The following is a 144,179-nucleotide window of genomic DNA, read 5'->3' as shown; positions in this document are numbered from 1 at the left end:
TTTTCACGATCGGCAACTTTTGGCTCTCGACGTTTCTCTAAGCATTGCTGAGCTGTTCTCCCTTCCTTCGGGTTCCATGAGCTTTGCTCCTGATGAGGTTTGCTTACTTGTGCATCCAGTTGTACATCTGGAGCCTGCGGTTGGTGTCCCTCACAACAGCCGCCTCTAAACAACAGCGGCTGGACCCTCTCGACAGATCACAAATGTCGTCTTCCTTGAATGCTCAGGAGCTAAACAAGATGTTCCCTCAGGATTGCAGGTATGGATTCTGGGAATCATTTGTCTCACAGCCAAGTCTTTACCACAGAATTACTTGCTAGCTCTTTACCCCAGAATAACACTCTTTACCTTAGGGCTTCCTGCTAGACCTTCCCAAATGCTCTAAGATCCACTCTGTGCTTGTGAGGAACTTTATGTGGATTTCTTAATTCCCTTTTGCACATGACCTGTCTTCCTCTAGTCTAGACCTCCAGCTACGTTTGCCCTAGAGCCTTGGTGAGGACACCACTGCTCACCTCAGGCCCCTGCCCTCTGCTCTCTGGGGAGACAGTGGCCATCTTGCTTCTTTTGGGATTTCCGGCCTCTGTTGCCAGATCTCTGGTGTTCAGCATGCTCTGTGCGATTTCCTAGCTGCTGTGATGAGAGCTCGGGGCTGCCCCATTTATTTTAGCATGGTGGGAGTAGAGATCTATCTCTCTGATGAGCCTGGAGCCAGTAAAGACAGCCTAGCCTTTCACTCACTGTCCAGTCTCTTGCCGGTAATTACCTGGCGGACATCTCATGCCCTGTTATTATCTCTGAGTCACCACATCCAAAAGGAACTCCTTGTCTTTCCCTTGGCACCGGCTCTTCCTTGCAGTCAACCTGTGTCTGTCAAGCTCAGATCTCAGCCATCTTTAAACATTAACTCCATTGTCTACCTCCTTCTTTTAATCCATTCAGCTTCAAAGTACGCCAGTTCTTTGAAGATCTATTAAATATACTCCTGTCTTTCAATTCCTACCCAACTTTACTGGGACAAGTCCCCATCAACTCAATAATAGCTTTCCAAAGGGGACACTGAGGGGGAGGCAGGCTGATGGTGCAAGGCGCCTCTCAGGGATAAGCAGGATCTGGCACCACATCAACCCACCTGCAACCTGCAGCCTCCCACCCTCCCCACCACATTCCCCACTGAATCTCCCTTCTAATTCTTTCTTCTGAACTCACTCTTATTTCCTTTCCCTCATTACCATGCTATGTATGAGAACCCTCAAAATAAAGATGGCTTCCTCTAGGAAGTCTCCCACTCCGTGTGTGTGTGTGTGTGTGTGTGTGTGTGTGTGTGTTGTGTAATTGCATGTGTATCCGTGTGTCTATGTATGTATGTGTGTCTGTGTGCATGTTTGTGTATATCTCTGTGTATGTGTGAATGTGTGTGCCTGTGTATGCATGCTCATGAGTGTGCACACATGAGTATGTGCAGATGTGCATGTGTGTGTGTGTGTGTGTGTGTGTGTGTGTGTGTGTGTGTGTGTGTAAAGTTAAATACAGAGATGCGGGATGCCTTCCTCAGCCACTCTGCACACTATTTTTTGAGGCAAGGTCTCTTTCTGGAGTCCCTCACTTCAACTAGACCTCCGATGCTTGGACTCTGTCAACCCATGTATGGATTATAGGCATATGTTACTATGATCAGCTCTTTCTGTGGGTATGAGAGACGCATACTTACATACCAAATGTGTTGACCGATGAGCTTATGTCCATTCCCCTCTCCTTTATCCCTGTGTGCTAGAAGGCCTCCCCAAGGCTCATTTCCCATGGTGCACTTTTCCTGTCACATGACTTGATAACTGTCTCTTCCTCCAGATGGGCTGAACTTCCCGTGTTCCTAGCTCTCCTGTCTCTGTCATGGGCATTGTCTTGTCTTACAGGAAGAGGATCCATAGTTGTTGACTCTGCAGAAGCCTGGGTGCTGAAAGCTGTAACATTGGTAACATTGATAACATTGGTAACATTGGTAACATTGGGTGGGCAGGCCCTGCTGGTAGATTCTAAGGAGAAACAAAGACTTATGTAGCTCCGATAGAAATACCGAGAAGGAATGGCTGACTTGCTGTTTAGTATAACATCCCTCGGTATCATCTGGGCCAGCAATATAAGTGCTACCACTTATGTGGCTAGTAGTCTAGAAGCTGCAGGACCAGAGTCTCCAGATACCCCAAGCTGCTATCCCATCAGCTGGGCTCGGGCAGGTCATCTGTTCCCTGTGGTATCACAGTGATCCTGTCAGGCCTAATTCATAAGATCATAACTGTTCTGAAGATGGGGAAATGGGTGTGTATGGTGGCAACACTCTCCAGACACAGTTGGTCCCCAAGGTTCCCACATGCTGGTGCTTTTCCAGTTCAGGGCCTAATATGAAAGAAGGGTCCTTTTGGGCATCACAGATGCCAGGACACCCAACCACCATCCTATCCCAGCACCATGCTATCCCAACACCACCCTAGCCCAACACCACCTTACCCCAGCTTCCAAGCCTTCTGTCTACAATCTATCCCAGCCCCATCTTGCCCCAGCATATTAGTCAGGGTTTAAGTGAACCAGAATTTACAGAATAAATAATGAATGTGCATATTGTGCCCAGCTTATAGAATAAATGTCTGTATCTATCTATCTATCTATCTATCTAATCTGTTATCTATCAATCTATCATCTATATATCTATACAGAACTTATAGAATGACTGTATATGGAATTTATTATAATGACTTATAGTCTTTGACATAGCTATCCCAACAATGACTGTCTACCAGTGGAAGATTCGAGAATCCAGTAGTTGTTCAGTCCAAGAGGCTGGATGTCTTATCTTCAGTATGTGCTGGAGTTCCAAATAGCAGGCTCTGATGCCATCGAGGAAATGGGCTCTCTGGTGAAAGCAAGAGCAAGCAGGCACCGCGAGAGCAAGCGTCTTCCTTCCCTATCCTTTCTATAGGCTGCCAGCAGAAGGTGCGGACCAGATGAAAGGCGGATCTTTCTACCTCAAAGACACAGATTACAAATGTGTCTTCCCGCTTCAAATGATTTCATTAAGGAAAAGAAAAATTCTTCACAGGTGTGCCCAGCCATTGTGTTTCAGTTAATTCCCAATGTAGTCACCCAAGCACAGCCACCAGTCCCTCACAGAAGTCAGCCCATGAAAAATGCAAGCCCCGGTACTAGCTCTCCCCAGATACTGGCTCTCCCCAGATAGATACCAGCCCAGCCCATTCACCCTCTTGATACCAGGCTAAGCCCATCTACCACCACCCTCTCCTAGGCCATCCCATTCCATCCACCATGTGATTCCAGTTACCATGCCATCCCAGCCAACATCTGGGCCCAGCATCTAACCCCAGCCAACATCTGGCTGTAGCTCTAAGGTCAACCTCAAGGGTGAACTGCCCAGCTGAGCCCAGCCACTCCCAGGAGATTTAGAGATGCTCCTCAGGAGCTTTGCTGCTTAGGGCTGGATGATGGGACCTCTGCCCTCATCTTGCACTGTCTAATCAGTCCATAGTTTAGAGGGACCACACGCTGGGTATCTGCAAGGGGTACACTCAGTGGATGCTGTCCATTGCTATGGTTACCACTAAGTCCTCATGGTCCATCCCCAATGGTCAGAACATGTGAAGAGATCAAATAAGAGTCTTCCAGAAGGTGGGAAATCATGAAGATGGCATAATGCTATCTTCCTGAATGAAGACAGTTAAGGCTGAAGAAACAGCTCAAGCACAGGTCCCAAGAAGAAACCAACTGATGGCCAACTCTTGGGCCTTTGTCTTTAAGATAACATCTGAAGGGTGAGGCCCACCAAGGCTGGAGGTGTGGAGGAGCCTGTTCAAACAGGTGCATTTGTGGTAACACGCAGGGTCTCATCAGCAGGAGTATCTCAGCCTCAGAGACTCTTGATTCCTCTCTGACACCCTAGCCTGTGTGATGTCTAAACCTCTCAGGTTGGCCCTGAAAACAAGAGTAATGACCCTAGCACATCATCTCAGGAGCCGATAAAAGATTTAGTAGACACTAGCAGAGGGGCATGAAGCCTTAAGAAACAGGGCTCTGACTTGGCCACTAATATTTCTAGAATGTTCTGAGCTCTTCCTTGGAAAAGGGTTCCTTCAGCTCCCTATACCTACACCAAGTCAAGCATCCTGGGCTTCAGGTGGAATGCTAGGACATTATGCCTGGATCCTTAAGTCACACTGGAGAAAAGTTTAGCTGAGAAGGCAGACCTTTTCACTCAGGTGTCCACAGAGCAACCCACGATGCCTCCTCTTTCTCTGGAGTTTGGCATTCTTAAACCCATCACTGGCCAGAGCTCAAACTTACTAGGAGAGACGTGCTTCCCCGAGGGAGAGTGGGTCCTGCCTTAGTTAACTTTCAAACTGCATAGATGACCGAAGACAGACAGAGCACAGTATGGGGAAAAACTGCTGGCCTGAGCATCATTGAAGTGGACACAGAAGTCTGCATAGAATAGAAAAAAGAGACATTCTTCAAGGGGACAGCGGGGACGTCTCTGGGGACCTACTCCTCAGTATGTATGGAATAACAAGTCCCTGCTTCCTGTCAACCCCCAAGTGAACTTCCCTAAACTAAACAGAATGGAAAAAAAAATCCCTCACCTCAGGAAAGTAGCCGGGCAGTGAGAGGAGACACAGCCAAACACACAGCTCATGAGTGATGGAAATATTAGGACTGTGAAGTTTTCAAAAGGGAAGGTGGGGGTTGGGGGAATGGGAGAGTGGACCAACCAAAGCTTAAGATAGAGGGGGAACGTCGTATAGAAACCTGTACAGTGAAACTCGGACTGCTCGGGAAGCCTCCATCCCACTGGTTAGTGTCCAGAGTTCTGGAAGGCGTGAGCAAGCTGCTGGAGGAGAAATGTACCCAGCTGTGGCACTGACCTGCCACGCAGGACGTCCTCACTAATGGCACAGTTGCTTGGTGAGTAACTGTAACCTTTTTTAATTCTATTTTTAACGATGGTTCTTACACGCTTTAACTTTCCTTGTAACCCACCAGAGGAAGTGGGAAAGAAAGGATATGGGGGAAGTGGACCTGTTTAGAAAGGTTCTCTGGAGCAGCGCCCTTCTGTGTTGTCTCAAATTGACAGTTCCTTTCACAGGTCAGCAGTGGCAGCTCGATCCACTTGCGAACACTAAACGGATACACCATCAATCCAGTTCAGTCCGGTTCGCTAGTCATTTTAACAATAGTGCTGACAGGACCTAGCAGAGACAGTGCTTTCCCACCCCAGGAGCGGTGCCTCAGCTCCTCCCTGTGCTCCAGCACCCACCCCTGAGGCAGTGTGGGATAAATACAATCAAACTCCTTGAGTTCTGCCTCCCCTAGCAGCCATGCCCAGTGGCAGAGAGAACACAGGCCTACAACTCTACACTTGTGGATCAAGATGTACCCCCCAGTGACGTCTCTAGCACCATGATTGCCTACATGTCACCATGCTTCCCACCATGATGATCGTGGACTAGGCCTCTGGAGTTGTAAGCCAGCCCTCAGTTTTGCAATAGGTGCCTTGGCTGTGCTGTCTCCTCACAGTGACTAAGAAACGCCAGGAACTATGTTAGAGCACAGGACTCCAGGATGGGCAAGATCACAGCCTCAGGAGAGATGGAGAAGTGTGAGTCGTAGAGTTTCCTCACACAGAGTGTGCTCACTGGATGGCCTAATCACGGGGACACTTACCTCATGCCAGCACCCTATGTCTGGATCATGACCGTCTCCCTTGCCTTCTCTGCAATGACCACTTCTGTATTCTTCCCGGGTATCCCTTCTCCACTCACCAGAGTTCTCCTAGGAGCCTTCTCCCCTCATGGCCAAGCTCCTTCATCTCCTTCCCCTCCTTGGACAGCTGACTGTCAAGTGGAAATCGTGAGGACAGTGGAGGAACTGTGGGATTGCGTGCAGAAGGCAAGAGCTGAGCCATCAGTTGAGAACATCTGGGAGAAGGGGCCAAGATACTCAGCAGTCCTCCTGGGTCTGTTTTCTGTCTAGGTCAAAGGTTAAGACTTTCAGCATTTCACCTTTGAGGCTTATGAACATGGCCTCTGGGCTTGGCTTGAGTTTGCAGCAGCCAGAAGAAACACCTGTCTTCCTGGGGAGCCCTGTAGGTGTTCCCCGAAGGTCTTTCCCTCAGGCACTGGTCCACTCCCAGTGTCCTCTCCCCCAGCAGATGTTCAGAACTTCCAACACAGTCTCTGGCCTAGTTTTCCTTCCCCTCCCCAAAGCATGCAGATGGATTGTTAAGGTATCCAGCCATCTGCCCTTCCCCTGGATTCCTCCCCTGAAGGTCCACACAGAGAAAGGCATATCCTAAGAATAGCCTTTTGAAAGACCCTGCAGACCGGCGATTGAAGCAAGGTTTGAGCACGACGCTTTCCTGGAGGGGATTCTGGGAACACAGGGAGGAAAGAAGGAGAGGCTGCAAGGCAGGAGACAGCTCACCACGGGCTGGAGTTATGTTCTGGACGAGGTCACCCCAGAGCAGGTGGCAGGATTTCTGCAGAGTCTCTAACAGCAACAGCCTTCTTGGAGAAATCCCACAGAAAGAGCAAAGAGTTACCATGTAAGCACAGATCTCTCAGCTTCACTTGGCAGCTTGGGGTGGAAATCAGGTCCTACGCCATTGGCGGGAGTTCTCAGACACTTCCGGGAGGTGAGCCTGGGAGCAGAAATTCCCACCTTGCCCATTGCTTGTTTGCTTCCTCATCAAACGTTCAAAGGCTGACCTGTACAGTCGGCTGTGTCAAGCAATGGCCCCTCAGGTGGGAGGGAACAGATGACCCAACACATAATCGCTAACAGGACTTCGAGGAGTTTTGTTACATATTATTTTGCTCAGGGGCCTGTGGAGAGCAGAGCACAGTTGCAGGAGTTGGTCCTCTCCTTCCACAATGTGCATCCTGGGAGTCTCACTCACTGGTGAGTGTTTTTTGTGTAGAAGTGAAAGCTTGCATCTCAATGTGTTTGTTTTTCTGCATAGGCAACTTCCCGTTTGACTCCCCCCCCATCCCTGAATCAGGCTGAGCAGCGGCCAGGAGAGCAGACCCAGCAGATGCAGCTAGGAAAGGTCTTTACCGACAAAACTGGAAAACTGAATTCTATCCCCAGGGCCCATCAGGTAGAAGGAGAGAAGCGACTTCTGCAAGTTGTTCTCTGACACCCACATAGATTCCAGGTCATGGGTGCAACACCCTAGGTAAATAAGCAAGTGAAGTCTGATTTTAAAATGCTGGTGTCTTGTCAAATGACCGTATGCTGGGGAGGGCGATCTCTCTCCACTTCCCACCCCCACTTGCGCCTCACCTGAGGGGCCACGTCCTGCTTGACGCACACACCTGGTTGTCTAGGCCAACCCTGTGGGGGTGTAGAGGCTGGCATGTAGGGGGTTGTATGCTCCACATCTGCTGTCAGGCTGGCCTAGCCACAGAAGCCCCCTACGATGACAGGACTTGTCTTGCTCCGAGAGATCTTGTGGCCACAGATAAGTTGCAATGTTTCCCCAAGGAACATCCTTTGCTTTTGGCCGTCGAGGGCATTTATTCCGTGATCGGCGCCGACTTTCTTCCTTGATACCACAGCCAGTTTTTCCAGTCTTCCAATGTGGACTGAATCCTTGGGAATCCTGAGGGTCTTCAGTGTCAGACTGAGACTGCTGAAGTGTCCGGCCTCATGGACGACTGGGATCTGAGCCTCTCCTGTGTGCAGGCGGCCGCCGTTGGACTCACTCACCAGCCCCGATTGCATAAGCCGATCTGACAAACCCTCTTTGGGATGCTCTCTGAATCTATTGGCTCTGGTTCTCTCAGATGAAAGCAACATCTTTGATCTCTGAGAGCAAGGGGAGGCTGATGTGGAGATGGTCTGGGGAAGGACAGGGCTGAGCTGAGCTTGAGGTCCCCACTTCCTTTCCTCCTCACCTGGTTGAATCACCGTCACCTTTCCCTCTTTGGCCGCAAGCCTCTGCACACCCTGACCGCCAACAGCGGCCGTAGAAGATATTCCTGGGAAACACACCAGATTCCCATCTCCCTTCCACCAGCTCTTCAGGCCGACTTGAACTTGAGTTTAAAATTAGAAGCCAGCAGGGCTCAGAGCTCCTTCCTGCCTTTTCCAGTACTGGATCCTGCCAAGCTGATTTCCTTGTCATTGCTTCCAGCATGAGATGTTCATTTGCTCTTTGAAAATAACATTTGGAGCCACTGAAACAAGTCTCCCTGGCTGAGATAAATCAAAGAGGGTACAACTCGAGCTCAGGGTTATACTTCATCCAGAGGAGACCTGCTCTCCTGGAAAGCACCCAAGGCTTCCCAATTGAAATACAGCCTCCCCCTTAATTTCATTCTTCAAGCCCCCTGCCCACTGTCAGTTTGATTTAAGTGGCAATTCAATCCCAAAGTGAGCCACGACTTTCGATGGGTCTCCCGGCTTTTCACGGTTTTCCTGCATAATGTTTCTCGAGCGTAAGGACTCTGGGTCGAGAGATGCTTCTCTCATCTGCTGTTCATGCAAAGCGTAAAGTATCAAAGCTCAGTGAGGTCCTGGGTTGGGAAGTCATGTGTCTGCCTCCTTCATGGACGGCATCTCAGCGTGATTTCCTCCCACCTGGAAGAACAAAGCCCAAACAGATGCCTGCAGAGATGTCTCATTAGGGTTTCTCCTCCATGGCCTGCAGATACACAGTACAATGAGTGGTCCCTCGATGACCTACAAAGGAAACCACCATGCTGCATGGCTTATCAAGATGAAGGGGAGCACTCTTTTTCTCTTCTTTCTCTCGACCCTTCTCCTTGTCTCATTCCCCCATTAAAATCTCACCACGTGGGGGAAAAAAAGATGAAGGGGAGCCAGAGAGATGACTCAGTGAGTTAAGATGTTTGTTATGCAAACGTGAGGACCCAAGTTCGAATCCCAGCACCACATAAAATCCTATACAGAGACACGGAGCTCACCAGGGCTTTCTGACATCCAGTCTACTTCTGGATTCAGTGAAATCCAGTCTCAAGGGGATAATTGGGAAGTGACAGAGGAGGACATATGATATCCTCCTCTGACCTCTGTACACATTTATACAACACACACAGACACACTCACACACAGGCACACTCACACACAGACATGCATATTTATATACAGGGACACAAAGAGACAAACACACACTCACACACAGACACATACACATTTATATACAGAGACACACTGAGACAAACACATACAAGTCACAACACACACACACACACACACACACACACACACACACACACACACACACACCCCACCTCATAGCCCTTGGTGCTTCTGCTGTCTCTGGTGATGGCAAGTCCCGAGATTCCTGCTGGTATTCATAGGACCAGTCAATGAGAGGTGGTTTGTGATCCAGAAAGATCTAGTCTGTATCCATGGCTCTTCAGGGTCATTACCAAAACATCACTGCCTTGTAGCCTTCCAGAAGCTGTTGTTTGCACAGAACGGTTCTCAACAACGGTGCTCTGGGTGATCATCTATAACCCTAGCAGCTGGTTATGCCCACTCTGACCTCAAAGGGAAGTGTGAGCCCAGAGGCCCTTTTCAGCACCATGGAGAGCTCCAGAGAGCCTGGGTCCTGGCCTTCAAGCATGCAGACAAACTTGCTTTCCTGAACCCTGATTTCTCCTTGCCTCTAGCCTCAGCACCTCCAGCCTCATTCCCAGAAATTCTGCACGGCTGAACAAACACAGCCTGGGAGGCCAGACATTCTGTTATATCATTTCCATTAAGTTCAAGGTCGGAGAGTTAGGAGACACTGGGCACATTTGGGATGGTGAGGAAAGTCAGGAACTGGGTTAGGCCAGATGAGAGGGGCCCCAGTGAACTGTTTGTAAAGTGTGTGTGTGTGTGTGTGTGTGTGTGTGTGAGAGAGAGAGAGAGAGAGAGAGAGAGAGAGAGAGAGAGAGAGAGGAGGTTTGGAAGAGCCCACCTCTTGCAGGCAAGCTCTCAAGCCCCTCTCACTGCACTACCTACTCCTTCCCCCAGACAGAAAGCAGAGTTCGGCCACAGGAATGCCCACACTGATGAAGACCCAGGCAAGAGCCAGGTAGGATGCTTTGGAACTCAAGCTGGAGGGAAAGCAGAAATGAGAACCACGCACACACAAATAAAGGGAAAGACAATAAGGAGGCAGATGTCAGCACCTGCAGCTGCTCTCTGCGCTCAGCAAGGAGCTGTGTTCAGCGCTCCATCCTTGCTCCCAGCTTCCATTCAGCTTATGAGCCAGGCAGCTGCCTCGCTTCCATCCAGCAGCCTGAAACCAGGACAAAAACATTGTGAGGGCGCAGTTAGCTTAAAGAAAGATACTGTTCCCTTTCAATTCAGCAACATTGTTTCCCCAGAGTTAATACGGAGACCACCACCATCCAGTGTGTCCTGGTCCTCCCTGTAGACAGGCAAGGGAGTCTCTTTTCTGGGTTTTCCTGTCCTCATATCTCTTACTTTTTCTTAGAATAAATAGCAAGAAACACGTGACAGGTTTGGGGGCTGTGAATGTGTCCTTTTCGACACCACAGTATTAGGGTTGTGCATGCTAAAATCCTAACCCTGGTACCCAGAACACGAACTTATTTGTAAGTCTGGTTGTTACAGACAGAAGCTGAAATAAACTGTGCTGGAATATTGGCCCATGCATGTTAAAAGGGGGCTTTTGGGTATGCACATATGTGTTCCGTACAGAGGGGGTTTGTAGGGCCGGGAACTAAGGAACGCAAAGGGGCACAGACAGATTGTCCCTGGCACAATATGTGGGAACCCAGCCCTGCAGACACCTGATCTCAGACTTCTTGTCTCTGGGAGGGTGAGACAGTAGCCTGTCTTGTCCTTAAGGGTCTAGAGTATAGCATGTGGCTATGGAAGCCCCAGTGAACTAATAAATACAGGTTATAAAGCTTGGCTGTGCGAGGGAGTCCGTTAGTCACTCTTCTCATTGCTATGATAAAACAGTCAACAAAAGGAAGGTTAAGGAAGGAAAGGTTTATTTGCACTCATGGTTTGACTGTACCGTCAAACAAACAAAAGGTCCCATCAAACCAAAGGCACGGAGGCTGCTTGAGAAAGCTCCTATGCTCACAGTCAGGAAGCAGAGAGACACTTCACTGGAGAGGTCAGCTTGTTCTCCTTTTAGTCAGCCTGCGACCCCAGCCCATGTGATGGGGCTGCCCACATTCAGATCCTTCGACCTCGACTGAACGGCGTCTGTCGCAGACAGGCTGCGTCTCCTAGGTGATCTACTGCTGAAGATGAGGCATCTTGGGAACTCCCGTTTGTGCTGTCTCCTGATATAGGACCTGGCTGGGAGGGGGTCCTCAAATGCTCAGACCGCTCATATTGCCTCTTGCAAGGAGTGTGTAATCCTGGTAGTAACCTCATCAGGGATGGGTCTCTTCCAGCCAGAACTGTGGACATTTACTTGCTCCTACAACCTTTCTGGAGATGGGGTAACTATGCATTGGGCAGGGGTGGGGGGTGAAGTGTTTAGCAAGAACCTTGTCCAGTAGGCTGATTTTGTCAGCGTGATATAATTTAAGGTTATGGAACCTCAAATGAGGAAACACCCGCTTGTTTGGTCTGTAGGCAGGTCTGCAGGAGCGTGTTGGTGGTGGTGGGTGGACATGGGAGGGCCCAGCTCACTCTGCGTTGTGCTATACCTGAGCAGATGGTTCTCAGTAGTCTAGAAGAACAAGCTGGGTAAGCCATGGGTACCAAGCCAGTGAACACCACGGATTCTACTTCAGGGCTGCCTCTAGGTCCCTGCCTGAGTTCCTGCTCCGACTTCCCTCCGTGGTGGACTGTAACACGTAGGCCAAATAAACAAACCCTTTCCTCCCTCAGTTATTTTTGGTCACGGTGTTTATCAGAGCACCAGAGCCTCACACCCTTTCTCTAACAGTGAAAAGCACCTTTAGATGGGGCCAAACGTCTCTGTGGATGAGGGGACAAATCCAAGGCGCGAAGTCACCCTGGAGAACCGCCGAGCTGGAGAGACACCGAGTCAGTGCACCAGCTTTACGGTGTGTGCTCTCGGCTCTAAAGTTAATGCCGGCCTTCGACCCAGGTGATGCCTCCTTCAGCAGAGCTCAGGTCCTGCAAGGACAGTAAATGGTGGTGGCTACACCAAAAGCTGCAGACCAGCTCTCTCCCGATTCACCCACAGTCTGGGTGGTTGGTCATCACATGCATCTGTCATTTCCGACGGGTCAGTTTTTACCGAGAGGGGAGGGACACGGAGCCGTCTTTGTTCCCCGGGGCAGTGTTTATCTGACCTGTTATGATTATTGGGAAAAGCTCCTGTAATCTCCCTTGGCTCCAAATGTCCACTTGCTTCCCTGACCCGGAGAGCACCGTCCTCTCCCTGTGGCCTCCCAGTGCTGGAATTACAGGCAGGCACTGAGGGGCTCCGCTTTTTAACGGAGCTGCCAAGGAGCCAAAAACCAAGTTCTCCGGGATGCACAGCAAGTGTGAAACTCACTGAGCCATCTCTGCCGCCACCTCTCAGCACCCAAGACGCACTTGCCTGTTTGGAAGCCCATCAAAGGGGGATGCTGCCAAGTTTATTCAGCCATATTGGGGCCTTGTGCTCATTTCCTTGGCATCGGCTCAAAGGCAAGAGCAGCACAGGCTAGCAAATGGATTCTACCAGCCCAGGTTCCCGCTCTCAGTGGTGAGCAAATTGAGTTTACTTTAATGGTACCCGGGGCTGTTGATTTGTTTAAATCAGTTAAATGACCGAAGTGGTATTGTTTTTTCTGCTTGTTAAAGGCTGTTATGTATCCCGTCCGTCAATGTGTCTGAGGGCACCGAGCCCCTCGCTGACTCTGGAGAGGCTCCCTGGGGAGCGGCGGTCATTTCCACCAGCTGCCAGCCCACGGCCTCACAGGCAAACTGGACTCGAAGCTGGGGAAATGGGGGCCCCTGGGGATATGGAAGGGATAGCAGGTAAACATTCCCTGTACTTTGCAGCACGGAGAGGCAACCCGGGATGATTGTCTTAGTCGTGAGGAGCTAATTACAGGGAAGAACATTCTCTCCTGGCTCCTGAGGGGATCTCTATCCTGTTCCTCAGCTGCCAGAGCAGCTGTGTCCTCAGGGGCTTCTTCTGAGCATTACTGAAGGTGCTGTGCAAGCTGTCAGGGGAGGAGGGCGATCAATAGCCCTGCCTGGCTCTGAAGCCTGCAGAATACACCAATGGCCCAGCATGTCGAGGTATTCCCTCCGGGTGCTTATATCTTGGGAGTAGCCCAACACCTTCCTAATTGGACTTGAGGCCCACTCAATAGGAAAGAATTCATCCCTGGTACCGTAAGCCTAAATGCACTGGCAGGGGGGGAGGGAGCACTCATAAGGTCCTAGAGGAGAACCTACGGCCGCCCTTTTCTCAACCAGTGTCCTTTCTAACTGTGTTTTAAATGCATAATCCTTACACCCACAGGTAAGAGTAGTTATTACCTCCCCCTCACCAGAAAAACCTTCTTTTTGCAGCAGTCAGAGACCACCACGGGGATTCACAACTGGTCAGTGTGCAGAGATAAACTGTCCTTAGGCTTTTGAACCCCAGTTGATGCATCTTCAACATAATTGGCACTGTAAAGGCTCTGGGGGTATCACAGAAGACGGGGCAGAGAGACCGTAAGGGCCTGAGGATCAGTGCACCTACTATGAGGTCATGTCTGTGCACCTACTGGGAGGTCATGTCTGTGCACCTACTGGGAGGTCATGTCTGTGCACCTACTGGGAGGTCATGTCTGTGCACCTACTGTGAGGTCATGTCTGTGCACCTACTGTGAGGTCATGTCTGTGCACCTACTGTGAGGTCATGTCCTCTGCGTATGTCATGGAAGCTGCACCCAGGAAATCTCAACATTAGGGCTGGCTGTAAAGCGACACTCCCCAGTGGGCACCTCAATGTGGATAGAGGGATCTATCACGCACATACAGCTGACACCTCCCTTCCTAGCTCTGTGGTTCTCTTACTTGGGTCCTCTCCTACCTGCTTCTCTGTGCCTCCACGGCTCTGACTTGTCCCCAAATCTCCCCGCTGTGGGGCCTCAGCTTCAGCAATGGCTTTGCTTGACAAAGGAACCAGAAAGGGCATGGTGACCCGGAACTACACTCCCAGGACTCTGGGGCTCAAAAGACTGACGGGGGAGGACTTGGTGTTCAGTGATAATCTGGGCTACATAGGGAGACCTTGTTCCCCACTTTGTCCCAAGACACAAGCCAGGCTCAAACAAGCTGGTGAGGCTTCCATAAAGATGTTTCCTGAGGCTTACGAGCCTCGTCAGGCTCCTTCAAGCCTAGGTCTAACTCATTCAAGACACAGGACACTTGGTGGTGCGTGTAACCTTGGTTTTATGATCATCACCACCTTAGAATCATCAGAAGAGCGAACCCACACTTCACTGAGAACCTCAGGCTAGAGGCAGAGACCCTGCTCACGCACTCACCCTGCTGGGTCAGAGCACGTCTAGAAAAGCCAGTGCTCTCCCACACTCAGCACTGCGTGTGTCAAAGGTGCCTCCGTATTGTTGATAACATCAGGCTTTTGGATGAATTCCCTCCCAGCACGGGGACAAACTCTCATCCAAGATTTCCTCAGCGGGAATCTTTTCGGGCATTAGCTAGTTTTACATTGTTGCTGTTCCTCTGCCACTGCCCTGGAAGAGTCATAGGAGAGAGAGGTGGTGCAGAGAAATGGCTCAGTGAGTTAAGCGCTTGCTGTGCATCCGGGAGGGCTTGATTTTGGGTCCTCAGCAGCTATGGTAAGAAGCTGAGCGCTCTGCTGTAGGTCTGTCATTCCAGCACTGGGAGGCTGCGGTGAGAGGATCTCAGGGGTGTGGCCGGCCTTCGGCAAGCCCCAGGTTCAGCTAGGAGTCCTTCCTTTTACGTCACAGCTCCTGCACTTATGGCTTGGAGAACAACACAGAAGAGGGGGTGGAAAGATTGTAAGAATCAGAACACAGGGCCACAGCAAAGCAAAGTCAAACAGAAATGGCCACGGGAACATGACAGAGCAGTGTCGGATGCACTAGTGTAGAAAGGGGATTTTGTGGGGTTCTACTCTTAGGCAAGTATTAATTACTGGGACTAGGAGATCTAGCCTCCAGGGATGAGCCTCCTTATTGACTGTTCAATAGAGAGGGGCCAGCCTTGAAGCCATGTATGCACAAACAAAACAGACTCGGAGGTTATATTCACATATACAACCATGCATATGTATACATACACACATGTATACACATGTAATACTAGTCAAAGAGGCTATCAGTTCGAAAGTTGTGGGTATGGGGACTCAACGGAGGGAGAACCTGGAGAGAGGAGAGTGATACAATTATATACCAATTCCAAATATATTTAAAAATAAAAATGTGGGAAACAGAAATGAGGTAGAAAGAGGAAGGCGGCTGCCATTGACCTCTGCCCCCCCTACACACACTGTGCATGTTGCACACATCTACACACCACACGCACCCCACGCATGCACACAAAAAGAGCCGTGGGACCTCCCAACCATGCACCTGTGGATGCTGCAATTCTGGGTCCATCACCATGGAAACCCCCCCATTTAAATCCAATGCTGTTATCATCACCCAGCCAGGATGCAGCAAGCTAGAGCTGGACACACTTTCCTAGTGCTTTTTTGGGCAGAGCTTTGCTTTGGGAAGCAACAAGTTCCAGAGAGGAAACGTTAACAACCCAAATGCGGGGGTCCAGGTTCCTCGTCAGACTGGAAATCAGCAAATCAACCTAACTCTAAAAGTTCTGCGACATCCTGGCCTAAGCCCAGGGGATTTTCTCCCCTTCCTCTTTCCCTGTGTGTTTTTCCAGCAGCATCAAAGTGACAAATATACATGGAAAGTTAACGAGTGCATGTTACCTTCAAGATGTTTCCAAAATACAGAAAGAACTTTTAAAATTCGGGAGAGAAATTCATCTACAAAAAGATTACACCTGCCTCCTCTGCCCCAACTCGAATATGCCCATTTACTTCTGCTCACTGACACGGTTTCCAAACCCGTTTAAGGAAAGGTAAACACTAAACCCTTGGCCTTACAAGGTCTACAAGATAGGTGGTTAGTTACAGGAGGGGCTGTGAACACCCAGCTTTCATTTTTCTCTTGAGAAAGACCAGTGTTCCGTGTAAGAGTATAAATAGCTAACAATTTATTGTACCAAGAAATAATTTAGGAAAACCAAACTAAACAGAGTTTTGTCGTAAATGATAAAGGAGAGGAAGGAAGACTTCAAAGCATTCAACTTAAAAAACTTGTGAGTATTGGGATATTAATTAATTAATTAATTGGTTTTAAAAGTTTGCAAGCAAACAGATGATGGTAAACACCATTGTTGAGTTTGTGGTCCCTGTTGTTCAGGTCACAGCTTGTGTGTATCTGGTTCCCCAGGTAAGCAGTGTGGTGGAAACGGAGCAGTGGATTCTGTGTATGTATGTATGTATGTATGTATGTAGTATGTATGTATGTATGTAGAATGTATGTATGAATCCAAGTGTATTCAAAACCCCACTAAGGAGAGCCCTTCTGTGCTTCAGAGCCGTTGCCCCGTGATGGAAATCCCAGCATAAAACCCTGTCATTTACCTCAGATGCTTGCAACACTTGCTTGTCTTGCTCTATCACCCGGATGTTCTTTGGCCTTCAACATGAGTGACGGACAGCTAACATGACTACTGTGCATGGGAAGCTGGGAACCAGACCCTCCATGCTGTGCTAACCTCAGGGAGCTTGTGATCTGGCCCTACGTGTTCAGCCCAGAAAAAACAGCTTGTGTCAGATTCAACTGCAACAGGGAGACTTCGAGTATCTCTCTATTTGGTTCTATACAGTTTTCTTTTCAGTCAGCATGTATCTTTTTTTTTTTAAAGGCAACACATAGTATCAACCTGTTGCAGTATGTATCTTCCAATGGCCAGGTTAATGCTTTTAGGGTCTAACACTTGAAGAGATAGATGCCTATTCCATTGTTTGGATATGAAGAGACAGGTATTGACCGTTTGGATGTCATTGGTTGGTTAAGTAAAATCAATGCACAAGGGCATGTGAGGCTCTAATACAAGGGCATGTGGCTGCTAATCCATCTTCCACTGAAATAATTTGAACCAGAGAACAGCCCACTCTGATCTCTAATATCCACCATTCCAGTTTCCCCGAGAGCATAATAGTCCCAATGAAGGCTTCCAGAAGTGCTGGGGGGTCCGGAGGTTGAATCCAAGAGTCTTACACCAAGCCTCACTCATTCCTTCTGTCCTGTTAGGCAACTGCAGAGTCTTCTGTCTTTCCACAAGCCATCAGGGTGTTGGCTCTGGGGTCTTGCAAAACCAGCTTTGTGTTTCTTGGCTGGGGGGGGGGTCATTCTTAAGACTCCAGGCTGTCATAGCCAAACTGACAACCTTACTGGAGTCCTGCAGTATCTGGTGTCAAAAGGAAGAACACAGCACAACCAAAAGAGACAGAAAAAAAATGCAACAATATAGAAAATGGACAGATGGACGGATGGACAGAAAGACAGACAGACAGACAGACAGACACACACACACACACACACACACACACACACACAACCATACCTCCCACAAACAGTGTCTTGGCAGTTAAATTCAAAGACGGTAAGTCCAAACGTCTGGCCTGTCAAGCCCTTTGCTTGTCCCCAAGGCCCGGAATTTGTAGTCATGCTTCTTATCCTTGTAGCATCATCATATCTAAGAGCAGTGTAAAGAGCATCTCCTTCTCGGAGCTTTCTGGGGCGGCTCAAGGAAAAGAACACTGGGTTGTAGGTGGCCTCTCGAGGTGTATTAGGAATGCACGTGCCTATGAGAGAAGCGGTGTAGACTGAGATTTCTATCTCCCAAGACTGGAGGCTGGAGATGGGTTCTGCTTTGATGGCAGCTGCTGTGAGTGGGAAACTTTGTCAAGTGATGGTCCCAGCTTGACCCTCAACTCTGTGCTGAGCATTGGAGACAGTAGCAAACCCCATCTCTCCAATACACAGTGATTCCACAGGCTGGACATTAGGGTGAGAGAATCAGAGAGGGTTCAGTCTCATCTTGCTGACTTGGGATGACAGAAGAAAGAACAGGAAGAAGCCAGAAGGAACAGGATGGTGGCCAGGGAGCCCTGCAGTTCTAACTGAACCCAGTCCATATTTGCAGTGTTCCACACTTCCCTAGAATATACTGGTGTGAAAAATCAACTTCAGCTAGCACAGTCTTCATACTTCTCCAGTGCCCAAACCAACCTGGGTTCTTGTCAAGCGGCAACTTCCCACACAGTAAGGCCAGTGTTAACTGACACTTGCCGGGTCCCAAGGCCGTAAACATCTCCACCAGGGAATTTTATTGCAGGATTTCAGGAGCCTGACAAAAGCTAACCAGGTGACCGACTGAGTTACTGCCCCATTAGAAGGAAGCTTCCAGGCAGCTGTAATTTAATGTCGCTGGTAGCTGGGTGTTGGGTTCCAACACCTAGTCTCTGGGGAGATTCTGTTTTAGGAGGAATCCCACCTTCAAGAAAACTAATTACCTTTTATGAAGGCGACCTTTCTACAATACCATATGCTCTGCATCCGTGCCCAACACCTGTGACTCTGCAGATGTTGTGCAGAATAAAAATTGGTGGCAAGAATGGATTTGGCCCTGTGGGATGTACCGAACCACCCTCTTGCCTTAATGTATTAGCCTGGAAAATGGAACATTGTCTGTGGCAGATTGTCTCGATTCTAAGTCTGGCAAGGAGACACAGAACAGCCAGTTCATCTCACTATCTCCCTCCTGTTCTGTCAGAACAATCTCAACTTCCTGCCTTCTGTGTCCCACATGTACAAGGTTGACCCTGCTTATATCTCTTTGGCTGGGGCCACCCCATAGGTGACCAGAATTCAAGTGTCCTCTCAAAAAACAAGGCTCCTGATTTAATGCACAGCCATACTCAGAGGACCCAGAGGTGATCTATCAAGGGGGCAGGTGGAGGGGTTCCTGGGAGGATATATTTTCTATCCAGATTTATGTCAAAACCTAGGGACTGTTCTATCAGGATGGCATGGCTATGTGTTTGCAGGCTTGGCATATAGCCCAGTCACTGGCCACAGACAACCCACAGAGAAAGCATCCACTGAATCCAGGCAACCATGCACCCCACTTTCCAAAGCCAGACTCAGCCCAAGTGCTTAGCCAGCAACTGAAGTGAGCAGTTCTCAGTTGGGATGGTGTGAGTGTGCCCGCACCTCACCAGTCATTTCCATTTCTGTTTGAGATAATGAGACCACTCCTTTGGCAAAGTGCAGTCCCAGAGTTGCTTCTGGCCCATCAGTTCCAGGAGAGTAGTGCACAGGCTAGATCCCTAACTTGGGCTCCATGGCCACATGGTGAGCTCTCTAGACTGCTGTGCTTGTTAGCTGAGATCTTTCTAGAATGATTTAGGGCAGCAGCAACAGTAGCAGCAGCAGCAGCAGTCTAGTCTTTTGTTGGCTTTGATGGTCCGGTCCAATGAGAGGAGAGAGGGTGACTCTCTCTGGAGCCTCTTTCTTGGTGACAGGAAAGAGGGCAACTCTCCCTGGAGACCCTTTCCACCACCTCCTGTCATCAGGATGCAAGCTGCAAGCCCAGAAAAGAGAAGCACACACTGCCTAAGCTTGGTGTCCCCGAAGCCCGGTGGCACATTCTACAATTCTACAGGGTCTCCAAAGACCTCAGAAGAACCCATGCATTGTCTCAGCTCAGCGTGAGGCAAGAGTCCACCTTCCTCACAGGCAGCATGGGCAGCTTGTGGTCTAGAAGGGAGATAGCAAGAGTCTGGTTCCGTTTCTGTGGGCTACGCTACTTACGCCGGAAACAAACAAACATCCAAAAGCTGTATGACAGAGCAAATCGGCAAACTGCTCCACAGTAAACATTCTAAACAGACGTGAATCATGACATGTTTTTGATTAACTGCTTACTTAAAAACAGATGCTGTGTGGGAAGGGTGGGCCCAAACAGGCTGGGCATTCAGGGGAGTCTGGGGAAGAAGCTGCCTTCTGGAACCAGCAGCGGGGAGAGATGGAGCCCTTAGCCAGCGGCTAAGTCTCTGTCTTCAGCCTCCTCCTCCTACCCCTCCTCCTCTCCTTCCTCCTCCTCTCCCTCCTCCTCCTCCTCCTCTCCTCCTCCTCCCCCTCCTCCTCCTCCTCCTCCTTCTCCTCCTCCTCCTCCTCCTCCTCCTCCTCCCCCTCCTCCCCCTCCTCTCCTCCTCCTCCTCCCCCTCCTCCTCCTCCTCCTCCTCCTCCTCCCCCCCCCCCTCCTCCTCCTCCCCCTCCTCCTCCCCCTCCTCCTCCCCCTCCTCCCCCTCCTCCTCCTCCTCTCCCTCCTCCTCTCCCTCCTCCTCTCCCTCCTCCTCTCCCTCCTCTTCCCCCTCCTCCTTCTCCCTCCTCCTCTCCCTCCTCCTCCTTCCCTCCTCCTCCTGCTCCCTCCCCTCCTCCCTCTCCCTCTTCCTCCTCTCCTTCTCCCTCTCCTCCCTCTCCTTCCCCTCTTTCCTTCTCCTCCTCCTCCTCCTCTCCCTCCTCCTCGCTCTTCCCCCGCGTGCTCTCCTCCCCCTCCTCCTCCTTCTCCTTCTCCTTCTCCTTCTCCTTCTCCTTCTCCTTCCTCCTCCTCCTCTTCCTCCTTCCTTCTTCTTCCTCCTCTCCCTCCTCCTCCTCCTCCTCCTCTCCCTCCTCTCCCTCCTCCTCTCCCTCCTCCTCTCCCCCTCCGCCTCCCCCTCCTCCTCTCCCCCCTCCTCCCCTCCTCCTCCTCCTTCCTCCTCCTCTTCCCTCCTCCTCTCTTCCTCCTCCTCCTCTCCTTCCTCCTCCTCATGTCCCTCCTCCTCTCCCTCCTCCTCCTCCTCCTCTTCCTCTTCCTCCTCTTCCGACCTAGCAGACCTGGTAAAAGCAGTTTGAGCATGAAGAGAGAGCATGAGTAGAGGCGGGGCTCAGAGAGCCAGGCAAGTCTCCTGCCCAGAGGACAGTACCCACTTGGTCCTGGAGCTCTGTGTCCCATGCAGCTGTCCCTCACTGGAGTGAGCAGGTGAGGGGTGGAGAGCCAGGCAGAGCCTTTTGTAATGATCAAAGCTGCTCATACTTGGCTTTGCGCCTCGTTTCTACCTGAGAGGTGAGAGAGGTTTTGCTGTTGTCATCCAGCCCTGGACCACCCCTCAGTAAGCAAGAGATGGCTCTCCAGGAGGAAAACAGGGAAGGAAGATGTGGACACCCATTGCCTTCCTCTCCCCTCCTATCCTCCTGCTCCTCACTCCCTCTGCCATTTATCTGTTAGTTACTGTGTGTGTGTGTGCCTGTGTCAACCATGTTCACCCATAGCAGACTGCAAAACCCACCCACTAGGACAGGGCTAAGTTCTTCTGACTTCTGACCAGAAACCCATGGGAGAAACCCAGGGCCTCTACATCTCCTGTGAGGAGGTTGTCTCACCATGCCTGTCTCCATGTGTCCTCCCCATGTTGAAGCAAGTGGTATCACAAGCACCAACGTGGTAGATTGACAGGCTGATGAGCCAATCACAATGAGGATTGACAGGCTGATGAGCCAATCACAATGAGGATTGACAGGCTGATGAGCCAATCACAATGAGGATTGACAGGCTGATGAGCCAATCACAATGAGACACACATGTCTGTATGGGAGGTGCATCTTACGGAGCTCACAAGGCAACAGTGGCAAATGTCAGGACACCCAGTGTCTTTCTATCTGGAGCCTGTGGAAGGAACATCAGGGTTCATGGGCATCCAGCTTACTCTAATAAAAGACATTGGTGGGCAACTGAAGGGACAGGCAAAACGTGGATCCCGGTGCCAGTTGGGAATGAATGACAGGGAACCTCCAGCCTGCGTGTGGAAATGCTGTGGTCTAGCCTCAGCCCTGTCTCCTCGTCTTTCCTTCCAAGAGTTTCAGAAGATCCTAGACACCTGGGGGAAGGTAAACGATCTAACCCTGTCTCTTTGAATGAATTTTCCATGTCTTTCTTCTTTATTTCTGTCTCTCCTTCTGCACCTCCATGTCCCTCTGTTTTTTCCCTTGCTCTCTCTCCCTCTCCTGCTCTCCTTCCCTACTTCCCCAGTGCTGGAGAGCCCAAATAGAGACTGTATGAGATTTACTCACTTTACCACTAAACAGATGAGCTGAGTATGTTCTCACAGGATGCCTGAAAATGACTGAATGCTGTCAATGAACACCTGCAGAGGGGATGCTCCCAGAGGCCAGTGTCCCCGGGAGACATTTTGGCGTGCTTAAGAACCTAAGAAGGTGAAGTCAACAGTAACAGTAATGGTGACTTCCGAAAGCCACATCTGGAGACAAATCAGACAATTCAAACATGACTTCCTAAAGCCAAGGAGCTCCTGAGGAACTGGAGTTGACAGAAGTCTACCCAGGCTCAAGATAGGAAGGAAGGACCAGAAACCCATGGGAGAAACCCAGGGCCTCTACTTTTCCTGTGAAGAGGCTGTCTCACCATGCCTGTCTCCGTGTGTCCTCGCCATGTTGAAGTAAGTGGCATCATAAGCCTAGACCTACCTCAGACCTGTCTCAGCACCATGAGCCCACGAGGAGATCAGGAGATTTCTCTGGCCACACTGGGGAATCTCATCTTACAGACCCAGTGTTTAAAAACAAAAGTGACCAATTGCCCATTTGAGCTACTCCAACGTGATACCTAGTGTGTGGAGATTAGAAGTGACTAAGCCTAGAGACAGATTCCATTGGTCTTGTGGAGAGATGACTTTAAAGAGCCAATGCCAATTACTTCAAAAGTTGTAGTGGGGACGTGGGCACAGTCAGGTGAAGGGATAAATGACTTGGAAGCCTGTGACCATGTGAAGCCAAAGTGGTACAACTCAAGTGGATATTTAGGGACATCACCTCTGAGGTCACCCCCTGTGGATACCTGGGTAAGGACAGCAGCTAAAGTAGACAGACAGACCCACCCTTAGATGGGTATCTGTTAGTAGGTTGTGGAGTATCTGCTAGAAGGCTCGGTTATACACGTGAGAGGCAGAGGGGGACCATTCATACTTCAGGGCACTGTTTCTCCACTCCCCAGATATGTGAGACCCTGGAGTTCACCCGCTGGACTTCAGTCCACAGGGCCTTAGCTGAGTGGACTGCCCCCCCCCATGGCCATATTCTTCTCTCCTGTAAATCTATTTCCCGCTAAAGGTCTAGGAAGGCAAGGAAACCACTCAAGATTAAGACAAAGCATCTGTGTATTCCCAGGAACTGGCAGCCTTGCTTTGCTGGACCTGGCTCTGTGGTTGTGCGTGCAAATATACTTCTACATAATTGGTCCCCACGACCCTGTTCTAGGTGTATCAAAGGAGTAACTACGGGCTTGTGAGGGTTAGCGGTTGTTGCCCTAACCTTCCCTCTGAGTTTTGGTATCTTAGGGACTCTTGAGTTCAAGACGCCCAGAGTTCAGCCTGTGTGCTAGGGCTGGTCTTGAAGTAGGCAGAAATGACTTGGTAGCTACTATCACCAAGCTTCCCTGACCGGGCTTGCTCTGCAGCTCAGAAAGTCTCTGGCTTGAGCACCATACCCCACTGCCAAAGGATGCTGTCCACCCTCATCTTACCTTGCTCCCCTGGGGTTAAGGAAACCCCAAAGCCCACCTCTGATGAGAGAGCTTGAGGCCAGAGGGTGGAACAGGAGGCAGACGAGAAGGTGAGAAGATGCACATTTCAGCGTCGTGGAGAACCCTGTGAACCTGGAGCTGTAACATGCCGCTGGCTAGTGTCTGCATTGCCTTGCTTTGGGGCACGGTTCAAAAAACAAAAGCAAAATCCAAGAGAACCGTCTTCCAAATTTTTGAGCGATGTCGTGGATACAGACCCTAACACGTCTATCTTAACGCCTCTGAACTGCAAAAGCTACGTTCTCCTCCACCATCAGACTCTGTTTTCACATGCCCAGGGACGTACAAAAGTTAGCTCTGCGAAGCACATGTCACATCAGGTTGTCACCAGAGGACAAAGCCCCTGGGAAGAAGCAAGAGTCCATCTGTCTGTCCCCAACCTTTCACCTTGTCTGCACACTTTCCTGCATTCTTCTGCTGACACTGAGTCCTACCTGGGCTGTGCAGAGAAAACACATTCTCTGGAGAAGATCCCCTGCACCTGACCTAGCCCCGGTCTATAATACACAGGAGTGTCAGGCTGTGGGGCTGTACGTGGCTCAGCAGTTCAGAGTACTTGCTGCTCTTCCAGAGAAGCAGGTTTGATTCCCAGTACCGACAGGGAGGCTCACAAGCATTGGTAACTCTGGTTCCATGGCTACTGTATGCACATGGTGCACATACATACACATACATACACACATGCATGTATACATGCATACATATATACACACTTACATATACACTTACATTCAAGTAACATGCATGCATGCACTCGCACACATACACATGCGCATACACACACACATGCACACATGCATACACACACACACACACACACACACACACACACACGTTTAATTTTGAATTAAACCTGCTAGGATTGATAGGGATCCTAGGGGAGATGGGTTGCAGGGAGATGCCTACCTTTGCCATCACAGTAATTCCAAACCAGGGAGTATGGTGGAGATTCTCTTGGAGACTTCTGTCTATGACTCAACAGAAGTCCCAAAGTAGCATCTTAATAACAAAACAAAAGCATGTCACTGCGCCCTCTGTTTCTCCAACCTTCCTGGTCACACATGACCCAAGAAAAAGCCCAGCATCTGATCGGCAACATGAGGAAGAGCCAACCTGTACCAAAGCATGGCCCGCAGGAGCCACTGCGGCCAGGCACACACAGAATCATTGTGTTTGGATCCCTCGTGGGCTCCTGAGTGCCGCTCCGACACAAGCACACACCGCGTACGGATATATTCCTTTAATTATGGAACTGGAAAATTTCTTTAGTTCAGTCTATGTTTGTATAACACAAATGTTCGAGAATCCGCCACCCACCCAACCTGGTTCTCAGGCTCACTCGTTGGCAGTCGGCTACATGGACGCGTGTGGCCGTAAGCATCCTCAGACAGTTAAAGGAAGAAATGCAGCACGGACCGTGTGTGTGTGAATACATAGAGAGAAAACCACGGCGTTCTTAATTCTGGCCCAAGTGAAAAGCCACACACAAGTACCATTCAGCGAGTGTTTGACAGATGGATGTAAGTTGTCATGTGAGGGCTCGTCATCTGGGTTGAGGCTGTCTCCCTTCATGACTGACGACATACCAGGTCACCTGCGGAACGGTTTCTCCAATATATGCGTATAAATGCTTGTATGTTTGTATGTGCGTGTGTGTGTGCGTGTGTGCGCGTGTGTGCTGCGTGTGATGTGAGCTGCCAAAGTACAAAACACAAGTTTATTCTGTTCATACTAAGCATGTTAAATAAATCAAGTTTTGTGACTATAACACAATTCTTTTTTTTTCTTTTTTAAAAAGGAACATTGAAGATCTTCAAAAATTGCTACAGTACAAAAAAAAGGGTGTGTGTCTGTGTGTTGGTATTTATATATTTATATATGTATATTAACCAGAAATAGTGACTCTACCGGAAGTGATCCCCACCCTACCGGAAGTGATCCCCACCCTACCGGAAGTGATCCCCCACCCCTGTCCTCTGTTAAGATCTCTCCGCGTGGTTCGCTGGGCTCGGCTCCTGCCGAGCTTCCGGGTCATTACATGGCACATAGTGGTATTATTGGCACAGGTTCAGAATCGTGGTGCGAGTCCCAGGCGTCGGGAGCTGCCTCCTGTCCTTCTGCTTGGCTTTCTCTGCCGTCTCTTGCATTTCTTCTTTCTGCTCTCCGAAGAAAACTCTGGGAGAAGGGAGCGCCCCTAGGCACGAGCAATTTTACAAAAATAGATTTGGCCTTGGGTGTCCTGCTCTGCTGAGTTCCCGCCGGCAAGCAGAAGCAGCGGGTGCGGGACCCTCCCCTTAGATAGTTTAGGTTTAGGTCTTATAATTTTTTGTTTTGTTGTTTTGTTTGTACAAGTTCACCAACGGAATCCTGTGGAGGCAGAAAGGAAGAGCATAAATGGTAGCAGCCCCTGGGCACAGGGAGACTCACCGCCCACACAAAGCCCAAATAGACCCACCCTGGTAGTCGCCAAGGATGGGTGGGGCCAGGAGGAAAAGCTTCAACCCTGCTTGCAGAGCCTCCCAAGAAAGGCTGGGCCCACGGCAGGGTAGAAAGAGAGGAAATATGGGGGATTTGAGCAGGAAAAACATCTTCTCCCTCAGGCACTAGCAAATTACCAACCTTTAAGGCCTTCCTCATTTTCCCAAGCATGCGTCTACAGGTTCTAGGAGTCTTACCAGAGACCTTATATACCGGGGAAAGGTGTGTTCTAAAGGCCTTGCATAAGCCCAGTGGCTCCCGGCTTTAGTTGACTAGATTGTAATCTCACCTCAGGCACCCATGAAGCCAATCTGTTGCCTCGTGATCAAAGAAAGAAGCAGAGGCAGAGGACAGTGGGGGTTCCAGAAACATGTTGAGTACCAAAACCCCAAAAAGCTGATCTACACACACCTCAAGTTGAAACGTGGCTCGTTCTTTGAGAAGCATACACCCACACTCCTGTGCGTGTCTTAACTTCTTCTGAGCATTTCTTTTTACTGTCAGCCCTCATTTTTAGGCCTGTGTTCAGGTATCTTTAACAAAACCCCAAACTCTGCTTAGGACACCAGCCAGTGTGGAATTCTTTTCAGTGTTAAAGTCATAGATTCTGTTGTGGTCTGAGTTCACTGTAGGGGCGCTCAAGCTGCTGGGGGTGGCAATGTGGAGCTGCCCTCTCACCTCTGACAGCTCCATGTCCCCCATTAACTCACATGGGACACATCATTAAGAATGCATGCCACTGGCTAGTACTGCCACCATGTTCTCTCTCCCTCTCAAACCTGTGGACAGGAGAGCTTTGTGTGCTGCACCTCAAGAAGAATGGGGTCTCATTCTGTCCACTCACTACCAGCTAGAGGCTCACTGGGACCAAGGATGGACCAAGTCAGGACAGACTTCTGGATCCTGAGTCCTCCCAAGAGAGAAAGAAAGGGAGCCTGCTTTTGTGCAGGAGAGACCAATAGCTGAAGCATGCTTCAGCAGCCTGACCAGTCATGGGTACCCAGCACCTACTGTGTGTGAGCATTGGTAAGTGGCAGCCCAGTGCTCCAGCCAGTGAGAGTCCAGCGGTTGGCATGCCCCTGGGCACGGGGATGTAGTATACTACAGCCATGAGCGATCTTGCTTTGTGCTGTGTGAGTTCTAGGGTAGTGTGTGTAAGCCTTCACTGCCCCTCAGGGCTCTCTCTAGAAACACCCATCCCACAGCTGCAGGCCACTTAGACCCTCAAGCAGAGAAGGGACTTCCTCCACACCTGTAGATGACACAAGGCAAGAAGCCAGGGCTCAGGTGACCCTCAAAGGTGGCAGGATGTGACATGAATGCTGGTGCTGCCCCGTAGCTCCCAGGCTCATAGAATGGCCAGACTAGAAGATCTGTCACAGAGTTCTGAGCTTTCTGGGACGTACAACCCTGGGAGCAAGCTGTCTGGCCAGGGCATGTGAGCTGGGTAAAGAGTCCACGCTGCTGCAGCAAGGGTGGGTATGGGACTCAGCTCTCCCAGGAGACCCCAGTGTGATACCCTTTCTCCTGTCTCATCAGCAGTAGACGTTGAGCACTGACCTCTCCGGGGGCACATGAAGGTTTCATCCCAGAGCTGCGGGCAGGGCTGGGCGGACCCGTGTTTGTGCCCAGAGCCTCACACCTGTCTCTTCAGTGAGGTGGAAAGGAAGAGTAAAGGTGCTAGCCCCTTCCCTGTAGTCCCAGAACGGACAACAGAAGCTCCCTGAACAACCTTCTGTCTGGCCTACCATGTCTAAGAGACGCCTGTTTGACTACGAGGCCTAAGTCGAAGAATCCACAACGCTTCGGTGGGATTATCCATCTACTGTAGACCCCAGCCAACCATGCATAAAGGAATGGGACCTCAGGCAATGTCAGCACACAGCTCCTGTTGGTGGACTTCCATGACCTATGTCTCCACCCTATCTCCATATTCAGGGATCAAAGGACAAAGGGTTTCAAACGGAGAAGTAATTTAACACAGAAAGAGCCATCTTGGGTGTGCATTTTCATTTGAACTTTGTTGAAGTTTAAAAAAATAATACTCTGAGAATCCACTCCCATCAGGGACCCAGGATGTGGATTCAAATGGGCAGATGGTGGGGTACCTAGAGTGTGCCTTTGTATAGTCAGTAGGGATGCCAAGGCCAGGGGGACTGTTGGAATCCAGTGGGAAGTTTTCCTTCTGACACAATGATGCCGAACCTCACACGGTGAAGAGGGTTAAGAGTTAAGGGCTCAGTGGCTGAAGTACCTTTTAAATGAGCATGACCTGAGCTTGGACCCACAGAGCTGCATAAAAGGTGGGCACAGCCATGTGGGTCTATAATCCCTGTGCTGGGGAGACCCAGGCAGGAGGATCGTTGGGTCTTATTGACCTGCCAGCCTAGCAGAATTGGTGAGTTCCCAGTCAGTGAGGGTCTCTGTCTCAAAAACTATGGTAGCAATTGACGGAGAAAGACATCCAACATGACCTCTGGACTCCAGAAGCACACAACCACAGAAGCACATAGCCAACAATAACACACCACGCATGCACACGCACCTGCACACATACATATACACAGACATACAATCATACATGCACATGAACACCACATCAAACACACACACCTCATACACACACACACACTCTCTCATACACACACACACTCTCATACACACACACACACACACACTCACACAGGGGGGTGAGGCATAGAGACAGAGAAAGAGATAGGCAGAGATAGAAACAGAAACAGAGAGAGACACACATAGATACAGAGAGAGAGAGAGAGAGAGAGAGAGAGAGAGAGAGAGAGAGAGAGAATGGTTAATTGGTATTTATTAGGTCTATTTTTCTACAATTACATTTATATTTTAAAGGCTGGCTGGGTGACCTAGGTTGGTATAATCTGGTGACTTAGACCTCCTCTCTTGAAACAGTGTTTCTCTATCCAGTCTAGTCTGGGCAGAAGCTATACAATATCGTTATTGTTGCAATATTGCTATTGCAACACTCTTGCTGCAGTGTCCTGAGTGCTGGGATCAGCAGTAAGCACTGCCAAACCTGGCTCTAAGGTTGGCTGTAAGTCCTAAGGCTGCCCCACCGCCCCACCACCCCACCTCCATGTGAAAGGCTCCCAAAGAGGAGCCCGGTACTTGATCCTGAACTTAAACAAAGCAAGGCTGTAGGGAGGACAGCCCCACCCCCTCCCTGCCAGTCTTCTAGATACTTCTGTGTTGTACATGCTGGCTCTTCCTACCAACCTTCCTTCCACCACGTCCCTCCCCTCTCCTCTACCCAGACATGTCCTCAATTTCTATCTGTCTTGCTTCCTGTGTATAAGAGTTTCCTGGAATTTTCAGCCAGGCACACATGGCATTTCCCTGGCAACAGGACTCCCCCTGAGTTCAGGTCTGCAGCAGGAGTCACCTCAGGCTCGATGGCAGAGGCTGGTGACAGGGACCATCCCTTTTGAAGTGATTATATGGGACCACAAAGGGAGGGAATTCTCCTCCAAGCTACTGGACAGTATTACTGGGAGACTGAGACAGTGGTGAGCCAGCCGTTGGAACAGCTGCACTAACTTTCTGCAGAGAGTAGAGGAGATTCCAGACAATGTCAGGGCATCATCCCAGCCCCAGGCCAGAGAGGGAGGAGAGATGAGAGGCCTGCCCTGGGCTCTTGGCCCTGCTGTTCTCTACTTCTGCTCTACAGTGGAGGGCTGGGGTATCCGGCTGCAGAGGCTCAGTGCAGGAGCCTCCTTGGTCCTGAGTTGGAGAAAGATCTTGGGCACAGGTCATGGGGAAGGATGCAGGATGTGGTCCTGGACCCTACAGGAAAGAGGCAGGGAAGGTGGGAGCTGAAGAGCAAGGGATCTTGCAGATAAATTCTGGGATAAATTCTGCCCCCTGCTGCCTGGAAGGAAATTGAGCTGCAGGCTTCCTGGGCTCCTGGGCTCCTGGGCTCCTGGGCTTGATGCATCTGCTCTCAGAAACAAAGACAAGAGGGCGACCTGGTCCGTGGTGCCTCAGCTCCTGACCAGCCTGAAAGGACACCTATGCTCCTTCTGTGCTGGATGACAGAAAGCACGGCTTCTAGAAGGTTATCCACGTTACTCTGAACAAAGTATCCCTTTGAGTTGAGTTTTTTTTTTTTGGTTCTTTTTTTTTTTTTCGAGCTGGGGAGGCCTTGCACTTTAGGCAAGCGCTCTACCACACTCAACCCCGAGTTGAAGTTTTACACTCTATGAATACAGTTTTTGTGTGTACACAGTATCCGTGTTCCTGTGCACACATGCCTGTGCACATGCATGCAGATGCCAGGAGCTGAAGTCGGGTGCTTGTCTCAATCCCTGTCCACCTAGAGACAGGGTCTGTCAAGAAACCCAGAGCTCACAGAATGGCCGAGTCTGGCTTTTGATATGGATGCTGGGAATGATCTGGAAGCACACCAGGAAGCCACCTCCTCAACCCCTGGGGTGTGTTTTGTTCTGTTCTGTTTTGTTTTGGGAAAGGTTCAAGCACTTGCCTTTTTTTTATAATTTTATCAGTGTGTGCTTCAATTTGTTCCTGGGAATGTTATTAATGATTCATCTCGTGTGTGCTCCAGACTCAAGAGTCTTTATGTTTTTCAAGGCGCTGTTCAGGATGAAGTGGCTTTGGCGAATAGAAGGAAGCTAAGTGCAATGTGGTTTCTGAAGTTCAGCCATCCTGGGGGGTTGGGGAGAGCCTGACAGGAAATGAGGCATGAGCCGGATGGCAGGTGAGCCTCTGAGTAGAAGTCAGCTTCATGCGGCTTCCTCCAGAGCTACCTGCAGCCACTGTGAGGTGGTATGAGACAAGGGCTCTCCGAAGCGGGAGCTTGTCTGTCATTATACCTGCTTCCCCAGGAGTCTGTCTGCAGGGAAAAGATGGGGCCACAGTTAGGCACCACCTTGTACAGACACAGTCGTGTGAGGATGTGTTGGGGTAAGAAACTGCTACACTGAGGCCAGCAAGATGACTCAGAGGGTAAAAGCGCTTGTTCCAAAAGCCCGCAGACCTAAGTCCAATTCCCAGAACATACCGTGGAAGGAGAGAAGTGACTGTGTACATGCCCATACATAAACACACACACACACACACACACACACACACACACACACACACCACCCACATACACAACACAGAAAGAGAGAGAAAATACTGACACACAGAGAAAAACACAACACTGACATGTACACACACAGATACACAGAGAGACCACACGGACACACAAACATAACCAGACACACAGACACTACCCTGACACACACATAGATGATACTCTGACACACACACGCACACACACACACACTCACTCACTCACACACACACATTCAGAAAGACAAACACACTCACAAACATACAAGACATACAGACAATACCCTGATACACACACACACACACACACACACACACACACACACACAGTACACAGGACACACTCAAACATACACAGACATACACATACAGACACCACACACACACACACACACACACACACACACACACAGACACTACCCTGACACAAAGCCAACACACACACATACACACTCACACACACAAACACACAGAAATAAAACAAATTCTTTCAAAGAAATTGCTACATCGTCGATAAAAAGCTGAGGGGTTGGGGATTTAGCTCAGTGGTAGAGCGCTTGCCTAAAAAGCGCAAGGCCCTGGGTTCGGTCCCCAGCTCCAAAAAAAAAGAAAAGAAAAAAAAAGCTATCTGAAAGTCCTAAAGGCTACTTGAGAGATAAATATCTCTATTGACTATTAAACCTTAACTAAATGTTTTCCTATTAATTGCTGTTTATTTAAGGGACAGCAAGTACCCGTGTAAATCCGAGAGATCTCTCCGGTGGGTCTCTGCTTGTTGCTCAAGCCCAGGCGTTAATTATAAGAATCGGGGGATGCTTGGACTCTGAAAGCTTTCATCCCAGTGACTGATGAATAGCTCGCCCGGCACACGGCAGTGAGATCTTTAAGCATTTATCAGAGACTAATGAGCCTCTTTCGCCCGCTCTGGTCTACAGGAAGTCACTGGAGGTGAACGTGGCAGGCATGGTGGAAGAGCACATCCCTTTGGAAGGGAGACACAATGTCTAGTTCTTCAGAGCCCAGAGGGTCCCGGTGATGCACACAGACGGGGGGAGGGCGCTCTGGAAACAGAGTGACTGTGAAAAGTTCCTTCACAGAAGAGTTCCTGGGGCAGCTACATCCTAACACCCCATCCCAGATCAGTGTACTGGGATACCTGATCAGAACTGTGGGCAGTTCGTCGCCCCAGGGAGGAGTGGACACCACAGCAAAGACCAGAGGGCTGGAGCAGAGTAACAAATAAAACCATGAGTCCGGTCCCCGAGTCCTGTGCACTTGCAAATGTCCGCGCTGCAGCTCCCTGCAAGAAGGCTGAAAGCTCAGACCCCTGGGCACTCAAGACTGGCCCTCCTGCAGCCTGGCTGACCATCTGCTTTAATTGGAGATCTTACAGCCATGCCCTACCCCCAGCCTGCTTACTGCTTGAGGCTGGCCTGGGGTGAGTGAGCAGAGGCACCCGCCATAGAGATGGGCGTGGCCTCAGACATGGCAAGGGGTTTGCAAGGCAGAGTCACCTGTCGCCACCTGTAGGGTGGGCAGTGTGACATCCTGGAAACAGGCAGCTGTGGGTAATGGGGGCCTCACCGATGACAGCAACCTACACCATCATAGCCAAATCATCTGTCTTCTCTCAGCCTCAGCTTCCCTCCTGTAGAGGGGCTTGCTGGGAGAATGGCCTTTCTAACATCTATATGACAGAGTTACCCCAAGGCACATGGCCCCATGGCTCTCCAGCTCCCCCAGGAAGTGGTGGCTCACTGGGCAGACTTAGCATCTCCATGTCAATGAATTACTGTTTAATACATTTTTCTTTCTTTCTTTTTAAATTGACACAGGGTTTGACTCCATCCGTACCCATGCTGTCTTCAAACTCTTAGCAATTCCCCTGCCTCAGACTCATTACAGACTTTAGCCACCATGCCTACCTTTGATGAACTTATAACCGAGATGCGGCACCTGCCCCACCCTGGGACCTGCCAAGCTTCACCAGGCGACAGGAACTCCACTGCTCCCCCACCCTAGCTGAGCGGGTACATCCAAGAGGGACGTCCACAGCCTTCATGGAGAGAGCACCTTGGCAGACCATGGCACTGTGCTCTGAGGATCCAGTCCTTGCCTGCTAGAAGGCTGCGTTTGCCACGCAGGCTCTGTGAAGGCCTCTGCGGGAGGCTCATTTCCAGTCTAATCTAATTACATTCTCTTGCCCGTTGGCGGAACACGTTGGCTTTGGGACAGAGACTGAGGGCTGGAGATTTGATTTGGACCAAACCTGCGATTCATTAGTGCTGGGATTAAGAACCCACCGACTCCTTTCCAAGCTGGCGGCAGCTCTTCCCTGCTTCCTGCTGGACAAGGGCTCGGTATGGAACCCCTGAGCCATGCCCAGCCCTCACCCCTCTCTGCCTTTCTTATTCCATCACCACACAGAAGGTGGGGATCGAGCAAGATGGAAACATTTGCCGACACCATGTCCTATCTAAGAGATGGGCTTATCATCCCCCGGGAAATGATTGGATGCCTCTTTTACAAGAGGGACATAGACTGGCTGGCTCTGTCGTGACACTCGGGCCAAAGGAGGGCTCCAAGGAAGAGTTGCATCTCAAGGGAAAGGGGGACAAACAGACATTACCACAGGCTGTGCCTGCAGCGTGTGTGAGCGGGAGGTGTGGGCTGTACGGCTCCCAGGCGAGGTGCTCACACCCCTGCACGCCACCGTTCACAGGAGCCATTGGATGTCAGCATCTGCGTTCATACCAACCAAAGCGAGCCGAATGTTCCCAGGCAGCAGAGCGTGAAGAATTCATCCTGTTTGGGTGCCGGTCTCCAGCTTCAAATTAGTGGATGTCTCAACTCTTTGCTTTCTCTCTTTATCACGTTATTTCTTATCTCCTATTTTCATAGTTCAAGACTGTCTTTTAATTCCACTCTGGCTTCCCTCCCCCTCTCCCCCAGCACGATTTGTGTGTGCCCAGGGTGTGATCCCTGTCTGCTTAGCTGCCACCCTGTGGGTGGCTTCCCGCTGAGGGAAGGGGACTCTGTGCCCAGAGCTTATTTCTGAAGGTGATTTCAGCTTGCAGCTCTGCACAGGGAGAGCATGGTGGTGAGCTGCTGCTGCTGCTGCTGCTGCTGCTGCTGCTACTGCTGCTGTGAGATCCTCTGAGCTACTACCCTAGTGTGTAGTCTCATCTGTGTGCCTAAGAGATGTGCCTCAGAGACCATGGTCCAGTATCTACGCAGGAGATGTCCTGGGAAACCCACTGTCTTAGAGAGGGGCTCCCAGTCATCCCAAATAGAGGTAAGGGTAGTAGGTGGGGTGGAGGGGCAAGGAGACAGAGAGGGCATCCTGCTCCAGGAAGATACATACCATGAAACAGACACATGGCGTCTGCCCCGCCCCCAGGAGGTAAAAAGCCTTCGGCCAGTCAGCAGGAGATTTCAAACCATTTCTCAGACACAAAGGCCACAGGGATGAGATGCCTATCCGCAGAGGAGGATCTGTGGAGAGCAGAGAGGGCTGGTGTTAGCCTACGCACACCACAGGGCAGGGAAGCTGGGCAGCCTGCAGGCTGGGTCTGCTCTCTTGAGATGGATCTTTAAGGGACGACCATTTTCTCTCCCAGGTTCACAAGCAGCAAGGCTGGAGGTTGAGGACTCAGGTGTGGAGGTGGGAAGGCTGGCCACCCTCACTCCTGTGCCATCTCCAGATGCTGGCTTGGGGGTGAGCCCGAAGCAAGGGCCTATTACAGGCGATAGAAAGGACAAGACCTAGCTCCTAAAATGTCTCCCTCGCATTTTGACATTGAAGGAAGGTTACTGTGATGGTTAGCGTTAACACCCAGGAAGAGAGTCACAGTGAGGAGTTGTATAAATCAGGTTGGCCTATGAGCATATCTGTGGAGTGGGGTTCTGTTGTGGTTTGCCCTGAAGTTATCTGTATTTTGATGCTAATTCCACTGTCCCAAGGACAACTGCCTAGTCACATACTCAGGAATCAGGTGACTTCACCAGAACCTCCCCATTGAATTTGTAAAGTACAGGTGAGGGGCAGGTACAGGGTAGAAGGAGGCCTGCCACTGGAGGAGAAGGAAGGATGGGCGGGAGAGAAGTTTGAAGGAAGAGGAGGAGATTAGAACAGAAAGGAAGAGACGAGACAGAGGAGAGGGTGAGAAGCCATGGCAGGTGATGTTAAGATTCTGCTCTGTGTATTTACAGGTTGTTATTAATGTTCCTAAGGGATGGATGGTACTGGGCTTTGTATGTTTAAGTGGGCAATTATATCTTATCAATTGGATCTAAGATTATTGTGTTGTGTGTTCTTTTATGTGACGGTTAAAGTGTGTGGTGGCAAGAGACACTGGACCACCGCAGAGTTGGGATTTTTTCTACAAAGATATCTACAGATATATTGGGGCACCGCAGTGCGGACCTAGCAGGGTAAAAGACAACAATACATTTTTTATTTTTATATTTTTACAACAACAGGGTTATCCTGACTGTTAATTAATGTGGGGAAAATTCAGACCACTGTGAGTGGCACCATTCCCTAGGCAGGGGATTCTGGGAGAATCCAGGCCACCATGAGTGGCACCACTCCCTAGGCAGGGGATTCTGGGAGATTTCAGACCACCATGAGTGGCACCATTCCCTAGTCGGGGGATTCTGAACCATATAAACATGAAGGAGGCAAGCAAGCAGGTATCCATGCGTTTATTTCTTCCTGCTCTAGACTGTGACCAGCTGCTTTAAGCGTCTGCTGTTCTGAAATCCCTGTGATGACAGACCGAAACCCGGAATCATAAACTGAACAAACACTTTTCCACCCTAAGCTGCTTTCTTTCAAGGTGTTTCATCACAATCGCAGCTACCGTGTCCCAGGCCCAGTGGCAGGCACCGGAGTAATACCCTTCCTGGCTCTGTAGCAGGGTATGAGAGTATCAGATAGCAAACCCTCTACAGACGGACAAGGCCCTCCCCATGGCGCCTGCACAGCACACCTGCTCACTGCAGCCAGGAGCACAGGAACATATGGACTGGTGGCCAGAAGCCCTGGATGTCCAAGAGCCACCCTTACCTAAAGATAAAGCATCGAATAGGGTAGAAGGGGCAGCATGACCCAGAGCTGACCTCCCTGTGGCCAAGGCAGGGAGCCCTTGGCACTGCGAATCCAGCTCAGACCAGGCGGAGGGGCCATGGAGGCATATGAGAGGCCAGCTTACTGCCTCATTTCTTTTCTTTTTTTTCCCCCACTAATTTACAGATGACGCACGGGTGCATAGTCACTTAAAAAAATAGCTTATTGATATTTTAATTTAATGCTGGACAAACCCTGAGCAGCTGACTCAGGGGTTTCTTAACCATTCCCAGAGATGGCCGGGGAAGTGTGTCTTCTTTGAGGGATCACCCATGAATAATAAAACAGTATTTAATAAGAGGCTCCGGCCCTGGAGTCTGCTTGGCGTTTTCTGTGTTTCTGAGCTGGCTGCTGACACGTTATTATTGACTGAATCTCAGAGATACCGACTGGGGGAGGGACCCGACGTAATCTGCTGATTCTCCACGGGGCAGCGAGTACTTGGCTGGCTTTGAATCCTAAGCTAATCTACCTCCAGGCACAGTGCGAGGGGCTGGGAATACTTTTTCGTCACCGGTCTGGGGTCTGGGAGGAGGTTTTCACCATGACCTCTGTCCGATGTGCTTCCCAGGGGTGGCAACAGACCTGTTGATTCAATTTTGCCCCTATTGTTTTGACCCATCAGCTCTGCTCGCACTGGGTACCTGTGAGCTCTACGGAGTGACCGGACAAGACAGCAGGGCCCAGTTTACCCACACAGAGCTTTGAGCCTGGATCATGAGGAACTCACCGGTTTCCATTGAACGTAGACTTGTACTCCCCGGTCGAGTGCAGTGTCTCATCGGCATAGACGGGCACGGAGGCCCTGACACACTCGTGGGAACACTGCAGTGTCTCATTATAAGCAGTGAAGATGTCCACGCTGCTGGGCACCCTGGCCGGGGTGAAGTCCGTCAAGTTCTGGCAACTCTCCTCCTGCTGATTCATCTTCCGCTGGTGGCTGTTCCTCCGAGTGTGCCCACTTGGAGCACAGCTAGGAGAGAGAGAGGAGACGGGGGTTGGAGTGGGGGCGGGCAGGTCCTGGAGCCCATGTGCAGCTCACTCCCGCACATCACAGCGAAGCCTCGGGCTGCCAGGCATCATTTATACTACATAGTAATTCCCAGCCTCTTCAGAAAGATCAACCACAATCAAGTAATCAGCTTTTTTTTTTCTCTTCCTCCAAATATAAAATCTGAATTTTAAATGTGGCCATTATCACAAGAGTGCTCTGAGGTGAGCGGTGGGACTGCCAGAACCTTATTTGCCTAGAGAATGTCAGCTAGGCTGAGGTAGCTGACTCAGTTCCCCTCAGATGCCTTAACAGGACAGAGAGGTAGATAATGCCCACTGCGGGGGGGGGGGACCGGAGGGAACCTTTGGGGGGCAGCCTGGGCTTAGAGGTCTCTTGACTGTTGGATGAGCTGTTGAGAGGGACTTCCTGGCCTCCCCATCGCCCCCTCTATCTGTGACCTTGCCCAGAACATATCCTCAAAGGGGAAACAGTGACTTGTGTTCTTGTGTTTGTCCTTGCCGGTGTCTGACAAAGGCATGTTCTTATGCCCCATGGTCTCCGCCTCACTTCCCCAGCCATGGACGATAAGCAGGGCCCCCACTCCATCTGTGCGGGAACATCACATGGAAGGCAGGGTGACACCGAAGCCAGGTGGCCTGTCTTCCGAGGGTCTCACTCTGCTCTCTGCCTCTGTTTCCCCCAGGGGGAGGGAGGCTCTGATTCCTGTTGAAACTGAGCATGAGGCCGAAGAGCCCCCAGCAGAAGAGACTCTGACCTCTGCTGACCCTCTTCACCCACCCCTGGTTGCTCGGCCTGCCACAGAAGGGAGTCACAAGTCCTCTCTGCTCCGAGGACATGCACAAGGGCCTGGGGTCCCACCCTCAAAGTGCTTCGCAATCTGTGTATTCTGGATCCTCCAGGGGCTCACCTGCCTACCAGGTGTGAAGCCAGAGGGTTTGTACCAAGCTGTTAGTCTCCCTTGCTATCTGCCTCTGGCTCCTTTTCTTCCTCTGGGTTTGTCCAGTTGCTGGAACCCTACTTGTTACTCATATATATCTGGGAATCATGGCACACTGGGGAGCTGGGGAGCTGGGGCTTTGAGACCTACAAGCAATGTATGCCTTTGCGAGTGACTGCAGGAGGATCTGAGATGCAAGTTCCACAGGCAGCAAGACACCCTCTCGGGTTTCATGGGCTGTGTCAGATGAACACACCCAGCAAGGCCAGCTTCAAAGAAGGTCACTTTACAGAAGGGGACAGGGAGGGAGAGCCATCTGCAGCAAGGCAGCAGAGTGGTTAGCGAGCAGAGAAATAAATACTGCTCAAGGCAAAGAATGAGACACAGAAGTCTGGCTGGGAGAGCAGCCTTGGTCTCAGTAGAGGGCAGGGTTCTGGGAGGGGTCCGAAGGTAGGGCTTTCTACTCCTTGCATGGGAGCCATGACTGGGGCTACACTTGAAAGCAGACCCAGCTGAACCAGTGTTGGCCACAGTATCTGTGGCTGTACTCAGCTGAGACACCCCCTCCCCACTCCAACAGGGGTGCAGTCTGAAGGCTGCCACGCAGGACTGGTCTGTTTTATTTGAAATGGGGCCTTGTATAAACCAGCTGAGGCTGACCTTGAACTTCTGACCCTCTTGCCTCTATTTCCCGACCGCTGGAATTAGGGGCACAGGCCAACATACCCAGTGTACGTAGAGCTCGGAGGGAAGGGTTTCTTGCAAATTGGCCAAATATTCTGCCAACGGAGTTAACTACGCCCGGTCTTAAAATGTTGAGACTCTGTGCAGACCTCCCAGGGTACCCCGCAGCCCACCGCTCCTGGGCCTTACCAATTTTTTAAGACAAGAGTTGTGATGAGCGCGGCGATGACCATGATGAGGGAGACGGTGATGGTGATGATCTGATGCACAGCCAGACCTGGAAGGGAGGAGGAGACGGGAGATGTCAAAGGTCAGGTCAAAGGTCAGCACACAGAGGTCAAAGGTCAGCACACGGGCAGGGGGCAGGGCAGAAGGCGCCAGGCCTGGAGCTGGCAGGGACAGACAGAAAGACATTAAGCAGGTGCTTAGAGATGCGTTTGAGGCAGCGAGACCGTTACCTGCATCCGGAAGGGAGTCTCCAGCCCTGACCTCTCCCTTTCCCACACCTATGGTCTCAGCCATGGGCAGTTGCACCCTGTGCCTGCTGCATTTTTCTGAATTCAGGTAGCTCTGCGGAAATTCCCAAGGCCTCCCTCCCCTTGCATGGTACAAATGCTCTGTGACTCCATCCTGGAGTCATGAGCATGTGGAAGAGACTGGCCTGACCCAGATGGTGCCAGCCTGCCCCTCCTTAGACTTCTAGAAGAAGATGGGTTCCCCCTACTGCAGACCCTGAAGGCACCCTCCGAGGGCTGTCTCCTCTCCCTGGGGCCTTCCATGATTAGAGCCTTCAAAGTTAGTTCCCACCAGTGAAAGAATGAAGGTAGGGTGAAACTTCTGTCCCCTGGCCTGGAAGTCCCATCCCTCTCCCCAGGGAAGACTTTCGGTGATCTGGACCAAGAGTTGACAGGATGGGGACAGACAGGCAGGGCCACCTCAGCAGTAGGATAGGCGGAGTCTAACAAGCATTTGCTGACCTTGCAGATGAATGGCCAAGGTCATGGTTTCTTCCTCATCCGCCTCCAGTGTTCCTAACCAGAAATGCAGGACAGAGGAGAGAAGGTAGGTACTAGCTCTGGCCTCTGGTTCCATCCTGGGTCACAATCCTTCTGGACCTCATCTATCACAGCCCTCCTAGCACATGGGGATAAGTACTTTCCCCAGCTGACGTCCATCCAGCCAGAGTGGCCTGCAGGGTGCACAGCCCCAGCTCTTTCCTGATGTTTGTAAACATGGGACCTGAACGGAAGACGGAGGAAGCTCGGGGAACCTTCAGGGCAAAGCCTTTGCCTCCACGGGTTGATGTCTTTGCAAAGAGCTGGCCCTGTCCCGTCTCTACCTGGCACCTGATTCTAACACCCGTTTTACAGGCACCCGATCATCACCTGATAGATCTCAGGTGCCAGGGCACATATTCCCACGTGGCAGACTGCAGTGTTGGGAGGTCACTGGCAGCCTCCCAGAGACCGTTGCACAAGCAGATGTTTCTTCTCTGCAAAAACACGATCATCCAGGGAGAGGGAGACTTGCTCGTGAGTGATTCCAAGTTGGCGAAGCCAGACACACGGCCCGATTCCCCCCTCCCCATCCCCTGTGACGAACTACCATTTGTCATGAAGGATTCCCGTTCTGTGTCACCAAAGGAGCATCAGTGGGAAACAGAGGACCTGACATAGGGCTGTCATGGCCACCCAACATTTCTACCCATTGACTCAAGAGCCACTGTGGTACATTCTGTCTGTGCTGCATGGTGTTTGTAGAGGCCCTCGTAACCATCATTGGCTAATTCTGCTTGCTTTGAAGTCAGAACTCTCTGCCCATTGTTGCCTGTGGTTTCCCATACGCCTGTGCTCACTCTGGAGCACTTCCTGTTGACCTCAAGGTGAGTCTCCTATGCCTTCCAGACCACCATTCAGCTTGCCAGTGGGGTTAAAGCCAAGCTATGTCACAGGCACTACCTCAATCTCCCCAACAATGGAGAACCCACCAGCCTGGGAGTGTCTGTCTGTTCATTAGGGGCTGAGAACCATCAGGAATCTTGCAAGCAGGGGAGGAGTTGACAAGGATGGGCAGTTTGATGGACAACCACGGAAAGGGTGTTCCCCGCTCACTGTCCCATCGTGTTATAACATCCACAGATTCCCCTAGAACAGTCAAGAAGTAGCCGTGTCGTGCTGAAAGACGTATGCTGGTCCTGTGCCTGTGCATACAGCAAGGAGGAGGAGGAAGAGGAGGAGGAAGCTGACGACTAGGACAGAGGTGATGGTGGTGATGGTGGGTGGTGATGGTAGGGATGATGATAGGGATGGAGGTGGTGAGGGTGATGATGGTGGTGATGATGATGGTGGTGGTGATGGTGGTGGTGATGGTGGTGGTAACCCTAATGCTAAGGCAGCGTGATGTTGATGTTGATGAATATTTAAATTTTGACGACAATCACAACAGTCATCAGCATAACTCAAACTCTCTTCATTACCATCATTACTGAGCATCATCCTATCACAGCCATATAATACTGTGATCATCACTGACATTATCACCGTAACGATGGCAGGGAGTCATGGAGGATGATCACAGACACGCACTCAACAAGCATCAGACATGGTCAGTGTGCCGTTCCCCCTGTGGACCTGGCAACCCCCTGAGTGTTAGATTCTATCTACAGTGACAGGTTACAGAAGGGAAAACCACCAGGGGGGGGTCTGTGTATGTTCCTTGGGTCACGTGCCAGTTGTATTGTACAATCCTGGGCAGCCTTGGCTAACCCAAGTACTGCCTCCCTGCTTGTGTGTCAGAGGCTAGCTCCTCTCCCCTCAAAAACCTGGGAGAAAACAAGCTTGTACACCCATGGAGGCAGAAGCTCACAGACCACCACCTCCTCTGTGGAAAGGCTGTATGGGCGCTGTCCCAGGCCAATGCCAGGGGCCTTGCAGCCACACGCCAATTCCCATGATGAGAACTATGTCTTTGTTCCTTGGGGTAACTTGTCACCTTCTATACCAAGTCTAGAGAACTGTGGCTAGACTGATGGCAGATGGGAAAGAGCAGAAGGTAGAGCTGAGGGATGGGCAGCAGCAGGGACTCGCTTACCAGAGAGGGGAGGCCCACCAGAAGCAAAGAGAATCCCTCATAAGGACAAGAGACTCAGCTGCCCAGTTCCCATTGTCTACAGGAGCAGAGGAGACTGGTGTGACCCTCAACCTTGACCTCTTTCTCATCCTGAGAGAATTCTCTCACTGAGCTGGCTATCGGCAGAGGCCAAGCCCACAGGAGATGCGAGGCCACGGACAGAGGCATCACCCATGTTGGATTCCTCACTCCCTTCCCTGCAGCTGAGAAAGGAAAAGACCAGTTCTACTCTTCAGTGGTGAAAGAAATGAGAGGGAAATGGTGGACTCAGGGGATCCTGCTCAGGGATTCCTGCAGAATACCAACCTCGGACTAAAGTCCTTGTGAGTTTCTGACCTTTCAAATCATCACCATCTTTGTATCTGCGTCCACCCTGTGCACACTACAGCCTCGCCCAGAACCTTGAATGGTGGCCAAATGCCATATTGCTACATCTATTACTAAGAAATAAGAAACGAGGGAGACTGGAGCAAAGCTGCGCTAGTTAGGTTTTTATCAGTTTGACACAAGCTAGAGTCACTTGGGGAGAACTGAGCTGAGGAACTGCCTCCGTCGGACTGGCCTGTGTGCAAGTCTGAGGGTTCATATTCTTGATGAATAACCATGACTGGGCAGGTGTGTAAGAGAGCAGTCTGAGAAAGCCACAGGAAGCAAGCCAGTACGCAGTGCTACGTCATGGTCTCTGCTTCAGTTGCTGCCCCGACTTCCCTTCATGATGGACCACAAGCTGTTACGATGAAACAAACTCTTCGCTCCCCACGTTGCTTTTGTTCACAGTGTTTTATCACAGCAATAGAAACCCTAGCTAAGTCAACTGTCAAAGCCTAGGGCACATTTACAAAAAGGTTTTCCTTGAAAATGTATGCGTGAGTTATTTATTTATTACATAACTTCTACTTCTCCCTCTCCCCAACGCTTCCTGTGTCACCCTCTCCCCTCAAGTCCATGATCTCTTCTATAATTATAATTATTATACACATACATTATCTATCCATCCATCCCCTATCTACCCATCCATTCATCCACCCACCTATCCATCAACCTATCCATCCATCCATCCACCCATCCATCCACTCACCCATCCATCTATCCATCCATCCATCCATCCATCCATCTATCCATCCACTCACCTATCCATTCATCCATTCATTGGCCCACCCATCCATCCATCCATCCATCCATCCACCCACCCATTCACCCACCCATCTACCCACCATCCACCCACCCAACCATTCATCCACCTATCCATTCATTCATCCATTGACCCATCCATCCATCTATTTATCCATCCACACATCCATCCATCCACCCATTCATCCATCCACCCATCTGTCCACCTACCCATTCAACCACCCATCCACCCACCCATCCGTCCACCCACCCACCAACTCATTCACTCACCTATATATTCTTTCATCCATTGACCCACCCATCCACTCATCCACCCATCCATCCACTCATCCAACCTATTGAGTCTGTTCAGTGTTTCTCAAATGTACATGAATTCTGAGCTGACCGTTTGGGATTACATAACCTACTGGGAGTGTCCCTGGAGAAGTCTGACTATTCCTCTCTCTGTAGCCATTGATTACCTGTAGTTTTTAATCCAGGGCTGGGGTCTTGAGAAATTTGGCCCAATACCTTGGCCTATTGACTGGACGTGTCATAATGTGGGTCTTGCTTAGGCAGCCATATTGAGATGACAAGGGTACAGCTTTCCTGTCACGTCTGGCTACTCCTCCTGCATTAGAATCAGTATCTGTGAGATGGACCCAAAGACCCTACAATGATGATGGTTGAGCAAAGACTGATCCAAACAACATTTGCAGGAAGCAGATTGGATTATGGGAAATCTATATGGATGCCTTGTCCTTTCCTCCCTCTGGAAGGATGTCTACTAAGAAGAGAGCAGAGCCACATGAGAAGTTATATGACATTCACAGAATCTGTGCTCTGTGATCTGATGTCCTCTGGATGCCAGGCATTGTTTGTAATCTTCAAATGGAGCTAGTGTAGGCAAATGTTTCCTCACAAGATAAATAAGGAATACTTTAGGCCTTTTAGGAGGCGCGTTATGTGTAGCCGGCTTGCATGACACATATTAGTATGCTAATATTATCTTATGATATCATGATAACATTATTACTGTAATATAACACTAATAGTATATTGGTATATTATTAGGTTTAATTATTAGGTAGGGTCATCTTGCATTACTGCAATAAAATACCGGAGGTAGCTAACTTTATAAAGAGTAAAAGTCAATTCAGATCACCATTTTAGGGGGGGTCACTCGAATCAGCCTAGTTCTGTTATCTGCTACATCATAGTGGATAGTGTTGGTTAGGGAATATACAGGGCTAAGATAGTTACAGAGACTGGGGGTAAGAGAGGAGGGAGACATATGCAGGGTCTTGGATCTCATGGTCCCTTTTTTAGGCCATGTGCCCTGTGTTCTAAGTACTATCCTTTAGGCCTCAACTCTTCAAGGTCCCAATCCTTCCCACACCATCCTAGGACCAAGTCACCAGTTGCAATGGGCCCTTGGAGGCACTTAAATTACATCCCAAACACAATGGCCTTTGTACTAGACCCTGCCATCAAGTTACAAACCCACCATAGATAATGTACATAAAAATAACAGTAACTGTGTTTCAATAAATTATATATGTATGTATGCATGTATATGTGTATGTGTGTATGCATGTATATATATATGCATGTATGTTTATGTATGTATGTGTGTATACATATATATGTATGTGTGTTTGCATGTATGTATGTATGCATGTGTGGGTATGTATGCATGTATGCATGCATGTATGTATGTATGTATGTACGTACGTAGGTATGTAAATATGTATGTATGTACGTACGTAGGTATGTAAAAACCAGCTGCCATATCTAAAACAGTTTCAGAATCCTCACCAAGGTAAGTAGCCAAAGGCAGGGGTGGGGGAAGTTACTTGTAGATTTAATGGAAATATTTATGCTTTGACTGACTAAAACTGCGTCTCCCAGTGTAAACCTGTGGTTTAAAAAACCTGAGCCCTCCCAATCCCTCACCAAAGGGTCACTGTCTGCAGAGATTTTCACTGGTCATTGACTAAATGATTTTAAACCAGCCACAGCCTCTTGCTTGCAGCCAGGCCGTCTACCCAGCAGCATTTCCGACTGGATTGGGTCTGCCCCCATGCAGCAGTTTGACAGTAGACCACTTTGCATGATGGGTCTCCAGAGAACTCGATTTGACAGGATTCTTGATTCTTGAAAGTCAAAACTCAGAGAGAAATTGACCGATGTAATCCCTTCAGTGGCACTCAGAAACATTTCAGCCAGGTGTCTGTCTGTCTCAATTGTCTTCACTCACGATGAAGAGAACCTGCATCTTGTGGATGATACGGGAAGATGGCCAGATCACAGGGAAGGCCGATGGCTCTGTCAGTACAGAACTCACTTTGCAAGCAAGAGGACCTGAGTTTGATCCCTAGAACCCACGTGCAAAAGCTGGGTATGGTGCTGTGTAGTTTGTTACCAGCATGGAAAAGCAGACACAAGAGGATCCCTAGGCCTTGCTGGCCACCACTGTAGCCCAGTCAGTGCACAATGAGAGACCCCTCAAAGGAGGAAGTGGGCAGCATCTTAAGGGTCCCACCAGAGGTTGTCCCATCTGCCATGCGCACATCCTTGTGTGCATTTGTTTACGGCACACATGTGCTTACACACCTGTAAGTAAAAAGCTAGGATTAAAAGCTTTTTTAAAAGACTACCCTGGTCTGGCAGTCATTTTGTGGTAGGTCTAGCAGTCATTGTGTGGAGAGAGCCTCGTCACTCTGGTCTCTGGAAAGGATTCTGTCTGCTATGTGCATGTCAAATTCTCAGGCAGAAATCCTCCAATCCTGACCTTCCTTATCCATGTCTCAAAACTCATACCTTGAGTTAGTCCCCCCCACAAGTCTCTGGTGACCCTTAAATAACACTCACAGGGACATCTGCCCCATAAACCCACTGACCCTGGACGAAGCAATCCTTGAGCTGTCCCCACTCCAGCTGTCGGGCAGCCTGTGATCAGCTTGACAATAATGTCACCTCAAAGAAATACACATTTCCCAGGTAAAGTTTTTAAAAAAGCTATGAACTTTCTCCCCTCCACTTTCAAGGTCAATACTGAATTGCATCTTCCAACTCTTTGAATTAGGAGGTGGCCCTGGAGTGTGGAAGCTTCCGGTGTGGGGATGCTTGCTCCCCTGTCCTGACAGGTGTTATTGTTCCTGCTAATTTAGGGGCTCTTTCTGCTCCTAGTAATTGCCACTGTATACTAATGCGGTTGGAATCAGCCGTCATGCAGATAATGAAAAATTATGCCCAGAATAATGGATGGGGACAGATGGATTACCGAGCTCCACATCAATCAATAGGGCTTTTATGGTTATATTTGTGGTGGTTTGTAATAAGATCTGGCCCTGAAGATTGATGGGGAAGTTGGTAATCCATCTCTGGGTCTGAACGAGGTCTTATTAAAAGAAGCTGAATCAAACATGGAACACTGTCCGTGGCAAAAACAAACCCATCATGGCTTCCTCTTCCAGCACAGGGTGGGGTGAGCAGTACGTTTGGCCCTCAAGCTTGAATGAAGACAAGAGGGATGGCCTTAGAATTTTCCAAGACAAATGGGTGATGTTTCTGTGCTTGGAGTCGCTTGTTTGATAATGCAGGGACCTCATGTACCTATGTTACAGGTGCAAAGGCCCAATGGCCACCAGCAGCAAGCAAGACTACCTTATAATGGCTAGTTTGGCATGTAGAAGGTTACATGAGACATCCAAATGTACAGGTTCTTAGGCATTCACAGAAGAACAGGATCAGTGGCTTTGATGGCAGCAACTCAGATATGTAACTCTGTGAAGTCTTCGGATGGGGTAGACATGAGCGTCAGAGTCCTGACAAATATAGCAAGGAGGCACAATGTATGCACAGAGATTCTTGGAGTCAGGGTGAGGGGATGTGAGGGAACTGGCTTATGAGGTTCCTAGGACCAAGAAATCCCACCATCCACCAATAACATGCAGAAGAAACCCCACCATCCACCAATTGCAAGCAGAAGAGTTCCCACAATCCCCCAATAGCAAGGGGAAGGGAGCCAGCACATCCACTGCATTCTTCTGTCCCAGGGTGAGAGCCTAAAACCTGGAACTCACAGCGAGAATCTCAGTTCAAGGCCAAAAGCCTGCGCATCAGACTGGGGTGAATGGGTGTCAACACCAGAGTCCAAAGGCCCCAGGACCCAAGAGATTTATTGCCAAGTCAGGGCAGGAAGAAATGGATACTGTCTTCCCTGGGTTTTCTCAGCTGACGAGTGTTTGGCCGTATACAGTGGAGACAACAGATCTGAGCTCTGTTTACTTATATGAACACTGATGCTTTCCAGAATTAACCAGAAATCTTGCTGCACTCTTCACCTGGCCAGGTTGACCTTGAGTGACAGTCTAGCTCAAAGTGTTTCAACCTAAGATGATGAAGGTAGTCTTCATGAGGTAGGAGTAGTCTCCATTCATAAGGGGCAGTCTCCATTCATAAGAAGGGGTAGTCTCCATTCATAAGAAGGGACAGTCTCCATTCTAAGAAGGGGAAGTCTCCATTCTAAGAAGGGGTAGTCTCCATTCATAAGAAGGGGCAGTCTCCATTCATAAGAAGGACCTTCAGTTCAGAACAGGGTCACACTTGAAAGGCAGAGAGCACCATGGGAAGGACAATGCTGCTACCTCACTGATTTTGGTTTTACCACAGCAGCTCAGTGAAAAGGAGGTTCTCCGAGAACTACCCCGAAAGCCCTCAACTCTACATGGTGCAGGGACCACCCATCAACAACATTTAGTGGTGTCTTGATACAATTTCTGTGGTGACCACTGACCAGAGCATAGTGGCTCTACTGTGTTCTCGCAATCAGAGTCCAGAGAGGCTGCTGAGCATTCCACAGGGCACGAGTCCACCCTGTAAGGAGGGAGGGACTGGCCTGAATGACTGGAAGCTCCAAGGCTGAGAGCATATAGGTAGAAATATCCTTTAACTGCAAGTATGTAGCCTCAAAATGTGAGCTCTCTGCTCACCCCATTTTATAATTCTTCCTCCAGATTCTGCCTTACTGGTAACAAGGGAGGGACAAGAGATAATATTCACATGTCAGTAGCAGAACATGCTAATCATTGTTCTATAGGAGTTAAATCATGCTCAATTTGCTACACTACCAAGGGGGTTAGACAGAATTCAAGGATATTAATTCTGTACTATTAATTCTGCTTGGGGTCCCTTATGATCACCCTCAAGTTAAGAAATTAGCCAGGGAGACCCATGGCACTCAGAAAAGTCTTACATATGTAACCACAGCTTAGCACTGGGCTGGGATATAGCTCAGTCAGCAGAGGGCTTGGCTAGCATCTTAAAGCCCTGGGTTTGATCCCTGGCACCACATAAAGCAGGCAGGGTGTTGTACATGTGTACAATACCAGAGAAGGGGATTGGGAGTTCAAGGGCAACCTTGGTTATGTAGCAAGCTTGAGAGCAGTTCAGCTATAACCCTCTATAAATTTTATTTTAATATTAACTTTTCTACCAGGGGTAGGGTCTCATGAGGAGTTCCTGGTAGTTGACCCCTGTTGCAGAAGGAAAAGTCACTCCCCAGACATGGATACTGGAACATTGACTGTGCCCTGGTGGATGCCTTACACCCATGTGCATGTGAGGAGTTCTACCTGGATTCTAGGGGTTATGACTAACAAGAAGAAAAGAGGACATGCAGTTATCGAAGGGAGACATGGTAGGGGTGTCCTGAGGGGAATCAGGAGGGGGAGTGGCTATTAGGATACAGTTCATGATCAGAAAGTCAATGATCAGCAAGGCCTGAGTGAAAGTGTGACTATCCAGATGACCCTGTCCAGGAAGGCAAGGGACAATAACTGCTTCCAGAACTGAGGGTCACTGACTGACCCTAGCTCAGTGCCCCTTAGGCAGACATGGTTGACTGCCTGCTTAGTTGACCTTAATCTCCAGCCTCTCTGAAGATTCAACAGGTACCTTGTGGCCCAAGCCCCCAAGAAAAAAGGCAATACTATCAGCCCAGATACCCTAAGCTTGGAAATTCCCTTAGGAACTTAAAACAAGGACATTTCTCAGGGCAGAACTAAACTGTACTGCACGTGCAGCTGAGACACAACAACTGACTCAAGCGGTTCACCCCAGAGCCAATCCCTTCAGGAAGGTTCACCCCAGAGTCAATCCCTTCAGGAAGGTTCACCCCAGAGCCAATCTCTTCAGGAAGGTTCACCCCAGAGCCAATCTCTTCAGGTACTTCAGGTCCTTGAGGAATGGTTGTCTGTCCTCCACAAGGGGACCAGCATTGGACACCTGTGACCCAGTGACACCAGCAACCTCATGCAGGCTGGGGCTCCAGTGGGGATTGGAGGTTGCTCTCAAGGTCCTGACATTGGGCTAGATTAACTCTGGATGGGAACTCTGGGTGGGCCACATCAGTGGATAAATTCATCTGTATTGAAAAGAATTGTACTTGGAACTTCCTTTTAACTTGACAAACGCTGGTACCACAGACAGGAAATGAATGTGGAGAGACAGGGACTTACCCTGGCCAAAGACTGGGCCAAAATGACCTCACACCAACATGCTCCCTACCCCAGGGAAGGCACTAGGTTATTATTACTATTATTCCTCCTCAGAGTCACCATCCTGGTCATGTTTCATCTACTAGCTTCTGCTGCTGGCCAGCTGCCTTTTGATAGCTGGACACAGAAGGCAGGAGGGCCCATAGAACCCACAGGCTGAAGTCTGGTTTGTCTTTGCAGTTGAAAAGTGGTTCTCAACCTTCCTAATGCTGTGACCCTTTAATACAGTTCCTCACATTGTGGTGACCCCCATATTATTATTATTGTTGTTGTTGTTGTTGTTGCTGCTGCTGCTGCTGCTGTTGTTGTTGTTGTTATTTCAGTGTCTGTTAACACCTACTTCTCAGGGCAACCCTGGGGAGCCACACACTCACTGGCTGGGTGTTCTTACTTATGAACTAAATGTAGGAAGGGCCATGCAGACGACAGACATGGCCTCTCAGCCGCATCCACCACACAGGTGCTCATGAACAGTTACTTTCATGCACAGGGCTCTGCATCTGCTTCTTGTTACACACTCGAGGTTTCTAGGGATGGTGAAGATTATAGAACCAGATGCCAAGGGTCTGCTGACCTCGCCTTTCCCTGCGGATTCAGATCTCATAGTTCCAGCCTGGAAACAGAAGGGAATGGTGAGATGGGCCTGCTGGTGGATTCTGTGACGCCTTCTCAGCACCACTCATTTGTGTATCCCACCTGGTGGTTTCTGTGTTACAAGTATATGCTGTGCAGAACCCTGGTTCTCAGAAACTGCAGCACCCATAGACTGGATTATGTCTATCTAGCCATTTAAGACAATGCCTGTAGTCTGGGAGTCTGGGGAGTAAAAAACTCAGTCAGTAAGGAGCTTGTCTTGCAAGAATAAAGACCTGAGTTCAACCCTCAGAGCCCTCCATAACCACCAGGCATGCATGGTGACAGATGCTTGCAACCCCGGCTAGGAGAAGCAGAGACAGGCGGCTCCCTGGAATGCAGCCGGTCTTAACCAATTAGTGAGCTCCAGGCTAGTGAAAGACTCTGGACTGTGTTCAAGTGATGATACTTGTGGCTATTTCCTGGTGTCTACACGCACTTGCATACACATGCACACGAGCACGCCAAATACGCACGCACTCACGTGTTTTTTAACATGATTGTTGCTACTGCCCAAGAGGACCCTAGAGCTTCAGGGTAAAACACTGTGCTGAGGCAGGAAGGGAGGGATGGGCAGTATCTTCTCCACCCCCTTCCTACTGCATGACCAGTCCAGGCGATGAGAGCTGGCATAGCTTCAGCCATTCCAAAAACCAAAGGAGGTTGCTGCCTTCAGATCCAGTCCATCGGCTCTGGAAATGGGTCACGCCAAGCCGGGCTGATCCATCTGCCGCCCTGACCCTCACAGGCTACAGCCTGGCAGGTAAGGGAGGGATTGGAGTTGAGCTGGGGTGGAGACTTGGTTCTTTTGCCTCCCTAAGACACGGGGACTGAGGCTGGACGCTTGACAGACAGTGTCTTCCCCAGCAGGAAAGCCAGTGACCAGGAACATTCAGAGCCTGCCGAGAGAGGGTTGTACTAGAAACTTCCAGCATTTCCAATCACGAGCTCAGTCGGGCAGCATGTCCTGAACTGCCGCTCGTGTCGCTGGAGAACAGAGGCAGCTGACTGGTAGTTCTGAGCAAGTTCGGAGCAGATATGGAAATGACCCTTCTTTCTCTCTCTCTCTCTCTCTCTCTCTCTCTCTCTCTCTCTCTCTCTCTCTCTCTCTCTCTCAGACACTCTCTCCTCAACACTGTTTCAATCTTCCACAAAGATGCCAGCTCCAGAGGCTGGTTCAGTCAAGTTGGCTCCATAGGGGCTAAGGAGGGATTAGGAGAGGCAGTTACGACGAGGAGGGAAGGGGACACATTGCAGAGGACACCCCAAGGTTCTCTTCAGGCTGGGAAGAGGGATAGTCAGGGATGAGGCAGACATCTTCAAGGGTCGGGTCCTGGCTCCACTTTTAGACATAACACCTACCTCAACAGCAACCAGAACCCCATCCCAGAAGCACCAACACCCCATTCCAGAGGCACCAGCACCTCATCTGAGAGGCACGTAGCACCCCTCCCAGAGTACCAGCGCCCTACCCCAGAGGCACTTAGCACCCCATCCTGGAGGTACTAGCACCCCTCCCAGAGTACCAGCATCTCATCCTGGAAGCACTTAGCACCCCATCTGAGGTACCAGCACCCCTCCTGTCACTGGTTATGCTAACCCTTTAGATAGGGAGGGCAGCTCCTTCCCAAATCAGTGCACCTCTGTCTACAGTGGCCTCTCAGAAAACACTGTTCTGCAAATGGTGCCCAGGGGACGGGGTGGAGGAACCCGAAGGAAGTCACCCGTACAGAGGCCCGAGGGCACACAGTAGAGTCTCAAAGAACTTCTCAAGGCTTTGGTTGTGACTTTGGAAGACTCTACACAGAGAGGCAGGGACAGGACATGTGTGGTTAAACTCGAGACATTTGGAGAGGACCCTCTGTAGAGGTCTAAAGAGAAGGCCCCACACCATGGCCAGCAGAAAGCTCCAAGTTGGAGACTGCACATGACAGTTTGTACAGTTTAACACACACACACACACACACACACACACACACACACACACACACACACACGGAGCACACATACACATGCACGAACGCATGCACGCACCTGCATGCATGCACACACACACACACACACACACACACACACACACACACACACACACACACTCACGGAAGGGTAGCATCCTGTGATGAAATTCTGATTGGATGGTGCTTGAAGGCGGGCCTTGTTGAGGGAATTCAGTCACTGAGGTTGTCTCTTTGAAGAGAATATCCTTTCCTGTCAGTCTTTGTTTCCTGGCCACCATGCAGGGACAACTCTGCTTTGCTATTATCCCTGACAGAGAACTCTTGGTGGTCACATCTAAAGGCAGTCATGGGCCGGTGGTAGCCATGATTTGACTGTGCTCCTAAAGTGCATGTGTTGGAGACATGATCCCCAAATTCCTATGTTTCTGGCACTCAAGGGCAGGCGTTTGGGAAGTCACCAGGGTTAGGTGAGGTCATGTGGGTAGGGTGCTCATGGTGGTTTCAATGACGTGACAGACCTGAGATGGCATATTTGCTCTACCTTGCCACATGAGGCCCGCAGTCATTTTATAGCACTAGAAGGCCCTTGCCAGAGGCCATACCATGCTCCTGAACCTCCCAGCCTCCAGGCCTGTAAGCCAAATAAACACCTATGCTTTATAAACCTCTTGATGTGGGGCAGCAGAAAATAGATCAAGAGGAAGACGGATAGAATTGTGAACTTGACAAACTTTGGGGTGGAGTCAACTCACATCTCAGGCTGAGCGAGCCCTTCAGCCAAAGCTCAGAGGTAATACACATGAAGCCTCCAAGCTAGCGCTGGCTCAGGGGAGGGGCACTGTCTGCTCTCCTGGGAGGAGAAGAGGTGGTCCAGGTACCTCCAGTGAGCTGGTCTTCAGACAGATGCTGGTTCCTGTATCCCGTAGGTCACTCCCCCACTGAGTACTCTTGTGACAGGTGACATGGGAAGGACTCAGGGAAAGCATGTGTCACACTCAAATGTCACACTCAAATGCCACACTCAAATGCCACACTCAGATTTTTGAGACGATGGAAAGTTAGAGGCTGTCAAACACCGGCTCATGAGACAACTGCCTACTGCGCTCCTAGGGCTATTTCTAGGGCTGCAGAGGTGAGGAGAGATGGGTACAATCTCCACGGGAGCAAGTGTCATCTAAAAGGCAGCTCATCACTGACGGACCTCAGACACGCATGTCCATCATAGAGAATTCAGGGGCTACAGTCCCACACGTGACTATAGCAGCCGGTTCAGGAAGTGACAGGGAGGCTTGTCCCTGTGGTCTCTACATGCTGTTCTCTTTGGCTCTCTACTCTTGGCTCTGCTCTCGTAGCTCTGGCCACCGTCATCCTGGAGAGCAGAGAGACTGCTGGTGGGGGAGTGAACCCGTCGTTCTCAAGTTTACAGGGCAAGAAGAAAGTATTCAGGCCAGCTATAGGGTGAGGGGCTCATGGAGAGGAGCCAGCAGGAGCACCCATCACCCCACTGGCTTAGGTAACAGCTACAGGCTCACGGGCAACGAGTTTGGCGATCTATCCAGAGGGTGGATGAGCTGACGGTTGAAGACGGTTATCAGCTAACTGACTGAACGGAGAAGGGTTGGGACAACGGAGAGGAGAGGACCTGCCTGGAAGATCTGACGCGGGTCACCTTGGTGGCCTCGGGACAGTGCTGTCACTGATGCATTAGAATGTCAGTGAGCCCCAAAGAAAGGGCCACCATGCCATGGTCACAGGGTCCCAGGTCCAACCCGCAGGCCACACCCTCCAGCAGCCTTACTTCCACTGCACCATGGCCTTCCCAAGGTCTTTGTCCCTTAGGAGAAGCGATAAGGTCAGAGCCATCGCTTTGCTTTGTAGAGGAAATAAGAAAGAAGGAAAGGCTGTGGGCAGCCCCTGTCCACTCTCAGGTCCTCCCCAACACCAAACCTAGCACCAGCACTCAGTGGGTTAGACAGCAGCTGTGTGTGAACCTGACTCCCTCTGAGAGTCAGTGGCAGAGCTGAGAAAGTCCCCAAAGCAGGCCTGACGTGACCTGTCTACCCTGTGTTTCCTGGGCTTGGTATTCTTCTATCATGGACCACAAAACCATGTGCCTGAACATGGCGGGACCTGGGTTAGCATAGGTGCGGGTGTCCTGCTATAGCATTTGTCTTGTGGGTCCTCCTTTCTAGTCACACCCAGGCAGGGAGGCAGAGGTGGCTTGTGAGACATCCGCCCAGTACTTGATGAGGAACGCTGGTGTGGGCCGGTTCATGCTAGTCAAGGGAGACATGTCCATTGCCTATACCTACTACAAAGCACAAGATCGCACCTATGAGCCCTGGCTTAGCCTGCAGCCCCATGCCAGGGGACCCCTTTCATGGACAGCCATTCATGGCTTGGCCTCATGGGATTTCAGCTTTTAAGAATGAGGCCCTTATAGGAAGGGCTTCTGGCTGGAGCGATCCCTGTGGAGGAACTGAATATTGCCACCTTGGGAGATGCTAACCCTGATGGACCATCCATATCAGCGACGGGGTCTGTGTTTGACCAGGCTCCAGGTGGCTCCCACCTTCCCCCAGGCCTACTGCACCGCCTTAGAAACTCAGGCTTACCTAGCGCTTTACCAGTCAGCTTAGCCAGAACCTCCACCCTCCATATCTAACCAGGGTCTGTCCTCATCCTCCACCCTGAACTCCTCAGAAGAAGGGGCCGTCTTGCAGACAGGGTGGCCTCAGAGACAGCTCAAACCTTTCCAGCCAGAGGTGACTGGATTGGGGATCCCACATGTCTGTGGCAGCTCCTGCAAAAGACAAACAAGTGGGATTTGCCACGGCTAAGCATCCATGTGGTCCCAGCCATTTTCCCATGTGCACTTTGATTCCCCAACCCCTTAAACACACGAAAGCCACCCCCAGCCCTTAGAGTGCGCACATACGGGAACCAGGCTGAACGTGGACGGTGGGTTTTCATTTGCCAGACTCTGATTCTCCACCTCACATTCTCTTTGTAGCTCTGCGCACACAGTGCCCAACGTTCAACACGAGATTACCAGACACGCCAGAGGACGGGGCTGAAGAACGGAACACGGGAAAGACCCAAGAAGTCGTTGCAGGGAATATCCAACTACGCCCTGGAGTCGTCAGACGCTAGTCCTGGCACGACGGTGATTAGTAAGCAGAAGAAGGTATGGGAGGCTGGAGAATTCCAGGAGACAATGGGGACACAGATAATGCTAATATTATATATGTAAATAACGTATATGAATATGAATAATTCACATATGAATAATACATGTGAAATGTTGGAGAAAAGTGTTTATTTCTGTTAATCCCGCTGTTACTGGCCCCGAGCAACGCTTACTTCCTTGGGGGTTGGGGGGGGGAACTGTGGTTTTCCTGTGTGCAAAGAGGAGTGAGACCCAGGTCCTCAGCCTGTCTTCGAACCCCACAAGTTATAAGACCCCCATTGCAGGGGGCGGGGAAGAAGAATGGAGCAAGACAGAGAATTTCCTGAGTTCTCAGGCTCCACACAGCATCTTCCTTCCGATCTGTTTCCCACACGCCGGGGCAGGAAAAGCTTAGCTATAAAGAGCTTTGAAAATCTTTGGATCCGTGAGAACACATGGTCCCCAAGCCACGAACCATTTACCAGACCCTGCCACGAAGAGACACGTGGGCTCCACCCACAGGCTGACGAGAACAGGGCCATGAAAGAGGACAGACACACTGACTGCCACAAGCAGGCACGAGCCAGTGACCCCAGGATGTTTGGCAGAAGTCTCAGAGCAGGAGGAGCAGAACCAGCAGCTCTCTGAGGCCAGCCTCTGCCTCCTGCTCCCTAGTGAGTCACTCCTGTCTCCTGAGAAACTGCTCAATAGAGTGAACTGGTGGGAGGCAGCTTCATAGGGTGCAGGGAGGGAGTGGTCAGAGTTCTTCCTGATGACAGAGGGACTCAGGGACCCCTCGCTGCCTTGACTCCTGTGAGCCGTTCAGGAAGAGGGGAGGTGCTATGGCTGATCTTGCTTGTCACCTTGATGGGATTTAGAATCACCATGGAAACGCAGTCTGTGGCGGATTATCTAGATTAGGTTAATTGAGGCAGGAAGAATCACCCTGAATATGGATGGGATGCAGCCTGGACCTAGGAAGGGAGAAAGGGAGTTGAACCTTCATCTCCCACCTTCCTGAATGTGGCCATGGTGTGACAGCCTCTTCCTGAATGTGGCCAACTGAATGTGACTTCCTGAACGTGACAACTGCTTCCTGCACTCCCTGTCTGCCTTTCCACCATGATGGACTGTGACCAGAAAGAAAACACCACTTCACTTCCTCTTCCTCTTCCTCCTTTCTCCTTCCTTTTCCTCTTCGTCTTCAAGAGGTTTTGCACGGTATCTGGTCACAGCAATGACACAAGAAGCTGATACAGATGACCACCAGCTCCCATAACAAACTTCTGGACACTCGCTGGTCCAGGCCCTTCCTGTTCGACATCTGCCCGAGACTTTCCGTGTGCCGGATGGACCAGTCAGTCTTGTAGCTCTGTAAGGTGTGTAGCACAGAGCTCGGAGGTTTTGTGGGTCACCCAGCCATCCGTAGTTATCATCACTGCACTGGCCCCACCAGCACACCCTTCTAACCCTACTCCTCACCTCTGCATTACACTGACGGTCTCTCAGGGCAACTCGAAGCCCTTCTACCACTCAGCAAACCTTCTGCCCTGTCTGTTTCTTCTCAGTGGGTACCGCGGCATCTTCCCCTCCTTCAACCCCCTCTCCTTCAATCCCCCCATCCTCTCCTTTTGTACTCCCTCTCTCCTGCTCCCTCTCCTCCTCTTTCTCCAACTCCCTGTCAGTCTCTTCCCTTCACCCACCCGAGGGCTCTCCTGTTGGTCCATTGCTTTTCTGGCCAACCCAACTGCAATCCAACCCTGTCTCCTACTGGCCAACAGCACCACACATGGTCCAGAGAGACAGAAAGCTGGTGTGGAGCGGTTTCATCATGCCATTAGAATGTAGCTGAGGAGTATCCTATCCAGCCGCTCTGCCCCAGGTCCTCAAGGAGACTGGGGAATTGCTGCCCATGACCCTGTCTTGTGTAATCACATTGCTCAGACAACAGGGTCTCCTTTGGCTTCTGGGGCACTGTGATTTCTACTCCAGGACAGGGCACTGCCGTCTGACTGCCCACCAGGTCTCTCTGTTCTTGGATTAGTTGGTCAGATTCTGGATAAAATTATGGGAGCTGTAATCCTGGGCAGAACGCACAGGGCTCTGAGGGCTCTGAGGGCTCTGAGTTAAGTTGCTGGCGCTGCGGGCTCTTAGAAAGAAGTTCCTGATCTCTTTGTCTCCATGTCCCTGGAGCATAGCCACATAGTAAATATTTGGCAACCATCTGACTGAGCGGAGGAGAGACAGCCTCTGATCTTGTCCCAAGCATTCCTCTCCTTTAGCTCCCCTGAGGCACAGCCTGGTTGTGGTCCAGACCTCCCTCAGCTCCTGCTCCTATGAGTCAGGGAGCCAGTGAGCACATCTACTGCATTCTTGTGCTCAGGCACTGAGAGCTTGTGAATGCTGGGACAACCTGGATGGAGCTGCCGGCACCTCAGATGGTGACTAGGATGTGCTCCTGTGGAACATGCTCACAGGTGGCTATCCATGTGGGAATGCAGGGCAAGGGGAACACTAGTCATGGAGGCCTGGATGCTCCAGCTTGCCACAACAGTTTCCTCACGTGGTGACAGGGTAAGGCATTTCCTTGAGGGTTACAGTTCCTACCCCTGCTCTCCCCAGCCTGGCAGGCAGGACAGCTGCCTACAGAGCAGTCACTGTGTGTACTTCTCTCTCAGTGCTCGGAACTGATTTTCAAACAACTGCTAGGGCCCACGGTCACTGCAATGGGGCAGCCAGACCCCTTCTGCCTCAAAGGAGAAGTGTGTTCACATTTCCAGTGTCTCCTTCGGGTGCACATGTATGTACACACTAATACACGCATTCATATATAAACACACATGCACAGCCATGTGCATATGTACAGCTCTGAACACAAACACACAGGCATGGGTAAGCAGACACACAAACATGAAAACACAGACACACATGCATGGATATAAAACGTATGCATATGGATGTGTACCCAAAAAGCACACGTCCTTCCTATGACCCTCTGTGCACCCAGGTCTTCTAGATGTCTATTTGCTTTTCCTGCATAGACTCAAGAGTGTTGCCTTCCACACACACCCACGTGTGTGCGTGCCTGTGCATGTGTGTGCGCGGGCACATGTGTAAGCTAGGTCTGTCTGCTTGGGGAGATGCAGCAGTCTATAAACCAGCACCTCTGTGATTTTAACATCTCCCACCTTTCGCTCTTTGCAGAAACACTGGATGTGGTGAGTCAGACGTTATCTCTGTTTTACAGACAGGGACACTGAGCTTCCAGGATAAGGTGACAGTGGCTTGCTCAGAGTGAAGCATGACTTGAAGGTGGTGCTGACTCTGCGCGCGAGGCTCTCCTTTTGCCTGGGTGCTGTGTCTCTCAGGAGATGTCTGCAATTCCCTTGGGACTTGGCGAAGGTCTTGCCAGCTGTTTAAACTCACTGAAAGTGCTTTGTAGTCCAGAGGGAAATAGCTTTATTGAGGCTGAACACAGACTGGGGGAAGGGCTGGAGGGTTAGGGGGAGGGCTGAGGTGGGAGGGGGGGGGAGGGCTGAGGGGGAAGGGGAGGGTTAGTGGGGGGGGAGGGTTAGAAGGTGGGGGTAGGTCAGGGCCAGAAAGTGGGAGGAGTGGGAGGGCTGGGAGATGGGAAGAGGAGGAGGGCTGGAAGGTGGAGGAGGGGGAGGGCTGGTGGGTAGGGGGAGAGGAAGGCTGGAAAGTGGGGGAGGGGCTGGAAGGTGAGAGGAGGGGAGGGCTGGAGCAGAGAAGTGATGGTCTTTAGGAACAGCGTTGCCAGTAGAATCCTGTCCACCACCAGTGAAGACAGGTAAAACCCTGCTGTGGTCCTCTGGTGTGGCTATGACAGTATGCCTCCACCAGAAGCTCACAGTTCCTAGGGCTGGATGCCCAAGGTCAAAGCCAGCAGATTCAGTGACTGGTGAGGACCCACTGTTCCCAAGATGGCCACTTGCTACTGCCCCCCAAGCCGGACAGGCTCACTCCAGCTCTTCTGAAAGTTGTTCATCCTTCATAAAGACTGTACATAGGCAGGCACCTCTTGCCTCTGAGGGAAGCAGAGCTCAGTGTCTCGAGTACAAGGGAAGGCACTGCACGGCAGGATACCTTTGAGGACCAGTGAGCTCACACATCTAACACCAGGCGCTACCAACACAGACTAAGGCTGGAGAAGGTCCCCTCTGTGAGTGTCTTCACCATCTAGCATGTGTGCTGATGATATCTGGGAAGTCACCCTGGGCTGGGAGCCGGGCAGTGAGAGAGGAATCGAGCTTCACCCCCAAGGCCAGCGCTTGTGACGTGGACCCAGCCTGGCCATGAGCTCTCTTAGTCTGAAGACATGTAGCTGGCAGGAAGACCCACTCATCCATGGTGGGGTTTTATAAATTAGCAGAATGGAAGCAAAGACTAGCAAATGCTGGTGATGAGACACAGGATGACTCTTGTCCAGGTTCTGATGTGCAAACTTGAGTCCCGCCTGGGAATATCTATTAATAGATGTCTGTCTGCAGCGAAGACCCTGATGATGCTGGCAGACAGACGTGCACAGCATCTGAGTTGGCCCTACAGAGATCAAAGAGGGAAATGGGGGGGGGGCATAAGCCAAGGCTTGCCTGTGCCTCCCAGTTGCTGGGGAGACAGGAGGATCCTGGTGGAGCCTGCAGAGAGCTGCAGGGCCAGTCAGCCCCTTCCTCTCATTCCTGCTTCCTCAGCACTTAGAGCCAAAGGCACACGGTGAGCCCCACACTTTTTGGTAAAGTCCTTTCCTCTGTGGTCCGTCAGGCTCCATGGAACTCCAAGCACACGTGATTCAGTTCCATGGACCAGAGAGTAGAGAAGCCACGGATGATGAGGAAAGGGGCCTGAGGGAGATGACTTGGGCCAGCTCCACAGTCCAGACCTTGCAGAGCTCAGCTTTCCCGGGAGGATGGAGGATAAGAGGATAGGAGTTCAGGAGAGGTCAGGCTCTCATGGGACAGGGAGCCAGCCAAGTCCCGGACGTGGCGTCCTCTGGGGCAGAAGCGGGAAGATTGAGCTGCACTCCGCACAGGTGGCCTTAGGCCATTGGATCTCAGCACAGGCTGCCTGAGGCTGGAGGGCCTGAAACAATTAATTGAGGAAATTGTCACGGTGTTCTCTCCAGAACTCGCCCGGCCTCCAAGGGTGTCTCCAAAGACCGTTTGTAACCGTTGCGCGGTGTTATTTAGCATGATTACGCCAATTATTTTGATTATTTCCTTTCCAGCTGCGGAGGGAGCCACAGAGAGGGGCGCCTGCCTGGGCTCACTCATGCTTTCCAAGGAGACGGTGGGGTGTGGTAGATGTGAGGCTGGGCAACTGCATCTGGGGTTTAGGCTCCTTACACACCCCTCGGACTGGCCCTAGGTCGTCCTGCAACTTGGCCGCCACACCTGTGGGTGACAGCCGTCCTCACGCAAGCCTTCAGGCTGGACCTCACTCAGGTGATCATCTTGGTGCGTACACGGTGTACGTGCATCAAGGTCGGTTCACGCGCTCCTGCACGTGTGACGGTACCTGCTCTACAACATGGCTGGGTAGGAAGGCATGTGTATGAGTATGCCTGTGATCTGTGCACACACATGCGTGTGTGCAAAGAACACGGTATCTGGGCATATGTGAATGTTCTCGAGGGAGTGTCTCTGCACCCAGTCTTCCTCCCTCCTCCCTGCAGAGCTCAGCCAGGTCTGTGTCCTTCCCCACCAGACTCTCAGGGGCTGCTGCAAGGAGCTCTCTAATAGACTTCAATAATCGCTCTGCTGATTGACTCACTGACCTTGGACAAATCACTTACGCTCCCAACCTACTCGTCTGCCTGAGAACCAATAGGTGCTCAAGTCAGGACCAAGTGCAGAGCACCGTGCAAACGGGAGGCCTCTGCGTGCAGCTGCTGTGGGGATGGGGGTAGAGGTGGGTGGGGGGCAGCTCTGCTCAGCGTGTAAGGAACGTTGGGTGTCAGCACGGCAAGCCCAGGCACCCTCTGAGCCCAATCATACACGTAAGCAGCCACGGTGATTGACAGACTCTCCATACTCAGGCCCCCGAGTTCTCTACTGTGCTGATAGACCCCAGAGTGCCTTTGTGTCTCCTCTGCTCTCTTTCTGGGGCCTTGGCATCCAACCCAGAGGCCCTGAATACACAGATCTCAGCTTTCTCCCAAATAAACCCCTCTGCCTCCTCCCCCGACCCCACCTCCCATTCTGTAGTATGGAGCAGGGCCAGAGCCTTGACCAGGCTTACTGTGGGCATGCTGTAGTCCTGCCATCCCCTCTGCTCCGCCCCCCGTAATTATATCATTAAGACAGAACCAGCATGCACATCATTGAAGTCAGGAGGCCAATTATTCTCTGGTTGATTTCTAGCAGGTAAGTCAGGCATTGTTCTCCTCAAGACCTCCTGAGGATGGGGTTGAGGCGCCTTGACCTTCATTTGCAGCCTTGCTCAGCTGTAGGAAGCACTCATTGGTTCGATCTAAACTGCTGAAGACAAGTCTTCTGTGACGGGAGTGGGGAAAGGGGATCAGAAAGTCCTTTGGGATGGTTTACAAAAATCTCCGCACCCAACTGCTGGCCTGGTTGAAGGAATGAATGAAGGAAGGAATGAAAGAAGGAATGAGGGAATGAATGAATGAATGAATACATGTGAATGAATGAATGCATGCATGCATGCATGGCAGAATGATCACATGAAGGAAAGAAGGAAGGAAGTAATGAGGGAACGAAGAAATGAATGAATGAATGAATGAATGGCAGAATGAATGAATGGCAGAATGAATGATCACATGAATGAATGAATGAACACATGTGAATGAATGAATGTATGCATGCATGCGTGCATGGCAGAATGAATGATCACATGAAGGAAAGAAGGAAGGAAGGAATGAGGGAATGAAGAAATGAATGAATGAATGAATGGCAGAATGAATGATCACATGAATGAATGAATGAACACATGTGAATGAATGAATGTATGCATGCATGTGTGCATGGCAGAATGAATGATCACATGAAGGAAAGAAGGAAGGAATGAGGGAATGAAGGAATGAATGAATGAATGAATGCATGGCAGAATGAAAGATCACATGAAGGAATGAATGAAGGAAGGAAGGAATACATGTGAATGAATGAATGAATGAATGAATGCATGTGTGCATGGCAGAATGAATGATCACATGAAGAAATGAGTGAATGAATGAATGCATGGCAGAATGAATGATCGCAAACCTCTGTGAATGAGTGTACAGGGCAGTCGGCAGATGATGTCTGCAGCTTCTCTCTCTCCTTTGAGTGTATATTTCCAGTTGGCCTGTCTCTCAGACTCTCTTAGCTTTGCATGATGGTCGCCTCCTGCCCTTCACTGACCTCTGTCTCTGCCCCGGGCTCTCAGCCCTCATGGTTCCCACCCCGGCCACACCCATGACACAGACCCTTGTCTTACAGACTGTGGTACATTCTGTCTCCCCAGGACCCAGACAGCAAAGAGCCAAGTGACCCTAAGCAGAGAATGGGGATCTGTATCAAAGCTTTGAGGGCAGAAGCGTATGAGCCAACCCGGGGGGCTGTGGTGAGCGTGGGTGTGGAGCAGTTTCTCCTTCAGAACCACTGACAAACGGATGCCGGATGAAAGAAAGTGACTCCACCCAAGTTGAGCTGCAGTTCACAAAGCCTACTTACAGGAATATGGAGAAGGAAGTTAGAAGGAGCATGGGGAAGGGCTCCCTTACAGGAGGATTGTGGGTGATTCTCCAAACAATTACACCATTGAGAAATCCCAATGTCCCAGAGGGGGTGACAAGGTCCCCAGGCTGCCTGGGTGGAGACTTCCACTTCAGTCCATCTATGAGATCCAGTGTCTGGAATGCTAGGTGACAGACGGCCGGGAGACCATTCCTAACACATGTTGTCAAGGGACAGCAACAGGTCAGGTGGCTGAGGGTCTCAGGAGGTCACCACAACAGCCAAGCAAGGCTAAGAGAAGAGTGTTCCATACCCATGGGGTGGCAGGGGTACAAAAGCCAGGGTCTGGGCTCCCTAGTCACACTCGGCAGACAGTGAGAGGACCCATACCCTGGCACACAGGCACCTTCCCTTCCTGGTAACCAGTGTCTGAACTCCAGCCTAGCACACGGACTAGGTCCCTTGGATGACAGTATCACCATCATGGCCACAGGTCTGTACCAAACACACTGACAAAACAAAACAAAACAAAACAAAACAAAACAAAACACACAGGAACTGAAGACATGCTTGGTTGTGAGAAGCATTTACTTCTCTTGCAGAGAATCAGGGTTCTGCTCCCCACACACTCATGGAAAGGCTCATTCCACTTGTAACTACAGCTCCAGTGGATAAACACCCTACTGTGGTCTTGGCAGGTCCACACAAACACACACACACACACACACACACACACACACACACTATCTATCTATCTATCTATCTATCTATCTATCTATCTATCTATCTATCTATCTTAAACAAACAAACAAACAAGAAAGAAAGAAAACACCACTAATTCCAAAGAGCTGCAATGGCCCACCTGACTTCCAGGAAAGACATGTTCTGCAGCGTGCGTGCGTGAGGGTGGCCGGGAGGGTGGCGGTCCCCACAGTCTCAGTGGTACTCATAGGCAATAAACTTTCTCCCTGAGGGGAGGTGACCCTTGTGTGGGGAGTCACTAACTGAAAAAGGCGGCAGGATTTATGTCATCGATTTACTGATTTGGTTTGTCTTATATTCTGAAACAACTTCAGCCTTGGAAGGTTGGCAAGAAGAAAGATGAGACAGTGACCCAGAGGTCCCTCACCAGTACCTCACCCCAAGGTGTCACATCTGCCTTCCAGAGCAGGAGGATGGGGTCCTGAGTGACTTGCAGCTTCTATATTTCCTGTCACTAAGGCTTAGGATTTCCTGGGCTTAACAGCTTTTAAGACCATCAGTCATTTTACAGACCATCCCCCTGAAGTGTACTCTTGAGGAAAATCACTAAAGCGGGTTTCGTCTGAGCCCCGCCAGGCTGGGTTGATTCCCCCACAACCTGATGGGGACCATGGAAGAGCTGAGCTCTCTTGCAGAGGTCACCTGGTATCTTGCAGTGACAAAAGCACTTCCACTTCTTAAGGTTAAATTTATTTTTGATTAGGTAAATACGTGTGTGCGCCTGTACGAAAGTCTGTGCACACAGATGCAGTGTCCGAGTAGCTGAGAAGGCTGTTGGAGTCCCCGGAACTGGAGTTATAGATCTCTGTAACCCATTATTGTGTGGGCTGGGAACTGAAGTCTGTCCTCTGCAAGACCAGCTTAAACACTAAGCCTGGGTAACGTATTACGGAGTCTGGGGTCCTCCCATGAGAAAGGCTGGAAACAGAAGTCTGAGCGCAGGGCTCTTGTGAGTAGAGAGCCAGGGATATCCTTAGGAGCACGCCTGGAGCCAGCCCCTCTATACTGGATTGAAAGCTCACATCTACCGGAAGTCTCCATAGGTCTGTACTGGGAGACAGGCCTTCAAAGGCGTCAACTCTCTGGACACTTGTGTCTACAAGGAGAGGGATGAGACACAGAGATGGTCCACAGAGAAGCCCTGAGAGGAACAAGGAGTGCGTGGGAATGATGTTGCTGCACGCCAAGAGAAACCTGGTGTTGTAGAACCTGGATGGAATGTGGCCCTGCAGACACCAGAGTCTGGCCTTCCAGCCTGGCTTGCTGCCTTTCCAGTCCCGGCCGTGTACCTGGCTTCCTCGAAGCAGCCAAGGAGGCTCACACGCTGGTTTGATCTAGTCCAGAAGGTAATCTTCTTGCAGCCTCTTGCAGCCACACCCCTACCTCCATCTCTGCCCCTCTTCCACGCAGGAAACCCGTCTTTCTGCCTACTCGACACACTTGACCTCCACATCCCAGCCGGATATTGTAAGTATGTTATTGTGCACTCCGTGGGATTATCCTTGCATTGTTCAAATGCTGATTTCTGTGCCCCCATATCTGGTTGCTATCCTTATTCTGAGAACCTCCTGTCTCAATGTTGTGCAAACATTGCTTCTCCAACCATTCCCTGATTGGTCAATAAAGAAACTGACCAGCCAATGACTGAGCAGAGGAGAGAACAGGGCTGGACTTCCTCCCAGTAGGATGTGGGGGGGGGGCGGCGGAGAGAGAGTGAGAAAGAGAGAAGGAGAGGGAGAGAGGCGGGAATGGGGACTCTCCCTGAGGAGAGGATCCAGGAAACACCATGAGAAAACACCTGGAGCCCAGAGAGAGCCAGATCAGTACTAAAATCCAAGTACCACGGGGATTTTGGCTGAAGGTAGACACACTAGCTTAGAGGATTAAAATAGAGTAATACTGCTCAGTTGTTGTGCCCTTAAAGCTTGTTAATAAATATAACAGCCCAGTCTCAATTACTCGGGAGCTAGCTGAGTTAGGAGAAAAACTGAAACTCTTACAAAAAGCTGCAAACAGGATGTACCCCCACACAGGCCACCACAGTTCCAGCATGGCACCCTGGCTAGAGCTGTAGCCAGGGTACTGTGCTGGAGCCTCATGAGAACCATGGAGTCGGATAAAGAGATGGTGCCTGGTTCCATCTCTTCAGGATGCTCCCTCCTTGATAAGACACAGGTCACACAAGGGGCCATTTTCTAAATGTCCACCCGGACACACCCGGATTACTCATGTTGGGCAACCATTGTTGTCAAACCCCAGAACTTTCTTGTGTCTTCAACATGAGACCTTGTCCCCACAAAAAACGCCAAGTCCCCGGCACCTCTTCCCAGCTTGTGGCTGGCACTCTGGTCCTGCTGTCTATCTCCAATGCAAGGACTGCCCTGTAACTGGAATAGTCCCTGGTCTCTTGCATCCATGAGCAGAATGCCCCTGGCCTATCCCTGTTGCAACTGACGGCACAACCCCTATCCATCTGAGGGCTGTGTGGTACCAGTGGGCACCCAACTCCTGTTCATGATGACATCACTATGAACACGGTGGGGGTGTCAATACTCGGTGGCACCCTACTTTCAATCAATTGGCATGCAGGTCCTGTTAGATCCTTGTGCCCGACAAGAGTAGTGTAGAGAAACCCACTTGGGAGAGCAGTGAAGGCCTATAGCTCTTTCTGGAGCAATCAAAGGAAGCTTGAACTCTCACAGGGAAACAGGAAGTAAAACAGATGTCTACTAAAACACACAGTTCCATGTCAAGAGCCACGCAGCCTGCCAGGCCTCCGTGCAAGGACTTAGATATCAGAAGCACAAAAAAACAAGAAGGAGAATGTAGAGAACTCTGTCTGCCCCTTCCTGTCCTCTGTTGGCTGTGACTTCAAACACCGTGCTCAGGGGTGGGGGTGGGGGTGTCACTTCCGTGAGCAAGAGAACAGGAAACCTACCAACATTGTCCCCCGCACCACCACTGCCAAGAGGGCAGAGGGCTAAGGCAGAGCACAGAATGCAAATTGATCAAGGCCTTGGGGGAACTAGCTTAAGAATCTGTTCGAAATCAAATTAACTTTTTGGCTTACTTCTCTGGGAAGCTCCAGAGGCCACAAGGAGACCTGCAGTTAACACTCTCTGAAGGAAGTGTAGGCCAGCGGGTGGCCCGGGCGCACAGGGGATGTGCTTCCAGCATGGGCTAAAGGGTCTGTTGTCGGTAATGGGTGTGGACAGCAGGCACTGTCGGTGCCTGGGTGGGAGGCAGCTCTTCACAGCCACTGAGGCTGGGACATGTGGTTCTAAGGGTTCTCTGTCTCCTTGGCATTTAGCTTCAGGTGCGTGCAGCCTCTGCTGGGTACCAATCAATGGAGAATCCAGCCTCCCTGGGAGAGGAGAAAAGGTAACCCTGACCTGTCCTCCACCCTACCCCTGATCCCCAACCTGAGCCTGACCAACCTTAGTTGTGCCCCCTGACACCCTCTGGCATGGTCAGTGATGGCTCCTTTGTTTCCAGGGTGTCTGATCTTCAAATCCTCCATTCATCTGTTTTCCTGTAGGGCTCTTTGTCCTGACCTTTGGTGGCTGTAAGAAGCCAGGATAATGGGGTGTAGGCAGGGATCCGGGCATTTCCAGCTCCAGATAGACTACCTCTCTCTATCCGACCCCAAGCTGATGTCAGCACACGTTGGAAAGGTACCGTATGTACGTACTGCATGGCCCCCACCTGTAACACACTCTCAGCCCGTCTTAGCCTCACAGGACAGTGTAGGGAGCAAGCCATTTCCCTGCAATCCTGATGCTGACAGAGCTGCCAGCCTAGTGCCTAAGGAGAGGCTCACGCCTCACAGTAGCTGCCCAGGACGGACCGAACTCAGTATTCTAAGCGCAGCTTCTATGAAAAGTGCTGGGTGATTTAGTGTGCCTGTGCAAAGCAGGAAGTCCAGACCCCTATAGGTAAGCTTGTGCGTGCATGACACCCAAGAAAGGGAATCTGCTTGAGTCATGGAGGCTGAGTGGACCCACCACGTCCTGTCCTATCTGCAGCTTGAGACCCTGGGAAGCTCCCCAGAGTTAGGGCATCCAAGATTGCCATGCAGGTCCAGATCCGAGATCTGGGAACCTGGGGGCTGCAGGGGCCAGAGCCTAACAACCTGGAGCTCTGAGATCCAGACAAGAGAAACAAGATGGTGCCCCCGAAAGACGGAAGGAGGGAGGGGAGCAACAGCCAGAATGGCAAAGGGAGAGGGAAGCTTCCTCGAGCTTCTGGTCCCATCTTGAACACCAGCGGAAATGATGCCTACCCTACTGGAGAGGGCTGGACTTCGCTACACAGCCAACCCTTTCCATAGCCACCTTCAGAAGGCCTAGCCAGGAGCCACACCTCCCATTTTTACCCTGCCAGGTAATGTCTAAATGTAGCCATCCCTGTGGGAGAGGACATTGGGCCACACTGCCTTGCCTGGGTCTTCCAGTCACACTTCCTTCCCACAGCCAGGCACCACATCCACACCGTATTAGAAAATGTTTCTCAGCAAGAGAGGACCTGGAACTGGATACCTCTCTCGTCCTTCTCAGGGAGGAAGGGTGTGGCCACATGAAGCCTCTACAAGGGCCGGTTGCCAGTGGTGGCCACCAACCATATCACTAGCCCAGGTCACCATACAGGTCCCTCTAGTTCCACCCCAAGCCTCAGAAAGGATTGTATACTGCTAGCCAACTTCCCCCATTATCTTAGCGTGATACACACCCTGACCAAATGCAACTTGTGGGGAGGAGGGTATATTTCATCTTGGAATATGATCCACCCCTGAGGGAAAGTCAGGAAGGGAACTGGAGGCAGGAATTGATGCAGATCTCACGGAGTAATGCTGCTTACTGGATTGTTTCCCAGGCCTGCTGATCCCGCCCCCGTAGTGGCTCCGCCCACAGTGGGCTGGACCCTCCCACTTCAATCATCAATCAAGACTTGTCTACAGGCAATCTCACGAGGCATTTCCTCAACTACGATTTCCTCTTCCCTGGTATGTCCACGTTTGTGTCAAGTTGACAAAAAGAATCCAACCTGCATGGTGGCCCAGCTCAGACAGAACACGTAGAGGTAGGGCGTGGCAGTGGGGGCGGAACCTGGAGGCGCAGCAAGGCATGCTGGGAGACAGAAGGACACCCAAAGGTTCACAGGCACCGGAGTACTCCCTACAAGAACTCAAGGATGCTCCTGGCCTCAGAAACTGTGCCCAGACCCGGGGCTAGAACACTACCCTCCCCTGTACTGAGCTGAGTACACCCCATGGCTCCTCCTTGGGGCTCATCCTCTCCTGCCCACTCTCCCTTCCCAAGTCCCACAGCGACTGCACACAGATCCCATTCGGAATGCCCTACCAACAGTTACTCCATCCGGTGTTCTCCGTGGTCAACCAGAGAAATGGACAAATGCAGAAATGGACAGGCAGCAGACCCCTGGAACTTCCTGATCTGTAAAATTATTTTTAATACCATCCACGCCACAGGGCTGCTGAGAGGATGAGGCTAATGTGTTCCCATCCCAACTCTGCCCTGCCAGGCTGTGTGACCTAGGCCAAGTCACTTAACCTCTCTGGGCCTCTGTTACCTCCCTCAGCTGGCTCAGAACCAGGGGCGTGTCTACCTCCTGGATCGTCTGCACACATTTCAAAACGTAATTCAAAACGAGCTATTAGTGTGTGTTCTCTGGAAACACGCAGGACAGCTCGCCGATGATACCAAGGCAGGGGGTACCAGTGAGACCCCTGCCACGGTCCATTGCTTCCGTCTGCAAAGGTCTGGAATCTGGAGTCATGTCTGTTCTTCAGCAGGAGCCCGGGGTTCAAGGCCTTTGCCCATCTGTCTGAATCTGTATTTTAATTGTCGTGATGAGGAAGGAGCCTCTGCAAAGGCTTGCGTTCTCTTGCTCTCCCTAGGCTGAGACAAGTCAATACTCAGACGTGACCACTTAGGAGCGCGGCTAACTGGAGCTCTGTCAAGGACATGCAACCGTGCACACCAGTCACCCCCACCCCCACCCTCACCCCGATCTACATCTCATAAGGGCATCTTGCCCTAGAATTATGAGCACAGAAATCAGAGCGAAACGCTTCTCGTTCTATTTCTGGTCTAACAGACCACGGCATGTGGGCAGATCCCAAGGCCAGCACTGGTGCTCTGGTCTCGGGAAAAATAGCACGAGTCACAGTGGCCTCCCCTGGCCCTGACACAGCCATCCTGCTCTGTGAGGTCCAGGGTCCTCACGCAGGCAGGGTGTGGTGTGGGGGAGAGAGTGTCCTGGAGGACTGAGTAAAGAGAGAGCAGTGAGTGGGACGCATGAGCTGCTTCCCTACTGAGAGTGTGGCCTGTTAGGTCCCCTTCTGGGCTGTGTGCCCAAGGTTCTGAGACTCAGCCAGCCAGGCCCAAGGCTGGGTCGAAAGCAAACTGGCTTCCCTCTGCTGTGTGCCCTCTGAAAGGTGTTGAATCCCAGCCTGAGCCTTGTCCCCATGGCTGCACAGCTCTGGGACAAGTGCCTGTGGTATTGCCAGCCTAGCTGGGTCTCATGGTCTCATGGGACGGACAGATAACCTCCCCATTTGTGCCAGGCACGGGCTCTAATTCACCCAGGTCCCCCAGGAAGACCGCTGCCACACAGCTCCATAATGGCTACCACTAACACAGAGGAATTTCCAGCAGAGACAACACTGAGGGCAGACGCCCACTGCTGGCATGGTGCAGAGCCAGAACCCTCACTAAGAAGCATGAGTTTCTGGGAACTAGGGAGACTGAGGGGCTGCTGACAGACATGTGAGGAAAGGGGAACTCTCCAGGACTCAGCAGATGATACCTCTTTCTTCCCCCAGGGGGCGACCTTGCCCTGAGTGCCACATGAACACTACCCGGTCTCTCTCTCTCTCTCTCTCTCTCTCTCTCTCTCTCTCTCTCTCACACACACACACACACACACACACACACACACACACACACAGAGAGAGAGAGAGAGACAGAGACAGAGAGAGAGAGAGAGAGAGAGAGACAGACAGACAGACAGATAGACAGAGGGGGGAGGGAGAGGGAGAGAGACAGAGACACACAGAGAGACAGAGAAACAGAGACAGAGAGACAGAGACAGAATATCAAAGATTCAAAAAATGGGGGACCTCAGAAGGATTCAGACCTGAGGGGCCACCAGCCATCAGCCTACATTTTCTCGGGCTGTCCTTGGGAAGGGAAAGGAGGTGGGGCCATCCTGCCCACAGAGATGTGTATTTCACAGCAGGCACCTAGCTGCCCTGGGAAGCAGGCTCACAAATGTAAGGGCAACGCTGGCTTACCCAACACCCACAGTCCACAGGATGCCACTGACCACGGAGAGGTGTGGCTACCAACTCTGCAGGGAAGTTGCCAGCAAGTCGCTGCCCTGAGGACCAAGGGTAAAGGTCAGCTGCTACTATTCTTACAGCAGCCTGACCTCTCTTCCGAAACTGGGGAGATCTGTGTGTGGCAGACACACCTGCGTCCTGTGCCCCGCCCTGCTCGGCAAGTGGGAAGCCCTGCACTGCTCACAGCAGGAACCAGCACCAGCAGGCCTTCTAGAGCTCTGAGGGCCAACCCTGCAGCCCCAGGGTCACCAGCTCATCTTGGGATCACGGACACCAGTCTCCTCAAGCTGTGGCTGTACCTCTCAGGTGAGCCTGTGACTCTGAGGGATGAGGCTCCTTAAGCCCCCTTTTACCTGCCTGCCTGTTCATTCAGGGGGATTCCAAAGTCTCGACTTTCTCAGGATACATATTCACACAAGAACAGGGCTGTATACCCAGGTGGATAACCACAGTACCGTGAAGGAATCAGAGCCGATGTGAACTCCCATGAGACAACAGCCTGAACATCCTAGAAGTCTGGGGGTCAAGGCTGCAGAATTAGACCAAGAGGAGACAGGGAAGAGGGCAGCAGCAGACAGGCTTGGCAGGACATGAAGGCTTTGGGTGTCTGATCCAGGGTGCGGGACCACTCTACACAGTGTATGGGGCAAGGCCAGGCAGTATTCCTGCAAGCACCTGTTTTCCTGTTTTGGATACCCAGTTCCATGTGCCCCAGCAGGCACTGGTAATTGGTAATCCAGGGTTATTGACTGCTCTTGGCAGAGGGTCAGCCTTCTTCACTTTGGCAGGCTACTCAATATCAACCACTGGCCTTCCCTCTGGGGAAGATGGATGTTCTGGGCTGAATGGCTGCTGGGAACATGAATGAACGCCAGGTAAGGGGCTTCTGCTGCTCCGTTAACAGGGACACAGCAGGCCTTCCAGGCGGAGATGGTTCTGGGAGGGAAATGATAGCTCATGATCACTGTGACTAAAGTTTGTAGGAAAGAGAGATGAACGGGGCAGAGCCTCTCCAGGGCCCAGCTGGGTGAGCCTTGGCTGAAATTGGACTTTGAGATCCTAGGCCCGGCCACCCTGCGGGCTCTTCCTTGTCTTTCCTTGGGTTGAGAAGTTTGTAGGTGTTTACACAAAGCAGATCTCTGACAGGATTCCCTTCCCTCTGCACACTATCTCCTCACACCCATCAAGTCACATAGAGCCATGGCTCTGAGAAGCACTCTGTTGCTAAGCAAAGGTTGCAAAGTGAAGGGAGGGGGGAGTCACGTGGGCTAACCTGGGCACCCAGGAACACTGAAGTCCTGACCCTGGCACCTGTGGATGGGACATTGTGGAAGGCCAGTTTCTGTGGATGGAACGAAGTTGGCAGGGGTGAGACGGGATCTTTCTAGATTATCAGAAGATTCCCCCAAGTTCATGGGAAGTTCGAGGCACCGAGCTTCAACTCCCGGTCTGCAAACTGGAGTCTTAACCCCCAACACCTATGAATGTGGCCTTGTTACAGGAGTTCACCAAGCAACCATAAAGTTCTAACAGCTGGGGTCCCTGAGAGGAAGGACAGCTCTGGGCAGAAGCACACGCAGAGGAAAGTGGTGTCTGTCCATCCACAAGCCACCAGAGGTGGGGGTAGAAGAGAAACCTTATCCCCCTCAGCTTCAGAAGGAAACAACCCTGCCTATTGCTGGGGAACATGGCCCCCAGCCCCAGCCTACCAGGGGCCTTCACATGACCAGCTAGCCAGAAGCCACAGAGCTCAAGTAGATCGTGCTCACAAGGAACCGGACGCTGCAGCTGGACAAGAAGGACCTCAGTATGGAAGTGTGCACAGACAGCATCTCTCCGCCTGTGTCTAACAGTGAGAAGGGACGGGTCCTTGGGGGAGGATACGGACGCTGTGCAGACCTTACCCTGTCCCTGCGGCCTGCCCCACCTCTGCCAATAATCACCTTGTCCTGATCGGAGAAGTTGGGGTGCTTTTCTGTTTATAGTAGATGATGCTTTAGGAGAGGAAGTCCAGGGAGCTGATTATTCGTTAGTGAATGAACCTCTGGGAATTCCAATAGAATTCACCTCAAGGGTTTTCTTCCCAAGCTGCCTCCTACCAGTAAGCACTCTATCACCCAGGGCTGAGTGGACCTTCGGCACAATGAGTAAGTCTCCTTGTAGATATCGGGTACAAGGTTCACCCTGAGTGGGCAGAGGGAGATGGATGTAGGGTCTATAACCAAGGTCAGATTCCAGTAGACATGCAGAGAGGCATGTGTCCACGGTTCCTCTGGATCCTGGAGCTGAGGACAGCCCGAGAGCATGCCAGAAGCAAAGAGCCCGGGGCCTAGCTAGGGAAATGTCAATAACTCTACCAAGTACACTCCGCTCTGCTCTGAGGTGCCAGCACCCAGCACCCAGCCATCTGCCACCGAAGACGGAGTTCCAGAACAGTGCACCTGGGTTCAGCACTGAGCACAACTCGGCTGGGCTCCCTGCGCCTTCCCTGATCATACTGGAGGGTTGGAAGGCTGTGGGTGGCCGTCCCTGCACCCACTGTTCCCTCTCCCCCACAAGTCAGGTCTCCAGTCATCATAACAGCCCTTTGGCACGGAGCTGGAGGAGCTGAGAGCTCTGCGTCTGGATCCACAGGCAGCAGGAAGACTGAAATGACACTGGGCCTGGCTTGAGCATCTGAGACCCCCAGTGACCACTTCCTTCAGCAAGGCCACACACGCTAATAGTGCCTCCTTATAGGCCTGGGGCAGGGGGAGGCGCTTTCATTCAGGCCACCGCAGCACCCATCAGGCAATGGTGGCATCTACAGGGTCAGCCATGCACAGCCACTACACTCAGACCCACTCCCAATCCTGACTGGGCTCACCCTGCCAGATAGCACCAGACTGGATGGACAGATTTGGATCAGGAATCTCGCTGGGTTGCGGGCTGAGGCTTAGAGTTGCCGGCTGAGGCTTAGGCCTTGTCTGTCCAGGGGTTCATAGCTGCTGAGGGAAGTCTGCGCCCCACTGTTCTGAGGTGGTTGTAGGTTCTAACAGCCTGGCAGGGCCCGCTTCATGCTCATCCCAGACACGGTCAAGATCCGTCTTCTCCTGACGTGGGTAGCGTGACCAGCTTCTCAGTGTTTGTGGTTGAAGCAGCACAGAATCCTAAGCATGTAGATCCCTACCCCACGGGCTCCTTGTTGGCCCCTTCACAGCTCTGTCGAGTCCGTCAGACCAGAAGGCGGGCCTCCAGTGAGCCTGTTCACAGAACACTTTTGGATGACCACCCCCGCCTGACTGTACCCCACCAGTTTCAGGTAGACTAAAGCCCTGCTTACGCTCAGATGAGGTGCCACAGACAGCATCAGGGGATAGTCTAGAATTGCCTTCAGTGCACTTGGGACCCGGCTCTGGGTCGGGCACAGGGAACACACATGGACACTGCAGTCTATCTGCTTCCCAGGAGTAACAGTGTGGTTACCTATGAGAGGTCCATGATAGCAGCCACCAGCTGCAGAGGCCAGGGTGAGCTGACCGGTGGGGTACCTGCTCTCGAGGCCCTAAATAACACTCTCAGGGATCTGAAGCTCCAGCAGCATCACGGGAGGAACCGGGAATGGGACCAGAGGTGTGCTGGGGCCTCAGGAAGGAGAGGTGCAGCTGTCAGCGTGCCTCTGGGCCTACTGCACTCTGAGCTTCCCAGGGCTGCATTCTGCGGTCTCAGCCGAGCTGAGGGATGGAAGGGTTTATCATCGCCTGGTATTTACCCGCCTCAGCCTGGGAAAGGGCACCTGGAGTGTTGAGAGCTGCAGGCTGATGACTCACAGAGGAACAGATGTCACCCACGCCACAAAGTGAACAGCTGCATAGGTAGTACTCTACAGAGGGGGCTGGGCTGGGCTGGGCCTTCCGTGGGGATCTGACACCTGGAAGAGGCCAAGGAAGAGGGTGGGGCACGCAAGGGGCACATCCCTTTGGGGTGTGCCTTTCCTTCGCTGTCTTAGGTCTGTTTCAAGAGGTGGAGGGAGCCGGAGAGATGGCTTAGTGCTGAAGAGTACCTACAGCTCTTCCAGAGGACCTGAATCTGGTTTCTAGTACCACCCATGCTGGGCAGTTCACAATCCCCTATAACCCCAGCTCTGAGAGGACCTGGGGAACCCCCTGACACTTGGACTCATCATGCACACAGAGACATACATGATTTAAATAGTAATATACAGCTCTTTAAAATGGGGTTGGGGTGGGGGACAACTCAAGACCGCGCCAGACGCCCATCCCCTGCTCCTTGCTGTAGGCGGGCACTATCCCAGCTGTAAAGGGACTTCACAAAGGCAGAGAGATCTTGTCTCTCGTGGCAAAACAGGGGTCTCCCCAGCTTCTTTCCAGTGTCTGCTTCCACATGTCTCTGCCGTCGTCGGCCAGACTTGACCCCCCTACCTGCTCAGGAGCCAGTCTCTCACAGGGACATCAGACTGATGTCTTCTGCACCGGCATCCATTCCTGATATCCCTGCTGTTCTACACAGTCTTTTCCCACTGTCTCTTAAGCAGTCAGCTTGCCTCCTAAATCCATTGCAGTCAGCCTCCTGCCCACCTGCTCCAATGGGTCTTTCCTCCTTTGCAAGGTCCACACCCGCCCTGAAAAAGGGGAGCAAACTTGGGCCTCCTCTCTCACCCACACCTACCTGACCTTACTACCTTCCCATCACCCTCTTCCCAGACAGCCCCAACCTCCTCCCAGGCTGCCTGCCCTCTGCCTATGCAAACCATCACTTCGACAGCGGTCAGGCCACACACCATGGGTGTCTTTTAAACTCCACTCAGGTTTCCCAGTCACCCCAAGGGTAGCCTCACAAACCAAGTACCCCAGGCGTCTTTCTAAGGTCATTGTCACGTGCAGGTTTTAAAAGTCCCCTGGGTCCTGTATTTTGAAGTTTTGACCACTGTCTAAGTGCCACTGGATAGTAATGGGGTCTGTGAGAGGTAAGGTCCAGGGAGCCCTTGAAGGTCATTAGGGTGTGCCCCTGAAGGGGACTGTGGGAACCCGCTTTCTGCATCTGGTACTTTACGCCCAGACATGCAATGAACCTCAGCCCATGTTTCACACGAACAAGCCAAAGCTGCCCCAAGGCCAAGCCAACAGTCACTCCTAGAAGTGATACCTTCAAAGCTGGATCGAAAACCTTTCCTCTTAAGTTGAGTTGCCTCAGGGCATTTGATGGGAAGCTGACCAATACACACTTCTAATAAAGCGGCTAAAAGGACCAGGCTGTGCCCAGCTGGTTAAAAACTCTCCATCCCGTGGAAGGCAAGGGCTTCTCAGACTGCAGTCTTGGACCTTCTAGACTGCTCTTCTCCCCATCATTCACAGCGGATTCCTCTCTACAAGATGGCCGCCGGTACTCCCTGGCTTCTTGTCCTCACCCCTCTCTGCCTCCACTCACTGTCCCATCGTCCTTCCACAACTGTCCGTAGAGCAGCGGGTTTTCCCAGAGCCACAGCTAGTCACTCTGTGATGCCACCACACTTACTTTATGTCCACAACTGTACATGTGACTTAAGTGTGCATGCTTTTGACCGTGAGCACAAGTGACCGCCTGTGCCGTGATCTGAGGACGATCTTAAGTGTGGGTCCTTCCATCCTGTTTGAGACAGGGTCCCTTGCTGGGTGCTGCATCCACGGGGCTCGTCTAGGAGCCTCTGGGAAATCACCTATTTCTCTTTCCCATCCTACTATAGGATGATGATGTCATAGAAATGTATGACACGCGCAGTTTAACACGGGCCCTGGGGATTTGAACTTGGGTCCTCACTTTTGTATCAGAGTGTTCTACCCACTGATCCATCTCCTAGACCAACGCCATCTTGCTGCATGTTCCTATGTTCTCACAGCAGTGACTGACTGGGCACCTTTGGGGGCCCCCGTCCTGCCCACTCCTAGTTTCCCACGCCTGGGGTGCCTCATTTGCTCCTGCACTGTTCTCGCTCGTCCTGTCCTGCTCTTTCTCTTTGTGGACCCTCTGTATCGCTGCTGCCTCTCCCGCTGCTCTCAGGCCCATCCGCACGGCTAGCTCAGAGAGCAGCGTCTCTGAGGCATCTCTCTCCCTCCCACGTGCCTCTCCTCCCACCGGAGTGGCAGAAGCAGAGCCTGAGATGTTTCTCGTGCCTGCTGTTTGAGGTGGGAAGATGTGGGGTCGAGCGTGGGGGTTTGCATCACTACCCTCTGCTGTGACCGCAACGCACACAGATTCTCAGGTGCCGGGAGATGCGTGGGTGGATGACAGTTCTTGTGGGCAGGGCCCATGGGACGCAGAGACTTCCTGTGCATTGAGCTTGGCCAGCTTTGCTGATGGTTCCAGGGCAAGCCATGCCTCCTCCAGGACCCATCTTTTTCAGGCCTCACCTTCTCTAAGCCCTGCCTTCCCAGGCCACATCTCCCAAGAGAACACTCACTCTCACCCCAGTGCTCTCTGGGGGGAGCCCAGAACCTGCCCACGTGGTCCTACCTCCCTCTCCGGCAAAGATGGATTTGGAGCGGGATGTGTGGTGAAGAAATCCTGCAGAAAAACCCTGACACTCCAAAACCACAGGGCCTGGACGGTTCAGCCCGAGAGGACCCTTCTTATCTGTCCCGGAGTTAACTCCCAGAACCTCCGGTGTGATCTCATTTAGACAAAAGGCCCCACAGAAGCAATGGGGTCAAGCGCCTGGTGCGCAAGTATGACGATTATCCAAGTGGACACAAATCCAAGGCAGACGGCCTTACAGGACAGATAGACGTGTACAGGAATGATAACCCTGGGAAGATAGAGGTCGGGGGTCAGAGCCACACAGCCACTGTCTAAGAATGGCCTGGAGCCTCAGGAGCTCACAGGCACAGAGGAAGCTCCGGTGGGGCCACCAATGACAGCATGTCCCTCCCCCAGCCAAAGCCTAGCCTCCAGCCTCTAGGGCTTTAAGAGAACACATTTGCTCAAAACATGTGATCATGGGTCAGGACAGCTTCAGCGTGTACACACACACACACACACACACACACACACACACACACACACACACACAGCTGGGTGACGGTAAGACTGGACCGTGGTGCTGACACATAGAGGTAGCTCTTTGTCACACGACTGACTTCCACAATGAAGGACGGGAACACTTCCTACACCACAGAACAGGAGTTTGACAGGCGAATCTTAGGTCTGCCCCCCTGCTCTCACAAAGCAGCATGGAATGGTGGGCCTGTTGCCCCATGGTGAGAGGGTCCTGGGGTCTGGAGGAATACCACAGAAGACAGAGGGACAGAGAGACTGAGACAGACAACCGTCTGTAATGTCGGCTTTGGGGAGAGTAATGAAGGAGGCAGAAGGCATTTGCACTTTGAGCCTCCACACGGAGATGCCCCAAGACAGCCCAGAAGGTGGTTGTGGATGCACCCTACAGGCATGGCCACTGGCCACAGTGCTAATGTCCACACTCAGCCAGTCACAGAACAACCTTGGAAGATGAAAGTCACTTTTCAATTGTGCAAACAAAAAGCCACAAGACCAGCGAGGTCACACAGTGCATTCAAGGATGCACAGGGATGGCACCCATGGACAGAGGCCTCGTCAGTCCTCGCCTGCAGGCTCCCCTCCCACAGACACAGGTCTTGGCTCCTCAGCTGGCCCCCCAGGCACCTCCCTGGGTAGACATCTGCTCTCTACCCCATGACAAATTTGCCTCTCACGGCTGGAAGAAACTTCTAGACAGGAACCTCCCTTCCTCCTTTCCTGCTGACTTTGCACCCCGACAAACGGAATGTGAGGTGTTGGGTTTCGGGGCTCACTGATGCGCATCTGAGCAGAGACGTGCAGCCTTGTCTCTGTGTCTGACCATCTGGTACATCTTCCAGGAGAAGAGCTGCCGAAGTTCTGGCTGACACTCCAGAATCTGGCTGCTGTGACAGGGAGAACTGGGAGCTCACCTGCTGCTAGGGTGGGGGTGACAAATCTCTACGGGCACATCTGTCTATCAGGGAGACTCTTTTTAAAAATTATTTTATGTAGCTGTCTTCAGACACACCAGAAGAGGACATCAGATCCCATTACAGATGGTTGTGAGCCACCATGTGGCTGCTGGGATTTGAACCCAGGACCTCTGGAAGAGCAGTCAGTGCTCTTAACCACTGAGCCATCTCTCCAGCCTAGGAAGGCCCTTTCTAACTTGATATCTGACAGCCTCCAGGCAGGACCCTCCTGTACAAGGGCAAAGGCAGATCAGAGTTCATCAGAGAAAAGCCACTTTTCACCCCAAAATGAAAACTGGATCCCACTCCACGATGGCCAGGCACTCAATTCAGCTGGCCATGACAGGTGAACATGGACTGGGCTTTGGAGGCAGGAAGGTGCAGGTCGTGCTTCAGAATCAGCCTCCCACCAAGGACTCCAGGTTTCTAGAGGCTCTGCCCACCCCACGAATCAGTCATAGCCACCGTCCCGCAAACTGCTTTCTCCAACACCTCCAATGTCACTCACAAAGTGTGGCTTTGTGACAACTCTGCTGTCCTTATGCAAGTGTGCATCCTGACCTGTCTCACTTTCTAATCTTCAAGCCTATTGGATCAAGAGCACAAGAGGCTAGGCTGCCCGGCTCCCCACCCATGCCCAGCAGAGGTCCAGACTTTTACATCAACTAAACAGGGAGTTGATGGTTTGGTTCATGAGTGATCAAGTCAGAGATTGTAAAGTTGCTGTTCTTGTACCAGCAGATGACGACGCTAAAAATGGCATCCCGTCTGATTCCTAGGCTCAGTGCTTGGGATGGCTCCCCAGACGTAGATAACAGCCACACACCCAGCCGTACGTGTGTTGCACGGAGTTGCTACCGGTGCAGTATTTCGTGGCATGTGCGATGTAAGATGTATTCATCAGGGTGCACTCGTGAGACTCCCCAACCCTGCTTACCCAGCAGCCCCGCCTCAGAGAGGAAACTGCTTTCTAGGCAGAAGAATTTTCAGTGGTCCCCACTGCTCTATATCCACCCTTCTGCAGGCAGAGATAGCTCTCTAGGTCCCACAGCCAGGAAAAGAAGTGGAAATCAGTTTCCACCACTCCCAGGCAGCCAGTGCTCCGGACAGGCAGTGGGCGGGGCCGGCCTGGGAGAGCCTCCCACTCCCGCTGTGCTCTCAGAAGGAGAACAAGCCTCTGGGGGGGACAAAGGGAGCTGAAGATGCGCTGAGCACAATAAACCAAGGCCACAGCACAGGAACGGGAAATGAAAAGAGGCAGACTGTGAGATGGGCTTCACTCAGCAAACGCAGACTCTGTGGGACTGGGTGGTGGCTGGCCATCCTGCACCCTCATCCATGACTATAAACACCCATGGACGGCATCTTCCAGCACCGCAGTTTTCACAGGTCCTGGGCCTTGTCAACTGAGACTCTGGGGGCCACAGTTTAGTGTGTTTCAGGGCTTCATATACTTTTGTTCTTTGATACTTTCCTTCCAATTAAGCCACTCAAAGACTTTTGAAGTTCACGAGCCATTTACTTCAGACGCCATTAAATTAAGGACAGATCCACTTTCCCCGGTAGCAAACACCCGGCGACTTAATTAAAAGGGGCTCGATGTTTAAATGGGCGCAGTGCCTCTCAACAAAGGAGCTGGCTTCTCATGGGTGTAACTGCTTCTCACTTCCTTCCACTCAGACTCCAGCCTTCGGAGGAATTTTCACTGTCAGCGGGATCCCAGGGCCAGCCGTCACCTTGTCCGGGACAGTTGGCCACTGAGGTACTGAGGAAACGACCCCCAGTGCTTACGAAAGACACACCTAAAAGTCACGGAGGCCTGGTGGTAAGGCATACAAAGCAACCTCAAAAACATCCCTGGACACTCGAATGGACGCAGGTGGTACTCAAGAGGCATCTAAACCTGGAATCACAAGATGGAGCAGATCGGAGGAGAGAGACCTTCAGTGAGGTCCCCATCTTCCAGGCTGGGCTGCCGGCGGCTCACAGAGAGACCAGAACATCCCAGCTGAGGAAAGCGTCTCACCCCTCAGAGTGCTCTGGGAATCATAGGCACAAGCTACCACGCAGGTCCAGGAGCACTGACCTCAGTCAACGCCCATCTCCAGGCGTTCCCGCAGCGGGCACATCCATTAGCTAAACTCCACAGGCTTTTGCTCCCCATGAATTCCTTTGAGAGCTAAAGACAAAAACTCAGGCAAGGACTTCCTGCTTCTCCTGGGAGACTCCGGTTTCGGGTGTGAGCTGAGGGTTGTGAGTGGTGGACAGCACCGCCCTGCAGGGAGCCTTCCTCCCTAGCCCCAGGCTAACTGCTGACCCGACTGGCCTTCTACTGCCAGCCCTCACCTAAGGCTTCCGCTGCTCCTCACCTCGGTGCCCGTGGACTGGGTGATTTTCCATCCCAAGCCATGCCAGACTAGAGCAGCCACATCTCTTCAGAGAGCATCAAGGTCAGAGATGAGGCCTCGGGACTTCATGAGAGGATTCCTCAAAGCTCATAGTAGCCAATCAGCACAAGGATATGAAATGGAGTTGCCGCTGTCATCTAGGTTCCTGTTCCTATCCCGTCATCTTTGACACAGACATCATCAACATCATCATCACCACCATCACCACCACCACCATCACCACCACCACCACCACCACCATCACCATCACCACCATCACCACCATCATCATCACCACCATCATCACCATCACCACCACCATCATCACCATCACCACCACCACCATCATTACCATCATCACCATCACCACCATCACCATCAACACCACATTGGCATCACTGTGACCATCCTTATAGTTTATCAGCACCAAACACAGCTACCCCTTGCCAGACCCTAAGTTCCGGAAGGGAAGTGTGTACTTGGATCTCACATGACATCATGAGGCAGTTTTCTCTCTTGTTTCTATGGAGAGGGGTGAGTGTGTCACCCAAGCTTGTGACTCTAAAACCCAGGGGCAGTCCCCAGCTGTCTGACCTGTCATCCGCTCCAAAAGAGAGGAGCTTTCTAGAAATCCCAGAGGCTATTCTTTTAACCCGAGGCTCTGAGTAACTCCGGAGCTGCTAATGTGGTAATCCCACATTACCAACAGGAATGTCCAGGCCTCAGGCAGACTTGTGGGAGCATGTAGCCCGACCCTTTGGCCTCAGTTAGGTGTGGGAGTGTGTAACCCGACCATTCACAGATTCTTCTGCACAGAAATGGAGAAACCCAAACGACTCAATTCCCAAGCCAGACTCCAAAGATGCCTCTATGGAGAGCAGAACTGATTGTAGGGAAGCCCAGGTCCAAGTTCCAAGACGCCATCAGCAGGAACTGGGCAAATCCAGGGGATGATGGTACAACCCTCTGGTCCCTGCTGAGCTATTCTGCTCAGAGACAGCTGAGCACTTCCTGTAGTTACCCTAGCTGGGTATAAAACTGCACAAAAGTGTGGGGAGCTCTCTGCAGGAAATAGCCTCTGCTCTCAGCACTGATCCCAGAGGTGTGAGGGGAGATGCAGCCACAAAAACCAGAGGTCATGTCACAGCCGGACTGACAGCCCTCCCCAAGCCTCCTCGATGCAGCCATGGAGGGTGCCACGGGCCACAGCTGAGAGATCCTCTACAGCATCTCTCCACCTCAGATTCCACACGATGTATATGCACAAGGGTCGCCCTTTGCAGTGTGCAAGACACCCGGGTCTGTCTCATGGAGGCTGAGGGAGCAACACAGTCAAAACTCCCTTCAGGTATCTCCACCCAGGAATCTTACAAGGATAGGAGGGTACATGGCCAGCCTTCCCTCACTCATCCAAGAGCCCATTTCCAGCACCACGGCCAGCTCCCGCAAGTCGCCCCTGCTGAGACCAGCTCCCAGCAGAGCCAGCTCAGAGGCCTCCGTTCTCTTCCCTGCCACTGGCACCCAGCCCTGCATTTACAATTCTGTATATTCGAGGCAAACACACGTATTTCCCTCTTCTGAATCTGTTTTGCTAAACAAATTAATCTAGCGGCAGATTATATTATGGAGAACCATAAATCTTCCCGGAGATAAGCATCTGTAGGGTTGGATTAGCGACAGCCGACGTACCGTGAGTTAATTTGCTAAGCCTCACAGTGCTGTCCCGGGCGTTTAGTGTTTGTAATAGCAGATGTAATTTGGGACAAATGGGGACTTGTTTCCTCATCCGTGTCTATACGGTAAGTGACATATTCGGGGGAGGTGGTTGTCTGAGAGGAGCGCCAAATTCCATGATGTTTATGTCTGATGAGTTGGTACAGGTTGAAACAGACACTATGGGAATTGCTTGCAGGAGTCAGGTCCTGAGATGAACAGCATCCGAGGTCCCTCTGTGACCCTCTACATTGTGTGTCCCCCTCCCCAGTCTACACTGTGTGAACCCAAGGCTGCCTAGTGGGTTCCCCAGGGAGGCTATGAGATGCCTATGGAGCCCTTTATCCCCTCCCCAGGAGCCTTCGGGCTTAGCCCTGTCCTTGGTCTTGGCATGGGACAAGAGAGTCTCTGCTTTCACAGGCTCCCCATGAGGACCAAGCTGCTGCAGGGTAAAACCAGTGGCCCTGCTACTCTGTGAAGGAAGGAAGGGTGTTGGCGCCTCAAGGACAAAGGCTGCTTACCCTGTGAAAACCTTTCCAAGCGTGAGCCAAAGGATATCTGGCCGCCCAAGGTCAGAGGAGGCACGGGCAGGACAAAACCAGGAGCAGAGACGCTGTGCCAACTGCCCCAGTGTGGACCTCAGGAGCTGTCGGTCCCTCCTCCCTCCCATCATTCCCAGACTCACGTCTTGAGGAGGCCACTCCTCACCACCCACAACATGCCTTTCTGAATTTCCATGTCTCCGGAGGGTGGGGGGAGATGCTTGTCCACAGAGGCAGACGCTGGGGCTTGTGGGAGGGGCTCTAGCTGACAGCTTCCCCCCCTGCCCCCACCACCATAATTGCTGGCACAGGGACAGACTGTGGCCTGGGAAATGGCCAGGACGTCTCTTGTTGCAGCCATTAGAGAATAAGGCACAAAAGAAAGCGTACTAAACTGCACAGAAGGAGATGTCTCCATCCAAGGAGCTGCAACTGTACACAGAGCCCAAGAAGACATCAGGGCCCTCAAGTCAAAACCCTGCATCTTGTCTCCTCCCTCAACTCATCCCCGGGGGCAGAGCTGAACCGCGTCTGCAGAGCTTCAATCAGCAGCGCTGGGAGTCCGTCCCCTGATCTGGCCTTATCCTTTCTGGCTGTCCAAGGTCATTCCTAACCATGGGACAGCTCCATCTAGCAGTTCACCATCCCAGAAAGGCTGACACTCTTGGAGGTTTTGAAGACCGTATGGCCCCTTAACACTGGCCTGTGACATACCCAGGAGACTGCAGCCTCTGTGTGAGCATGTATGAAGGCGCTGTCCTGCACACACACAGCACCCAACCTGTGCCTGTCGTCCACACTCAACTGCTCTCTCTGGCTCTGTTTCAACTCCAATCCTGGGCACATCTCAGTGTCTCCCTGCTCCAAACCACCCTGCATCCTGCCTCTCCCCAAACCAGGCCAGAAACACAAAGAGGTCTCCTACCTGAGGTCTCCCCCAAGATCCTGGGGGGCTGGATGTCTTTCCCATTGTTGCTGGGACTAGTGGAAGGCTCCGTTGTGCTAACCCCAACAGGGGTCCTTTTCCAGGGATCCAGGGACTCGGTGACCCCCTTAGTCTGCAGTGTCATGGCGGTGGCCGTGCTGGCCGCAGTGGTGGTGGTGGTGGCGGCCATAGTTGTCTTCCGTGTTTGCAAGATGGAGACTGTGGTGGGGCCAAAACCACCAGGGAAGGTGTTGGACTCCAGAGCTTCCTCATCCCCTGTAGGACCCCAGGCTATGAATTCTGTCTCTGTCGTGGGCCTGCCACCGTGAAAGTCGAAGTCGTTGAACTCTGCATTGTGTGTGTGCCTTCTACCCCGCTTTAGGAGGCTCTGATGCTCTGCAGCCCCAGCAGTCATGGAGGATGAGGCCGATGCAGAGGTGAGGGAAGGACTGGATCGGGTGGCAGCTGGAGGCTTGGTGAGTCCCCCTTTGGGTCCGAGGGTGGCTACCTGGTCCCTGGGCCTGTGGGCCCTCCGAGCACGGGGAGTCTGCATCTGTATGGGCCCGTGGGCACGTTCAGCCCGGGCTGCACGGGGACTCCAGGCCGGTGTTGGTAGCCTCGTTGGAGGTCCAGTTCGCAGACTCCAAAGCCTCTGGGGCCTCTGTGGACGTGACAGGAGTCGGAACTCGGGGCCGGGGCCCAGTGAGTCACAGGACGGGAAGTCGACCGCAAGTTGCAGCATGGCTATCAGTATCCAGAGATGGCTTCCGAGAGAGCGGCCGGGCCAGCGAATGGGCATGGAGCTGAGGAGAGACGGCAGAGTGGTGAGCACACAGTGGGGCAACAGGAGAGCGCTGACTAGGGCCACATTTATCCCCTCCCCGCCACTGGACAGGGACAACCTTTGACTGTAAACAGTTCATGTGAACCTGAAAAGGAGTCCAGAAGCCTTCTGGGCCAGCCCAGGAGCACAGTGCCCACTGTGTGTGTCAGACAGCTGCTTCCAGCCCAGCTACCTCCTGTGTGCTAACCCAAGAGCCCTTCTACGGCAAGGGACCAAGCCACCAAAGTTCCCCCGTATCCATCTTGCAAAATGCCCCTGAAGGCTTGCCCACAATGAAACTGAGACTCCAGGAACACGATACCAAGGGCGATGACAGCATCCACCCTGCAGAGCTGGGGTGTACCCACACCATAACTGATCAGCTAACTACTCAGGTCTGTGAAGGAAGAGGTCCCGGGCCCCGGGAAGCCACATGAGGCAGAAAGGCTTTCCCCTAGGACCCACGGTCTGCTCTGCTTTTCCCAAACACCACGATCCTCTGGTCCTGTGAGCTGAACACACACCTGTTTGCACTCCACCTGGACACGGCCAAGCAAAGCCGCCACGTCTGCCCTACTGCGGGTGTCGCCGTGGGAACTCAGGGGAAGCTGGGAGCTTCAGCACTAGGCTCTTGCTCTGCTGATGTTTCTACCCACACCCGCCCGCCCCCACTCCAGTTTATCTCCAATGAAAACCCTGTGGAATCTCCAGATGCCCTGTGGAAACCGCTCATCGTCAGCAGGTGCTGGGTACAGAAAGGCCAGGTGGCGCACATCTGGGCAGGGGGTGAAAGGATGTTCAGCCTGCTGGGGGCAGGTGGGAAGAGTGATAACAGCTCATCGGGGGCCTGCTGGGACAGTCCCCCCACCCAGAGTCCATGGGCAGCTCTCCGAGCCGGGCACAAGTCCCCTCTAGACCCACGGATGCTGAAACACCACAGGAAAACCCAGAACAGCATGAAGACCCACGCAACCAGGCGTGGAAAATGCAGCCCACGCTCCCTCTTCCCCACGCATAGGTAATTGAAGACTGATTATAGACGCCACTCAAAGTCTGTTCTCGGCATCAACTTCACATCAGAAAGTTAGAAGCAAACTCAAACTTCCCCAGAGGCTGCAAGGGGGAGAGGGGGTGCAGGGTGTCGGGAACACTGAGCCACATACACCACAGCTGTTCTCACCGGGGCCAGAAACACGTGTACACATGTGGAGTTGTTTTTCTTTATAAGGTGTGTGTGTGTGTGTGTGTGTGTGTGTGTGTGTGATTTGAAAAGTGACCACATATGTCAGGGTGTGCCATTGTATACGCGTGTGAGGTCCACGTGGATGTGTGTGCTGTCAAGCGATGGAGCACACCCAAGTGGGTGTGCGGAAGTGCAGGGTGGGACTGCTTATGCGTGAGAGTCGGGGGGGGAGTTTGTGAGTGCATGTGCCAGCATGATGCTGAGCATGTGTGAGCGTGATGTGTCTCCGAGTGCTCCCGGGATGTGAGTGCTCCCCGGGGTGTGAGTGCTCCCCGTGTGAGTGCTCCCCAGGGTGTGAGTGCTCCTGGGATATGAATGCTCCCCAGGGTGTGAGTCCTCCCCAGGGTGTTGTGAGTGCTCCCCAGGGTGTGAGTGCTCCCAGGGTGTGAGTGCTCCCCAGGATGTGAGTGCTCCCCAGGGTGTTGTGAGTGCTCCCCAGGGTGTGAGTGCTCCCAGGGTGTGAGTGCTCCCCAGGATGTGAGTGCTCCCCAGGGTTTAAGTGCTCCCCAGGGTGTGAGTGCTCCCCCAGGTGTAAGAGTAGGTATGCAAGAAGGTGCCACTACATCCGTGTGTGTGTGTGTGTGTGTGTGTGTGTGTGTGTGTGTGTGCGTGTATCCATGTGCCTCGGTGAGTGTACCCTCACCTAGACATCTCTACTGGTCACCGCACACAAGCGTGGATCTATGTCAATGTGAGCATGCAAGTGTGTCCTTGTTCGCTGTTCAGTGTGTGTGACTGTTTGAGCATTGCTCATGTTCCTTCTCAGCCTGTTCTGAGGCGGACATGCACTGGTGCTTGGGAAGGAGGTGGTCGCTGAGAAAGGAGCTTGAGTTTGCTGGGACTAATTAGCAAAAGGACTGGTCCCCAAACAATACGGTCTAGGTTTTAATCAGCGTGAAGGAGCTTTGTGTGAGGAAGGAGGACGTACGTATGCATTAGGCGGATGCTTTTGCCCCTCTACCTTTGTGTCCCTTCTCTGCAGGAGCAGCCGAGCTCCGGTGGGGACAGGGTTTACATCACTGTGAGGAGAGACCTAGGTCAGTGTGAGATTCCCTTGCACTCTCCTCCAAGCCTCCAGTGACCATGTGCGGATAGATCTCGGGTCCTCTCCATGCCTGTGTATCATGATGGGCGTCCGTCTCTCTGTAATGAGATGCTCTGGGTAGCTGTGAGGCCTCTCAGGTCCTCTAGGCTTTCACCAAGCCTTGCCAGCGTCTCCAGTCACCACCGACGAAACCCAACCGGGCTCCACTAGTCACTGCCAAACCTGCCAGGACCCTTGGGGCCCTGCTAGACCCCACAAGGCCCCACTAGTTTCCTCTAGGCTACGCTGGGGTCCCTGCACCCCTAGGGACCCATTAGACACAACCAGATTCCAGTGGAACACTAGATTATCCTTCAGGTCCTACCAAGTCTTACCATATCCCTCTGGGCTCCACTTGGCCTTACCAGACTCTACTGGAACCCAGAAGCTCCCCTAGGCCCTCCTAAGCCTCTCCCAGCCCCATCGGCACCTGTACCCTAAGCTGCCCTTTGAGACCCATCCAGACCTCAGTAGCTCCACTCTGACCTCTTACCAGGCCCTTCTAGTTCCTCCACACCTATCCTGCCCTCACCAGGCTCAATCACATCTCAGTAGAACTCAGTAGGCCCAAATTATGCCAGATGCCAGCAGGCTCTACCAGATCCCTGCACCAGGTCCCTCTAAGGCGCCTCCTAGGCCCACCGGGCAGACTGACTGAGGAGTATTGAAATCCCGAGTCTCCTGCCATCAGCGCTTGGAGAAATATCACCCCAGGAAATTAAAACCTCAGTACCTAAGCCTGGGCCTGCCTCCCCGGCATAACTTCACACACAGGATATTTCTGAGATTTTTCACCAATCATGGGCTGTAATTGGTTACCATAGAAACCTCCTCATTTCCAAGACTCCCAGCTGTTATGCAGAGAACCCAACTATGGCAGTGAGGCTGGGGAGGCGGATGCCCTGCTCCTCCTCAGCCCAGCGGCTCCCTCCTAAAGGGATGCGTTTGCTCAGAGAGGAAATGGAGGGTGCGTGGGAGAGGTGGCTGTCAGCTAGGACCAGGGCTTGCCCCACTGGACTGTAGAGACGCCAAGCCCTGTACGAGGCCTGGCCTCACAGCAGTTATATCAGGGACAGCTCTCGTCTGTGGGGGACATACCTGAGTGATTTAGGACCCCTGTAAACCTACCCCGCAGAACCCCAGGGGAGCTCGGTCCAGAGGGAGGGGCCCTCGGGTGCGCTCAGCTACAAAATGAACCTGTTCCTGAAGAATCCCACTTCAGGAAGGCACCAAGGCGTTGTCAGCTGCCCCCGCCGTCCATCCAGATGGCAAGTGAGGCCTTCTCTGTAACTATGAACCCATCAGTGCCAATGGGCCACACATCCACCCAGGAGGCCAGGTAGAAACCCTGGGACATTAAACTGGCCCCTTCGGAACATGTCACGCACTTCGACCCTCAAGGTAAAGATAGGTCAGGCCACACCAAGTACTGAAGATGGTGCTGGGGAACTAGGACCTCCGTGCACACTGGCTTGGCAACTGAAGACACTGGTTCAGTGATCCCTGAGGAAATCAGAGTTACCATTGGTGTGGCGATCACCATCTTAAAGTACGTAGCTGTGCGCTCCTGGGTCTTCGGTAGCCAAGAATGTGAACACCGAAAGCATCCCCCAACACACGGGCATACGGGACACATCCAGGCACAGAGTAGCATTTTGCCCCCGCACCAGGAGCTTTAGAAGCCCATGCCAAGGCAAAGGAGCCAGGGGTCGGGACACACATAGGTGGAAGGCCTGGGGAAGGATCCCCCAGAGACTGTGGGGAGATTGGTGGCTAGTGGGGTGCACAGGAGAGGAACCATTTGGGAGTGACTGCCTCCTTGAGCGGTCCTTTTGGGGGCATAATGGAATGTTCTGGAATTCGCTGCAGTGGTGGCTACACACCCTACGAATATACAAAAACCACTGGACCATGCCCTCGAAAAGCAGTGAATTTAATAGCATGTAGATTGCATCTTGATAACAACAAAGGGGAACTGAACCTAGAAAGGGGGAGGGAGAGGGGGAGGGAGGGGAGGGGATGAGGGAGGGAGGGGGGAGGGGAAGGAAAGGGAGGGAGGGGAGGGGAAGGAAAGGGAGGGAGGGAGAGGGGAAAGGAGGGGGGGAGGGAGGGGAGGGAGAAGAAGGGGAGGGAGGGGGGGAGGGAGAAGAAGGGGAGGGAGAGGGGGAGAGGAAGGGAAGGGGAGGAGAGGGGAAAGGGGAGGGGAAGGGAGGGGAGGAGAGGGGGAAAGGAGGGGGAGGGGAGGGAAAAGGGAGGGGAGAGGAGGGGCAGGAGAGAAGTAAAGGGAAGGGGAGAGGGAGAGGGAAGAGGAGAGGAGGGGGGCAGGAGAGAGGGAGAGGGAGGGGGGAGGGGAGGAGAAGGAGGGGGAGGAGAGGGGGTGGGGGAGAGGGAGGGGAGGGAGAGGTGTAAAGGAACCAAAATGGGGATTCTCGGTGACCTTCCGATCCTGGACCCTGGCTGCAAACAGCCAGCCTTCTGGGTCACAAGCAAGCTGCAGGAACTCTGTGGAGACTCAATCTGACCCCAGTGGGCTTGGTGTGAATCCCCAGGAGTTAAGGTCCCTCCTTGCTTGAACACAGAGACCTCCACCCACCCCTTTAAGGATGAGGCTCACGACAGTCACCTCCTGCTCCTCTCCAAGGACGCGGCGGGCGCAGAGGAAAAGCAGAAGCTGCAAGCTGTGTACACCGCTTGCTCCCATCTGCCTCTGCTCGCTGCTCCGCCGCTCCCCGCGTCTCTTCCTTTTAAATTTGTATTGAAATCACTTTTCCCCAAGACTGGTTTAATAAGATTCAGTGGATTGAGGTTCAATTCACTCCCTTCTATATACTTCCTCCACGGGAGAAAATCACCGTCAATTAAGGGAGACAAAGACATCTCCTCACCCACAGACACACCCTCCCAGGGGCCCAGATGTGGCAGCACGCGCTCCCCCGGAAACAGGAAACATCAGGTTCCTCTCGAGGTGGGGCACAGTCAGGGGAGTTGGAAAGGGTGAAAGCCCTGACATTGTGTGGCCAGGGTCTCCTCAGAAGCTTCACGTAGCATAAGGTGTCGGAGCTGCCACGAATTAGGTCCGTTCTGCTTCAGCGCCCACCTCGGGAGCTGCACCTGCTGTGCTACTCCAGGACCCCCATCCTGCTACGCTGTCTGCTGTAGACTCTAGCGAGAGTCCAGGCTTATTGATTCTCCCCTTGGAGGCTCCGTTTGAGTGTGGAATCTGAGGTTTCCTCCCTTCAACCCTACCGTGACCAGTGACACTTAGGCAGGCTGGGAATAAACTCGGGGACATAGACAGTGACAGAGACAAGTGCTGGAAGACGTGTTGTCTGGTCCGCTTTACATAAACCTACCTTCTCTCACGTGTGATCAGGATATCCCTTCACCTGGGGCTCACCTGAGATGGGGCAGCAGAACCATGACCCCAGACCCAGACACTTCCTGGCTGCTCTCCGCCTCCGTGAACTTGCTAAGAACACTGCTCACCTCAGAATACTTCCAGTTTTACCCAGAAGTTCCAAGAGAACAGCATGTGCCAGGGACTCCCCCCACCAACCCCCAGTTTCCCCTGGTGTGACGCAGCACACCTCGGACTCCCCCTTGTCACGACCCCACAGCTGTTGCCCCGCACTGTATTCCGATCTGCTAGTTGGGGTTTAGGATCTGCACAAGACCCCCACCTAACTTTGTGTGCAGCCTCTGACTTCCTTAGGCCACTTTCAACTGTGCCAGTTTTGCTGGATTTTGATGGGCTTGATCTATGGGGCAGTGGGGTTGGAGAGATGACCAGGAGTTGGGCTCTGATAGTTTGGGGGCACTGAGGTTGTGAGTTTGTAACGGGGGGGGGACCACCGAGGTGAAACGCTGTCCTTGTTAGAACACCCTGGCAAGAGCGAAGGCAGCCTCAGAGGGTGGGCTATGTCTCGGCATGGCAGGAACACGGGCAATTTACGTGACTGTTCTGTGCCTCAGTTTCCCTACCTACAGAGCAGGGTAAACTCAGGAAGCTCTTTGCAAGGTACATTGGGTTACCATGGCAGAGGGCTGTTGGCTAAGCTCGCTGGAGATGCTCTAGGGCCCTGAGACTTCTTGACTTCTTGGAACCGACCAAGCCCAGGCCCCTGCTGCCTCCTGGGAGCAGACAATGACTCCGGGGCCAGGGAGATGTAGCTGCACAGCCTTCACAGGTACTTGAAGGAGACTGAAGGGTAGCAACGTGCTGGCGTTCTGGTTGCCTGGGCAACGTGCCCGCAAGCATTCTGGAGGAGCGAAGTGACAGGCTGTGGGTGGGCAGGACAGTGGGTGGTAATGTTCTTGGTCCCAGCAGTGGGGAGTCTCCTGTGCCTATGGCTGATCCTTGGCTGCTGTGACCCGGCAAAGGGTCCCTCCTGACAGATACCCTAGGGTGGAACACAGGAGACTGATGCTCTCTGAAGTGCCTGTAGCTCTGCTGGGTCCCTAATTTCAGTTTCTGTCACCACGTCCCTGTCCCCTGCTGCAGCTGCACTTTCTCTGTGCAGTAGGCTGCTCATCTACAAGTTCCCTTGCTACTCGCCTTGAGCCTTCCTCTTCAGATGGGACAAAGGTCCTAGTCAGGTTTCCCAGAACGAGCTGGCTTACCCCCAGGGATAAGCCCAGTGCCCTCTCCATTTCCCTGTAGGTATAGGATAGATTCGACAGAGCCAGAAATGTCGGGTCAGGTCTTCAGTCCAGCAATCATATCTCTAGCGATCTCATAGGACCCAGGGTCAAAGACCTCTCTGTATATCATCATGGGGTATTTTACAGCCCTAAAAAATCCCTCTTCGTGGAATTGGTGTGTCAGGAAGCTCCCATGTTCACCCAAGGACCTCATTTTAAACCGATTCTCAAAGACACAGAGGGATAAAGGGAGAGAGTAGCAGAGCCTGGTGAGGGGGGAGATTCTCCAGCCGAGCACGGGCAGACACCTGGGCAGATCGCAGACCAGTTCTGAGCACAGCAGGCAGTCTCCCCGGCAGGGATATCTGGCTGGGAAGATACTTGGGGAAGGTTCTAGGCCACCATGCAAAAAAAAAAAAAAAAAAAACGAGAGCCACAGCACCATGTGCACGCATCCACGGCAAGCCAAACAGCAGAGGGCTGTGCGTGGAGAGAAAAAGACGGCGGGATCCCAAAATAGCTGATACAGAGTCTGAGCAATGGTAACATGGCAGCCGCCAGGCTCCAAGACTCTCTCACCTCACTCGGTTAAACCAGAAGAGGAAGTGTTATTGCTCTCAGCTGGAAGGAGAAACAAAAATGGAAAAAAAAAAAAAAGTAGCTGGTCCTCTCTACAAGGATGTATCTTAAGATGGTGGTGCACAGGGAAGTAAGTAATCTGTGGTCTGTCCTGGGAGACAGTCTGTCCCTCCTGAGGCTGGGAGGCTGGGAGGCTGGGTGGTAGTCTGACCTGGGAGGAACCTGGGCTTCTTGAAGATCCTTGGTCCCCATTGCACTGGAACCTGCAAAGTCCTCCCAGTTTGTTGTCCATGCCTGAAGCTACTGTTCCTGGGGACAGCTTGGCTGTCCCTCCCAACCTCCCAGGAGAGATAGACTGATTTCCAGGACAGACCACAGACCACTTACTTCTCTGTGCATCACCATCCTTTAGTATGTATTTAAGATACATCCCCATGGGGTTGGGGATTTAGCTCAGTGGTAGAGCGCTTGCCTAGGGAAGCGCAAGGCCCTGGGTTCGGGTCCCCAGCTCGAAAAAAAAGAACCAAAAAAAAAAGATACATCCCCATAGAGAGGATCAGCTACCATTTTTTGTTGATTATTTTCGCCTTCAAGATGAGAATAACAGCTGACTAATCGCCAGGTTCTGAAGCACCCATTGGCCTCACCACACCATGTCAGTAATCTTCTGACTTGATTGTTGCAACTGCTACATTGTTATTTGCAAAGTCCAAAAACATAATCAGATACTTGTTAAAACAGGCAAAGAAATAAGCAAAGAGCACAGGTGATAGGCTTCAGACCCTAAACGCCCTGAGCAGTAGAGACAGGGAAAAAAAACACACCGGTGAGCAGAGGGCCTGTCCCAAGGACAGAGGTTTGTGATGGCACAGAGGTTAGGGAACCGTGAGCTGACAGTGATGGCACTGTGAGTCCTCAAACCAGAGGGCCAGGGTGAGTCCATGGGCCTCTCTTGGCACTTGGGGATGAGGCAGTGCTGGCAGAGTTCCTGTGAAGGGCCTAGCTACACCGGCTGGAAGTGGGAAGGAGGTCCTGGAACCTGGTCATGGTAGGCCATGATCTCCAGATCAGCTGCACCCAGCACTCAAAGGCATCATCAGGGAGGTGTTGGGAAGGAAGAACCAGTGGAAGCCAGAACAGCCAGACCCCTGAAGTGTTCTGCTTTCTAGGCTTTATCTACCTACACTGCTGCTCTGACGTCACCACAGCCCTCTCTGCCATCCTTAGATTCTAAGACTTAGAAGAAGTTAAGCAAAAGCCTCACTTCCGAGGTCACTGAATAAAACAGTTTCATGTAGTGACATGATGCAGAGCCTGGACAGGTAGTAAAGAGGCAGGAAAGGCAGTGCAGAGGCAGGGGAGACAGGGCAGAGGCAGTGCAGAGGCAGGGGAGACACTGCAGAGGCAGGGGAGACACTGCAGAGGCAGGGGAGGCAGTACAGAGGCTGCAGGGTAGTATAGAGGTCAAGGAAGCCAGTGTAACCCACGAGGTCTGGATGGGGTGTGGAAAGGGCCTGTGGCTCCAAAGATGTTTTCCAGTTGCAGTCTGAACTGAAATGCTGGTGGAGGGTCCCTTAACAAAGAATCTGGGTCAGAAAAGTTTTCCTCACGTGAGTCTCCCAGCACCTCCTGGAGATTCCCATCCCATGATCCTAGGCTCCCGAGTCTCCTTCACCTGTTTGCTCTACTCTCCTCTTTGGTTCACATGCAACCCAACATAGCCACCCCTGCAGACACAGAACACGGATGGACACATACATGTGAACCTTCAGTCACAGGACAACAGACACAGAGACAGAAAGAATATACAGGATACAGACACACATGCACAGACCATGCGTGCATGCACAGACATGCCATCCATGCATAAGACGTGTGCAAACAAACTCATATAAGTGCACACAGATGTGCAAGTGGTACACACACACACACACACACACACACACACACACACACACACACAGCACCACTAACCCTTCACACTACCCTTCCCCATCATCCCCATATCTCCCAGAGCCTCATCTGTGAAAGCATCCCTCCTGGTCACCTCCCTGCAGCTTGCTGTCTGCAGAAGTCTCCCAGAGGAACATCAGGAGCCCGGCAGGAATGCACCATGGCATAAAGCTTTCGTGACAGAAATTGTCTGGCATGGGGACAAGATGTCGTTGTTGGGTAATTATTCCTCCAAAGAGCACAGTGGAGCCGGGCCAGCTGTGCAGCCCAGGAGCAGTTCCCTTGGGATCGGAACTGCCAGGTTCTTAGCGACGCCGTCTTGTGTAACTGGGATGTAGGTGTCACAGGATTCATTCTGGAAGCCTGGAAACCCAACAGTATTTCCTGGAAGGTCCAGGTTTCTGGGCTGAGATATGACGCAGGGAACACTAGGTCCAGGGAGGGTATTTTCTGTCTGACCACAGGGTCAAGAGGCCAGGCCTGGATCCCTGCTGACCCGCACCAACACACCTAAAGTTTCTGACATCAGTGTGGGCAAGCTTCTAATGCTTGCTGGACCTGAGCCATGCATGGCCACCTGTAGCTTCTTTTGTTGTGAATTTTCCCCTCAAGAAAGGTTTTTAACATCGTGATCTGGAATGCTCTGAGCAGGTGAGATGGCCTGCCACATTGTATTGTAGCTCAAGGTGAGGCCCATTGTCCAGAGGAGTCTCCGTCAGGTGGGACTACATGGCCAGAGCCACAGACAGCCCCTCCCCCTACAGTCATCGGATGTTACACCATATCTGGATGTCACCACAACCCCGAGCTCTAACACACCTTCTCACTACACGGTTCCTGACTCTAAAGTGGCCCTTTGACAGGGGAGGCGACAGAGGTCTCTCCCAAGCTCACTGGTCAGTCAAGAAGGAAGAGGAAAGTTGGTGGGTTTTGTTCTAGGTGTGAAGTTGAGAACAGGGTCAAACTCCTCCTGGGACAGACTGAAGAAAACACACTGGCACACTGGCCAGAACAGGGCTTCGCCATTCGCTGTTGTGTGGCAGTAGGCCATCTCTTCCCTGAAAGATCCTTATTGGAGGATCATCTGTTCCAGAATGTTCTACTCTGCTGTTCCTCCGACTCACTGCTCTGTGACGATGACCACAGAAGGAGGTCTCAGGTCGATAGACACAACCTTTGCTCCTTTACCAAGCCATGGCTGTGTTGAGCATTGCCTTCCCATCAGGTGAGCCCCAGGTCGGTGTTGAGGTGTCTCTCTACGGTGAGGTTAAGACACAGTCTGGTGTGCAGAGAGATCTGGGAAGACAGGGAAGGCACCAGCTACCTGCCCAAAAGAGAGGCTCCCAAGAGGAAGAAGAAACTGGGGTTATCTTGACACTGAACTTCACAGTCAAATGCCTGTAGGCGCTAGTCTGACCTCAGGCACGTGACCATCTGCAGTGACTACTGCCACTCTCTCATCCTTACGGCTCCCTGACTCTACACAGGATGTTAGTCTGAGGATCTGTGGTGAGAGGTGATCATGCCTTTGTCCCCAAGGTAGGCTCACAGCAAGAATCATGGGGCTTTCTGCTTGAAAAGGAAGAATGCTAACCAAGCAAGTGGAAGATGCTCCCCAAGATGAGCCCCCTTCCTACCTGGTTTAACCTGCTCCCCCAACCCCAGAAACAAAGCTCTCTCTTGCCCTCACGAATCAGTCCCCTGAAGCTCAGCGTATCACAGACAGCCTCATTGAGGAGGAAGAGCCATCCAGCAGCCAGTTCTAGTGCCTTGATCAGGGTATAGGCCACCCCACTGCTGACTAGGAGGCCCTCCTGACCATGACTCCTCCTTCGTCAGGCATGCCCCTGGCGTCTATGCCAGTGAGTAATCTGGTCAGTACCTGCCCTCAAGAGTATGTGGCCTTTTCCTCCTTCACAGTATTGGCCATTACGGTGGCCTCCGAGGACCCAAGACAGAAGGAGTTGCACGGAACAGTAGGGTGCACGCTCGGTTCTTGTTTTATATAAATTATGCTTTGGTGAACGTTAATTGTGCTTATTCATCTTTAGTCGATAAGCTCGGCAGTCACTTCAGAAGCACCTGGGGTGGTGAGGCGGGTTCTACAACTGAGTGGCCATGTCCCTTCCACCGCTCCTGTCTGCCACGTGGCTCCCAGAGGACAGCTGGATGGGCGGATGATTCGGATGGAGGAATGGACGGACAGGTAGATGGGTGACCGGAGAAGCAGATGGGTGGATAGATGGGTACGTGGGTGAGTGGGTGGATGCGCGGGTAGATTAATGCACGGATGGAGGGACAGATGTATGGGTGGGTGCGTAGATAGATGGGTAGATTAATGTGTGGATGGATGAATGGATGGATGGATGGATACATGGATGGATGGAGACATGGATGGATGAGTGGGTGGACAGGTGGATCAATTGATGGATAGACGCATAGATTCGTGAATGAACGGATGGGTAGATTAGTGAATGGGTGAGTGGAAGAGCAGATGAAAGCGTAAACAGATGGGTAGGTCGGGCGCATACAGCTCCCCCCTAAGAAAATGGATGTTTCGGTTTTCAAGACCTAGCAGAAGCCAGTCAGCAGACTGGAGTGATTCAGCTCTTCTTGAGCAAGACTCAATGGCTCTGTGTGGAGAGAAGGCATCTCAAAGACCAAGTAGGAACGTTCTGAGGTGAACAGAAGGCAGACTGGGGCTTGATCTGTGGGGTCTACTTGGAATGAGAGGCTCCTGGGGAACCCAGAAGTAGGGAACCCTCCCTCACACGGCCCTGAGCAGCTGGCTGCTTTTGCTCGGCAGTGTCAAGGGCAGATACCCACAGAGCAGCTCCTAAGTGTGTCAGTTGCCTCCTGGATTCTTGCCTAACACCTCAGGTTCATGGTCAAGATAACCCTACAGATCTGGCATTGCAGGATAGTACTCTCTGGGAGCCTCAGAGCTAGCCCAGGACAAGCAATGAAGCAATTTCTTGGATCCCTGTGTGCTCAACACTCCAGGGACAGTAGATAAGGGAAATCTGACAGGCAGAGACACCATTTCAGGCAAGCGCTGGCCCTTCCGACTGCCCTATGCACAGTATCCAAAGACCTACTGTGGGTCTAGTTGGTCTTGACCCAGAAGGCTGGGGAGAAGGATGCTCTAGAGAGACCGTTGGACACTGTTCAGCTCCAGGTGGAATCCTCTGCCCAGCAGTCTGATGGGGGCACTGGGGGTGCCCTGATCCTGGCCTTAGCTCAGTCAGTTTTATAGGAAGGAATCACAGAATTGTCTATCCCACAGCTCCCAAATGTGAGGCTAGACCTTCCTCCCTTCACTCCTAGCACACAGGTCTCAGAACTGTACCTTGGGCTTCGCCCTGCTACTCTTGGGGAGACTACCTGCTCACGGCTTTTCATCATGCACAGAAAGCCTTCAGCTGCTTCTGGGACTAGCTGCAAGCATGGAGCGCTGGAGAGCACAGGGCAAAGTTGGTCCTTTTGCACTGGATGGAAGCCAGCTCTGGCCAACTGCTCGGAGCACGTCGGCTGCCTCGCAGTCCTGGTTCCTTGGGTGAAGGGTGGTGCCAGCATCCACCAAGATGTTCTTACACACAGCTTCCCCATGCAGGCTTCTTTCCACCACCGGAATTGAGACGACCTGGGGAGGTCCCATCCTGCTTTATGGACCACATAATGCACAGCTATTTAGACGCCCAGTATCTCCCATCTGGAAAAGGGTCCCCACATCAAGGATGCAGTCAGATGAGAGACTGTCCTCCTCCCCCAGGCCCAGGACTTGGGTGCTCTCCAGAAGCAGATGAAAGCTACAGCCTTCTAGGTCAAGGGAGAGAGTCTGATGCTACCCAGTAGAGAAGTGTGAGCATGTAGGTAGGGTCTAGCAACATAAACCTCTCTCAGGCTGTAGCCACATGTGCGAGACCCTGGGGCAGCCCTAGCCTAGGGTTCTACTGCAGTCTAATGTGTCCCCATGAATCCACATGCTGGAGTCAGGACCCAGGTTGCTCAATGGATGATAAGGGGAAGCCCAGCTTCCGGTAGGTGGTTTGGTCTATGGGTCATGAAAGCAAGGCCAGAATGACTTTTGTGACTTTTTAAATAAACAACCAAGACATAGAGTAGACACTTGTTTCTCATGACAAGTTCAAGGTCATTCCAGATACTGTGGCCCCTGGGAACAAGGTGAGTCCTCTGCCTTTGTTCCCAGGCTTGGGAAACTGAGGCACCGGTCCACTGACAGGCACACCTCTCTCCCCATGTAAAGATCTGAAGGCAAACTGAGCATTAAAGTCCCCACTGTATCTGGCTGCTGTGTCCAGGGTGTGGGTAAGAAAGGTCCCCAGGACGCACACTTTTCCTGACCTGTGCAGAGTCCTGCCCTCCAGGACAACCTTCTCTCTGTCCTCTGGGTCCTTGTAAGCCAGCCCTTTGTCTACACATGGGCGGGACTGCACAGGGCTCCACTCCTGCTGATATTAAATCACAAAATAGGTATTTTAGTTGTAACAAATTGTGTATTCAGTAGCTAATCGGGCAGCCCTTTGGCAGGGGAAAAACAATTTAACCACTGTTATCAGCTGACTTTCCACCTGTGTGGCCTTCTGATTTACTGGTAATTGTCTCTGAAACCTTTTTTCAGGGTGGGAAATTCTCTGCGTTTCTCTCTACATCTTTGCTGCTGGAGATGGGTTTGGATGCCCAGTTCGTTCCACAAGACCTTGGGGACTGTTAACCACAGTCCCTGGCCCTGCTCTAATAATTTCCTGGTCACTCCTGAATGAGACATGGGGCAGGGAGTGTCTCGGACCCCCAGCCTAGGCCTTTCTTCCGATCATGGGCAGTGAGCAGGAGTTCTTCATACAGCACTGCAAGGCAGGAACCTGTGTGCTGACTCCAGTCTGTGATTCCTGGGGACACATTAGATCGCAGCAGAACACGGCAGCCCAGTGGATGAGACAGAGCCTCAGCTTCCCTTTCTGCAGAATGAGATGCACGGGGATCTCCCATGAGCTTCACGGGTTGAGAGGATCTTGGAGAATAAAACTTTAAGAGAAATGGCAAACAGAGGGCCTTTTTTCCCCTGAGCAATCACTTGTTATAAGGAGCTGCTTTTTCCAGGTAAGACTAGACTGGTGGTGTCTGTGCGTCCCCCAGGTGTCATTTCCATAAAGGACTTCAACACCCCTCACCCCCACCCCCTACCAGTCACCTGCACATTTCAGCCTTCCTGCATGTCCTTGTCCCTCGGCCTGCCTTCAGTCAGCACACGGGGTTACACATACTCTGTACAGCCCTTGCTGGAAGCTAGGACTTAAGAGACTAGATACAAACCTGCGATTAGAGTGAGGGACGGACAGTTAAGTGTACCAAGAGCTCGGAATGCAGCCTGTGAGACCCCGGTGGGCCACACATCACCAGATGGCAAGGACTGCATCAATGGGGATGCTGGAAATGAAAAGGGCTAGCCTCAGCAAGGCAGCAGTCCAGATTGCAGATGCCTACTATCACCATGATTCCACTCCCATAGTTCCCCCTATGTCTGACACTCTCCATACCTCCTATCTATCTGCCTGCCCAATATGACAGGGAGCAAGGGTGACAGGCAGCTTCATCTGGTAAGGCACAGATTGCCCCTGTCTGATGCTGACTCTCCCGCCCTCTGGCCCAGGGAATCTTCCATTCCCTGATGCCTTTCTGTGGTCTGAACCAACTCAGGGGTAACTATGAGAGATCCACTGAGACTCTGGCCTGGAGGCTCTACGTGGTTACCTTCTGTCATCATCCATCAGGGCTTGGGGTCTCCATTCACCCCACACAGCATCCCACACACTGTTGCGGGGATGAACGGGCTGGTGGATGAATGAATGGCTATAGCTCTCTCTGCTACAGAACTTTGCTGAGCCAGGCCCGCATGGATCCCTCTGTCTTCTCCCAGGAGCGGCCGAGGGCTCTCTATAAACCAGAACTGATCGGCTGTTGCCCCAGAGAGCTAATCTAGATGAGGATGTTCTGTTCTTGAAAACCCAAACTTCTGTAGCTGCTCAAAGCTCTTGGCTCATTCTCCACCTTGCTTAATTCCGCCAGGCTGCGTGAGCCGTCAGGGAGTCTCTACATAGGAAGCGCAGGAGTCCCTGTTCCCTGCTCTTTGCCGACAATGAATGTGGCCCACAAGCCACCCACAGACCCTCCTCCTCACACCCCACCCCACCCACAGAGAATTCCAGGGAATCAGATACCGTGGTAGAAGAAGGAAGTCAGGTGACCCTGTACCTCCCATGCTCCGTAACTTAGGAATCACTCATCTGCTGTTATCAGCTGGGACAAGCAGATAGTCACAGGACGTATAGCAAAATCATCCCCAGAGTCCTAAAATAAAATTAAATAAAATATACTCTGCTAAGTGGTGGCTGCTGGTGGGGGGTTTCAAGGGGTTTCGGGCCCTCAAACTGATACCCGTGTGGTGATTTTGACATCAAACACTGAGTAATTCTTCACTTTTCTTGGGTAGCATCTGTAGAGAGCCAAGGAAAGAGAGAGACAGAGGCATGGGGTCCTAAAGACACTGTGGCCATGAAGAGAGCCTGGTGGAGGGAATGGCCTTGCTCCATCTGTTCAGTGGCGTTGGCTATGCTCGTTGACTGACCGGACAGCCCTGGGGATGTGGGTGTGGGGAGTAGAAATGAGAGCAAGGCGCCAGGGATAAACAGGGGCACTCTGCCCTGTGATGGGCATGTCCCCAGTGTAGAGAGTGACATCCCCAAAACTGAGCTGACTCCAGCTGATCATTAGAGACTGACAGGCACCTATGATACCTTTAGAGGAAGAAGATCAAGAGGTTGCCCCTGCCCCCAAAGCAGTGCTGAGGCCAGGCCCACCCGTCTCCTGACCCAGCCACATAGTAGGGAGCATTCTAGAATCTTAGAGTCCACGTAAGCCATCCGTTCTCATGCTCCAGGCAAGGTGCTGAGGACACTGGCCAGAGAGAAGATCAGTCCCTAATGGTTGCCTTCTACTGAGAAAGGTGGGGAAGCCTGGGCTGGGCTTCTATATGTTTGCACATGTTTTTTATAAGTGTGTATGAGATATGAATGTGTATATATGACTATGTGTGTATATGTGTATATCTGCATGTGTAAAAATTTATTTGTATATATTTTCACATGTGTATATATATGTGTGTTCACATGTATGTCAATATATGTCTATACAAATGACCATGTGCATTTACATACATGTGTGTCTGTATATATACATGTGCATATGTCCAATGTATGTTTATGTGTGTGTATGTGTGTATGTGTATATATATATGCATGTATTTGTTTGAGTATATGTATATATGTGTGTGCCTTTGAATCTATATGTACACATTTGTAAATTAATACATGTGCTTATATGTGTAAATGTGTTATATATACATTGTATATTTACATGTGTGTATATTACATGTTTTTGTATGTTTATCTTGCATGTGTATGTACATATATGCATACGAATTCACATGCATATATGTATAAGCATATGTGCGCACAGGTGTATGTTTATTTGTACATACACGCATTCATCTGTGAATGTGTGATTATATGATCATTTGTGTGTGTGCATATATGTTTGTATGAGTGTACATATATGTCTATGTGCTATATGTATGAATACTTATATAGTTGCATATGTGTATTCACGTTTATATTCATGAATGTATTATATGCATTTATATATTTATATGGAGGAACATACAACTTAGACATGGTCTTAGGGTACTCTCTGCACAGGAAGAGGCTCCCTTGAGCCAGATCAACTGAAGGGAGGATACTAGAGCAGGCAGAGGGAATCTGACTTTGAACTGTAATAACATTCGACTCAGCCCTGGCTCCTGTGCTCCTCTGTGTTTTGTCAGGACATGTACACCCTGTGATGCCCACAGGGCTAAAGAACAACCAAAGGATGAACAGAGAGGGGACTCCACAAGGCTATGTTACTGTAGCATCCTAGCTAATCACTCCAGAAAAAATAACACCCTTCGTAAGCCTCTGCATCTGTGAATGAGACACGGATAAGAAGGAAGACATTGATCTCAATGCAAGGAGGGCATTCTACACTGTTTGTGGGGGGGGAGCTGGAACTCCTAGGCCTGTGTCCTCCAAAGATAAAGGCAGAGGTTTGGGACACAGCATAGATGAAGGTAGGAGCCGGGCTGCTGGCCAAGAGCTACCAGGGACTGGCAGAGACAGGAAGGAGCCCCACACTCCAGAACCTTTGAAGGGTGTCTTGCCCCGAGGACTTCTTGCTCTGGGCTCAAGGCCTTCAGTACAACACAGAATGAACTCCTGCTGGCATCAGACACTTGATTTGTGGTGACTTGTTATGCAACCCAGCACACTAACTCAGTTGCGGTGATGTGACAGAGTGTCACCACAGAGGGGCCCCTGAGGGCTTCAGTGAAGGAGTCCGAGGGAGACCGGCTCTTCCAGCCCTGCTTAGCAGCCATCAGCTATCAGCTGTCCCTGTGTGGCATACTCGGACTCCCCAGAGATGGACATCTGCCGCCAACACCCATTTAAGCTGGACCCAGAGGACACCGAGATCATCCCTTAAAGAAGGGGGTCCTCTCAGACTTGTCATGTGTCCCAGGGGCTGTCTGGGCCCTTTCATACAACTGACACTCCATTTCAATTCTGAGATGCAGGCTTGCAACAACTAACCCAGTAAATCTTAGGTTTGTGCTTCAGGTTGACCAGATGGCTACTTTAAAGCCATGAATGGTACCTATACCAGAGATGATCAGAGAGAGTGTCCCCATAGTACAAAGTAACCTACCACTACCACATGTTCTTCACTGAATTTTTCTGTCACCACTGGGCAGGGGCAGCAGCAGGAATGGGGTTCTGCAGCCAGCAGCAACTTAAAGACAGATCAGCATCTATAGTTTTTACTGTGGCTGCTCCCAGCACCAACAGATCACGAAACATTCACTGTTGGCATTTTGGACGGCATTTCCAAAGAAATCATTGCAGGCTTAGGCATTAAAAGACCCCCAAATAAATGTCCCTGGGAAGGTAGCTACACCAGGCTTTGTTTATATTCTCTCTGCTAGACACTTGTTCCATCAAAAGGAGGCCATGCTGTCCCTGTGGAGAGGCTGTAGGGGCAGCATTTAAAATGCAAAGATCTGCTGACTTTTCATAGGGAATTATACAAATGGAGCCGCTCTTCCATCTCGAGATTGGATTAGGAGTGTACTGGCAGCGCCGAGGACCAAGGTTGCGTCCTTGTTTCTCATGATTTATGAACTTGGAGCATTCTGCAGCCCCTGGTGCTGGACACATCCGCAGAAGCAATGTACTCAGGAAGGCTGGCTCTCACAGGCTCTGCATGCAGGAGGGAAGGGACAGGGGGCAGGGGTGCTACTGTCAACTTCTTCAGGGAAGCTATGCCAGGGAGGAAACTGGTAGCCCAGTTGGCTTTTTTGTGCCACCATTTTTTTTTTTACTCCATGGTGGCTTCCAGGAACGAAGGCAGAAAAGACAATGGCCTGGGGTGTGGTCTGTTACTCCGGTCACCGTGTCCACCACTGGACCTTGCTGTTGAGATAGGGCCTCTATACTCTCTTGCTACCTCAGCAGCTTCTCTAACAGTCCCATGGGGAGAAGGCGGGGATTAGCCAAGGGGCCAATGCCAGGTGAATCTTAGATGCCCAATCTCAGTTATCTGCCTGGACATTTCTAAGCCTTGGTGATAGGCCTAAGGAGGCAGAGACAGGCCTGTCTGTCTATCTGGAAGTTAAGGCCCAACTCCTCAGCGGCACCAGGGAAGGGCCTCAGAGGGAGAATTCAAAGAAGTAGGGAAGCCTGGGTTCAGGACAGCAGGGATATGTGAGTGCACCTGAGAGCTCCCACTTCTACAGAGGACCAGCAGCAGTACCCTGACCTCCCCAGCAGCTTGCTAACCAGATGTCCCCAAGCCCACCTGCAAAGGTGGTTCGATTCCTAGCATTGGGCTTCTCTAACTCTTGAATCTGGAGATGAGCTGATGGAACCAGAAGGAGAGTCATCAAGGGACAACCAGCCTTGGGCTCACTCCCATGCTCAAAACAGCCAGGAGGTGCATTCCCAGCCCAAAGCAGGCCGAGAACCTTAGCCCCAGGCTCACCCTGGGCTCTACACTCACTGAGCCTTGGTTGGTCCTGGGTGGCCCTTGTTCTTTCTTTTCTTCCACCTGGACCTGTTTTCTCCCCTGGGTCCCATCACACTCCTATCTCTGTGTAGCCAGAGACCTGGATGCTCTCGAATTGCCCAGTCTGAATCCCAGTGGTGCCGCAGCACCCTCAGATGTGTGAACTCACAGGTCACCTCAGGGAGGTTACTGTACCCCAAGTTAGAAGAGTCCTGAACTATAGGGAAACGGGCAGCCAATGAGCTTGCTCTCCTCGGCAGTGAGTGTCACATCTGTCCTTAAAGAACCTCTTATCTAAGACCTGTGGGCAATGAAGGCCTTGTTCAGGAGTCCTCAAGAATGGGGTTCCCAGCTCAGGGGTGTAGACATCACTCAAGACCTGATGAGAAATTCACTGTGCCACTGATGTGGCAGACTGGGACTGGGCAAATGATCTGTGGTCACATAGTAAGTGGCCCTGAACCGTGGATGCTTGTTGACGTCCATTTAAAAAGGTGGGTCTCCAACAGTTGGTACAAATGCAGAGGGAGTCATGGAGTTCTGGAATCCAAACTCTGAGGGGGCATTGGGTGCCTAGGCCAACACAGAGTACACAAGGGGGTGCGGGGAACCAGGAGCTACTGGCTTCCTCTCTCTATTCACCGGAGCCTGGGGGGTATAGCTTCCTGCTCATAGACTTTTGAAGTGCACATCGAGGGATAGGCGCAGAGCTTTGGTAGAAGGAGAAGCGTTCTCACACAGCACAGTTTCTAAGTCTGTGCTAATGCATCTGTGGGGCTCATCTATCCCGGTACCGGAGGAAGAAATGTTGGCTCTATAGACTTGGTTCCCAGTCCTGCCTAGGGTGGGAAGACTGCCCACCGGGCCTCTCCCCAGACCCTCTGGCTACCTCCTTGGTCCTCCCAGACGTCTGCACTCTGTGCGGGTGTGTCCAACACTCGGACTCCTTTCGTTGTCTGGGGGTTGGTCACAGGGATGCTGAGAGTGACCCACTTGGCACTCCTCCCTGTCACAGTCTGGGGCAATTTTGCACACTGTTCGAGGTGCCCCAAACACGGGCTTCCCCAAACACTGTGGGTATTTAGCAGGCTGTGGGTTAACAGTGGGGCATTTGATCAAAGTGTCTCGAATAACACTCCGTGTTTGTCCAGTCTAGACAAAGGGATTTTGTACGAGTTTGGCTGTTTAATCTAAAAACTGCACCTGTCTCTTTGATTTATTTAACTCTTCCCCCCCAGGATTTTAAGCCAATATTGGGTGCTGGCGAACACTCTATTTCAAACAGAACCTACTCAGAAGTCTGTCTTCGCTGTGTTTCCAAATCCGCCAAGATTCCGATGCCAAAGGCCCAATTATTTAGCTCATATATCGCACAGGTTATAAGACAGTAAAGTGTAATCCTGAAGAGAAATGGGCCATTTACACTCCCTTCAGCCAAAAGTCCATATAAAAACAGCGTTGAAGAGACACCCCCGATGGAGTCAAGGAGCCCAAGGAACCACGCGACATTGAACTTCACCATTTAACTGGGATGGAAACAGATTTTATGCCTGTGTAAAAACTCCAGTGCACCTGCAAATACAGCTGTTAATCTTCCTCTCCCAGGATGGCACCAACACAGACTCGGAGGTAGTCTCCCGAGAGAGAGAAGATGGACATCATGGTGGCTAATGACGGTGCCAGAGCTTTGCCAGGGTGGCTCATTTGCTAGCGTTCCCTGTGGCAGAGTGGGCATCCTAGAGGCGGGGTGAAAAGAAACTGACAGGACAAGACTGTGCCTCAAACCCTGCTCAGACGCTCCCTCCTCCCGCGGCTGTACGCCGGGCCCAAGAGCCATCCCACCATGGCTATCCGAACCTCACACTGCAACCATGTTTGGAAATAGCATCTTCCAAGGTGTGCCTAAGCAAAGACAAGGCCATGTCATATTGAGATGGCCCTGTGCACAGAGGTGCCAAGAACAAGCTGTATCTGTGTGACTGAGATGTAGGGGCCTAGACTTTTGGTCTCACGTCACTCTGGATGTTCTGTGAGGTGTCTCTGTGCAGAAGCAGCACCTGAGTGCATGGGGAAGTAAAGCTGGTGCCTTTCCAGTGAGGTCAGAGTAGGCTTGTCCAGTGCATACGATATCTGCAAGAAGAGATGGGGAGACAGGGAGGCCTCTCTGTGCACTGATCCTTCCTGCTAAGATGGTGGACGTCATGCCGTTAGACAGGAGCAGCTCGGGCAGCTCCACTCTTCCTTCAGCTGCTGGCTGAAAATCCTGGAACCTTACAGCCTCCACTCTCACAAGAGCTGAGTGCTTATACATCTCTCTCTTCCCCACACAATTCTCTTGGTGTACATAGACAGACAGACAGACAGGCAGGCAGGCAGGCAGCACTCACACACACATGCACACACATACACCCTCTCTCAGTGCACACAAACAGACAGACACACACACACACACCACACAATTCTCTCAGTGTCCATAGACACACACACACACCACAATTCTCTCAGTGTCCACAGACAGACAGACAGACACACCACACAATTCTCTGTGTCCACAGACACACACACACCACATTCTCTCAGTGTCCGTGAGATATACACACATACATACACACACACACACACACACACACACACACACACCCCTCCCATGCCCATAGATACACACACATAGCCTCTCTCTCTCACACACACACATACACACACAATTCCCTCAATGTCCATAGATACACACACACACACACACACCACAATTCTCTCAGTGTCCACAGACAGACAGACAGACACACCACATAATTCTCTGTGTCCATAGACACACACACATCACAATTCTCTCAGTGTCCGTAGATATACACATACATACTCACATACACACACACACACACACACACACACACACACACACACCCCTCAATGTCCATAGATACATACACATTCTCTCTCTCTCTCTCTCTCTCTCTCACACACACACACACACACACACACACACACACACACACTACAGCACATTTCAACGGCCAACACCACAATAAATATAATTTTTAATGCACTGAAGACATTCTGTCTATGGAGCCAAGCAGCATGGCACCCTATTGAGTTGGGGCAACTGCCTAGTGTCTCCAGAGAGATCTGTCACCAGTCCAAGCCTCGAACACAAAATCCAATAAATGGTTTCTACTGAAAGTATACAGGACTCATGCCATCAAAAACAAACAAACAAACAAACAACAACAACAAAAAAGTGGGAAAGTGGGAAGGGAGTTGTCAACTGAGCTGTCACTGGTCGGGAATGGTCTGTGGACACACATGCACCCTGAGGTACTAAGACAATGTATGTCTCTACAGAAAGAAAGCAGGATGCATGATGGGAGAAAGCCTCCTGGAAAGACCATGCAACAGGAGCACCCGGAATGACCAGTGGCCGTACAAGAGGGTGGTGGCAGGAGTATTTTCCTCAGCATCTTCTGGGGGAGTGCTTGCTCTCAGCACCTGGCCTACAGAGCTGCAGGAAGACAAGCACACAGTAGGCAGCTCACACATAGTGGGCAGCTCACAGGAGTCTGCTGCAGTGGTTTGAATAACAATGGCCCCCACCAGCTCATAGGTTTGAATGCTTGATCTCCAGTTGGTAGAACAGTGAGGGAAGGATAAGGAGGGTGTGGCCTTAGTGAAGGGGTGTGTCACTAGGGTGGGCTGTGAGGTTTCAAAAGCTCTCCCCATTCCCAGTGTGTGTCACACTTCTGCCTCAAGATGTGAGTTGTTGGCTACTGCTCCAGTGCCGTGCCTGCCTGCCTACCCGCCCACTTCCCCGCCCTCCTGCCTGCCACTCTCTCCTCAGTAATGATTATGGACTCTGACCCTCTGAAACCATAAGCCCCAAATACTTTTTCTTTTGGAAATTGTTTTGGTCATAGTTTCTTATCACAGTAATAGAAAACTAAAAATGGCAGGGCCTGTGACCAAGGTAAGGATAGGACTCTAGAATATCTTTTGTTTACTTAGTGCCTGACACTTAGGGGGTCTCTGGATCTGGGAGCACAGGACACAACTCCCCACCCTGGAGTTCATGAGGTACAAGACGACACAGGCTAAGTAAAAATGGAAAACGGTGGCACGGGAGTCACTGAGACCATGTGAACCCTGAACACCAAGACACTGCCAAGAGTCAGGATATCAAGGCACGTTGACATGGGAGGAGCTCCGTAGCACTAGAGGGGGTGAGGCATTGCCCAAGTGCAGGATTCGAGTGTCTGTTAAGCCTTTCTGTGGGTCAGATCCTAAGGACAACAGCTAGCTCCTGACCTGGGGCTGCAGATGATGCAGTCACTACTGAGAATGACCTTGACCTCTTGCAGACAAACTACCCAAGGTGGTGAGGATACATAGTGGATTCACCCAGGGTCCCTACCTCTTCCTGGTTCACATGCTACACGGATCCCTTCCTGTGGTGGAGGCAGGACTCGTGCCTTACTTGTAATGAACAGATCAATTACAGCAGAACTGATGATGTGAACATAGAAACAACACCATCACCTACGATGTCCTTCTTGCCGCTGATGAATTCCAGGCTGGAAGATCCCAGAAGAGAAGCTGACAGCTTTCATAAAACAGTCTCCCAGCCAGCCAGCCTCCAAGAACCTGCTCTCCACCAACACTGTCCTTGGAGCCTGGCGATCACCCTTATTAGACAAACTGCACTGGAGACAACAGCCCCAGGTGATACCAGCTTTGATGTAACCCTAACCCTAACCCTAACCCTAACCCTAACCCTAACCCTAACCCTAACCCTAACCCTAACCCTAACCCTAACCCTAACCCTGCACCATGCCCAGCTGAGTCTCACCCATGCTCTGACCCCACACCTTGACCTCTGCCCTAGATAATATCCAGCTGAGCTGTGTTGAACATGTCACATACTTAATGTGTGTTCTATCAAGACACCCTTGTTGTGGCAGTTCTGTAGGCAACTACAGAGGGGCAGACAAAGCACAATCCTAGCTCAGAGAGGCAGAGGCTCACAGGACAAGCTGCCTGGGCCCTTATCTGGGCCCTTATCTCTCTGAACTGTTCTACAGATTCTCCTAGGGCTTTTTTACCTTTCCCTGTCTGCTCCAAGGAGCCCCCAAAACTCAGTGAGCAAATCAATCAGATGCCCTCACAGGAAAAGGGGAACCACTTTGCAGCTGTGCTGGGTCCCTGCTGGGTGAAGTGTCAATGGCCCCTCCCTGGGGGTGGGTGGGAGGGGCTACTGAGCCTACAGCACCTCAAGGAGCCATCTGGAAAACGTTCATCTCATCAAACAAGGAGCACTGCCCTCCACCAGTCATTTGTATTCAAATAAGTAACCTGGGACCCCACTGGAGCAACAGTGGCTACAGAAGGACCTGGCCACTGTCAATTTGGGGACATGCTCAGTCTCCAGGGCTCAAGGCATGGATAGACGCTGTTCCTGGATTTACTGTATCATTTCTCCATCCAGGAAGATGAGCTCCGAGAGTGTGCAAACGGTACCATTTGCGGGCCCAGCATGGTGTCAGACTTTAGAGATTTATAATGTCTTCCTCTTCACATGCCTCCCTCTCCCTTCCTCCCTCTCTCTCCCTTTCTCTCTCTCCCCCTCCCCCTCTCCCTCTCCCTTTCTTTCCCTCCTACCCCTACCTCTCTTTCCCCCCTACCCCTTCCCTTCTCCCTCTCTGTCTCTCCTCTCTCTGTCATCTGTCATCTTGGCTTAACCAGCAGGCCAGCAAAAAGCAGAGCAGAATTCTTTCTAGGAAAGGGAACAGGAGGCTACCATCCAGGCCCTACGGAGACTCATTTCTTCCACATGAAGACTCCCTTTACTGCAGATGAAAGCGTGTAGCCAGCCTCTGCAAAAATGGAAGCTGGATGTGCGATTGGAACCCTCTTACCCTCTGGATTCCTACAAAGCAGAAACCTGGACAAGATCGAAGTCTGTGTAGACTGCATGCGCGTGGCCCCTGACGCATGCCGGCCATGGACTAACTTGCTTCCCTGGATGAGGAACACATCTTCTCTGTGAACCTTTCCTTGACAGGCAAATCCTACGATGACATCACTGTTTACTCTGAACTGGCCCGGGCTTCTGTGTGTGACCATCTACATGCTTCCTTTCAGAGCCTGGAGCCTGCACACACATTGAGCCAGCCCTCTCACGAGTGATACCAGCTTTTATGACCTTGGTCTTCCCACTCTCTGCTTTCCCAAGCTGCCCCTCCCCCATTCTGAATGAACACCTGTCCACAGGTTCTTCCCCTCCGTTACCCATCCTCCACCCATGTGCCTAGCACGCCATGTCTGGACACCACTGGAGGAGGAGGGCATGAGCCAGGCACTAGGACCCAGGAAGTACTGACCAACAAAGCCACACCCCCAGAGCACCCATCCTTGTGTGAGGAACAGTAGTCACCAGAGATGAGGGCAGTTTGAGAGAATAGCAGGCCCCATGGAAAGGCTGACCAGAGAAAACCCATGGGAACTTGGACCTGCAAGGCAGGAACTAGCAAGCCAAGAAAAGTACTGGGCAGTCAGCCCTCGAGCGAGGGAGCTATTCTTGTTTCTCGAATGTTCTCTCTGTGGTTTTTGAAATAACCAGCTGGCCTAGCTGTCTCTTCCAAGGAGCAAAACAGAGTCACTGTCGGGGGTTCAGGTCAGGAGCTCCGGGGCCTCTCCAGGGGACATCCTGCTAGCTCAGTAGCTTGCACGCATGGGCAAGCCATGAGGCAACTGGGCAGAGATGGAGCCACCTGGCCCTGGAGAACCAGGGGAGCTGAGAGTGTAGAGATGGGCTGAAAGTCAGCCTAGGGCAGCCAGGAGGACTCAGGCACTCTGCCTGGCCACACCTTCTTCCGCTTAGAATGTCCAGTCACAAGCCAGTGCTCTGGGAATTCCTGTGGCTGGACTGTCACCTGCCTGTCTTGGGAAAGAGCATTGGTGGCCCTTCTGACCACAGCGTTTGAGTCTTCTTTTCTAACTTCTGGAGCTAACATCGTTGAGATTGTCCTCCCTGCTTTGGGCAAATCCAGGAATGCTTGTCCCTTGTACTCCTCTTCCCCGGTGTCCTATCTCCTGGTTGGTTCATCAGACTGGCCTGGAAAAGACCTATCTGAGAGCATGCTGTCCCCAAGGTCAGAGGACAATCACATGGGCCACCTATTCACCAAGAGCCTCATCTCCACACCCCTAAGTCCAGTATTTTCTGAGTTGGGTGCCCCAGGGGACATTTTCGCCCCAGCTTTGCTCTGGAGCTGGTGGCTCGGCCGGGTCACATCAGCAGTGCCAGTTCTTCCCCTCTGAAGGAAGAGATGCTGCAACGTTAGGCATCTGGCCCTAGGAGACAGAGACAGGTCAGAAGCGTCTCAATCCAGCTGGACCGGAAACGTCACATTCAGTGACGCACCCGGCGAGCCTCGGCCGCCAGCAGCCTCTTCTGGAGTTCTTTGCCAAAGTTTGGATTCCACTGATTTGTCGTAAATAAACTCGGTTTTCACTCCCTTCACACAAATTATCTTTTTTTAGAACTTTTTTTTTTTTTTAAATCAATCTACCAAGTGTATGGGGAGGGAGGATGAGGAAGTCAGAGGAGCGTGACGAAGGTGGAGGCTCTGGAAATGAAACAAGGAGTGACGTTGGCCTCTGTCTCCACGGCAACAAGAAGCCAGAGGAAAGCAGCTCCCGGGGCAGGGTGTCTGGGTCTGGGAATCCAGGGCAGTGAGCGGCCCACAGGCTGGCTCTCTTGGAACAGGGATACCGAGAGGCTTTCTCCTGGACACAGGCTTCTGACCTGTCAGCCAGTCCTGCTGATGGTGGCATGAAGCCGATGGCTTCTCCCCAACTTTTCTGCAGGCAGCATAGCTGGGTTTGACTGCCTGCTGTGGACTGTGGGGTTCAGAAGCATCTGGTCTCTGACACAAGGCACCCTGGGTGGTGGGGAATTTAACTACCCAGAAGCGGTCTTTAACCCTCAGCTCCTGGACGGCATGACTCTCTGGATTGTCCTGTCCAACGTACTTGTCTCTGTCACACACTAGGTCCTCAACCGCCAGGGGACTAAGACAGAGCTGGTCATGTGGTCTTCAGCCGTGTCTGTGTGGCTGGGCCCATAAACCTGTGTGTGGCCACCCATAGAACATGGCAGGAACATGGTCTATCTCCACTCTACAGATGGTACAGTTGAACTCTGCAACCCTGTCCCACATGGATCTGTGTTCCTTTCCTCTGACAGGCCATAGCTCCTCCTATGGCCATATTTGCTTCCTGTCTGCCTTGGCTGTAGTGGACCCTGAGGGTTCCGGAGTCCCGGGACACCAGTAGCTCCAGTGAGTAGCAACGCTGGGAGCACTCCCTCAGTGCTGGCTCAGAACATCGAGGTGGGACAAAGCTTTGACGGTCACACACCTCTGTCCTCAAAAGGTCTGTGCTCCCATCAAAGGGGCGGTGCTCTCTGCCTGCAGGAAGATGCTCCCGAATTCTCCCTGTGGCCACACAGCCCTGTGACTCACACTGGATCTGTGCAAAATCTGTGTTTGAAAACGCTGGGTGTCAAAAAAGGAAGAGCAGAGGCAGACCGCATGACAGAAATAGGCCCGTGGAGACGGAGACGAAGCCTTTCTTTTGCACCAAGCTCTCTGCCAGAGATCCAAACACATGGGCGGGAGAGAGGAGAAGATGTGGCCTGAGCATTTTGTCCTGTACCCTCCCGGCATAGCAACGTCATCAGCCTCTCCTTGATCCTGAGCCCGGGAAGGGCTGTGGGGAACCTGAGCTGAAACTGCCCCAGACTCCTTCAGTGAGTATATATTCTGGCCAGAGTTGCGGGTCCCCATGGAGCACCTCCGTGGGACCTGAAACTCTCCTGCATCGGTTACAAGACAAGGCCATCCACTGGGGAGCCAGCAGCCCTTCTGCAGAAGCCTCTTCCCAACCCCTGACAACCTGTCCTTCACGGAAGTGCCTCCCTCTGCTCTCAATTATCCTGTGTCTACCTGGTACTGTCTCTCGCTCGGGGTTTCGGATAAGGAGAGTGAGCTTTGAGCAAACACAGAATGAGACGCACGCACCATCTACCCCCATAGGGGCCTCTGTGAAATCAGCACGCCAGTCCACTGCCCTGAACCAATATGATCTCCCAGACATGAGAGTCTGTCTAGACTCACTGTGTTGTGCCTGTGGCCTCTGCGGCTGAAGCAGCGTGTCTGGTAGATTTTGTTACCTCCATACCTCAGTCCCCTTCATGCTGGGGTGATTGGGGGCCCAACACTCCCCAGAAGAAACTAGTGGAAATAAAGTCCACTGTGGAAGCCAGGGTGACTCAAATTGCTAGTCACTCTGAGGGCTCTGGGGATCACTCCACACAACACAGACTGAGGAGACGGATCACTCAGTGTACACACTCATTGAGATGGAAACTTTCCCAGCAGTTTTGAGTCTCAGGAGGTGACAAAGGCCTCCGGATACTGTCCTAGATGGAAGTGAGGAGTGGTGTTCAGAGCACCGGCTTCCTGGTCAGTTGTCACCAGCTCCTGGGAAAGCAAGCTAGGAGATTATGCAGCCTGTGGATAGGAACACCACATTTCCCCTAAACGGACTCTGCTTGATCCTAATCGGGGAAGCAAAAGACTGACTGCTTTTAGAATCAAGGCTCAGCGATTTCCTGGCCTTCACACCAATGTCCTGGGACGGACAGGGATGCGATGGGGACTCAGAGATAGAATTGGAGAAGAACTGAGGGGCCAAGCTGGCTCAGCACTGGGGAAGGGCTGGGTTCTGAAGGCCTTGAAGATGAGAGGCTGGGGTGGGGACCAAGAAAGAGGATATGTGCACAGTGAGGTGTGCGCATAGTAAGTAGGAGGCGCGCACAGTAGGAGGTACAATTTGAATCCCCTGTTCCCTGTGGCCCAATGGCCAGGAGTTGCCATTGCTCTCATACACATGTCATCCTCATGACGTAGGCAATGACGGTGTCAGTCTTAAACTCTGTGCCTTGCTGTGTCTCGTTTCTTCCGTAGGAGCCACATCTGCCACTCAGCTCCACCTGGTGCAACAGAGCTCTCCAGGAAGGTCTGTCGGACCCCTGCAAAGCGACAAATGTCCCTCTAGCAGGACAAAGGGCCTCAGGACACTTCCAGGAACACTTTGCATGCTGGGACCTCCCTGAAAAGCATTCTGGGAAAACTTCAGTCCACAGTGTCCATGGTTGTTTCCACTCATTCTCTCCCCCTGCTTCTGCAGAAGGGAAGAACACCCGTCTTCTGGTTATAACTGGCTCTTGTTCTTGCTTTTGTGTGCTTTTCCCGAGCAGATCTTCTTCCGATATGTTCCTGGCATCGAAGCCTGCAGAAGTTCAAGGTGGGGAATGTATAGATTTCTGTCCCACCTCTGGGAGGGACTCGGAGAGAATCACAGAGGACCAAGCAGGGCAGGGCTGAGTCAGTAAGAAAGCTGCTCTTGACAGAAACTGAGGGGCAGGCTCTCAAGCGTGGGTGTGTACAGCATGGCACAGAAGCAGCGGGCGCACAGGGGCCAGGTCACAGGTTCTTGCTACTCTGGGTCCGGGCTGGGGCTGAGTGAAAGGATCAGTGTCAGCTCAGGTGCTTTCCATAGACCATGAGGCTCAGCACTAAGGCCCAGGATGAGGAGAAAAGCAGAAGTCGCCAAGAGGAGGACTCATCCCAGGGGCAATTGTACTAATCCACTCCCCAAATGTCTCCTAATCCCTGCTTAGCACAGAGATTATGAAAATGCTGCTTCCCTCTCAGGGGACCAGTTAGGTAAGAAGAGGGACAGGAAGGCCACTCTGAACCTGTGCTCCGCTGTGCCTGCTCAGGGGTTAGGGCTTTTCTCAGTGGGGCAGCCCAGGGATCTGGTCAGAATCACATGCTCCAGGAAGTCACCAACCTCCAGTCCCCGGGTGGAGTGGTGGATGCTCTATCTGCAGCTCAGAGAGACCTTGAAACACACGAGGAGGGTGTAAGAGCCCAGGCACTGCCTGGGCGAGCAAGGCCGGTGCCACCCAAGACAGAAGCCAAGGATGACCTGCTGATCTGTGGCTCTGAAATGCACCCATGGGCTCATGTTACGAACTCAGGCTCCAGCCTACAGCACCATTCTGTGGAGCCTTCAGGAAGTGTGGCCTGGCTGGCAGAAGGCAGTTTATACTGCCCTGGTTCCAGTCTGTACCCAGTTTCCTGGATGCTCCTCCAGAGGGTCTCCTCCTCGGTGGATGGCGCTCGCCCAAACCGTGAACAAAACGAGCCCCTCCTTGTTTTTCTCTCAGGTATTCGGTCGCAGCAACGAGAAAAGCAGTGAGTTCCTCGAAGAAGAATTTCGAACAGAAAAACATGCTTGCACGCACGGGTCTCCTGCAACGCCACTCAAAACAGCCAGAGACAGCACAGCTGGTTGTCCAGCAGTGAAGGGGTGTATGAGACCGCAGAGAGGCAGACGGGCAGGAGGCAAGCATGAAGCTCTTCCTCCAGTGTGCGTGAAGCACCGTGCAGCGCCGTGCCACGTGAGAGGGGCCAGAGCCAGAAGGGCGCCCAAGACTTACACAAAACGCCTACAGTAACACTCAAGGGTGCAGAACCACCTGTGAGGCGGCCAAAAGGGTTTGGGACTGGACTGGGGATAAGCTATAGGCCACTGGGGCTCACACACACTTTCAACAGGGACACGGACTCGCAGTTGGTTAAGCCTGGGTCCTTCCTATTAGTTGAGCTGAGTTCCTGTTCCTTTTGGCTAGATCCAAGTCCCTCTTCACGACTCTGAGTCCTTTCTGTGAACCCAAACATGCCTGTTATCATGGTCATAAATCATACCTGGTGTGACCCAGATTTCTGCCATTCTACCCCAGGACGGCTTGGAACAGTAGGCTTGGGTAGTGGGGGGATGGAGGAGGCAAGCATGAGGCACTTGCTCCCATAACCCCAGAGTCTGCACGGACTCCATTCTCTCACAGTGTGAGAGTGACCAAGGCAGGTCAGGGCCTCACAAGCCTAGCCAGGGCAGGCTCCAGCCCCCCGGGCCTCAGGGCTGTGCACAGAGAGCAGCAGGTCTTGATTCCCAGCCGCACTGTGGTGGACGGCACCAGCTTTAGGCAGCATCAGCGGGGTCTGCTCTGCTGACTCTGCAAGACCTTGGAGAATTGCTTAGCCCAACTCCACCTCAGTTTACCCATCTGTGAAGTAAGGCTAATGATATTCCCTGACCTCATCGGACTGCTGAGAGAGTCTGTTAATTAAAGTATCTGAACTGCTGGGCAGCTGCAATGGAGAGAGCGGAAGTAGAGGAGCCGGTGATTTTCAAGTTCAGTGGTGCCTCACAACCTAACTCTCAGGGCACCACATCACACACACACACACACACACACACACACACACACACACACACACACACACAACACTCCACAGCCACATGAACACATGCACTTAACACACTCCTAGCACAGATACATTCTTCCACACCAACACAAACCATACACCACACACTACACACACACACCAACCACACCCCCCACACACACACACACACTCCACATCCATGAGAACTCAGGCATCTAACACACTCCACATACACACACACACGCACCAACCACGCACACACACACACACTCTACACCCATGAGAACTCATGTACCTAACACACTCACACACACACACACAATACACACACACACCAACCACACCACACATACATACACACACACATGCTCCATACCTATGAGAACTCATGCACCTAACACATCACAGACACACACACACACACACACACACACACACACACACATACACACACACACTCTCCACATCCACGAGAACGCAGTCACCTAACACACTCCTAGCACAGACGCACTCTCCCACGTGGTTCCCTTGAGAACAACAACCTCACTGTTGCACAGGTCCGGCCCCACAGAGAGACGGTGCAAGCTGCTAGCCCAGCTCCTCTAGAGACTTCCATCGACTCCTGATGGTGGCTGTCACCTCAGGAGCTCAACCTTACACTCACAAGCTTTGGCATGGCGACCACCTGAGTTCTGGATAGCAGACTGGTGACATCCCTGAGGCAGGTGATGGAGGATAACCCAGGGGACAGGTATAGAATATGAAACTGGGGACCAGAGTGGGAGGCAGCAGAGCCCGCTGAGCTGGAATAAGGTGGAACTCCCACAGTCTGGCCAGGCCTCAGTCCTCTGGATCCCAGGGCCTGCTTCAAGCTTCCCTGTGCCTCATCCTGCCGTCTACCTCTCCTCCTCTATGAGCACACAAATCGGGAGTCTTTCCCCACAATGTTCACTGCTCCAAATTCGAGGACCAAGTGGGGAAATCTGGGTACTGCCTCTGCAGCCCCTCCCACCAGTGCCTTGGGGGACAGATGGACCTGGTTCCCCTCCCAGGAGATATTGCACATGTGGGGGCACTAGGGAAGGCCTGGGTCTGTGAGTCCCTGATGCCCTTCCCAAATAAGTAGGAATAGAATCAATCAATCAGTCAATCAATCAATCTGTGTATGTGTCTCTGTCTCTCTGTGTGTCTCTGCATCTCTCTGTCTCTGTCTCTGTGTCTCTGTATCTCTGAGTCTCTGTGTCTCTGTGTCTCTCTGTCTCTCTGTGTCTCAGTCTCTGTCTCTCTCTGTTTCTGTCTCTATCTCTCCTCCCTGCCTGAAGAGCCCTTTTCCCTCTTCCCTCTTCTCTTCCTCCTCTCTCTCTCCAGCCTTCCCGGGCTTCTCTCATGATACTCCATTCTACACTTGTCCTCACTATTCCTAGGCTGGGTCCTGCTTGGTCCTGTTGCCTGGCACCTGCCATCCCACTTGACCCCACCCCAGCCCTTGGGTCTCCTGAACTTCTGGGCATGGTTCTAGACTGCCTCCCCCTGCGCTCACATGGAATCAAGCACAAGACAGCTCCCCAACTCTCCCTAGGCAGAGTCTACCAGTGAGGCCTGGCCTGCAGCTAGCCCACCTTAGTACAAACCCAGCTCTGGCCTGCCTCTCTGTCTCTCCATGGAGAGACTCAGACATGGCTGGGAAGGCTAAGGGGGAGAAACAGAGCCCTCAGCGGGGGCTTGAATTGACCTCCTGAGCTGGATTTGCACCAATCAGCTCAGACTAGGCCCTGGGAACCAGGCAAAGGCCCAGGAAGCCTGCGGGTAACCATGCCACAGCACCAAGAACCTAATGGGGCCATTCCATCATCAATTTCTGGGATTTTGAAACAGTGTCGTAAAAATAAACATGCTTGCTCTCTCCTTGTATAATTGGCTCCCTAAAGAATCGAACGCATCCAGCAGCAGGAAACACAGGGCTTCTCGGCAGCTAAGCACAGCCTGGAACTTTCTACAGAACAGAGGGGGCAGGGCAGGGGCTGAGCACGGGCTGGAGACAGGATCTTCACCACAGAGGTTAACATAATCCTGTGGAGAGCTTGGCCCTTGGCGATCCAGACGTGGAGGACCCACACAGGCTGCCTCCAAATGCAGGACGTCCCTTGCAAGTTCCGATGCAGAGACCCACCTGGAAACGGACTCTAAAATGTCCATACACACACACACAGTTGTGGCACTGGAGGGATGGCTCAGTGGTTTTGGGTACAGCCTGCTCTTTCAGGGGACTTAGAGCCAATCGTAAGAGTCCAAGGGACTCCAACCACCCACTTTGGATTTCCACAAGGACCAGGCACACATGGTGTACACACACACACACACACACACACACACACACACACACACACACACACACACACGCATGCAAACATTCGTACACGCAAAATAAATAAATAAATCTTTTAATATCCAGCTGTGAAGTTGGAGAGCTGGCTCAGCAGTGAAGAGGACTCAGGTTCAATTCCCAGCACCCACGTGTGAACTCTTTATAACTCTCATTCTAGGGGAACCAATGACCTCTTCTGGCCTCTGCTGATACCGAACTCAAGTCAAGCGGCACATGGACATACACGCGGGCAAAACACCCATACAGAAAAACGTTTGTGAACGATGTCAAGCTGTTGAGCTTTAACGTAGCTCAGTTGGTGAAATGCTTGCCTAGCACGCAGGAAGCCCGGGGCCGCCGTCCCTAGCACCTTGGAGTCAAGGTATGGTGGTATGGGCCTACAGCCCCAGCACTCAGATGTAAGGCAGAAGAATCAGATGTTCTCAGTTGCACATCAAATTAGAGGCTACCCTATCCAGAACCATAAAGTCCCAGAGTCTCCTAGAAGTCCTCGCGCTGGTTTTTGGTGACATGTTTTTCTGAACACACAACAGGGAGTCGCTGTTGACCTAGGTGAGGGGGGCCAAGAGGAAGGTTGTCAAAAATAGGGCCTGGAAAACTCAGGTAATCCTAGCTGAATCTGCCCATCTATAGAGTCAACTGGTCGACCCCCAGGCTACTTCTGATCTGGGTCGGGAGCACATTCATTCCAAACCCAGGACATAGTGGTCCTGGAGGAGGGGTGTGGCCACAGCACAGGAAAGAGCAGTGGGGTCCTCCTTCTTCCTGGCCTGCTGTGATTCACACCAGGCCCTGCTGGGGGACCTGGGCCACCTTAGGAGTCACACGAGTTCTCCAGTGCCTCTCAGGAAGCCTGCCTCTTCACCTGCACATTCTGGAGGCCTATGTGTGTTCTGCACGGAACTCACAGAGAGTTAGCCCTGGATGCTGGACTCAGATCCCATCCGTGGCTGCTTACCTCCACCCACTGGGCATTCAATTTTGCAAATGCTTTAAAAATCCAATAGGAAGTCTGTTAAAACACAGGACGCCAGAGTCGAGGACAGGAACCAGAGCCCACCGTCTGGTACTAAATCACGGGCTATTTATTAGCTGTGTGGCCCTGGCATAAGTCACTAAGCCTCTATGGTTTTCCTTGGGAAGGGGGTAAGGAAAATGCCTCAGGTCAGCAATGCCACTAACAAGACTGGCAGGTGCTGAGGATGAAGTCTGAGAATGTGGCGGCCATTTAGCCCAGTGCCACGCGGGCTAGCAGGACCTGCAGAGCATCACCTCAGGACTACAGTGTGCACCACACATAGTCCTCCCAGAGAGGCAAAACCACTCAGGCCACCCAGAGTCACCAACGGCCACCAGCAACCTTCCCCGCAGCCCATGCACTGAGAATTCCGTTCAGCACAGAGCTGAGGAGGAGGCTGGTCAGTGGAGCTGACAGAGAACCGAGTCCAGGAAAGCCACCACAGCCTGTGTGTCCGGCATCCCACAGCTCCCAAGGGACTGGCCTGTCCTTCCAGAAGGGTGATTGTCAACTTCCCCCTCCCTTTCACAACAGTGGGTTCTCTCAGCCCCTGCCTCCCACAAGGACAGTTCTGTCTGGGGTTCTGTGTCCTTCCGCAGGGAGACACAGGGCAGAGCATTCCCTGGGCTTGCCTGGAGCTCTTGCTGTGCACACTGTGCATCTAAATAATGGCCCTGGCTGTGGGATGTTCCATACCCACAGATGTCCCAGAGGGTCCCAGGAGGTGGCAGGGGATGTGCAACATCCTCTCTCCATTCCCACAAGCCATGCTGCCCTCAATCGTACGGAGGAGACCACTGGACCCCATATGGGACCCCGACGGCACCTCCTCTCCAATGCCAAGCATCACGCTGGCCAAGAGCCCATCTTCTAAAGAGCCAAAACGTCCCCATCCACAGCGTCGCTGTACCAAAGAGAATGGAAAATTCTGTCCTTGACTAAGTGCACCAACACACAGCACTGTGGAGGCACACATAATAAATGTTTATGGGAGGAGAAATGGACAAGTAAACAATAGTCTCGGTAGGGAACACGTCTCCTCAGAGACCAGCCAGGAGTTAACACCATGCCTTCCCCATCAGCCTGAGCATACGCTAAGAGCTTCCCGAGGCGCTGTAGCTCCCACATCTGCCATTACGAAGTGGAGCGGCTGGGGCATCAGCTCACTGGCTAGGACACCTGCCACACAGCATGAGGACCTGAGTTCAGAAGTCACGCCAAAGTGGACACAGCAGTGTCTGTCATCCTAGCCCGCCAATGCAGGGCTGGGTGGTGGAGACAGTAGAATTTCCACATGCTGGCAGCCAGGTAGCCTGGTGCATAGCGGTAGACAAGAGACCGTCTCAGACAATGGGACATACCAACAACTGAGGCTCCTCTCTGACCTCTGCAGGCAACCATGGTGCAGGAGTGTGTGTGTGTGCATGCATGCATGCGTGTGTGTGTGTGTGTGTGTGTTGTGTGTGTCTCTATGTGTGTGTGTGAGAGTGTATTGTGTATATGTGTGTGTGTGTGTGTGTACATGTGCATGTGTGAGGGTATGTGTGCATGTGCATGAGTGTGCATGTGGGGGGTTGTTTCTGTGCATGTGTGAGAGTGTGTGTGAGAGTGTATGTGTGTGTGTGCATGTACATGTGCATGTGTGCATATGTGAGCATATGAGTGTGTATGCATTTGCATGTACATGTGACAGTGTATATGAATGTGTGTGTGTCTGTGAGACCACGCATGTATGGGAGTTTATGTGCCTAAGTGTGTGTATGTGAGCGTGTATGTCTCCATGCATGCACATATGTAAAAGCATGTATGCACATGTGTTCATGTACATGTGTGTATTCACATGTGCATGTGTGAGAGTGTATGTGTGTGCGTGTGTGTTGTGTGTGTGTATGCATGTGTGTGTGCAGACACAATGGAGGCAAAAGCAGTAAGGGCAATGCTCACACAGACTCACATACAAATAGTGACTAGACACCCACTGTGGCATGTCCAGAAAAGTGGAATATTACTCAATAATAAAAAAGGGGGTGAAAGCAACACACTTCCACATGGGCAAATCCTGAGACCTGAAGGCTGAACAAAGCAAAACAGATACAAAACCCACAGGAAGGATTCTGCCTGCAGGATATCTCAGGACAGAGGAATCCAGACAGACAGACAGGTCAGAGGTTGTCAGGGGAGGAGCCGAAGTCCAGAGTAGCCAGGCATAGCAGCAGGGAACTTGCCAGGGCTGGGACTGTGCTACACCCAGCTGTAGAGACGGGAGCCCAGTTCAGTGAGCCGATGAGTGCTCTGAACCTAGGGATTTCACAATGGGTACAATGTGCTCTAAGCACACAGACACCGGGAAGGGACAGCCTTGTGCACCATGTGTCGAGTGCCAACCTCACAGCTTCATGGTATCTGTGTGACGTGCACCATGTCACAAGTGAGTCCCCCGCGAGGGACCTCCCAGATGTGGTGACGATTACTTCTACTTACTAAATAGATTGGACAATAGTGTCTGTGTCACAGAAAGGTATATGCACACACCAGACATATGCACGCACACACACAGAGGATGCAAAATAATCTTCCATTTTGAGAGCATTTCTCTGAACACTGGGTGTGAGAGAGCTGAGATTTCAGTGTCAGCTGCACCTGGGGCTACGTCCACACTGCTGAGGAACTTGTCACCACAGCTGGGGTTTTCTGACTATTTATTTTCTTCTCCTTTCTTTAAAGGCCGATACGCTGACTTAAAGGAAAGACTGAGAAACAGATTTTACATAAAGCACAAAGGCCACAGGGCACTGAGGTAAGAGGGACAGTGAACCTTGTGGTCCTCGGAAGCTGGGTTCAAGCCCAAGCTCTTCTACTCGCTGTCTGTGTGACTTTAGGTAAAGGAACCTGCTTCTCTCTGCTTCTGTTTCTTCCTGTGGAGGAATGAGGGCCTGAGCACCAGGAGGATGGGCTAAGATGAGGTAGATCAAGTGTCTGCTTCACTGAACCTGGGCACAAAACCAGGGTGCAGAAGGCGGGAATGTCTCAGTGTCTGCACATGGGGAGCAGACGAGGTCACCAAAGCCCAGGGCCGAGTCCAAGGCAGAGCTTTGCTCGGCTCCTGATTTCAATTGGCCTGTGCTGCTCGACTCCCTCCCCTGGCACGGTCTGTTCATATTAGAATCGAAACCTGAGTAGCGGGGCCAGCCCAGCCTCTGCCCCATCCCAACTACCTCCTCATCTCACTGAACCGCAAAGAAGACACTGGCAGTTTTCATGTCTGTCTCTAAATCACCGAGACGGCTCTCAGAACACCGGAGCCTATGTGGGATGGCAGAACTGACCCCAAAATGGCTGCTCTATTTTCGGAGCTGACCTGGTTTACGTAAGGACCCGGACAGCTCCTCTGATCCTGTCCTTATGCAGCAGGTCACCTGTTACCTCCTCCGCTGGCAGACAGAGGATCTCAAAGCCAGCCCCGGCCAAGGCTCACGGACCCCGCCCCATCTTCCACTCAGAGTTCTGAGGTAGCCACACTGGGGCCCACTCCAGCTCAGATCTGCAGCCAGCTTTGTAAAGAAGCAACACCCCCCACACACACACACACATGCACGCACACACACACACACACACACACACACACACACACACACACACACACATCTCCCAGTCACCACCACCAACCACCACCACGATATGCAGATCTGCGGTCCTGGAGGAGGCCAGCACGCAGGCGCACACCATCTCCAGGTGCTGGTCTCCCACACAAGAGTAAACAGCATTAGCTTGCTTTCCTTAATTAAACGCCTTCTTTTTAAGTTCACCGTACATTCTCAGCCATGGCCACATGAAATATGGTGACCTCCCATGAACTCCTTACCCAGCTCTCCCTCCTGGTGACATCCTGAGAGACTACGGTAAATAACGCAATCAGGTAACTGACTCAGACAGAGGTAAACCATGCCCACCGTCACTTCCAATACCCTCCCTCTGCCCCCAGAAACCAGGACTCCGGCCACCACACTCCCAGAGCTTTGCCAGTGGCCGCTTAGGGCTCTTGCTGTGTTCATCCTTCTGGGAGTGGTTCAGCCCCTGGAGATCCCTGCAGGCTGCCGGGTGCATCCTCACAAGTCCTATCTCTGTGCCACCAAGCCTTAATCTGTGTGTGGATGTGCCTGTGTAGCTGGTGGCCCACTGGAAGCCCCATTGGAGCTGCACACTGACCAGCTACAAACCCTTGCATGCAGGTCGTTCCTGCCCATATGAAGAGTGAGGGGCCCAGGTGAGTGGCAGGCGCAGGTGTTTAACCTCGGAAGACCCTGCTGAGACCTTCTTAGCACAGCCACAGCATCCCGTCCACGCTGCAAGAGTGGCCCGGTTTCTCCACATCCCTGACAGAATTTGGCAGGGCCAAGTGTGTTTTCTAAGCTAGCCATTCTGACGGCTGGGCAGTGTGTCTTGCCTGGGGTTTCCCTGTGTACTTTCTTCGAGGCTCCCCGAGTGAATTATTTTGGGCCCTGGGGTCAGGTAAACATTTTTCACCTGTGGGTGAGCTCACTGCCTATGTGTGCCCGTGCTGTTCTAGGTTCAAAGGCTCTGTGTGAAGCAGAGTAACCCTTGACAAACACCAACTCCCTTTCTGTGACTGTTTTCAGTTCTCCCATGGTCTTTATAAATCGTTGTGGGTTGTGTGTTTACATGTATGTGTGCACATGTGCATGGGTGTGTGTGTACATGTGTGCATTCACATGGAGACCAAAGTCTGTCTCTGGCTGAGGCTGGAGCTTGCTGGGCTGCTGGGCTGTCTCTGTGTCTCAGTGTCTCTGTGTCTCTGTGTCTCTGTGTCTCAGTGTCTCTTTGTCTCTGCGTCTCTGTCTCAGTGTCTCTGTGTCTCAGTGTCTCTGTGTCTCTTTGTCTCTGTGTCTCAGTGTCTCTGTGTCTCTGTGTCTCTCTGTGTCTCTGTGTCTCTGTGTCTCTGTGTCTCTGTGTCTCTGTGTCTCTGTGTCTCTGTGTCTCAGTGTCTCTTTGTCTGTCTCTGTGTCTCTGTGTCTCTGTGTCTTCAGTGTCTCTTTGTCGTCTCTGTCTCTGTGTCTCTGTCTCTGTGTCTCTGTCTCTTTGTCTCTGTGTCTCTGTGCCTTTGTGTCTCTGTGTCTCGGTGTCTCAGTGTCTCTGTGTCTCAGTGTCTCTGTGTCTCAGTGTCTCTTTGTCTCTGCATCTCTGTGTCTCAGTGTCTCTGTCTCTGTGTCTCTGTGTCTCAGTGTCTCTTTGTCTCTGCGTCTCTGTGTCTCTGTGTCTCAGTGTCTCATTGTTTCTGTGCCTCTGTGTCTCAGTGTCTCTGTGTCTCAGTGTCTCTGTGTCTCAGTGTCTCTTTGTCTCTGCATCTCTGTGTCTCTCTGTCTCAGTGTCTCTTTGTCTCTGCGTCTCTGTGTCTCAGTGCACCGGAACACAGGTTCACACTCCCAGCCCCAGAACACAGATCCATATCCCCATACCTAGCTCTTTACATGGTTTCTGGGGTATCCAAACTCAGGTCCTCACACCAGCAGTGAAAAGTTTATCTATTGGGACACCTCCTCAGTTCCTGAACTTCAAATTCTGATGAGTTCAATTTATCTGGTTTGTCTTTGTATGGGTCATGTGTTCAGTGTTAGGTGTGAAGACACATCCAGAAGAATTTGTTTCCTACGAGTCTACAGTTCGCATTTGACACCGAATTCTGTAAAGCTTCCGAGTCGACTCCTTACTAGGGTGTGAGAGCTGTGATTCTGTGTTCTTTCACAGCCCTCGGTGTGTGGCTGCGCTAGTCCCGTTTGGAGAAAAAGCAATCTTCCCGCCACTGAACCTTTGTCAAAAGTTAGCCAGGCACGGACTCAGGCTCCACTCCTGAATCTGCTCTGTGTCCCTGACCAACATGTCTCCCTGTTCACAAACACCACTCCTGCCATATGGTGAGTCTCACCGTCAGGTAACCTAACTCCTTTGGCTTCACACGCAAACCTCACCCTTAGTGATACACAACTTCTGTAGAGCTTTGGATAAGAACGTTCCTCAACAAGGTTTATCAGCCTGGAGAGGAGTGACGTCCTCTGATTCATGAACACGGTAAGTCTCTCCACTCAGGAATGGCTTCTTGGACTTCATCTAATGGTACTGCATAGTTTTCAGGACAGAGAGATACAATATCAATTCCTTTCTTAGATAGATCCACAATCATTTCATTCTGAGCCACTGGAATGTGTCCCCAAGATGTGTCAAAGGTGTGGCTGACATCCCATGACGCTATTGAGAAGCAGTTGGCCCTTGCATGCTGGAGCAGTGGAAGGAAGTTAGGCCACTGGGGTGGGTAGGCAGTAGGGAAGAGGGTAGGTATTAGGCCCCCAGCCCTTCCCTACTGCCATGAGGTGGGTGGGCAATTTATCCTGCCACATTCCTGCCATGGTCTCCTTGTAACCCCTGACTTAGACCAACAGATGGCATGACCCTGGTTTGAAAGCTCTGTAACTATGAGCTGAAATGGGTCTTCCAGTCTCTTAGGATGATCTCAGCATCTGTCAGAGCTGGTAACAGGTTCCTACTCAGCTTCAGCTGTCGGCTTGATGTAGCCCAGAGATCTCAGCTGGACCCACACTTGAAGAATTGCCTCCTTCAGAGTGGCGTTCATGGGGCATTTTCTTGACTGATTGGTGTAGGAGGGCACAGGCCACTCTGCAGGGTGCCGCCCCAGGCAGATATGTAAGAAGGTAGCTAAACATGAACCAGGGAGCAAGCCAGGCAGCAGTGTTCCTCCATTCTGACTCATCCTGCTGGAGCTCCTGCCCCACCTTCCCTCCACGGTTAACTGTGATCTGTAAGATGAAATGAATCCCTTCCCTGATGTTGCTTTTGGCCCTGGCGTCCTTCACAGCCAGAGAAAGTATACTGGGAAACTCACAGCATCGAGTTTCTTACCTTCTCCATGTGTTCGCTGCCAATAGACAAACATACAATTGACTTTTTGTGTATTTATCTTGTTTTCTGCGACCTTACAGAACTTGTTCCGGAGTTCTAAGATACTGCTTTTCGGTAATTATATACTATTTTCCACACAGACAATTGCACCATTTCCCCTTATCTGCCTGCCTTTCATTTCCTCCTCCTCCCGGGTTGAACTGGCTACGCTTCCCAGTCAGTGCGACCACCACATACATTGTTCAGTTGTCCTGTCTCAGAAGAAAGGGAGCCATTTTTTTTTCACCACTAAGGAAAAGCAAAACAAAAACAAACAAACAAACCTGCTCCTATTCTGAGAGCTGGCATGAGAACTGGTTGAGTTTTATCAAACTCATTTTCTGTGCCCACTGAGATGGTTATGTGGCTTTTTCCTACAGCAGCATCACTAGGTGATGGTGTCCAACCATCCTTGCGTTTGCAGAGTGAACCCCTCGCTTCTCTTGTGACCTTTTTGTAAGCCTACCGATGACACTGATCTACTGATATTGAACTAAGACTATTTTGTGGGAGCAGATGGCTCAGCCATTAAGAGGACCCCGGTTCAGTTCCCAGCACCCAGGTGGAGACTTACAAACATCTGTAACTCCAGTTTCAGGGGACCTGGCGCCACCCTCTGGCCTCCTTGGGTACTGCATGCAAGTGGTGTATTTACTTACAATCAGGGAAAAAACACTCATACACACATAAAGTAAATCTGTTTTTTTTTAAGGATATTTTGTACGTTTTCATGGGTATTATTAGTCTGTAGGGATATGTGTGTGAGTTTTGTTTGACTTTGATCTCAGAATGTTTCATAAAATGAATTGAAAGCATTCATTCCTCAACAGCCTTTTACAGATGCTGGGCTGCCTCTGCGGAGACCCCTGGCCCTCCCTCCAGCCTACACTTTTTCTAAATCAGACATTGCTGGAAACAGCACAAAAATGGCCTCCACAGACCGGGTGTACTGCGTGCCTCTCCTCCAGTGACACTCTGCTCCTACAGCCCCAAGCATCCGGGAGTCCTCTGCCTTCCTTGATGGACTCTGAGCTGCATGCCAAGCAGAGTCATGTGACCTGCTGCTCCTCTGAGACTGAAGTTTCACAAGTTTGGGTTTAGGTCTCGTGGGAGGAATCTGTGCTAAGGAAACTGGTGGACTCAAAACTCACAGTCCCCCGTCTGGTTCCCTGCAACCCAAATTCTTTATCTGAATACTTGAGGTGGCCACTAATGACCCCTGTGGTTCAGTGGGATCTTTGGTTTTCAGACACCGAGTATGTTCTTCTCCACCTCATAGAAGCTGGGCCCAGCCAGGAGTTAGCGCACCATCCCCCTGGAGACCCCTGTCTGTCACCAGCAGCAGACAGGATGTAAGCATGGCTGACATCACACCATCTTACTTAGACTCCATCTTGGCATAGCTCAAGTCTCCTTCTTGGGGGAGAAGGGTCTGAAAACTGGTGACATTAATGACAAATGATCTGACACACACTGTCCCCAACACACCCACAGAGACACACACAGAGAGACATACACACACAGAGACACACAGACAGACATACTCAGACACACACACATACACACATAGACCCACACACAGAGACACACAAGCACACATACACAGAAGCACACACATAAGCACACACAGCGATATACAAGCACACACACACGTACATACATACACACAAACACACAGACATACAAACACACAAGCACATACACATGCACAAGTACACACATATACATAAGCACACCCACGTACACATATACACACAAGCACACACACAAGCATGTACACACACACCACATACAAGCCCACATACCACATATAAGCACACACACACCACATACAAACATTCACACACACACACCACATACAAGCACACATACCACATACAAACACACATACCACATATAAACACACACATACCACATACAAGCACACACACCACATACAAGCACACACACACACCACATACAAGCACACACACACACCACATACACACCACACACACACCACATACACACACACACACACACACACATACACAAAACACACACACACACCACATACAACACACACAAAAACACCACACAGCACACATACCACATACAAGCACACACACACACACACCACATACAAGCACACACACAATTCTGGTGCAGTGTTCCTCCTCTGTGAAGCCCCAGGTGGCACTCTATTGGACACTGAGTGTAGAGACAGAATAAGACAGACCCATGGGGCCTGCAGATCTCAGAGGCAGCCTGAGGTCCTTGAGCCTCACGCCATATAAATCACTTCAGCAGACATACGGTCCACCCAGTGCTGTGTGGACACACCACAGGAGGATGCTGAAGATGTCTCCCACAGGGGCCAGTTCACCCTTCCCTGGTAACCTGAGCCCTTCGCCTGCTACTCTTTCTCCCAGCAGCCACCACTGCACCCTGGCTTCAGGAGGTTCTCTGTCACAAGTGAGAGACAACCTGTCCTTAGGTCCCCAGAATTAGAAAACTGTTCAAAATGATGGAGAGACATTCAGGGCCTCAGCTGGCTCAGCAGCTCCACTCTCTGGACTGTGGACTTCTAAAGACATCGGAGCCACCCCAGCCTCCAGGCTACTGAGGTACAGCCTCAGCCTACACAGAGTTAGGGCCCATCGGGAGTCCCTCAATGCTGAAGAGGGCTGTAGCCAGAACTGGCCATGGAATCAACACTGAGTCAGCTCTGTCTTAGCGGCAGGCTTGAGAGCAGAGGGGACAGGCTTTGAGAAAATTACTTTCCTCTCATCTGTTGTTTCTGTAGGGAGTATGCTCACCGAGCCAACGTCCTGCACAATGGCCCCTAGCCCCACGTGGCCATCAGTGTTCTCAGAGGGGCAACGGCCACCTCGCTTGAGATTTCTACAGAGTCACAACTGGGATTTTACGTCGACACACCATGGCATAATCCTACTTTTCTAGACTAAACCAAATGGATCCGTAGTGGCTACCTCCTATTTTAGCGCGGCTAATGAAAACTTCAGAGTCTCTGTTCATCCCACGTCTCGTGTCCTGACCCTCTGCAGGACAGTTATCTGAGCGGCGGCGGCGGCAGCCAGCGACGACTCTGAGGGCAAAGGACTGTGGGTACCTGGTCCTCCATGCACAAGTCAAGAGCAAGAGACCCACGAGTGTTGGGCGGAAGGTGGGATGCAGGTGAGGCCAGAGCTGGTGCTTACCTTGCAGGAGGCGTTGGGAGCAGCAGGCAAACACCATTCAGGTACAGTACAACTCTACTACACATGCTTGGCAGAGAGAGCAAGGCACTCTGGGTGTGTACTGGCCACAGCTCATTAAGTGACCACCCCCCAGCCTCCACTGCACTCATAGACACACATACGCTGATCACAAATCCAGATGAGGACCTATGTTCTTAACGGGTAGAAAAGGAACAATCTTGGCCCAAGCTGCAGACAAGGAAAGAGAAGAGGCACCTGCAGACTGCTACGCCAGACAACGTGTTTGCTCACCCCGCCCCTCGTGGCTCCCCTTCGCCCCTCAGGATGCCCCCTCCTCATTCAGTGGCACTCTCTCCACACCCCAACCCCACTGCCAGACAGACACCACCTCCATGCTCTCTTCTCCCCTACAAACAGCTAGAAGTCTGATACTGTCTCTCGGCATACTGAGCTGATGATGAAAAAGCTAGAAGGGGTTGTTCTTGAGAGCGTGGCTGTATTCTAATTGTGAAAAATAAAAAAAAAAATAAAATAAAAAACCTTTAAGGCAAAGGAGTCTCTAATGGTAAAAATCCAATGATATGATTCACCCCCAATAAGCCAGGTTGAAGCAGTGGTATCTATTTGGAGCGGGAGGATGTCTAAGCCTAAGGCTGGAAACTCTCTCCTGGATTTCAGTGGAAGCACAAAAGTGGGACTTGATAAAATAGGGGCACTGTGCCATGCTGACACATTTAAGCTCGTACAGGCTTTTCCCATGCGATCTTCCCAGGAAGCAATGAGGAACGAGATAGGCCGTCAGCCCGTGGACCCTGGGCATCCCCTCCAGCACAAACCAAGATGTTTATGCTTGTGTCACTGAGCCTGTCTACATGGCATTGCCTCCCTCTGCTGCAAACAGTCCCCACTTCGAGGTGCATGCTCTGGTCCTGTCCCAGCAGCCCCTGGGGTAAATATAAGCAGAGGTGACACCCCTGAGACAGCAGCCAGCCAGACTCAGGGACCATGCCTTAGCAACCACCCAGAAAGCTAGCAACAGACTGGGGGAGGGAAACCAGAGGGTGTAGACCCTATCCCTCCTAGGTCAGTCCCCAAGAAAGCATCTGGCAAAGGACCAAGAAGATCGTCAAGCCAGCAAGAGAGGTGGAAGTGACAGATGTCATATGAGCAGGCAGATCCCAGCTCTGCACCCAACTCTTTCATGGAACGGAGGGGATAAAGGAGGAAGACGTGGCCTTCTGCTGATCGAAGCCATGTTTCCCTTCCTTTCACCTACCCCCAACCCAGGGAAGGATAGAGGGGGAGGGGGGAAGGGTGTGAGGGGCAAAGGACCTGACTCTTGCAAATGGCCGTTTTCAAACACTACTCTCTGCTCTGGCCTCTTCGCTGGTAAAGAATTTAGGGGATCCTGCAGACCCAGAGTGGATTTGTGGCTTTCTGCATCATCCTGGGAACCCTTTGCAAAAAGTGAGGGGCCAGAAGAGCCTTCTAGCTATCTCCCTGCACCTGCCTGTCCCACTTAGACCAGGCCATCTGCCCACAGCTCGATCACAACCATCCTGCTCCAGTGGAGGTGGGGGACCGTCCTCAGCGGGGGACTTAGCAAACTTATTAGGGGTCCCCAAGCAAGCTCTCATGGCCTACCCTGTAGAAATACCCCATACTTCTGGGTGACCAAGGCTGCCATGGTGAGAGTCCTCGGGCGACTGGACCAATCCCTACAGCTGGTCGGACCCTCCCCCTGACATGAGCTCCACTAGAGGACCCTAGGCTCTAACAGGGGCGCACTGTGGCCTGACTGATATTCCAGGCGGCTCAGCTGAGTTATGTAATAACAGCTCCCAACTAGCACTTCATGAGTCACCAGCCCCTTTGAATTCCTGGAAGGGGTCTCTGAGGAGGAATGAGCCTGGTTCGCACTCCACTGCTCTGGTCTCACAAACCCCTAGCCTGTCTCCCCCCTAGGTCTGCCAGGCAGGAGGCGAGCAAAACCCTCTCCAGCCAGACTTCAAACGCAGGAATCTAGATCAAGGATATATTTGGCTTTCTGAGCTAATCTTTACATCAATTCGGTCTCCACTGACTTGTAACCCTTTGAAGCAAACCTAGCAACTGTGTATCGAAACCACGTGACTCTCCAGTAACCCCTAGAGAAAAGTCTCGAGCTCAGGAGACCCACAGCTTGGGGGTTGCAAATCTGTAGGCTGTATGGGACCCTAGGCTTCCACAGCATGCTCTGAACATCCATTTATTTCCCAAAGAACGCTCAAGGCAATGTCTGGCAAACACCCTGCTTTGGCTGAGGTCAAAAATGACCCTGAGGCTGCCGGGGGGGGGGCTAACCCCCAAGCGATCCCAGATAGGAAGAAATGCAGATCCACAGAGGAATAAGCAAGCTGGCCAACCACCTCTGGTGTCTAGGGACAAGAGGTAGACATCTCAGGGAGGTTTGGAGCTGCTTGTGAGCTGTACGCCCTGCTTCTTCCCCCAAGGCAAAGAAAAGCAGCTAAGGAAGTGGAGGAATAAATAAATGAATAGAGACAGGCAGGGAGGGGGCGTCTACTACTAACTCCTGCATTTGGCCCGAGGATGAGAGAGAGGGGTGGGGTGCGCGCCCATGTTGCCGGAAGCACTCCGCCACCTTCCAGATTTGCCGTTTAGTCCGGAGTTATTATCCAGATGAGTATCACGGCCTCTGACCCTAGACGGATTCCAGTTGCAATCGATTTAGCCACAGCAGCTGGAAAGGAGAGTGAGCCAACATTCACCCGGTGCCCAGTGTTTGCGGACACAGCGCTGACTCCATCCACTAAAGCTTGGCTGAGCAGTCCCAGCTGCCGGGGGACTTTAAGCTGGGGCTGGTGACAGCAGCCCCGTGGATCCCTGCCGGGAAGCCCAGACACAACACAGCACACACAGGGAAGGCTTGACAAAACTGTGAATTGTGTTCTCGATGTATTCAGGGCCTCCCTAGCAGAAGGGACAATGATGGCTCTGAGGAACATGACCGGGGTTGAGTCTGTGACTGTCTACCTGGTCCAGGAGCTGTGGATGCTTGCTCCCAGCTACTCCACACAACCCCAAGAGGTCACGGTCTTCTCAGGTCAGACTCAGAGGAAATCAGAGCCAGACCTGGGGACTTGGGCTGCCTGATAAGGAAGCACACCCCCCACCCCCAAGTGCTCAGAGACCTGACAGCTAAGCAAGCCTCAGGTCTCCTTTAGGGACTGCCTTTCTCTGGACCCAAGGAAGCCCCCACACAACTCCCAGAAGCAAATAAATAAATAAAATCAGGCAAATCCAACTCCAACGGCCTCTGCTCCTGAAGCATCGAGAGGCTCAGTGTAGAGCTCGGCTCCACTGAAGAAGTTGCCAAGCCTGGGTGCAAGTGGGAGCAAGGAAGCCCTTCCCTCAGCTTGCAGGGAGCCTCCTATTCCCAAGCAGGGTGAGGTGCCTTCTGCCACCTCGAGTGCTGGAGGGGATACCTGTCCTAACCAGATACAAAGCTTGGCAGCAAGATGCCAATGAGCAGTGGGGGAGCAGTTTGCAGACGAGGATGAAAAGCTACACGGGAAAAGTGTAACTCCTAGGCTCGGGCTCCGTGTGCCTGTCCAGGGAACAAAACCATCTAGATCCTCTGATACAAACACAGGGCTAGCTCTCCTATTAGGATTGCAGAGAGCAGCAGCCCTTCCTCGGGGGTGGGGGGGTGTCTATGCATAGAAGATCATACATGCCAACATCCGTCAGGGAGAGATCCTAAAAGGCCAAACTTCAAAATCAGCAACAGAACCATTTCTGAAAGTCTTGCCGTATCCCTGCCTGCACGGTTATTCTTGATCTGTGGTAAATGTGGACTCTGAGCCCCCAAAGGAGGTTTCTATGCCTGGCATTTGTTCTCTCCCTGTTATCAAAAGGCACTACCCTTCTAGCCTAACAACTTGTACAGGTAAGTTACCACCGGCAAGCAAGTGCCAGACTGCAGGTCTGGGAGCTCAAGCTGCCTCTGGGCAGGGAGGGAATCCCACTGGGTTGCCCTGGAAGCCTTGGGAATCTAGCTGAGCATTGGGACAGTCCGGAGCAGAAGGGGAGGCAGACAAACAGACAGACAGGCAGACAAGGCATCTAGATCGGGCTCATATCAGAAAAGCTGTCCTTGCTTCGTTTGGTCCACACCCCAGAATTGCGGGAGCCTAAACCTTAGCACAGCCCACCGATGGATTGAGGCCCAGACAGTGACCCACAGGGAACCGATCAGCCTGATGATTAACCCCTTAAAGTCCACAGCACAAGCAAACAAACCCAGCCACCAGGAAAGGGGATGGCAGTAATGACGTGTGTGTGTGTGTGTGTGTGTGTGTGTGTGTGTGTGTGTGTGTGTGTGTGTGACAGTCTTCACTAAATGATGCTGACCAGCATGTATTCCCCGGCGCCAAATTCACTCGCAAATCAAGGACAGCTAGAAAACACTCTCATGCCAGTCTCCTTCAGACTTCTCAAAATCAGGTCGCGCGCATGTTCCTCCCTCCTTTGGCCCCACTTTCTCCCCAGCTTCATGCTGGTGGGGGTGGATGGCTGAGGCAGCCTGCTCCAGCAGCCAACGACCCCTTGTATCCTCAACACGGGAGCGCAGTGCATCCCAGTGGACAAACACTAGAAGCGCAAGCAGTCTTTCTCAGCTTCCATCTGTGATGTTCAACCTGGGTCCCAAATCCCGACCCAGGCACAGCAGCTCTGGCCAGAGACCCCTTACATAGGGGCAGGGGTACTAGACAGTCTGCTCTGCAAAAGGGTCAACTGCGTTTTGGGCACCCCAAGGCAGGATCCAGAGAAGCCTGAGAGACTCGGTGGGAGGGCAAAGTTTGCAGAGAAGGGTCTTTCTGGCCCGCCTTGTAACCGCGTTGGGCTTGAGTTCCTGTAGGCTCTAACGTCCCGGACACAGAAAAGCCCTGTGTGCCTGTGAAAGGTGCTTAGAGGGGGTTGTCTGCTATCACTCCTCCAGAATCCAAAAGCTCTCCAGACCCAGCTGTCCGCCAGCTGCGTGCGACCTTCTGCCCGGAGGTCACCCCAAAGCAGCTGGGTCGGCAGCTGTGCTCCTACTAAATACCAGTTCAGGGGTCCAGGGCCCCGAGGAACTGAGAGAAGGGCTGACGGAGCGGCTGTAAGGTTCCGAGCTCCTCCAACTCCGCGGCAAAGCTGCTCGAGAACTGGGAGGGCCGGTGGCTCTCCCTGGCAGCTCCAGCGTCAGCCCCGGCCCCCGAGTCCGCCGCGCCCAACGGGCCCGCAACTCGCGCCGGGCTCCGGAGAGGAGCCGCGCCGGGGCCGCCGGCCAGGACACTGCGCTGCTGGCGCCTCGAGCCGCGGGCTCTCCGGCCAGCCCCGCTGCCAGGTTACTGGGGCGAGCGCCCCTGCCTCGACCCCACTCGACTCGCGAAGCGTAAGAGAACGGCCGCTCCGGGCCGCTCCCTGTCCGGCCTCAGGAGCCAGCAGGCGACCGCGCTCCGCGGCTTCGGATGCACCACGCGGGCCGCCTCGGGGAGGCGAGAAACCGTGCCTCGGTTTGCAACAGTGAGCAGCAGCCCCAGCCCAGCGCCCACGCACCCCCCACGCACCCTGCCTCCAGCCCGGTCGCTCACCTGAGTCCTAAAAGCTGTTGGATCCACATGGTCACGTTTCAGGGAACCCAGCCTCAGACCTTGCTTGCCCCGGCCATCTGCGCGGCGCCGCGCCCGCTCGCTCCGTCCCGTGGCGCCGCTCTTCGGCTTCGGGCCGCCGCCGCCGCCCGCCGCCCGCCGGCCGCGGGGCGCACAGCGAGTCAGAGCGCGGCCGCGCGCGGGGCTCCATGCCGGCCGGCGCGCCGCCGCCGAGGGGGCGCATGGCTCAGGCGGGCCGGCCCGCGGGGACGCACATCCTCCCGCCGGCTCTTGGGGCGCGGGGCCCCCACCGCAGGCCACACGGCGCAGGCGGCGGCGAGGCGGGCGCTCTCCGGGTCTGTCTCGGGCAGCGAGGGTCCGAGGAGCAGGGCTTCGTCCTCCCGGGCGGCGGACAGCGAAGCCGGCGGCTCCGCGCGCGGTGCGAGGATCTAGCCTGCAGCCGGAGCTGCGAGGCTGGGATCCGCGTCGCCTGGGGGTTAAGAGGATCGCTCCTCTGGCCCACGCGGGTCGCTCCCACGCGCCTCCGGGTCGAGGGGCTTCTGTCCCGGGTTCCGACGCTGATCAAGTTGCCCGAGAGCTCCGTCTAAGCGCTCGCTCTGCAGACAGCCGCGGCCCTGAGGCTGCCAGGAGGCGGGCAGAGGAGGCGCGGGGCGAGGGAGCGTGGAGCGCGGGGCGTGGGGACGCGCGGCGGCGCCGCCGCGCGGAGGAGGCGCGCGGGGATCCGGGCCCCGCCGCCCGCGCCCACCGCGCCCTCCGCAGAGCCGCCCGCGCCGCTTGGCCGCCTCCCTCTGCGCGTCTGCCTCCGGGAGCGCTCGCCCCCGCCTCGGCGAGCGGGTCCCAACTCCGCCCGCCGGGCCCGGCTCACGTCACCCTCCTTCCCCGCCCCTCAACCTGGAGTCAGAGCCCCCAACCCGGCCGGCCCGCTTGACTTGTCAGCCCACCTCGCTCGAGCCGGACTGGCGACCTGGGCTCTGAGTGGCCTGGGCGGCGCCAGAGATAAGAGCCGGGCCCACCCCTTCCCCATCCCTGGCTGCGTCCGGGTCTCCACCTTGGGTAGGGCTCGAAAGAGGCCGCAGGCTCCGATTGGACCGCCGGGCGCCGCCGGATGGTGTTGCCACGGTAACCAGATGGCATGCGAAGCAGTTAAGAGGTTCGGACCCGGTTCTAAGTACGCCCAGTGAACGCAGAGGGCTGATTTGGGGGAGAGGACGTTCTCTTGGGACCTGGGAGCTGAGGCTATGCGAAAAGTTTCCTCCTGCGGAGCTGCACGGCGCTGGCAATGCGAGGGGCTGGGGAAGGTCCTCCTTTGGGAGTCCTCCCCACAGCCTGGGCCTGGCCTCTCTCCAGGCAGATGAAGTTTCAGCGTTTGGTTGGAGCATGCTTGTGCCCGGTTATTCAGTCTCCAGCGCAGTTCCCCCGCCTTCTTGGTCTTAAGGCATCTGCTGCCTTCTCAGAGCCATAGAGTTCTGAACCTGGCTCTCCCAGACATCGTGCCCACTCTCCCACCCAGCACTCCCCGGTGCCTACCTGGTTAGTTGTGTCTGCATGACCGGTTAGTGAAAGGCAGGCGCTCTGTGGTCCCCTTTCTCTGACAGAAGTGGCATAAAGCAGAGGCTCCCACGGAGGCCAGAACTGCCTAGTCCCTGAGGAACTATAGGGACAAAACCCAACTCTCAGCTCCACGCGCACAGTGGGGAAGAAATGCAAAGTCAAGGGCCTTAGAAATGAGCTGCAGTCAGCTGCCTTCCTGCTTGGAGATGAGAGTCAGAGCCGGGAAGGTAAAGAGAGGCAACTGTGGTCTTGCCAGGGTGCTGAGAGCAGTGACTTCAGCCCAGCACTTGGCCCCCTAGGAGGGGGTGAGGCCTCCCTGGGAGGGTTGCTGGGGGAGGAGGAGGAGCCAGGAGAGTCTTGCTAGGATTCACTGTGCACCCAGGCAGGCACTTCCCCCTGAGCCTCCAGCCCAAAGTTTTTGGCAACCAGAGATTCTCCCCACCCAGGCTGGACAGGACAGCGTGGCTGTTTTCCCTCTCAAGCCCTAAGGATAGTGTCCAGGAGCAAGGTGCATGGTTGCAAGAGGCCAGACTTGGGTGTGGGGTACTGCTACTGTCTTGGGGTCCTGGGTGTATTACCCAACCTCTCTGACTCTTGGCCTTCTCATCCGCAAGACCCGTTTCCGGTGCGGTGCCTTCCCTCTGGAGGTTTTAATTAGGACTAAATGAGTTGGCCCGGCACACGTGCAACTGTTACTGTGCGCCAGTCTGTCGTCCAGAGAGACACCCAGGTGACTCAGCGCTTTGAATGCCTGGCCACTTCTGGGTCCTCTTCTCGCGGAGCCTTGGTCCTGAGGACTGGAGGGAGATGATCTTAACAAAGTAAGGAGGCAGGGAGGTCCTAGCGGAACAAGCTGGACCCAGTTGCCAACCAGGAAAGAGATGCCTGCACTGCTGCCACCTAGCGGGAAGAGCTGAGGTGTTGCAAGAGAGGACCTTCCAGCAGCTTGTGGAGTCCGTAGGGAGGCTTCTTAGCCTGGGCAGCCAGGTAGCTGGGGGCGGGGTTCTGACCTGGTTTCTTCAGCAGACCTTTTCACAGACTTAGGAGACCCACTGGCGTCTTGGAATGTAGTAAGCCCATTCCCGTTAAACCTGACACGTTACCGAAATGTATTCTCAAAGATAAATGGAACAGGGTTGGGATACAGCTGGAGGAAGAACCTGCGCTTAGCCTGGGTAAGGCCCCGGGTTCAATCCCCAGCACATGCCCAGAAAAAGATTATTGAGGTCAAATGTGTGACTTAAAAATGTGTGTTCATAGGGGCTGGTGAAATGTTCTGGAGGTTAAGAGCACTGCCAGCTCTTCCAGGGGACCCGGGTTCAATTCTCAGCACCCACACGGAATCTGACACACTCACACAGACAGGCCAAACACTGATGCAGTAAAATAAGAATAATTTTTTTTTAAATGTATGTTCTTGTTGATACATTAAATAAGCAACTGGCAAATACTGGTAAAAACTGACATGCAGATGCTCTCTAGGACTCTTGCAACATAGTTGCCTACAAAATGCCTCTGGCTTCTGTTGATATCACAGGTGCCACCCAGCCATCAGCCTGCCATCCGCAATTATGACTCAAGAAAATGTTCGACTTCGGTGAGAGAGTTAAATAAGCCAACATCAAATTCTCTTGCCCATGTTTCTAGACCTGATGTTGGATACCATCCCGACGGGAAGGGGCTGGTCTAGGAAGACAGTGGATAGAAGCATTTTCTGCATGCAAAGATGGGAACAAGAAAGGACAGCAGTCTCCAGGGGGAAAAAGTAACAGTAACACAATGTGACCTCTCCATTAGGCAGGGGAAGAGACTCTTGGCCCCCATCAGGACTTGCTAGAACCCCTGAGAACCTAGGACCTCAGTACACAACTCTAGTCTCCCTAGGGTAATTCACACCCAAGCCTCCCCAAGGCAAGCCCTTGTGTATTACTTCGTTTTTTTTCTTTATCTCTTGATGAAAAAAAAAACTGATTATTTTACAGATGGAAAAACAATAAAACTTCCATCTCGCCATGTGTGACCTGTTCCCTAGAACTCAAGGAGCTCATTCAGCTACCTGATTTATTTTTCTCTTCCTCAGAGCTGGCTGGGAAGTAGGCAGGGAGGGCGTGTGCCACTCCACCTAATATGCGGAGACATACATGCACGCACACGTGTGTGCATACGTGAGTGCAAACAGGAGATGATACACACACAGATGCACACACGTACACGTGTGCCCAGAGTTGCACGCACAGAGGCATATGCATACACGGGTGAGCAAACATACATGTGCACGCTCCTGCACACATGCAGACACCTGTCAGCCTCGCTGTGCACAGACAGGACCCCTTACTGGGGCTCTCTGTGCAAAGAGCAGATCTTCCTGTAGCTTCTGGCAGCTCCTCTCCTGCCTGGCAGACATCCCAAACACCTCAACAGGCTGCTCTCCTCACCTCTCTCTCTTCCAGTTTCTCAACAAAGGAGCCGAAACCCCACGGGAGGTCCTCCTTGAAGCTTTCTGAGGCCATTTACCTAATGGCCTTCCCAGACTTGACTATTTTTAAAACCCATCCAAAGCCAAATTGAGCTGCCCTTGTTCATTTTCCTCCTGAGGAGGTAAATGTGTCGTAAGCATGACATTTGATTAAGTAGCTAAGTCTGGGGTTTTAAATGGAAGGGGAAAATGCTGATTAAAATCATTATAAGTTTCCTTAAAGCGTTCACACAGGTGTCTCCCCCCTACCCCCGGGTCTTATGCTGGCTCCCCCCCAAAAGTCACCTTGCCTTCTCAGAGAGGCTCAGTACCGGGCGCTTAGGAATCCTTCCTGTCATCCAAGCTGTCTCCAATTGAGGCTGCTCACTGCTGAGCTCAGGCAGGAGCTGGGCTAGCCTGTCAGAGGTGGGATCTAAGATGACAGACACTCCCACCAGCAAAATGGCTCACAGGACAGGCAGCTTGCAGCTCAGGGCCAGCAGAGGAAGGGCAGAGCCTGGACTGCCCCGTCTGACATGGAGTGTTGTATGCAGAAATGGGAAAGGGGGCTCCCTTGCTTGGCTTTTGCTGAGCAGAGGACAGAACCCCCAGTGCTCTGAGTCCTGCCCACAGGAAGAGAGGGCTGTGCATTCTGTCCCAGCAGGAATGTGGCCCTCGTAGAGCATCTCTAGACAACAGCTTTGTCTTTTCTCTTTAGACGAGGGAAACAATGACGGGGAAAGAGGACCCATCTGCTTTGCAAAGTGGCACAGTTGGAAAGTGTTTCCCTGGCACTGCCAGGTTGGGAGGGGGTAGGAGCCTGAAACTGGAGAGAAAGAGATTCCTAGGATGGGCAGATGCACTCTGGGACCCGCATCTGGATAGCTGGGGCAGCCCCCTGGAGAAGACTTGTTTTTCGACACTGAGTCCCTCAGACTTCTGTCCCATGAGCAGTTCTGCTCTACCAAGCTTCCAGGTGCAAACAACAATGGAGCAAAACAGTGGGGAGTGGATGGGAAGCAAGAGTTTCTATAGCAGGCCAGCCAGGGGAGAAGAAAGCCACCAAGAATATTTAGGACACAGAAGCCACCAGGAATAGAAATTAAAGAAAAATCCTCTCCCTTCCCAATTTCCCAGAATGTCCTGAGCCTTACAGAGAGTCTGGGAAGGGACGCAGGCCTTCACTTGGGCCTTAGGAAAGGTCACTAAGATTGTCAGGGACAGGTAGCCAAGGGCACGAGGAAGAAGACACTTGACTGTACTTGAGCATAGATGGCTTGGCGGGAGAGATCACAGGGCCCACCTTCTCATCCTTGGCATTCCCACTAACTGGGAAGCAGAACTCGAAATCAAGGGGTTTATGGAGCCTGAAGTGTGGAGACAAGACCATCGCGGAAGGCCACTGGATGAGGATTAGATCAGGCTGCAGCCGTGAGGCGCTAAGACTCCCTGCTGTGGGAAAAGCAGAGTAGGACTACAGCTTTGAGATTACCCTACACTCATGTCTCCCTTATGTCACACCAGTCATCTCAGACTGATGAAGAAGAAGAAGGAGGAGGAGGAGGAGGAGGAGGAGGAGGAGGAGGAGGAGGAGGAGGAGGAGGAGGAGCAGGAGGGGGAGGAGGAGGAGGAGGAGGAGGAGGGGAGGAGGAGGGGGAGAAGGGGGGGGAGGGGGGGAAGGGAGGAGAAGAGGAGGAGCAGCAGCAGAAGAAGGAGAAGGAGGAGGAAGAAGAAGGAGGAGGAGGAAGAAGAGAGGAAGAAAGAGGAGGGGAGGAAGAGGAGGAGGAGAAGGAAGAAGAAGAAGAAGAAGAAGAAGAAGAAGAAGAAGAAGAAGAAGAAGAAGAAGAAGAAGAAGAAGAAGAAGAAGAAGAAGAAGAAGAAGAAGAAGATGATGATCACAAGACTCAAGACAGGTTTGAGTTCCTGCCCACAGCCAAATGGGTGTCAATGGCCAAAACAGCCTTGCTCCATTTCGTGTCTGTGTCCATCTAAGACATGGCCTGGGCCCTGATTGTCACCGAGCACTTCCAGCCACACAGCTGAATGAGGGACATCAGCAGAGCCTAGCCGCAGTGCCTTCTGGGAAGGAGTAAGATGGCTTCTGTTCACGTCTCATTGGCTGAGGCAGATCACATGACAGCGCCGCCATCAGCGGGGAGCTGATATTCTGGTGATGTACAAAGGCACGAGTTTCACAAAGTGGGAGCCAGCAACTCTTCAGAGGACGTTCAATCCTTCCACACTCTCCAGCGCCAACACATCGGGAAGAGAATAGCATCTGCCCACCCCCAATTCCCTGACCTGGCAGACTGAGGAAGAAGACGGCTTCAGTGGGTGAGCTCAGCGTTTTCTCTTCCAGCCATGGCCACAGAGCCTTGAATCTCAACACTGGGACCATTCAGTTTGACCTCAGCACCGTCCCTGGTGCAAGTGCCCAGCTACACCACCGCCATACAGATTCAGACGCTGATCTTTGGTGAGAGAATCACATCTGATTCCAGGACAGCCAGAAGATGCCTCTTTGGGGATTATACGTCCTCCTGGAAGAGAACATTGCGATCAGTCAAACTAAGTCAACATCTGCGCTCTTATCACATCATTGTCACCATGACCTCATGACCAAAGAGCCTTTCTCAGCACCTCCAAGAACAGCTGACCCTTCTGTGGCCGCTTTCTTGGCCAGTAATTGCCCGACTCTATCTTCCCACGCAGTGCCTCAAGTGGCATCTGGGCTGTTCTCTGCCAATCTAGAAAGTAATTCAGCATAAAAACCACTTCCTTGAGCATGGCCTTTTCCGAGTCTCTGTTCTCTGACGAGGGGCAGTTTCCGGAACATGCCTGAAGGGGTGGCAATCTGTCACTTGTGGGCAGCCCTGTGAAGGACAGATACCCAGGAAGTTTGTCCCAGTTGGCCTAACGTTCACTTCAGTCTGTCAGCTCAGCCCTCCTGAGAGACTTTCTACGCTTAGCCTCTCAACTTCTCAACAGTCCAGGGAATGGCCGGCCTGTTTAAACATTTACCACCGGATTCATGATGGTGACCAGGGCCACAGAGTCAGGTGCTCACTGCCTTGTTCCCAGCCTGA

The 144,179-nt window shown here is 52.1% G+C and overlaps 1 protein-coding gene across 1 annotated transcript; it reads right to left on the bottom strand.

The window, feature by feature from the left end:
- Window positions 1-24,952: 24,952 nt before the first annotated feature.
- Window positions 24,953-137,187, bottom strand: Ajap1 (adherens junctions associated protein 1). The gene is made up of 6 exons (XM_032893722.1): window positions 137,070-137,187; window positions 85,009-85,811; window positions 39,268-39,355; window positions 37,173-37,415; window positions 34,676-34,806; window positions 24,953-26,094 (listed from the first exon to the last, which is right to left on the bottom strand). The coding sequence occupies exons 1-5, from the start codon at window positions 137,096-137,098 to the stop codon at window positions 34,734-34,736; spliced, it is 1,236 nt and encodes a 411-aa protein (XP_032749613.1). The 5' UTR covers window positions 137,099-137,187; the 3' UTR covers window positions 24,953-26,094; window positions 34,676-34,733.
- Window positions 137,188-144,179: the final 6,992 nt, after the last annotated feature.

Source organism: Rattus rattus, chromosome 1, assembly GCF_011064425.1.
Source record: "Rattus rattus isolate New Zealand chromosome 1, Rrattus_CSIRO_v1, whole genome shotgun sequence".
NCBI classification, from domain to species: Eukaryota; Metazoa; Chordata; class Mammalia; order Rodentia; family Muridae; genus Rattus; species Rattus rattus.
The sequence above is the reverse complement of the archived record's forward strand: the minus strand, read 5'-3'. Positions and strand labels throughout refer to the sequence as shown.

Excerpts from the sequence above, each read along its gene's own strand:
- Ajap1 (XM_032893722.1), bottom strand. The coding sequence starts at position 137,098 with ATGTGGATCCAACAGCTTTTAGGACTCAG. Across the intron at positions 39,356-85,008 it reads GATCTTGGGGGAGACCTCAG|GTCTGGCTGTGCATCAGATC; the intron begins GTAGGAGACCTC and ends CCTCCCTTCCAG. Across the intron at positions 37,416-39,267 it reads ACTCTTGTCTTAAAAAATTG|CTGTGCTCCAAGTGGGCACA; the intron begins GTAAGGCCCAGG and ends TCTCTCTCCTAG.